At 40.1% G+C, this 144,179-nt stretch overlaps 1 protein-coding gene and 1 long non-coding RNA gene across 10 annotated transcripts; one reads left to right on the top strand and one right to left on the bottom strand.

The window, feature by feature from the left end:
- Positions 1-4,444: 4,444 nt before the first annotated feature.
- On the bottom strand, positions 4,445-119,867 carry SGK1 (serum/glucocorticoid regulated kinase 1). 8 transcript variants are annotated; one of them, XM_077144054.1, is made up of 14 exons: positions 119,485-119,867; positions 74,304-74,519; positions 33,353-33,428; positions 9,525-9,600; positions 9,012-9,087; positions 8,552-8,656; positions 8,359-8,442; positions 8,108-8,239; positions 7,739-7,851; positions 7,299-7,422; positions 6,794-6,889; positions 6,204-6,359; positions 6,006-6,095; positions 4,445-5,642 (listed from the first exon to the last, which is right to left on the bottom strand). In XM_077144054.1, the coding sequence occupies exons 1-14, from the start codon at positions 119,551-119,553 to the stop codon at positions 5,475-5,477; spliced, it is 1,581 nt and encodes a 526-aa protein (XP_077000169.1). In that variant the 5' UTR covers positions 119,554-119,867; the 3' UTR covers positions 4,445-5,474. The 8 variants fall into 8 exon arrangements, with proteins under 8 accessions (XP_077000169.1, XP_077000171.1, XP_077000172.1 ...); XM_077144056.1 differs by lacking the exons at positions 74,304-74,519; positions 119,485-119,867 and adding an exon at positions 33,707-33,964; XM_077144057.1 differs by lacking the exons at positions 74,304-74,519; positions 119,485-119,867 and adding an exon at positions 33,532-33,549.
- On the top strand, positions 33,042-44,801 carry LOC143669336 (uncharacterized). 2 transcript variants are annotated; one of them, XR_013168864.1, is made up of 3 exons: positions 33,042-33,401; positions 33,492-33,663; positions 44,540-44,801. It is a non-coding gene; the product is annotated as an uncharacterized LOC143669336 (long non-coding RNA). The 2 variants fall into 2 exon arrangements; XR_013168863.1 differs by lacking the exon at positions 44,540-44,801 and adding an exon at positions 34,688-34,864.
- Positions 119,868-144,179: the final 24,312 nt, after the last annotated feature.

Genomic DNA, 144,179 nt, shown 5'->3' on the forward strand with positions numbered 1-144,179 from the left:
TTTCTCAAGTTGGGCACCATTAACTTGGCTGCATGTGCTTTTCTCAATGGGAGTGTGTCCTGATTAACACTAGGCAAAGTTTTAACATTGTGCTCCTAATGCAAGGCCACACAGCATATGGAATAGGATTTCAGGAGATTTTGGAGAGAAATTACTTAACAAGATGGATATTGATTGATTACTGTGTGTAGCAGCTTGTCTTGCCAATGAAATTGATTATTGATTGGCTGATTTATTATATCCTGGGAATGTTAGAGAACTACTGGATGGCCTTTGTCCTGGTTACTATTAATGCAAGTATGACAACATCTTCAATAAACCGAGTCAATTATGTTAAAAAACAAATTACCTGAAATGAGCCTTGCTGTCGATTCATCCTTCCCTTCCCAACAACTCACTCCCTTCCCAACAACTCACTAAGCCCCATTGATTTGAGAACCTTCAGATTACCTCTTTTCTATCCTTTCCTCACCATCACCACTGGGGTGTCTGCCGAAAGGCTTCTAAGTGGCTTTTTTTATTCCCAAGATCTTCCCACTTTCACATCTGCAAGCGAGTGCCATCAGACACTTCTTTTTGGGGGGGTGCATGGTCTGGGAGTCGAACCTGGGTCTCCCTCATGGAAGGCAGGCATTCTAACCACTGAACTGCCCGTGCACCCCAGATGCTCCTTATGATTACTTCTCTTTGCTCATGGAAAACTGCCTAAATTTTCCATTGGGTTTTCAAGAACATCAATGACTTCGTCCACTTCTCTATTCAAATGTATTTCCTGTTGCTTTGTTTGTTCGTTTGTTTTGCATGGCAGGCACTGGGAATCGAACCCGGGTCTAGGGCATGACAGGCGAGAACTCTGTCTACTGAGCCACCATGGTCCTTCCCCGCTGCTTTTTAATGTCTTTTTCTCCTTCGATATAGAAAAGGGGAAGAAAAATTGTAAAGGGCAAATGGGCGGGGAAGAAAAAAATAAATTCACATTCTTTGAATACCAATTACTTCTGTCTTTATCTCATGGATTACTGTGAAGAGATAGGAATGAATTGCATTGTCCCCTGAAGAAACTGAAGGTACGAGAGGTTTGCCCAAGTACTACCTGCCTCCATCTAGAAAGCTGGTCCATAGGGTGTGGATTCCAACCTAGGCCCGCTTGGACCCATCCTTTCTCCCACATCCCACTCTGTCTCCCCTCTTCTACACGATGCACTCACCAAGCTTATACAAGTTGGCGCTACCATCGCCTCTATGGCCTGTACTTGGAATTCCCTTCTTTCTGCCTCCTCCCTTTCAAAATCCAGTTCCTCCAAGACACCTACTGGTATACTCCATCTGTCCTGAAGCACCCCACTCCTAAACTAGCTTGGGACAACCCCTTTGCCTGGATCCCAAATTGGGTAAGTTGTCTCTTACGTGTTCTCCTAACATCCTGTTTTAGCTTACCTCCTATTTTTAATATACATTTTAATCAACATATCACAGAGCAAAGGGCATATATCATAGATGTAAGGGTTGATGAAATATCACAAAGTAAAACCACTGCTGAAACTGCCACTTGATCAAGAAATTACCAGTACCCTGAAGACCTTGCTCCTGTACCCTCTCAATCAATGTTTTCACTCTCTTCCCCAAAGGTAAGAACACCCTGACTTTTATATGCATTACTTTTGTGCACCTGTTTTAAATTTCACATAAGTAAAAACACAGTCAGGTATTTATGTTTGTGAGATCTATTCACTGTTGTGCGCAGCAATTATTCATGCATTTTCATTGCAGTGTAATAATCCATTATATGAACCCAGGGTAATTTATTGTTCATTCTACCATTAGGTGGACATTCTCAGTTTGGGGTGATTACAAACAGTGCCACCATGAACATGCTTGCCAATCTGTTGACTGGATGTACACTCTTTGGAGCATATGCCATGAAGGGGAATAACTGGGTTGTGTGTTCTGCCTGTGTTCAGCTTTAAAAGATACTGCCAAACTGCTTTTCAAAATTGCTGCACTAATTTCATCACAGAGTGATGATGTTTGACACTTCCAGCTGCTCTTCATTGTCATCCCCATCGAAAACTGATAGCGTCTACTCGGTAACTACAAATTCGCTCTCTCACTTTGCCTAGCTTGGTGCCTAGAAGGTATCTCAGCAACTAAGTGCAGTGAACTAATGAATGAATAGCTAACCAGTACATAGCTGTTTACACATAAATGCTTTGACCACCTGTTAGGGTAAAAAAGTGGGTAACCATTACCAGTGTACGCTTTGGGATCAGACTGCCATGATTTGCCTTTTGACCTCACCACCACTCTCTATAACCAGCAAATTGCCCCTTTCTGCCAGTTTCTTCACATTTGACGTCACAGGGTTGTTGTGAAGGGTAAATTAAGATACTTAGAAAAATGCCTGGTACATAATAAGAACTCAATAGATGTTAGCTATGACGGTTCTTGTTAGCCAGTCCTCAGGTTTACATTCCAGTTGACTTCTGAAGCCAGAATCTGGTAGAGGAATCCCCTCTGGGTGCACGTTCTTTTTGTCACTCATTCCCCGGCTCTCGTTTACCCTGGGTAGGTGTGGTACCGCTCCAAGTAGCTGGAGAACCATTAAGTACAGTGACCGACTTATTCTTCAGGATTCTTATTCAGCAGTGGTTTTAGTCACATTTGTGCTCATGGGAATCTGAGCAGAGTAGGTTCTCCCAAACCCATGGTCTGAGCAGACCCACAGATGGAGAGCTATGAAGGGAGCTGTCCCCTTTCCCAGCCATGTGGTTCAGGGACTAGGAAGGCAGGGCTGTGCCCTGTTCTCCTAGATAAAAAATATCTCTGCATGCATGCTACTTGACATCACAGTGGTTAGTAAATATTTGCCCTTTGTTTATTGATCCTTGTTCTTTCCCAACTTCCCTGTTCTTGCTTTGTTCCCTTCCCACCCACTAGGATAGATCTAATCTCCTCCCATTTATGACAACACTTGGGACTTCCCCGGTACCTTTCGATTCTGGAGAAACTCACATCAGATCTTACATAGGGATGGACTATAACCCAAGAAGCAAATTTCTGCCCTTAAAGAAACAAACAAACAAACAAACAAACAAGCAAAACAAAGCCAAAAGCCAACTAGCCCCTCTGACGTATCAGATTACAGATTTCTCATTTGCAAGAATTGTATTCAGATAAAAATATTGAGGTGCTTTTTTGTTTGAGGAGGAATTCACAACTGTTACTGATAATGAGTGTGAAGGAGAAATACGCATCTCTCCATCTGAGCTAGCATCAATCCCTGCTAAGAAAATGCATGCTTTGGATTCTATGTGTCACTGCAGTTTTGTTCAGCATTCAGGTTTGGCAGAGAACTCAATCTGTAGCTAATGCCTGAAGATTCGAGCAGCAACTCAACTGTGGAGCTTGACTTGTAGCCCACCTTGAGCAAGACGTCACTGACTCTCTCTGAGCCCATTTCTTCAGTGGAACTATGGAAGGAGAAGGACCAAGCTCTTAGAAGCCTTGGGGGTGAGATGGGGTCAGATATCATAGGGATGATAAGAGGAAAAAGGTCAAAGATTTCCCTGGGGGAATTCCTGTGAAGACCAGGAAGCCATGCTATGGGATGCAGTGGGTTTCCAGTATATTAAGACCGTGGTCTTTCGGGGACTGTTTTAGTGATTTGCTAGAGATATGCATGGAAGGCCTAGAAAAGTGAAAAGTGATCACTTAAATGATCTAATATCATGCCTCTCTCCAATAGCAGGTATCCCAGTGGGGAAAGCACTAAAAGCGGGCCCTGCACCCAGTCCCCAGTCTGCTGGGCCCAGGAGGTGCTGTGTTCACCAGGTCCAACCCAGCTGTGGGGGCTGTCAGAACCCAAAGCCCTGCCATTTATCATAGGACATCCTCTTGACCTCTTCAGTATGGCATTCTTCTAAACTTGCAGTGTTATCTTGATTCTCATGTAAACAAGCTGCTTTATTTAAAAATCTGCCTTTTCCACCTTTCTAGTAGGTTCTCTAAGGGCAGAGATTTGTCTCCTCTGTGCACTGCTCCATACTCAGAACTCACACTAGGACCTGGCCCAGAGCAGGTGCTGAAATGTTTGTTGAAAGAATTACCTGTTAAGACAAGCCAGATGTCGGGACCAACAGTCCAACTTCACAGGGCAGGCAGTCGATATAGAGAACTTTACACTTCCTGGCTGTCCTTGCAAGACGGCTAAAGGGAAAGGGATGCTTGGTTGGGTGTATGAATGGAATGAATGACTGACACCATGCAAGCCTGCTAAGAGGACCTGGAACGTCAACTGGGTGGCAAGTCTATCTTGTGTTTCCTCAGAGTGAGAAGCTGCTGCTATTGGAAGCAAACAACTGAGTTGGAAATCACACCAGCATTGTCACACAGACCCATTATTGATCACCCCCTTAACCAAAATATGCCAAGGAACACAACACCATTTATATTTTTCAAGGTTTTATTGCAAACCAAAATTGGCTTATTACACACACAAAAAAGTTGTGTGGTGGGGAGGAGGGAACGTTTGTATGTATTATAACCATGTTAATTACAGTACATTAAAATGGTGGTTTACATTACAAATAAGCCTGTAAGTTTAAATATACTAGTATCATAACCCAATGTACAGACCTTTTTTTATACAATACATATAGTTATCAGGAATGCGAAAAAAAAACACATAAATAATGCCCATTTTATAGGTGACATTTTTAACAATGAAAACACCAACGGCTTTGACTGACAACTGGGGCATTGGTCCATAAAAACCCTTTCTAAAAATAGAAATATTTGTAGCAGCAATGCTTTCTTTAAGCATCTGGATACGAGTCATTGCAAGACCATTTCAATAAATTTCAGTTAACTACATCTTACAAAAAAAAAAGAAATCTACACATAAAAATTGATCTTCCAAATATGGAAGAAACAAACAATGTCCCACGTTGTAGTGCCCTGCAAGTGTCACATTGATGCCCATAACTCAATCCATCTGTGATCACACACACACCACACTCATCCCACTGCCTGCACAGTTAACCCACAAGGGGAAATCAAGGACCCGAACACTCTTGCAACGGGAAAAGCTCTGGAGCTCACACGACCTCACAGGAAAGGCACATTTCATAAATAGTCAGATATATCAAAGCCCAGACAGACTTTCCCCAAGATCCTTTCTAGAATAGCAACCTCCATCTAAAAAACAACAGGATTGCATCTGTCGAGGGCAGCGCTCCAATGCTCATTTCAGAGATAGCACCACGTTGGAAGGAAGTGAAAATGAAAACCCTGTGAGCTCACTGAAATTAGGGTGTGTCCTTCAGTTTCCAGGAAACTGTGCAATGCAGTCTGCCCAGCTCCCAGAGATGTGCAAATTCTCTTGAAAGATGTCCTGTCAGCTGGCAGCTCTGCTGAAGGGCTAACGAAAACACCTAAAATCAGGCAAAATCCTTCAACACGGGCCCTGAGACGGCTCAGAGGAAAGAGTCCGGGGGAGGCGCATAGGAGAAGCCCAGGAACGCCTGGGCGGCCTCCTTGACGCTGGCGGTAAGCAGGATGCTGTCCGGGGACTGGCCGATGGAGCTAGGGACGGGCTCTTCGGTGAACTCGGGGTCAAAGTGCCGCAGGTCGCTCGGCCCGCTCTTGATTACAGGAGGGAAAAGGCACAGTGTCAGGACTTCACTAGGGAGCCGGGTTCCTTTCCCTACTGGAGCTCCCAGCTTCAGGAGCCTCTGCCTGCTGCCTCCCATTAGGACCCGATTCGGGCACAAAACTCCCAAGGCCACATGAGAAGGATGTGTCACTTTCTCTGACACTTTTAAGGGATGGATGTGTCACAAGTTTTGTGAACTTTCTTGGGGCAAAAACTCTTACTTTTCTAGGGAAAACAATGGTTCTAGGAAGACAATGTCTGCCAGTTAACTCCCTGAAGGTCTCCCCGCCAATGTCTGCCTGTTAACTCCCTGAAGGTCTGGCCTGACTATACTTAGCGAAGGGATACTCACCACATTGGGGTTAAAAGGGGGAGTAATCTTCTTATTAATGAGATCATCCCAGCTGATTAGGGAGAAGAAGACGTGATTCTTAATCTCCATCTGTTGAAGAGAAACATGAGATGCATTTAGCCCTGCGGATCTCAGTCAGGGCAGAGGCCTCATGCGCTTCCGGCAGCCCGCGCGCCGGGGGAGAAAGGAGACACTCACAAAGTCGTCCTTGGCCCCCAGCCTCTTTGTCCGGTCCTTCTGCAGGAGACCTTCCAGGAGGTGCCTGGCAGAATTTGTAATGTTTGGCTTCAGCTGGAGGGGCTTGTTCAGGATGTTGTCGTACATCTCAGCTGTGTTTCGGCTATAAAAAGGAGGCTGAAAGAGGGGGGCGGGGAGCCAAAGATTACTTGTAAAGTTCATTATCGCACATATTATCAGTTACATTGCACTACTATCATTAAATTGCACTAAAAACGGGCTTTGGGAAAAGGTGTCTTTCCCTTGATTTTTTTTTTTTCTCAGATATCAGGGGGTACACATAACTAAGCCACGCTTCCCACTATCTCCCAGTTAGGCATGATCATAACGAGTAGAATGGACACTTACAAAAGAAAAACTTAGGAGCTAGCAATTTATTCCCAAGCACCTATAAGATAACCAACGTGCTGCTCTTATCCATTTTTATTTACTGATGTGGTAACAATTACGGACAGGACTAGCCAGGCAGCTGGCCCGCCCCACGGCTGGATTGTAAGAGCATGTTCTAGCGTGCATCAACAAAGCCGGGGACATTCCCACATGCCACTCACCAGGCCGTACAGCATCTCATACAGGACAGCCCCCAGGCACCACCAGTCCACGGTCCTGTCGTAAGGCTGCTTGTGAAGCACCTCCGGCGCCAGATACTGCAAAGCAGACCAAGAAACGGGGAGGTGAGAGCCCGTAAAGCCAGGGGACCCCAAGACCAGGTGTGTATTTCAAAGGGCGGAGAGTTCCATGGGGAAGATTCCTCTCTTTAGATTACTTCTCCATAAAACTGCTGCACCCTAACTGGCTGCCTAAGTGTACTGATGTTTTGGGAGCTGTCGGGACCGCCGCTAGATTCCCAATCATTTGGCAATTTAGAAGCCTTTTGCACACTTGCAAACAGTCAGTTTTAATGAAAGCAAGCTCAGACCATGGAATTTCTTGTGTTGTGCCAAGCAGCCGATATATTTTACTTGCACTGAATTGGACTAAGAAATCTCTGAGAACAGCTTACTGTTCAGGGACTAAGAGCCTTATCTCTTGGCAATAAATCAAGCGTGCTCCTACCTCGGGGGTGCCACAGAAGGTAGACGTCGTGCCATTGTGTTCAATGTTCTCCTTGCAGAGTCCAAAGTCCGTGAGGACAATGTGTCCCTGTGAATCTAGCAAGATATTCTCTGGTTTTAAGTCTCTGTTAAAAAAAAAACAACAGTGCTTACATTAATTTCCCTTCATAAGTAAGCCTCTGCCAACGTAATCAGCTAGGGCTATTGGAAGCATTTTAAATTCGTGGCAGTTGTTGGGTGAATGCAAAAGGGAACCCTTGTTCTGCTAATCAATCTAGTCTGGATCAGAAACAATCCTAGCTGGCCAGGCAGCAACTCTGTGATAGGGGAACCCGGTTTTAGGTGACAAAGTTGGACCATAAATTGTGTGAAGGCTCTGTCGAGGGCTGGGACTGCACTCCCCCCTACCCTTGGGAGGGAGCCTTCACACTTCCTCCTTACCTATAAACGATGTTCAAAGAATGCAGGTAACCCAAGGCGCTGGCTATTTCAGCAGCATAAAAACGAGCCCGCGGTTCCAGGAAGCAGCGCTCCCTCTGGAGGTGGTAGAACAACTGTAGGAGAAGGAACACAAGTGAGCCGGGACTGCCAAGCCTTTCTACCTAGAACTTAATTAGTTTTGACGTTTGCAGCTAAAGAGAACAATGATAGCTCAAGAGAACAATCACAGGAAGAGGCCCTCAATTGTCCACTCACTATTTGAAACCCTGCTGGTGAAAGGAAATGCTAGTTCTGGTCACTTTCCCCTCCTCTTCTCGAAGTAAGCGCTGCACTAACACCCAGGGGTTAGCTCCAATCCCCTCAGCTCACCTCTCCACCATTAATGTAGTCCAGGACAAAGTACAATTTATCAGCCGTCTGGAAAGAGAAGTGAAGCCCCACCAGGAAAGGGTGCTTCACATTCTTCAACAGAACATTCCGCTCCGACATAATATGCTTCTCCTAAGAAAAGGACAATTATGCTTTAGTGATACATTTCAAAGTGGCACCCAAATTCCAAGGTTGAGACCTGTCAATGGGTGTTTTTCCTCCAGCCCCAACTCATCAGGCACATCTCATACCTCCTTCTTTTTCAGGATGGCTTTTTTCTGTAAAACTTTGACTGCGTAGAACGCTTCTTCCACCTTGTGTCTTGCTAGAAGAACCTGAAATTTCGATATTAAAAAAAAATCACTTTGCTATCGACATCCATTAAGGATGTAAAATGTGTACATGAGATGCTATACATAAGGAGGTCTTTGCATTTGAGCTTACCTTTCCAAAACTGCCTTTTCCAATCACTTTCAAGAAGTGAAAATCAGATGGTTTCGCATGAGGATTGGATGAGGGACCAAGGTTGATTTGCTGAGAAGGACTTGGCTGGAAAAGAAAGCATTTTCTTTTATTAGCTTTCCATCAAAGGAAGACTGAGGCAAGTCATCCTACATCTATAAGCAAATTCAAAAGCTGCTTTCCAGCCACACAAGCCAATATTTCAAATGAGAAGCTGGAAATACTACACAATCATGTTGTAGGCAGATTTAAAAAAAATCATGAAACATGCCTTTTAAAATACTCCACTGACTCAATACTTAGGTCACTTGTTATGCCATGAACTAATGAGACATTCCTGCCTTAAAACTAATTTCTAGAAATGCCACTTTAATTCATTGGTGTAGGAAAACTGACTCATTTACCATTTTCCTCACAGACGCATCACAAAGAGAACACTTACTGGAGGAGAAGGGTTGGCATTCATAAGCTCAGGCTCCTGAGGTTCGGAGATTTTCAAAATCGATTGAACTTCAGGGCTGCGGAAAATAAAGAACAAGTTAGAACTCACTTCTCATCGCTAGAGGGCACTCCAGCTCAGCAATGGCTTTCTGGCTCACGTTTTCCACGATGTTTAAAATGAAAACATCCAACCAACTTACTCGGTTGAAAAGAAATAGTTCAAGAGAATAAATCCCGTAAAACAGAAATTAGGTTTGCTCCTGGAGGGAGGGCGTGCGTTGGGTACACGCGTAAATTTTATCTGACAACCCCAGGAGGGAGCAAAATCAGTAAACTGTTAATGTCCAAAACGTTCGAAATAAATGAGACATTTCAGGCGAGCAGGGGCCCTTCCCTCCCCAGGGGAGCCTCCTTCTTTTCCCCGACCATCGCGCTGGCGGGACGGGGCCTCTACTACTAGTAAATCCAAACGGCACCACGTAGGTTTCTTCCCTCGAATCCCCCCAAAACTTACTGTTTGCATGCATAGGAGTTATTGGCGATCTTCTGAATGAAGTCGTTCAGGCCCATCCTCCTCTGTTTCATGAAAGCTGCGGATTAAAAAGGAGAAACAGAAACGTTTACTGATCAAGTAAACTGTAAACGTCGAGGCGGCTGCACACCTTCCGACAGCACACGCACCCACCGGGTCCGCGACCTTCAAAAAAACACAAAAAATGCTTCGTCGCGCTCTTTGGCCGCCAAATCGCCGCCGCACTCACCGATGAGGATGGCCACCATTCCCCTCATCCTGGAGTATGTGAGGGTGCCCCTAGCAGCCTCGGTTTTCACCGTCATCACCGCGGACAGAGCACAGCGAGGGGTTGGCGGCGCGGAGCTGTGTACCAGCTTTGCGCTCGGGCCGCGCCGCGAGCCTTATAGACGCCGGACGCCGGGGGGCGGGGCCCGCGCGCCAATGAGGGGGCGGGGACTCCCGGCCCCGCCCCACCCCGGCCCCGCCCCTCCCGCCGCGCGGCTAGTTCCCGGGCTAAGCGGCTCCGGCTGCCCGCGCGCCGGGAAAGGGCCAGCGCGGCGCTCAGCCTCCCTCGGTGCCCGGCGGGTGCAGGGAACCGCCGGCCGGGGACCACGGAGGGACGGCGAGGCTGGAGGCTCCTCCGCCCTTCTCCCTGATTTCGCCGCGACCAAGTCGGCGGCACCCGGCCTGGTCTCCCGGGCCCTGCGTCCAGACCCGCCTGGGCCGGGGCCCTGATCCCCGCGGCAGCCGCCGCACCCGGCTCACCCGGTTTGTCAGGCGCGCCCAGGCGGCGGCGCCCCGGGCGGTCCCCGGGTGCCCTGAGCCCCGGAGTCGGGTCCGGAGCGCCCTTCCCCTCCCGGGCCCGGGCTCGCGCTTGCAGCCCCTCGCCCCGGGCGACCGCGCTCACCCAGGCCGCTCAGCAGGAAGGACTCGCTCCTCTTCTGCGCTTCGGGCCTCTTCTTGTGTCGGGGCCGCAGCAGCGACTCGAGCCGGGCCCGGGTCAGCGCGCCCTGCATCTCCCCCATGGCGGGCGGGCGGCCGGCGCGCCGAGAGTCAGAGCGCGCACTGCCGCCGCCTCGGGGAGCCGCCGTGACTCAGGCCGGCCAGATTTCCTGCCCCGGGTCCCAAAACAAACAAGTGGCCCTTGTGCGCGGTCGAGGCGCTTCCGAAAACGCCTTTTTTGTGCTTTTGGCCAAAGCCGAGGCTGAAAAATCCCAGAACTTGGAAGAGGAGGAAGGAAGGAAAGAAAGCGGGAAGGGGGAGGGAAGGTCAGGAATGTGCAGGGGAGGGGGCGGAAATAAAGTTCGCGTCTGCACGAAGGGGGAAAAAAGGCCAGTCTGCATTTCACTTTTTTTTTTCCTGAAGTAATCTCTGAGAACATTCTGTCCTTTCCGTATGTATTTTTTTTTTTTAATGCCCCTTGCATTTTTAATCCCCGCCATGCCAAGAACACGTGAGGAAGTGGCGAGTTAGGGGAGCGGCGGCTCGGCTCAGGAGCGACCCGGTGTGACCCCGGATGGGTGCAGGCGGCGCAGGGATCCCCAACCCGGGCATCGCCAGCTCCCCTCGGGGGACCCTGCACCCCTCCAGCTCTCCCACCTGGAAACAGCGCCAGGTCACATTGCCATGGCATGAAATGCCTTAGTCTCTCCTCACCTCTCTACCCCTCTTAAAGCTTCCTTCCAGGCTGAACCGGGAATCTTCTTACGATTTTATCACCTCGCCCATTCACTCGCTCTTTCAAGTCCCATAGAACTGGGACTGGCTAACATGTAAAAGATTAGCCGCCAACTGCACTCGGAGGCGGGGGAGCTGGAGGTGGTGCAGCGATGCTCGTGCCTTCCAGTAACCCCGCCACCGGCCGGGAAGTGCCCACAATGTGTCCGCGCTGGCCGGGAGGCCGCGACACCACGACCGGGCCAGGAGCCCGGGAGACAGACACGAGTTACTTCGCGCCGCGGCCGGGCTTCTGGCACTCGCTGGTGCAGTCTGCGGCGGCTGCTCCGCGGTGACCCCTGCCGCCTGGGACCCTGCTCTCTTAAGGGTTGCCTGCTGGGTCTGACATGCTCCGAAACCCCAGCTGTCAAATCTGGACCAGGGTGCGTGTGAAGCGATTTTCCTTCGGTCCTGGGCCGGGATGTGTTTTACAGGAACCGTCACCTCATTTGTCCTAACGTGATCTCTAGCTTCACAGTTCCCTCAGTGACAACAGTCCTAGCTGAGAGAGGGCAACACAGCTCCCTTCTACCGGAAGCTGGCTGGGAAACTCTGCCCAGCACCCATTCTTTAAAAAGCACTGTTTGCCAGAAATGGATGCTCCAACCTACAGCATGGTTTCGGAAACTCCAAGTCATAGAATCTGACCCACGTCTACTTCCTCTCACATGATTTTTTTTTCCAATACCCCCGTAACCCATGCTGTACCATTCAACCAGCAGAGCCCAGCTCAGAGAGGGGGGCTTCCCCACCGGAGAGACAGCACACTTTGCTCAGGGGGCTGGAGGGTGGGGGGGAGGGTCGGAAACACCTACCTGCACAAAGGGTTTTGCTTGTTGTAAAGTATTAAATTAAGACGCCTTCCGTCAGAGACACCCCCCCCCCATGGGCCTTGTTGCTTTCTGCCACATCAAGCAACCCCAAATCCTCTGAAGCACGTTTGCTTTAACCACCCCATCCAATTTACAGTAATAAGAGCAGACAAACCTTTCAAGGGGGATTTTATAGCCTCCTCTTTCATTCTTCAGGATGCCCGGCTGGGGCTGAGGGTCGGGATTACTTGCTGGAGCTTTAAGGCAGATAGGGCTGGAGGAGCCTCCCTGCTCTGTGTCTTTGATAAGGCTGCAAACTCCGAGATGACAAGGGAAAGCTGGTCAGGGACGCCTGGCTGTCCCTGCTCTGTTATGAGCCCTGCTTTATATAAAGGCAATTTACCTAAAGGAAGGGAGCAAGCTGCAAAGTTCAACACTGAGCCATTTATTCCTCCCGTTGCAACATCACCCAGAAAACTACAGCCACCGGCATTTTGGGATTATGACCCCCCCCCCCCCCCCAGCAAGACACAGATAAAATGTAACTTGACTGATCATGATCACAAATCGGCCCGGAAAAAAAATGTTCAAAACCCATGTACAGGGTTCTTTTCCTCAAAGAAGTTCTGCCGTGCGCATTCCTGGAGGATCGGGGAAGGGCCCCGAGTGGAGGAAAGACGAGGCGCCACCGTAGGACTTGTGGTTGGGACAGAAAAGGGACGTCCTAGGCTCTCCACCTCCCCCAACCCGTAAGTCGCGAGGTCGGAGACGGATGGTCTGCTAAACTTATCATTTCACCGAGCGAATCGAGTTGTTGAGACTGGCTTTTCTTCCAACCGGATACCTGACGGGTGGGGCAGGCGCCCCCTGTTCTGTCCCGGCAACCTACTAAGACTTCCGAACAGGAAGGCGACACACGGCGGCGGCGGGGTGGAAGAGGGGGAGACGAGGGCCGGGGGCGGGGGGCGCGTGTGACGCGCGCCTCTTAATGCCGCACAGGCTTTAGGTGGCCCTGCGGCCGCTCTGCAGACGCTTGATGCTCTTCCTTCGCGTCGCCAGCCTCTTTCTTTGGTCCAGCTAATCCTCCCACCCGGAGGAGCCCGTCTCCTTCCCCCGGATCCGCGGCGGCGAAGTGGCCAGAGCTGCGTCACGGAAGTGTAAATGCACCCTAGAGGGCGGCCGCGCTCTCCGGGAGAAAGGAGCTTCGCCGAAGCACGCTTCCCTCCCACCCCCTTCTCTCCCGAGCTAAAGCTCAGGAGAATTCATTAAAATGAATTCCAGAGCAGTTTCCTGCAGCACCTTGTGCAGTCAGAGAAAATGTCGACTGCTTGATAAGAGATGGGCTCATTTTCTCTCCATTTCCCCAAGCCAGTCTTCTCACATTGATGCCTCGGTACCCAGGAAACTGCAACCACAACTCCCAAATGGAAGTGATTCACCAGGGTGCGGAGTTTGCACAGAAATAAGCCGTTTTCCAGTCTGTATGTGTCTTAGTACCTCAGAAAATCATCTTTGCTCTTCTTTTCTACTTTATTCATTTCTTCTATCGATACTAATACTATAATACTAAGGCTTTATGCAGAAAGAACTTTTTTTCGGGATGGTTCAAGTGACTCAAATTTCTCAACATAGAAGAAATATTTGAAAAATATTTTTACAAGCGCTTGACTATATCCACTCTTGGACTGTGTAGTATGCTGAATTATGTACCCCAGAAACAAACAAACAAACAAAAACATGTCCGTTTTAGTCCCATTCCTGTGGGACTCTTAGAAGAGAGAAAGCCTTGGGGAGAAGCCAGAGCGGGAAGTCAACAGAACTTGGGAGAGAAAGGAGGGGGGCATCAACAGGTGAGGGGAAAACCAAGGAAGCCCAAGAATCACCAGCTTGCTAGGAGGCTGCCCACCTGGGAGGAAGAAAGACTACCAGCCTCTAAAACTGTAGAGTGATACTAAGCCAACCCACTGCGTGGATTTTGTCACTGCTTCTTCACTGTTACATATGTGTTAGTCTTGACTCCTTCCATACAACATCTCTCATTGATAACAGGCAGGTATAATGTTGTGGTTTTTTTGCATTGCTCAAAGTATCATACATTCCAGAACAATCCTGTGCACATTTTAGGTGCCCATATTGATGCTTACAGAGATCTTTCCTTAGAGGATCATCCAAAAAAGTTATATTGAAATGCTAGAAAACATAATCATCACTCTAGAGAGCAACTAAATGGATCAGTTTTTGTTGAAGCCTGTCACCAAATGCATTTCCTTTTTATAACATTCATCAAAAAGGAAATGATAATGACAAATGAGCTCATCCAAGAATACTGTTATAGACAAGCAGCAAATGTGGTTAAATAAATGTCCATTTATAGAACACTTTATATCTTCATAATTGTGAAAATTAACATTCCTAAAAAAGAGAAGAATGTTATCGATATAGTTGATAACTAAGGGAAGAAGACATTCTTTAGAATAATAGTTAAAAATGTGAAACCCACAAAACTACATGCTTAATTGATGCAGGGGTCATATACATTTTTTCCAAGAGATTGGTTTTGCATAAACAAGACTATATACTACAAGAACCTTAGAATAAGCTTTTGTTAATAGTGTACACTTTGCTTTCTCATATGAAGGCCTAATGTTCTTTCTCTGACAGTATTTTTAAGCTATTGAAGGTCAAACAGATTATTGTTATATCTCTGAGTTGGGTAGATCATAGCCATAATCGTGAGGCAGCAAAACTTGCTTTTAGGACCAAACTTATTGCTTTCCTATGACCCTTTTGTGACTGAAATTGATGTTTGTGTCCCTACCACTTCCCACCCCCTGGTATCCCATATGGTACCCTCAAATGGGCCATAGCCTCGCTACCCTCCTTCCCAACAAAACGGGCTGCATCAGTGCCCTTTTCTCAGCTAATTACCACAGGGAATGTTGGCTTTCTTTCTTTCTCCTTCCATCCCTCCCTCCCTCCCTTCCTTCTCTCCTTCATGTAGGCATTTAACAAGAATTTATTAAGCAAGTACACATGCTAAGGTCAAAGAACACAAACACTAGTGACCCAGTTATCTAACTTCCCAGAAACTCTGATTCAGATTGGCCAGATGCTCACATAAATTGCAGTATAATGCGATAAGGGTTAAACAAAGGTCTGAGCATTCTGTCATAGAAGAGCAGAGAGAGGCCCTTTCTACCAGGGGAGGAGCAGCAGGTATGGAATTAGCCAGGGAAATCTCCATAAGGAAAGGATATGTGGACTGTCCTGGAAAAAACCAGTTATAGGTAGAAAGGAAGAAAGCCATTCTAGGCAGAGGGAGCCAGCATGTGTGCTAAACTCTAAGATGCTATTTACCATCTCTGGAATAATTTGGAACTATGGTCCTTACTCAGACCTTACACATGGACAAAATGTGCATGGCACTGTTCCTGCGAAGTGTGAAGACAACACTTTCATGTGAAATAACAAGAGATCCTAGAAGGCACCAATCTGTCTTCTCACCTCCCCCTGATCCCGTAATAAATGAAAAACTAATAAAACCTTTAAAATATAACCCTTTCAGGGAGTGCTACCTGCAGAGGTATGTGGTAGAGCGCTAGGCATGCTTGGGGTCCATTCATCCATTCATCAACAGATCCTTATAGGGCTGTTCCCCAGATGCCATGCTAGGTGCAGGATATACAAAGGTAAGCCCAGAGAGGGGAGGCTGGGGAATTAGCCTTTGATGATCAATTGAGCTGATTAACCCATGTTGGGAAGAGATCTAAAATCCACCAAGAAAAATCCACCAAGGCTTTCAAGAAGTGACATATTCTAATACGTTTTGGAAAGTTAATTCAAACCAAAATGTGATTGATAGCTCAGCAATTACCCTTTCAAGGATTGGATGGTTTGACTTTTACCTATTGTAGGTCATTAAAAAGGAACAAATTTGTATACACAAACCTATGAGGAAGTATAGGAAGGTGGCATGGGAAGGTTTAGGCGATTGGAAGACGGATGACAGTTTAGGTAAGCATGGTTTAGTCCAGCATGGGGACTAACAATCTTTTCCTTGTCCTCTACTCTCTGTTCCAGAAAGTTGGGCCACAGGAGGGTGGTGGGAAGGTAAGGGCAAGGTTTTGTAGTAAATTTTTTATTTCATTCAGGGGATAAATCAAAGACTTTTGGGGAAACCAGTGATAACTCTTAACAGTGGCAAGAATAGGGATCTTGTGTTGACAAATAAGTGGGCCTATGACAGATTTCAAAGATGAAAACTCCATCTTTGGAGCGTGGTAGATGTCTGATTTAGCATAACCCAAAGAACAACAAATAAAAATAAAAATAAATAGCTGTTAACTAGAAGAAAACATACAGGGTGAGAAATGGCACGTATTTGAGAGCTTTGCATTTGGCCCTCAGAGTTGACCTGGAAAATAAAGTCCAGGGAACTTTCTAGATGATTATAAAAAATGATAAGCTGGTCTGGATGGAAGAGCAAATTAGAGCAATTTATAAGTCCAAAATTAATATTATACGTGATTTTCTGAACTCAAGAGTATACTGGTCCATTTGAAAACATTATTTACTATGGAACCATCTTTATTTTTGGGTATTGTGCTTTAAAAGGCCATTTGTCAACTCAAAGAAATGAATTTGTAGTGATGAAGTGTCAGGCATCGTGGCAAAGAGCAAACTCATAGAGTCAGAATCTAGAACACAATTAACAGGGGAAGGGGTGGGATCAGGAATGGAAAGTTAATGCTTAATTGTATAGGGTTTTTATTTTGGTTAATGGTACAATTAAAAAAATGTTCTTTTATGAATTGTTACACATGTACTACACTGATGCAAGGTATTAATAATAGGGTAGTATATGGGAACTCACATTTTATGCATGATTTTTCTGTAACTTACAACTTTTCTAATAAAAATAAAATAAAATTAAAAATAATAGAATAAAAAAATCATTGAGATAAAGCATTCAGTTAGTGCCTCACTGGAGTGGAAACCTCAATACAAACATCACACCTGTGAACAGAACATGCTGCACTACACAAAGGACTCCAAAGAGCTCAGACCAACCAAGATAATGCATCGAATGGTTGCGCCTGTCTTTAAAGGGCCTAAAAAGCATGGGCCACTTAGACAGCTGGGCCAAGGACAGACCAAAAGATCATTCACTTTGTTCTTCAAGCTTCCACCCTTCCATCCCCAATCCCTCCAAATAAAGCTCCAGATTGTGTTGTACCAAGGAACTAAATGCCACAATAAAGGAGTCAAGTGTTTGACTTACTTAGTATTTGAAGGGAAGGCTGAAGATTAGGGTGAAAAAAAGGCGAGGGTAAGCCAAAGCTAACCCAAAGGAGTGCTGAGTGGCTCAAGGCAGATGGGAAACAATAGAATAAAGATGGGCCTGTTGCAAAGGTGGAGTCACTGAGAAGGTCAGCTATTGTATAAGGGGCTTTTTTCTAGGTCATTCAGTTTATCCTCCTAGGCTTGGGGAGAGGAACAAGTCCTACCTCATTGTGTTCTCTATTATTTTGGATCCTTCACATCTCTAGAGGTCACCTCTTGTGTGCCAGACACCGTGCTACACCTGGGGCTGACACAGATGACCACAATGGACTTCACTGTTGAACTGAACAGTGAAATTAAGCTTATAGATAGTTCCACTTCCCCTAAGGCCCAGCCATGCCTTAAGGTCATTAAAATGCACCCTTGGTCATGTTTGACCATTTAGAATATCCTCTTTTTCAAGTGGAGAATGAGCTTGCAGTTCTGTAACTCTAGTATTATTCAGTTCTGTAATATCTGGAAGGAAATAAAAGCCAAAGGAATTTCTGGGGGCCCCAAACCACCTCCCAGGGTTTCCTATGAGAGTGCCCCACACCCAACTAATCCTTTAGAACTGCTGCCCCTCCCCCTGCACTGCAGCCCTCAGACTGGGATTTCATGGTCTTGGGTATTCAGATCTCAGGTGCCTCTCTGGACATGGAGTTCCTTAAAGTCTAGACAGCATAATTCAGGTTTCTCAGCTGCCTAGCATTCTGCCCTCAGGCCCTGCTTCCACCCTCCACGGCCCTCCAGGCTGACGCCGCCCTGGCTGTCTCCTATGGACCGAGCTTGCCTCTGCCTGTGGAGCTTCACCCTCGCTCAGCCCTTCACCTGGAATGCTCTCCTCCCGAACTCATGGGGCTGCCTCCTCTCCATGTGGATTGCAGAGTAGCTTCACTTACCCAGCGGGCATAAAGTGACGTGCTGGCCCTCCCATGGCACTCGCCCTGTTTTGGTCACCTGCATGTAGTTGTATTAGGCTCATTTTCTTCTATTGCTCATGTGCCCCCACAAAGTAGTCCCTGTGAGACAGGGACCGTATTGGTTTTATTCCCCACTGGTGCTCAGAACAGGGCCTCACACACAGAAGCTGCTTGACAAATATTTCTGAATAAACAAAATGGCTGAATATATGTACTTCCTGTGTCTCTCCGGAACAAACATGACCAAGTTTAGTTTTCTTCCCTCCCCATAGCAACACAGGGGCATTTCCTCAGCAGTGAATTCACACCCCACTTAAGACAAGCAAATAAATCTCCAGTTCAGCAATTTCATTATATTTTGTATATGATGCCACTAAATCACTTCCAAAAACTGAGCAACTAGATTTTAAGGATGATAATACATTTAAGATTTTTAAATCAAGGTATTTCTTTTGGTTCAACAGGAACATTACACGGTCATATTGAGTAAACACTTTTCAAGAAAACTAACATAGATGTCATTTTCCACAGAAAGCATTCAACAGATAGACTGGCAAGTTCAGAGACTTAGGCCACTTGGAGAGAGCCCAGCAGGCGTTTCTCCCCAGCCTGGGAAGAAAGTCTGCTCTTCCAAGGACCACATGCAATCTTCCAATGAGCCAGAAAAGGTCTTCCTTGTTTTCTTTCTTTTAACCACTGTCCCCCCATTTATCCTTAACCCGCAAGTTCTTGGCTGTCTACAAAGACTGACTTTTTTTTTTTTGCTTGAACTACAGGAATTTATTATTATTTGGAATTTTGGAGGCCAGAAGTCCAAAATCGAGGTGTCAGCAGGTTATTATTTCTCCAAAGTCTGTGGCATTCCTCATGATTTCTTTCTTTTTAGTTTTTAATTTTTTTTATTGAGATATCTTCATGCACCATACAGTCCATCCAAAGTCTACAATCGATGGCTTACGATATCGTCATATGGTTGTGTATTCATCTCCATGATCATTTTTGAAGCATTTGCCTCAGTCCAGAAAAAGAAAAAAGAAAAGAGCCATACATCCCACACCTCTTAGCCTTCCATCTCATTGATGACTAGTATTGTAATCTACCCAATTTTATTTTTTACCCCTTATCTACCCCTCCCCCATTATTTATTTATTTAGTTTTGTCCTTATTTTTTAACTCACAAAGATTTCATTTTAATGCCAGTTTCCCATTGGTTCCATGATACAGACTTCCGATAGATGCTTAAGGCTCTCTAAGCTATTTTTAGAAACCTCCTGCTTGCAAATGTGGGGCTGTACAGATCATGTTCAAAAGACATTGAGCAAGCTTTAAGGAATTGATAGCAAGCTATCATCCCTAGACCAGCATAGCTCAGTCTGACAAGAAACCTGGTGCCCTCAAGGCCTCTTCCCTGTGTTGCAGGGAGAGGCGTCCCCCAAAAGAAATGATGACAGCAAAGTCTGTCCATTGCATTTGCAGACATATAGAAATAAAGGGGCAGGGGCAGGGGAAACGCTCTCCATTAATGATGCCAGATGAATTTGGTTTATAGAGACGTCTGCCCTCCTAGCCTGTTTAACGTTTCTCATTCAACCAACTTCCTTAAAGAGTTTCACGACATCCCATCCAGCCTGGGGACACAAGCCATCTCAGAGGGTTTGCTTGCAATTTTGTAATTGTAAGATTCTTACATCAGGGCCACGGTGGCTCAGCAAGCCTGCCATGCCAGAGGACCCGGGTTCGATTTCTGGTACCTGCCCATGTTAAAAAAAAAAAAAAAAATTCAACAAATGGTGCTACAATAGCAGGATACTCACATGGAAAATAAAGAAATGTGACCCTGCCATACAGCATACAAAAACAAAACAAAACAAAGAACAAAAAGAACAAACAAACAAAAGACCCTGACATCATTTTCTTTTTGCTAGAAAGCCTAAAGGGACCTTTCTATTTTTGATCCCCTTGAACTATCTTTCTCTACCCGATAAGGCCTTGATAGAAAGGACCCTCTCATTCAGTGCCATCTTGGACAATGTAGCTTTAAAGCCATAGTAGAGTAACCATTAAGTTGTCAGAGGTGGTTGTCACATGAGCAAGTGCTTAGTCTTGAGAAGGTGGGTAAGTGCATTTCTTGTCTCTGTGATACAAATACATGTACACATACACATATGCATATACACATATAGACACATAAGTACACACATATACATTTATACACATATTTATATGCAACACATATATTTATATGCATATCTCCACGTGAGATGAAGCCTGTGAGTCATACCTTCTGGAGGCCACTGAATCACCTAAGCTATCATGTGTGTACACATATGTGTGTCTGTGTATGGACACATCACAAATAAGAAAATGTGTTTAACCACCGACTTGATATTATTAAGCACTTGGATTTTTCTTTTCTGAGGGTTTCTACATCTTTGTTTGCTGCTTTCTTAGCACATTGTAGATTTCAGAAAACATTTCACTATTTTTAGAACTTTCCTGACTAGCTTTGATATTTGGGTTTTGTTGTTTTTGTTGTCCTCCCACTCCTTTTTTAGCTAATAATTTGCAACATTCTTTGTTACCCATGGAGACTGGGCATTGCCACAGTTTACCAAGCAAGTGTACTAACTGAAATTTGAAGAAAATACATATGTATATAGATTTGAAATTTGAATATGTATGTCTGTGAATTATTGAGTTAAGGTACAAAGGCATTGGTTTAGTACTAGACAATTTTTGTGGACGCTTCAGAGGGTACTTAAGGTTGGTTTTATAGTTGACCCAGCACCACACGATTTGGCATTGGTTTAGTACTAGACAATTTTTGTGGAAGCTTCAGAGGGTACTTAAGGTTGGTTTTATAGTTGACCCAGCACCACACGATTTGGTAATGTGAGGTTGGCAAACACTAATATGTCAGGATTTGATGCCTTTAGTCCTTCTGATACCTCAACAAGCCCTGGAAGAAACGACTGCTTGGTATCTGCCACTTTGGGAGGTATCAGTTATGCCCACATCATCAGGTCCTCCTAGAACCACAGGAGAAATGCCGAGAGCCCCATTCTCCCAACAACTAAACTTGCAGGGTTGTAGCCCCTTCCCAACTGTGAAGACTAGTGGCCACCTGCTGCTCTCATCACTGCTAGCAACGACCCCTCAGCTTAGCAGAGATGCCAGGAGCCAGTGTGCATGTCCACACCTTCCTAGTAATTTGAGACACTGAGAGAGCAGGATTATGTCGTGTAGCTGTATCTCCCCATTTCCCACCACATGCCTTGCACATAGCTGAAGCTCAGTAGACATCGGATGAATTTTCTGGGCCTACCATATCTTCTATTTTATCTTCATTTTTCAGTCTTAGAACTCCAAGATGAACTTGCTTCGGTGTCACATTTCAGTGGGAGATGATGACTCTAGCTAAACTAGTTCAAAGGGCCTTGAGAACCGGGAACCCCCTAGAACTTTCCTGAGAGCAGGTTCTCCAATTCTTCACTGGGATCACCTGTAATTCCAGGGCCACCTCCAACATTGTCAATTAGCACCGATTGTTTAAAGTTCTTCTGTAGACTATGTTCAAAGGTCTTCATGAAAGTGTTTTAAAGACTATCTCTTCAGCACGTTCTAAAGCCAGGCACAATGGTGGTGCTAAGGGCACATGAAAAGCAGAAATGAGCCCATTCTTCTCTGTAACTTCCACCAGCTGGGCCATCAGTTGCACAGTTGACATCGGTTGAGTGATGATAGTGGGTGGCAGGAACTATGCTTAGTGCTTTTTAGGCAATTTCTCATTAATTCCTCATAAAGACCGAATGCAAAACTGTTACCATCCCCTTATACATTCTTAAGATCTGAGGCTTAAAGGGGGCAAAAATTATTTATGTCAAGTGACATTTCTGGTAATGACAAAACCAGAATGCAAATACAGGTTTTTCTGATACCCAAAGCCCTGCTTGTAATAGATATGATAATCTGTCTTATCTATCTGTTCTGAATGACAGCTTGTCACAGATTTTAGGCAGCTATGATCATTTCAACTTGGATTTACACCATCTTATTCATATTTTCCGTGTCCTCCCAATTGATCTACCTGAGTTCTCAAGGGTGAAAAACGTTGACTCCTCCTTCTCCACAGCACCTAGCAGCGTGCTGGGCTGTAAAGGATACACTACACCCCACATCTGTGTAACAAATCCTGCATTTGCCTTAATTTCCTCCCTCTCCCGACTCCTCCTGCCCACTTTCAATATCGCATCTCATTTGAATCTCATCATTTACCTTTTGCACTTTCCCCAAACACTGCAAGCTATTTTCACTGCTTGGTTCCATGCTTTACCTTTTTGAGGCAGTAGAAAGAACTGGAAGAGCTTTCAGATCTGACTTCAGTCCTGGAACCTATCACTGGTGTTTCAGTATTTAACTCTGGGCCAAGCACTTCACTTCTTCAAGTTTCCTTGCGGTTAACACCCATTTTGCTAATCCTTCAGAGTGTTTGGAAAGATCAAACGAGATTCTGTATGGGAGAATATTTTGAAAACTCAAGTGTGTTATGTAATTTAACATGGACAATAACAGCGCAGCTCTATGAATGAACATTTTCATCTAAGAGCCAAAAATTTGATCAGTGGGAAGAGCTGACTGCCACGCATTTCCAAGGAAGGACAGTTGTTTCTGATTCTGAAGCAAGGACTCCACAGAGCTCATTATATCCGTTCGAACAACTCCAGTCTGCTCTCACCTGATTTTTTCCTAACTCTTTTTGCATTTTCTTTTTACTATCAATTTAGACCTTAATAGAATAAAGGAGTTTCAGAGTTAATAGACTCTAGTATTGATTTAGTTCAATCCACTCTCATTTTACCAAGGAACTTACTGGGAGGCTCCCTGCCTTAAAGTACAATGCATTCTCCTAGCTAAGCATCCCTGGTTAACAGGTGCCTGCACCTCTGGTTGTCTCCTACCCCCATGCCTCACCTCTACCTTGCAATGCTCCTCTCCACGGACCATTTCATCCCAGGGATAGTCTGCTCTCCTTATAATGCATGATTTTAAAAGTTGCAATATAATCCTTCAAATTTAAAAAACTGTGTTTATATTTGACCAAATAAAATACTTTTGTTATTAAGAGCTCAAATCCAAAAGCCAAAAGCCTTTTTTATTCTTCCTCCAGTCATTTTTCTTATTATAGACATAGAACTTCTTGAAATGCTGTGGTACGTTTGATGTATTATGTATTATTGGATACCCTTCTTGGGCAAAAACAAAGTTGTCGAAAGTTGAAAAATTCAACATGCTTAAAATAATAAAATATGTGAACATATTTTAACTTTAGCTGTGATGCAAATCTACTTTTTTCCCTACAATCTGCTGCCATACTAATAAAATTAAATGAGATTCATTAAGACAGTAGAAAAAGGACTTTGCTAAAATTATGAAGTTACATTTAATCCATTTTCTTTTTTTTTGCATTTTCTAAGTAGGGAATTTCCTCAGCCATAATAAAACATTCCTTAAGATGATGGAAATCAAAGATCTTGAACGTGAAATGATTTATATAAAATGTGAGAGCATTTGCAAAGGGTCCTCAGGAATCAGAAAGAAAAGTCATTGTGAAACACTGCTAGTTTAGTTTTTAGTAAAATACACGAAATAACAAATAATTTTAGTCAGAACAAAAAGAAAGAAAATCGTTAGCGTTTACCAAAGGTAGCAACAGATTCAGGAAGTGATATCCTTAATTTCCACAATCTGCATTAAACTAAACTGAGTCTGTGGTCCCCATTCACACACTTAGGAGCAGAGCAATTCCGGGGATCAGACTTGACCAGTCTCCCCCTGTCAGACGTAACTCAGATGTTCAATGAACATGACTCTTAAGCGTATCTAAATAGAGTTTAGAAATGATATCTTGCTACTCACTGGAATAAATACCCATCCTTGAGCTTGGACCTCTCTAAACCATTGTAGATGAGTACAGTCATGTGAAAAGAAGTAATTTTTGCTTTACAGTTCCTTTTTTTAAGAATGTGGTCTTGGGGCGGGCCGCGGTGGCTCAGCGGGCAAGAGTGCTTGCCTGCCATGCCGGAGGACCCCGGTTCGATTCCCGGCCCCAGCCCATGTAAAAAACAAACAAACAAACAAAATATAATAAAACAAGAAAATGTTTAAAGATGTTTCCCTTTCTTCCTCCCTTCCTTCCTTCCATCCTTCCTTCCTTCTCTGTCTTTCCTTCCCTTCCTCCCTCTCTCTTTTAAAAAAAAAAAAAAAAAAAAAAAAGAATGTGGTCTTTAAAGCGTCAATGGCTGAGAGATTCCAGAGTTGAGAGGTTGTCCTGGAGGTTATTCTTACGCATTAAATAGATGTCACCTTGTTAGTTAAGATGTAATGGAGAGGCTGGAGGGAACTGCCTGAAAATGTGGAGCTGTGTTCCAGTAGCCATGTTTCTTGAAGATGACTGTATAATGATATAGCTTTCACAATGTGACTATGTGATTGTGAAAACCTTGTGTCTGATGCTCCTTTTATCTACCTTATCAACAGACGAGTAAAACATATGGAATAAAAATAGGTAATAGAGGGAACAAATGTTAAAATAAACTTAGACTGAAATGCTAGTGATCACTGAAAGAGAGGGGTAAGGGGTATGGTATGTCTGAATTTTTTCTATTGTCTTTTTATTTTCTTTTCTGAATTGATACAAATGTTCTAAGAAATGATCATGATGATGAATATGCAACTATGTGATGATATTGTGAATTACTGATTATATATGTAGAACGGAATGACCATATGTTAAGAACGTTTGTGTTTCTTTGTTGTCATATTTTTTTTTAATTTAAAAATTAATTTTAAAATTTTAAAAAAAGAATGTGGTCTTTTAGCTAAACGACTAGGTGATATCTAAGGCTTTTTCCAGCTCAAGAATTTTATGTCCAGCCTTATGTCTATTCCCTGGAAGCTTATCAGTCTTAAGTCTGGAGCCCCTGATAATGGAATAGAGCAAATGATGAGCTTCATGGCTCAGGGAGAAAGAACAATCTGCAGATCCAGTGAAGTATAATATAGTAACACTAAGGTTTCAATAGCATAAAATGTATTATTCTTTCAACCACAGTTTATAAGCTCTCAATAGGGCAAGGGCAATTGTGTTCAGGTGTGTGCAAATGACACAGTCCTCCCTCCAAGAAAGTGGAGCTCATGTGAATGGACAGCTAATTATATGCTAGTCACAATTCTAGGTGCCTTTATTTACATTATCTCACTTAGCCTTCACAAAATCTTATAATCTATTACCAATGTTCTAATTTTGCAAATGAGATAAAAGGAAACAGAGGTATTAATACTTTGCCCAGGCTTACACAGGTAATAATGTTGAAGTCAGGATTTGAACTTGGGCAGTCTTACTCCAGGGTTCTGTGACCGAGTGTACAGTTGAGCCTTTCCCTGCAGCTTCATACATGGCCCACTGGGGTAATGGCCAAAAGGCCTGATCTTTAGCCCTGGTGTGACTGTAGATAAGTGGCCCAGAAAGCTGAGGGTGATTGCAGCTACCAAGATGGACGGGATGAAGACCAAGCATGATTGTTCAAAGTTTGGGCTGGAGAAGTAGCTTGGCCACTAGACAAGGAAAGATCTCTGTCCTCCTGATGGATTTAGTCTTATTAAAGACCATCAATATGGCTCTTCATTATTTCATTTTTTGGGGGAGCACTAATTGTATTCATTTTTCCAGCACAGTTTTAATTGATCAGGTACTGAACTGCATGTCCTGGAAGGTATTTAGGGTATAGGGGGAGGTAGGTGAGGAGTGGAGGCTCTGACTTGAGATGTGGTACCATCTGCCTGTACATCTTTTTCTCATTTCTCTCTGCCCAAGGGCGTTTAGTTTTATTTGTGTCTTTGCATTAGACAAACTGAGTCTGATGGCGGATCTTCATTTGAGTGCATAAAAACTTAAAACTAGACAACTCTGGCTAATCAGCCAAGAATGTCAGCAGCTATTGTCATTTTGAGGTTAGTGATCCAACTTCAATGCATACAAAGCAAAAATAGTTCATCTGAATGTTAGCTGCAGCAGGACTGGTCTTTGGCAGAGCATCCACGAGAATTGTAAGTAACCTCTCAGGCAGCCAGTCTTCAAATGGGATTTTTATGTTGAACGAGGAGGATGCTATAGAAGATTTAGGCAACAGGATAATTTTAGGTCCTCAAGATTGAGCCTCTGTCCTTTCCACAGTCTACTCCATTTCTGCTCCTGTGGGTGTTGTGATGGCCATTGGAAATCTTCATTGTATGTAAGATGACTTTTATAACTGAGATAGCCACTGTTTTATAGTTAGCACCTGAGTAAATGAGGTCCACTTAAGGAGTCCCACATATCCATCAATTTTCACTAAGCGATTTTTCTTTAATAGCAAGAGACAAAGTCTACCATGAACACAGTGGCCAGTATCAGATGGAAAATTCCCAGGTAAGCAGGTCATATGTACCTCTTACTGTATTTTTTTTTGTTGTTGTTAGATAATACCATACTTTTGGGGCCCAAACTACTATTTTCTAGATATAAATGTGATAGTGTTTTGCCTTTAAGAGAAAAATCTAGAGATTTTGTTTTCTTCACTTTTGGGAATTTATATAATCAAATCCTCCCTCTTCTCCTATTAATTCAATGATCTAATTATATATATTCTCTGAAATACTGAAATATTTTTGTGGTCCGTATGTTTTCATACTATGAATCATTTCATTTCTACACTTGGTATACAAATTCTTATTCTTCCTGAATAAATATAGAAACACACTTTATGATGATTTCTACATCCCCAGAAATTTGCACTGGATTTTAAAGTAAGACAAACAGAAAATGTAAAGAAACGATGCATAATCCTGTTAATAGATGGAAAACTAAGTTTTCCCCTTTGGGGTGCATTTTCAAGTGGCTAATGTGCTCAATGATAATTCCTAAAATTATTCTTTAATATTTGATTGAAGGAAATCTAAACATTTTCTTGTTAAAAAAAAACTTGAAGTGAATATCCAGTGAGAGCATCAAGGAGTTATATTTTCCTGCTGGCAGTTGAGAAACAAGGACCCAGCTACACTCTTGCCCTTGGAAAAGAAACTTTATTATTTAACCACTTCATTATCTGACTACTCTAAGCTAAGAACATAATTTTCATTGCCAATTACAGGATGGGGAAAACACAGACTGAAAGCATAGGAAATCTCACTCAAGCTTGAAATTCTAATTTAAGAGGATATTACAGACCATTGCAGTAGCAATTCAAAAAAAAAGGTGTGAATAAACAAACAATTCAGGTTTCAAAGCCTAAAGCCAAAAATAATAGGAAAGAGCCTAAATGTGTGCAGCCTGCTTGCTTATTGTCTGAACAAATGCTGGAATGCATGAGAAAACATGAGCAATTCTAAACCCAATGAACAAAAGTGTAGGAGATAGGATTATGGATGATTGATTTTCTTCCTTTCTCTATTTTTCATTTTTTTCCCTATGACAAGCATGTATTAGACTTTTTTTTAAGTACCTGTTTTCTCCATTTACACACACGAATACCTGCGTATGCCAACCAAAAATGCCATTTCTGTCCTTCTTATAGTCACAAAAAGGACACAAAATGAGATAGACTAGGCAATCTCGCCAGATTCAGAAAGAGCTAGCCTGCAGTAACTCCTCACTTCTTAACAAAACAATGTGTTCATTTAATTTTTATTTCCATCAAGCAGTGGTCACAGGTTATCCCTAATATTTAACTTTTTAAACTGTGTACCAAGAGATTACACATAGAGTAGATTAAATAAGTAAAATACTTTCAGATGATGGTTGCTTTGAGTGGAAATATTCCATTCACTGGAACATATTTTCCATAGGAAATGATGGAATCATTTTATTAAAATTATTTCAGGAGTTGATAAAAGTGTCTGAAACAATAAAATTCATAGTGACAAGGCCTCGAACATTGTCTTTGTACGGAATCCATTTACAAGCTCATAAATTGTCATGTTGCAAAAGGACTGCAGAGAAGTTGCTTTAGTTTGTGTTTCCAATTAACAAAATTAAGGGCATTTGGGAAAAGTTTCCATTGGAATGCTGATCCAGCAAGGAAGAAAAGACACATTGTAGTATAGAAAACACAGGAGACCCGTTTGCACCCCTCAGATTCAAATTCTAAAAAATCTGCTGTTAGACTTTAAGAATTGTTAACTTTTTAAACCCAAGATGCCTAAATCTTAAAGAATATAGATTCTAGTCTGGGCACATCATAGTCAAACTGATATAAGCCAGAGATTTTAAAAATTTAAAGCAAAGCATTACATTCAGGGGAGCAATGATTTTAATTACTGCTGAATTCTCATCAGAAATTATGAGGCCAGAAGACTGTGGATCAATAGCTTCATAGTGATGAAAGAAAAAAAATTGTCCATGCAGAATTCTTTATCTGGCAAAAATATTGCTGAACAGTGAAACAGATATTTTCATTCATAAAGACATATAAATATGAAAGAAAACCAAGATATATTATGGCTATCATATCTGCATTATAAGAAATGCTAAGGGAAGTTTTGCAGGCTGAAGAGAAATGATACCAGAGGGAAACGGACCTTTAGGAAGAAATGGAGAACGTCAGAAATGGTGTTATAGGTTGAACTGTGTCAAAAAATATGTTCAACAAAAGGACAAATACTGTATGGTCTCACTGATATGAACTGACATTAGTGAATAAACTTGGAATATTTAATTGGTAACAGAAACCATCAGGAAATAGAAATAGGGTAAGATAGTGGGTAATTGGAGCTGAAGGGATACAGATTGTGCAACAAGACTGAATACAAAAACTCAGAAATGGACAGCACAATACTACCTAGCTGTAATACAATTATGTTAAAACACTGAATGAAGCTGAATGTGAGAATGATAGAAGGAGGAGGGCTGGGGGCATAAATGAAATCAGAAAGAAAAATAGATGGTAAAGATTGAGATGGTATAATCTAGGAATGCTTAGAGTGTATAATGATAGTGACTAAATGTACAAATTTTTAAAATGTTTCTGCATGAGGAAGAACAAAGGAATGTCATTACTGCAGGGTACTGAAAATAGATGGTAATTAATATTTTAAAATTCCAACTTATGTATGAGACTAAAGCAAAAAATGTTTATTTGGGACAAAATTTATATTTTGACTAGTGCATTTCCTAATGTAACTTATGTAGATAGCTTAACTGAACACCATAAGTAAATGGAAAGTTGAGTAGGACACGAGATTTTGTTAATTTGTCCAGAGTGATGCCCCAATGAGTCCCAGAGTGATTTGATCAGTGAGTGGAAAAGTTTGCAAAGTCCCCTTCGGGGAATGGTGAGAACGGGGGAAAATTCAACCTCCCCAAGTTGAATTCTTGATATTCTCACAAGCAGTGTGGACAACCAAAGCTACTGGCTGAGCCCCCAGTCTTGGGATTTGTTCATATGAAACTTAACCCCGCAAAGGACAGGCTAAGCCTACTTAAAATTAGGCCTAGGAGTCACGACCGAGTGGAGATTTTAATTAATTAATAGAACTAAGAAAAAACAAGTCATTGAGGAATTGGCTATTGAGGAGCACCTTCATTAAATGATCTGCTTCAGGAGAGGCATTACTCTTCCTTTTTCCCAGTGATTACACAAACTTCTAGTGACTACTCAAAAATATTCAAAAGTGTTCGATAGGTATTAGTTCTAATAGTTCTAAAGTATTCCTATTATTCTTTTTCTGTGGGTTTTGGACTAGATTTCTTGTAGCATAATTTCTCCACCTCCTAAAAGTGCCCAAGCATCCTTTTCTGACCCTGCCTCTTATAGCTTCCCCTTCTCTCTCCCATTCCTTTGATTTACATTACTTCAAGAATCGTTTATATTTTTAAGTGTAAGGTTTTGCTTTACATCGCTTCTTTATAACACACTGCCGTCGATCTCAACAGCAGTATGAGCCACCAGATGGTTTGTTTAACTTTCTGTTGTACCACTAATGGATCATGATGATGGCATAAATAGGCCAATTTGCTTAGCAGCTTTCATGATTCTTCAAAAGACATAGAACAACAGAAAAAATTTTTGGCAGATGAAATTGTTAATAAGTTTAGACCCTAAGCCTGGTCTTTGAAAAAGAAGGCATCACCACTCCCCTCCTTAATCCCTCCTACTTCTGCTAACAGGCTTAGTCTCTGTCTCTTTTATGAAGAAAGGATTAAAGCACAGGTTTAATTCAAGCTGTTCCTCAGAGCAGAGCTTTTTTTCCCCTAGGGAATATGATAGAGAAGTGGGCACACAGGTTCCTGCTTCCAGCCCTGGTATTTTCTGGTGGTGAATTTTGGATGTGTTATCGAAGCTCCTCCCTCTTGTTATCTCATCCTCATCTCTCAAACAGGGATCTTGAGGATTGGCTGCCCCTCCTTTTTCACAGGGTTTCTGCAAACACCAAATTAGATTATTTTGTGAACTCACTTTGCAAAAACGTGTGGTATTATGCAAATATTGGGTATCAAGAATAGTTCTCAAGATGGTATTTAATTAGAAAAGGTGAAAGGTCTATTATCACTCTCTTAATTATTTTAGCTCCTATTGTTTAACCTCCCCTTTTCATTTCTAGTATCTTTACTTTGTGTAATTAGGCTTCATGGCTTATATGTGCTAGTGAAAAAGAATGAAAAGATTTTCTATTTCCTATAAGAATATGTCCTATCCTTCTTCGTCTGATTATAACTTTAAATTATACGGCATGGAGAATATCCTGTTTCAGAAATGATATTCCTTTATTTCTGATTGGATTTATATTCCTGGATCCCATATTATGAGTCACACTTGCCTTTCCATAAATAGTCTTAGGTATGGTTCCCCTTAGATTTTATCCACTGTGGTAACATATAAACAAAAAAACACAAAATTTGCCATCTTAACCATTTTTGCATGCACAATTCATTGGCATTAATTACATTCACAAAATGTTGGCCTATCATCACCTCCATCCATTACTAAATCTTTTTCATTACCCCAAGCAGAAACTCTGTACCTATTAAGTAAAAACTTTCCACTCCCCAAACCCTTCAGCCTCTGGTAATCTCGAATCTACTTTCTGTCTCTACAAATTTGCTAATTTTAGCAAATTCCACAAAAGTAGAGTCATGTACTATTTTTCCTTATGTGCCTTGCTTATTTTTCACTCAACATAATGTTTTTAAGACCCATCCATGTTGTAGTGGGTATGAGAACTTCGTTCCTTTTAATGAAGGAATAATATTTGATTGAATGGATGTACCACATTCTTTTTATCTATCTGCCAATGGACACATAGGTTGTTTCCACCTCTTGGCTATTGTGAATAACGCTGCTATGGACATTGGGGTACAATTATCTGTTGGAGCCCTGTGCTTAATTTCTTTGGGTTTGTACCTAAGAGTACAGTTTCTGGGTACCTTAGGTTTTCAATGCCCTTCTTTGGCCTGGAAGAAAAACTTGGACTTATGCACTTGCCCACCTTACCTTACTCCTCTGACCTCTATTTGCAACACCTGAGCAGACTTCACAATCAATAAAGTTGCACCCATAGGGTATTTACTTTATGTATTGAAAAAGAAGATATAAAAGTACTAATACAGTTTAATGAAAGACATTTGAGATATAAGATAATTTATCCTATTAAAATACACAGATCAATCCAGAAACTAATCTCCATGGCCAAAATTATCCAAGTTGGTTATTTACATACATTAAAGTGCCTGGATAATTACAAATGGCCCCTTTCTTTAGGGGCTTTTGTGTCAGTAAATACCCAAGAGAGAGGATGTGTCTAGATTTCTTCCAAGGCAGAGAAGCTGTGGTCTTTAGGCAAGTTTTTATAAGAACAATGATAACTAACCATAGCCCAGCTCTCTTGAGAATGGGATAAGAAAATGGGCTTGAATTACTCTTGGAAAGGCATAGGCAGGCATGAGAAAAAGACTCTGGAAATGAGAAGCTTTTGTGCCTCTGGTTCCTTCCGTAATTTGAGGCACTTGCCTCCTTCTGGGAAGGGATTTGTGGAGAAAACTGAATTATGAGCAGGAACCCGCCCTGCAAAAATCTGGAAGATGGGGAAGAATATTCCAAGCTTTGGAAACAGCAAGCTCAATGTCCTAAAGTGAGGATAAACCTGGGGGCTTGTTGATATTCCCCAGCACTCTACAGTAGCCGGAGTGGACCGGCTGAGAGGTTGAGAGGGAGGTCTGGGTATAAAGCTTTCCCAGGCATGGGAAGGAATTTGGATTTTTCTGATTATAACAGAAAGCTAATAGAGGGTTTTAAGTCGAGCGGTCATGCGGTCTGACTGAGGTTTCAAAAGCCTATACTGTAGAAGTTAATATCATTCCCTCTCTCTTTTTTCAAACTCTCAAAGATGGGCAGGTTAAGTAATGGACAGACTGAGCTGAGACCCCAGGAAGGTACTCAGTTCACTTACTGGGAAAACACCTGCCGGGCTGCCAGTTGTTTATTTTGTGCGTACTCATCACAGAGAAGTCAAGCAATCTGAGGATAAATAATGATCCATTTGACATATCCTTCTTGATCTTTAGTGGCCAGAAAATTTCCCTTTCTCTATCAATAAGCAAACGGCATTCATATGTTGGGATCAAAAGACTACTAACAGCAGACTCGAAGATGCAGTTTAAATGTCTCAGTAGTGGTATTCTGCTGCATCATAATAAGCCACCTGGGGCAGGTTACTGTCTGATGCGCACCAGCTCTCCTCTTTCATAAGAGGAGTTTACCATCAAACACCAATGGCTTTGTGGCTGGCCAGACTAAAATTTACTTCTGCTGTCATATGTTTAATGTGGCTGACTTTGGCAAGAGTATATTTAACTTATATAAAGAGAAAGGACACTAACATGCATCATTTAAACCCTGTCTGGGGACAAGGCTGGATATAACCAAGCAAACATAATTATTCCCCAAACCTTGCCTGTTTTATAGCTTTGCCACATAATGCCTCCTGGACCTCCCAGGGCCAGGATGTACTTTTCCAGTAATACCTGAATCATCGTTGGTCCAGAAGTTTCTTGGATCAGGCTTGGCCAGAAGGTTGGCTTGATTATACGGCTCTTTCACCTTTAAAACATAAGAAGAAAAGAAGTGGTGTGAAAATGGCTCAGCCTATCCATTACATTTCAGGCCCACGGTTCTACAGGAGGGACTCTAGGGCTGAAGCTACCATGTCGTGCCCTGGTTAACTTGACAAGCCACCATGCTGCACCAAGGACTGGGCTGGTTCACTATCCTGAAAAGCCAGGACAGTTGGTCACACTAGGCCTTGTGCCATTTCACTGCCAGAGCTCGTGGCTGGGTAAGTGCAAGAGATTAGGGTTCAGACCCATTCGCCCCCTCACCTGGTGCATGGTGCAGTTGGATGTGGGTGCCCTGACGACTAGCAACTTTATTTAGTGTGTGCAGGTGCTCATTGTATAAGGAGGGTTTGGATCTCCACATAACAGAAATAGTACTTTCGGTGCATATTGCTTGGGAAAACACATATTAATAAAGAGAGTTAGGTCGGGGGAACCGGGAGCGACACTCCAACTGGAGCTGTGGAGTCTGTGTTGCCCCTCCCAATATGGCTTCCGGAACCGCCCCTTCTGGACACCTGACTTCTGGAGAACCGCCCCTTCCGGACACCTGACTTCCTGAGAACCGCCCCTTCCGGACGTCACCTGACCCCCTTGCTTAAAAACTGCCCGCCATCACCCAGGAGCTGAGTCACCTTCCTCCATCCTAGATTCCGTGAGCCCAGTTGGGGATCGCAGAAATAAACCCGCCTGCTTTAAATTTCCGGGTCTACCTTCCTTCTTTCTCATCCTTTTGCCTACTAAATCTTTCAAAGTGGAACTTCTAATTCTGTGTCACTTTAAAATGAATTCTTATTTTACAATCAGAGTATATTATTTATATTTTTAAATGGTAGCACATACATGTGTGTATGTATATGTATATGTAATATGTATTTTTTATTCAATATAGAGGGTCTGCCTAGTGTACAACCAATTAATAGATTCCTTATAATAAGTTCCAGGGAGCAGCAGTGACCCTTTATTTTATTTTTTTCTTTACATTATTGTGACATTTGTCTTTCAGACATATTCGAGTCAGGAAAATATAGCTCTTTTGTGTTAAATGGAACTTTCCATTTATATGTAACTTGCAGTATAGTCATTTTTTTGTTGTGTGCCCTTCTCCCTGTAAAGTCTCTAGGCTCATCTATTACTCAATGGATAAATTCCTTCCATTGCAGTGATAATCAAAGTACTACAGAATGTAGCACTAAACTGAACCAAACATAGCGTTTAGTTCAGTTGACATCTTTTCCCCCATAGCAACACTTCACTGATGAAAGAAGCAGTGTGTTGATTTACATTCTGGCACAAACTCCTTCTCTTGTGGACTGGAATTGAATTCATGGACTGTATTTTCAGCAGCACTGTGTAGCAACCCTCGTGCTTGGCTAAGTAGCTTCAGCATGTATTCTGCCGAAGGAGGTACCTATTCCACCGAAGGACAGCTTCAATGCTTAGAAAGTTATTGTAAGTTGAACTGAATTCTAGATCATTGTAACTTTCCATGCTGGGGCTGGCTCCTTCTCTTGAGTTATGTAGAGAAGATTGTCTCTCTCTTTTGTAAAATCATCTCAAACATTTGAAGGTAGGTAATTATGTCTTACCTCAGCTTTCCATTTCCAGCTTATCTGGTCCTCTTCCCTTCCCCTGTTCCTCGTGAAATGGTTTTAAGTTGATTTTACTGCTGTCACTGTGCTGCAGAGGACATGCTCTCTGGCAATGTGCTAATCCCCTGTTCCCAGATCAGAGCCAGCTCATAGCCTTTGAAATAAGGAGTTGGTTTTGAGGGACAAATCCCAGGAAAGACTTCTAGCATTGTTTCCAAGTGTGAGCATTTAAAGTGGTTCCAAGAACTTATAAATCTAACATACTTTGAAAGTAAAGAATGCTCTATTAACTCAGCCACATTTTATACATTAAAAAAAATTTTTTTTGGCATGATCAGGCTCCGGGAACCGAATAATTTTTATACATTCAATTTCAAAAAGTTCTCATTGAATTTATAACTATACTTGTTTGGGAAATGGTTTTGAATGGTTTTCTTTCTGCATTAGGCCCATAGCATTGTGTCATTTGTGTCCAAAAAATGTCATTCCATCAAATCTCCCTGACTTAATGAGTATTTCTTTATCACTATTTGTCTTGAAAAGTCTACATGTTGAGCTGCTCCTGTTAAACTCAGGGTCATGGAAATTCTTCTTGCTCTTTGTGTTATCAAATGTATATGACCTGCTATCTTTCCTGAATCCTGAGATCAAAGGACATGCAGCAAATTATCTGGGGAAGCTAACATAGCATATTTTAATATTTTAAGCCAACAATAAATACGCACACTGCAATAGTTTTTAAGCAGTGCCTCATAGCAAATTGCTTTAGCTTTAGGTACTTTACAGAAGTGAGAAAATTCATTACCAGCTGTCAGTCCTGCCAAGCATTCACCAGATACCTCTGTGGCTCAGCAGAAAGCTGGAAGCTGAAGAAGTGATTTTAACTCCCAGCTGAATCCACAATGGGCTAATATGGGAAATTTCAAACCAATGCTTAAGTAAAGAAACTAACCTAATAAACCCGTATGTACCTATCATCTAGCTTTAACAATTATCAACATTTTGCCTACCTTATTTTACTTTTGTCCACTAACCCTTTTTTTTCCTGGAATATTCTAAAGCAAAACCCAGAAATCATGGCATTTCATCTATAATTCTTTAGAATGCAATTCTAACTGATGACATTTTTTATATAACCACCATGCCGTTATCACAGCTGGCGATTTTAACAATAATTGGATTTATTGAAGTTTAATAAGGTCATTGAAGTTTACTTAATAGATGACAACATGTACCTTTTAAAAAACAGAATGAATATTTACTTTATTTTTCAAACAATAATTTGAGACCAATAACTTTTAAAAAGACATCCTTTAAAATTGTAAGCACCATGGAATGATTTCTAAATGTTGTGTTAATTTCTTTTTTTTTAATTAATAAAAAAAAAAAATTGTAAGCACCACAAAACCAATGGGACTTTCCTCACTTATTTAAATCCTCATTTTTCAGGATGACAACATCTTTTAAAAAAATCATTTTTTGATGATCTTACATCTATGTGATGATATTAAGAATTACTGATTGCATATGTAGAATGGAATGATTTCTAAATGTTGTGTTAATTTCTTTTTTTAATTAATAAAAAAATCATTTTTTTTCTAATACAAATGGTGTTATCTTTCAACTTATTTCCAGTAAGTCTCAGGAGAGAAAGGAGAGGAAATTTCCTTGCCTGAAACAATTGAAAGTGTTGGAAAGTGAAGGTGGTGGGAAGAGGACTGTCTCTAGAAGATAATTGCTGAATTCTTTCTTTTTTGTCTTTTACCATAATGTTTTTTATTCTATTTTGTTTTTTAAATATTTTTATTGAGAAATATCTACACATGTATAAGTCATTGATTAGTCATATTATACAATCAATGACTCACAATATCATCACATAATTGTGTATTTTTCACAATGATCATTTTTAGAACATTTACATCTCTCCAGAAAAAGAGAAAAAAAAAGAACTCGTACATCCCATACTCTTCACCCCTCCTTTTCATTGACCCCACAGTATTTCAAGCTACCCAATTTTTACCCTTTATATCCCCCTATTATTTATTTATTTTTATCCTTTTTTTTTTAACTCATCTATCCATACCCTGGATAAAAGGAGCATCAGACACAAGGTTTTCACAATCACACAGTCACATTGGAAAAGCTATATAGTTAAACAGTCATCTTCAAGAATCAAGGCTACAGGAACACAGCTCAATAGTTTTAGGTACTTCCTCTAGCCACTCCAAAACACCATAAACTAAAAAGGGATAGTTATACAATCATAAGAAAAATCTCTAGGATAACCTCTTGACTCTGAAATTTCTCAGTCACTGAGACTTTATTTTGTCTCATTTCTCTCTTCCCCCTTTTGGTCAAGAAGGCTTTCTCATTCTGATGATGCCAGGTTCTGGCTTATTCCCGGAAGTCCTGTCCTATGTTGCTAGGGAGATTTATGCCTCTGGGAGTCATATCCCATGTAGGGGGGAGGACAGTGAGTTCAATTGCTGAATTCTTAATTCCAATAATTTTGAAGTCTAGAAGTACTGTTATAGGCTATGATTAGGAGACAGGGTATATCAGAATATCACATTACCAAAGATGCCAGATGTCCAGAAATTTTGGACAGGCTCTAGGGGCTGACCCTGGGAATGAATCATTAATAGGCCTGCTGACGTAAGAAAGGATTCTGAGTATTAATTCCATAAAAAGTGTCCGATTATTGGCAAGATGAAATTGTGGTGAGGATTGCTTAGAAAAGAAACAGTTATGGTCATATTTCCTGATTTAATGAACATTAGTCTAAATTAAACAAATACATATATATACACACACACACACACACACTCACACAATTTTAAAATAATTTGTGAAGATGATATAAAAAACAAATCAGAAAATGAGTTTCTCCCTGATTTACTTTCTTTTTGTATGCTGTATGGCAGGGTCATATTTCATTATTTTTCCATGTGAGTATCCCATTATTGCAGCACCATTTGTTGCTTTTTTGTTGTTGTTTGTTTGTTTTGCCTGTTTGTTTTTTGTGAAGTGCATGGACCAGGAATCAAAACCAGGTCTCCTTCATGGCAGGCAAGAAATTCCACCACTCAACTACCCTTGCACCCCTGCCCAGATTTACTTTTTAACAATATTTTTATAGCGATATCTTCATGCCCTAATTTGCTTTTGACTTATAGTAATTTGTTTATGACTTGCCATAAATCATGGTGGCAGTTTGGGCTAAAGTCCTTAGTACTTCATGAAATACAACAGAAATTCCTCAAATTCCTGTTGCTTATTAATCAGGGAAGTTGGTTCTCTCCCATTTCATGCTGGTGACAGTCAAAAGCAAGGAAGAACATATATAAGGAAAGATTTTTGCCTCTCAAGAGGCTTTAATGAGGCACTAGGAAAGGTCCTCTGGACAACTTCACAGAACGTAACAGTATCTGCAAATTCTAATTTTGAGTTCAATTCCCTATATCCAGAAGAAAAAAGTCTTACTGCATTATTTCTCTTGAACAAGCTTATTACATCCAACATAAGTATTTGATGTTATCCTGGTTGCTATAAAGACACGAAGAAAACTTGTTGCTCTCAGGATTTTATATTCTGATTGAAGAGCAGGACATAAACAACCACAAAACAGAGCTGAAATACAATACCAAATCCCTCTAAATGAGAAGTGGGTGGTATAGCTATTAAGCTTTGTCAGAGTTTAAAGGAGGAAGACAATGGGGAAAGAGTGGTTGAACAAGACCTCAAGGAGAATGTGGGACTCGAAGAGGTTTTTAAAATACTGGTAACATCTGGATTGATGGAGAGGCAGTAAAAAGGTGTCTCAGGTGAGAAAGTACAAACAAGGCATGGAAGCAAAGCTGAATAAGGCACGTCTGGGCAACAGTTGGGTCAACAATTTGATGAGAACAGAAGATTCCTGGGAGAAACGATTGGAAACTTGGTGCAGGTCGGATGGTGGAAAGCTCTGAAAATCAGCATGCCCTTTGTTCTGTGGGAACTCAGGAACACTGGCACTGTGTGTGAAAGACCCGGGTTGCAAAAGACTGGAGTTGAAGAGATTAGGCAGATGCTATAAATTAGAGGGTTGATGAGAATGAGAACCAGATGGTAACTATGAAAATGGGAAGGAAGGAATGGAAGTGAAAGGGCAGCAGCTGGAAGAATGATTTGGTAAGACTTGATGAGTGACCGTAAATGATGGAAGATGGAGGAGTCCAAAACAGTTCAGAGCTTTGGAACTTGTTGACAAGGAGGATGGCCTATGCAGGCCAAGCTGTCCATGGTCAATGGCAGCTGAAGGCACCGTGCCACATGGAGCTCAGTGAGCAAGGCAGCTCATGGAGCCAGCATGGGACTTTGTCACTCTCCAGGGCCCACTGACCGCCAGAGAGTACTTGTTCTATCTCTCACCTGTTGGGCCATGTCACCTTCGGGTGCTTAGTGGTGAGCCTTCATTCATGCGAGGTGGTGGGTTTCTCTCACATCCACCCCTTGGCTACTATCCTCCACTTCACACCTGCCTATGGTCTTTCACTACAGGAAATCTCTCCATAGTTTGCATGTCTGGTATTGCCTGCCTCTACTCTCTTCATGAGGACAGTTTGGACAAGGACAGCAGGAATCTGGTCAAGAGATTACTGCAAGGTCAGAGATCAGGAGTCTTATCATTCTCTTGTCTGTAAGCTAATGATTTATCCTAGTTCAGTTGCTTAACATTAATTGAGTCTATATAACATGGAGCATAGGGACTATTCCTGACCCCGGAAGAGAGTGTGATTCCCCAGGTCCTAGACAAATGTTCCTCGTGTGGTTTTTATTTCACTTACATTCTTGTTGGTTATGATATTTTTCATTTGGCTCTTGGGATTTTGAATTGCCTAAGGCAATTCACCACCCAACTCACTTGGCTTATGTTTCCTGCCTGGCCCAGCAAGCATTTGAATTTCAACCCCTTGTCTAAACATAACCTAGATATCCTGGTGAAAACCCCTGTTACATCACATACTTACTATATTCTACCATCAGTCATAGAGTTTAGAGGATTGGAGATTTGGGGAGCTGGAAGGGATCTTTCCCACTTCCCCTTTACTTTATGAGTGAAGAAACTGAGTTCTAGGGGGTCATGTACCTGGTTTAAATTAGTGACTGATTTAGGACGAGAGTCCAAGTCTCAACTGTTCTTTTTTAGGGGGAGGAAGGGGGGGTACATGATCCAGGAATCAAACCTGAGTCTCCTGCATGGAAGGTGAACATTCCACTACTGAATCACCTGTGCACTCCTCAACTGTTACACTTTACAATGTTACATGAGTTTCTTAAGACTCATATTTATTCTCTATTTTAATATTCAATATACTATTCATTTTATACAATCAATATTTTCAGGTAACCTATTGTGCAGTAGGCACAATGATGGGCCCACAGGCACAGATGTGGTCCAGATGGGCATGTCCCTGCCCCTTGGAACTTATTTTCTGTGGTGGTGACTGAGATGAATGCTATGGAGTCAGTGAACAGGATGACACAACAAGGAATGAGTAGACGTGCAGTCATTTTATATGCTTTCATGGAGCCCATCTTCCTACAAAGTTTTCAGTTGTATCACCAGCATCAATGATCACATATCAGTATTTGTAAGTTAAAATACAAAGTAAATCAACAGAAGAGTGGCTAAACAAACTGTGGTATATACATACGATGGAATATTATGCAGCTTTAAGACAAGATAAACTTATGAACCATGTAATAACATGGATGGACCTAGAGAATATTATGCTGAGTGAATCCAGCCAAAAACTAAAGGACAAATACTGTATGGTCCCACTGATGTGAACGGACATTCGAGAATAAACTTGAAATATGTCATTGGTAACAGAGTTCAGCAGGAGTTAGAAACAGGGTAAGACAATGGGTAATTGAAGCTGAAGGGATACAGACTGTGCAACAGGACTAGATACAAAAACTCAAAAATGGACAGCACAATAATACCTAATTGTAAAGTAATCATGCTAAAACACTGAATGAAGCTGCATCTGAGCTATAGGTTTTTGTTTTGTTTTGTTTTGTTTTGTTTTGATTTTACTATTATTACTTTTATTTTTTTCTCTATATTAACATTCTATATCTTTTTCGGTTATGTTGCTAGTTCTTCTAAACCAATGCAAATGTACTAAGAAATGATGATCATGCATCTATGTGATGATGTTAAGAATTAATGATTGCATGTGTAGAATGGTATGATCTCTAAATGTTGGGTTAATTTCTTTTTTTCCGTTAATTAAAAAAAAAGAGAAGGGATAATTGGAGATGAAGGGATACAGACTGTACAACGGGACTGGATATAAAAACTCAGAAATGGACAGCACAATACTACCCAATTGTAATGCAATTATGTTAAAACACTGAATGAAGCTGCATGTGAGGTATAGGCTTTTTGTCTTTGTTTTTTTTTGTTTTTTTTTCTTTCTATTATTGTTTTAATTCTTATTCTGTTGTCTTTTTATTTCTTTTTCTAAATCGATGCAAATGTACTAAGAAATGATGAATATGCAACTATGTGATGTTATTAAGAATTACTGATTGTACATGTAGATTGGAATGATTTCTAAAAAAAAAAAAAAATACAAAGTAAAGTAGGCATACAGTTTTGTTCAACTGGACTCAAAACATCTGTGTTTCAACAGATGTTTTGAGTTAAGACACAGCCAGGTCTATACAGCCATCCCACTTCACTCATTTCTATTTCCTGCCTGGCCCTGCAACCACTGAGTTTTAACCCTTGGTCCATACAAGACCAAGATAACCAGGTCAGATGTTAATGTATTCTATCATTAAATAGTTAAAGAAAAATGACTTCATGGCATGGGTGTTTGTGGATTGTGTCTGACTCAAAGAAGGCAATCATTATATGTTTATTGGCTAGATCACCGATTTGGTAAGACTCAAAAGCTGTTATAGTAGCCAAAGTTTATGTATCACTGAACTATAGCATTTTATGGGTAGAAAAGGCTTAAAAGATTTACTTTTATCATCTTATTTAATAGGTGGGGAAACAGACTCTGAAAGAGGTACAGTGACTTACAGAAAGTCACCCAAATGGAAGTTATTTATGTTTACAATACATCCACTGTGGTTAAAAGAAGCATTCTCCCATTTATTTTAAAGCAAAGTTTTTATAAATAACTAGATAAAGGTCTCTCAAACATGGAATTTAAAATCAGACAGACTGGTATTACAGTTAGGGTTGTCCCACACTTCACTTTATTTGGGACTTTGGCAAGTTCATTAACTTATCTTGATCTTAATCTCCTCACTTGACAGAAAATTGGCAATGTTAGGGCTAGAGGTAAAGTACCAATTAGAGTTGACTCCCTCTGGGGTTCAATCATGGGCAGAGGTTATTATTATTATACATGGTCATACAATTAAACCTCTCATCAAAGCTAGAATGACTTAGAATGGAAGCTGCAGGAGATGGATCCTTATTAAGAAAAATCTTTTTCTGTTAATGGAATAAGTTACATGCAAGTAGTAGCAGGAAAAGTGACACTACAATTTTCTAGGCACAGCGCTTCCTGGGCTTTCAGCCTAGAACGTTCTTTGCTTGGATATCCACATATATCTCATCTCCTTCAGGTATTTTGTTCAAATGTCACCTCTGTGAAGGCTTTCCTGACTCCTTGTTTAAAATGGAAACTTCCTTGTTTTCCCGCTTTATTTTTCTCCATGGCTCTCATCACCTCCTAACATATTATTTACCTTGTTTATGGTCTCTTGTAAATTCCACGAATCCTAAAGGAATTCACATCATAGACATTCAATACATATTTATTGAATGAATGAATTATTCATCCATAAGCAATGAAAGATTAGAATGCTAAATCTCATACAACATGAGCAATTAGAACTAAAAGAGATATTCATTATGCCAAAATGGTGCGGTTTAACATGTGTCTTCATTTCTTCTAGTATGTCAATCCTTATCCAGGTTTTGGGGTGATGAAGTGGTTTGGAGTGGGATTAACTCGGGGTAGTTGATGTTCCATAAATGACGCGGAGTGAAAGAAGCCATTCCCCACTCAGCACTAAGGCTGTTGACCTGGCCTGAAGTTTAGTTCCTGACCTTGCAATTCAATACCACTTTTTTTCTTTGCATAAAAATGTGGACAAGTGTCTAGGCTATAGTATACTACCAAATATACTCATTAGAAAATATAGTTACTAATTAATTATTAATAATTTGATGCTTCCATTTTTCAGACTACTGTTGATGACTACAACATGTATCTCTCTGAGATAAAACAAGCTTCAAAGCTGTTTGTATAAACTCAAGCTCAATTCATAAATCAATTGGATTTAGATGGGGAATTTTTCTCCCCATCTAGATACACTGCTTTCCAGTGGTTCTCAATCATGGCTCATGAGGGAAAAAATAGAAATCTGGATATAGATTTTATGTGAAGTTCCAGGGGAAATGTTCTAACAGCTTCCTTATATGGAAGTTATGTCAGATTCAAGACCCATGTGATGCTATAATTTGCTCTATACTGTAATTCTTGATGTTTAGTTTTCTTTTAAGAAAAAGTCTGATGCTCTGTCTTCCATTAATGCTTTAGCCCTTGAGTCTAAACTGTCAAATGCAATTGCCAACAAATGCATAACTTCTTTTTTTTTTTTGCACTGTAAATGGGACTAGCCAGCTTCTTTAAATATCTACTGTTTTTCTCATGCAGTATTTAATGGTCTACAGGTCTAAAATATTTCCTATATGCCTTGGCTTGAACAAAGAGTGCTTCTGCAAAACCAGTTAATAATTTGGCGATCCCAAGAGTCCAGGATGTTGAGTTCATTTTTGACACTGATTCCCAGATGTGCTGCAAGCCTCACTCATAGCACATCCTGCCAATGTTTTTTTTTTTAGATGTCATTTGACCTTTCTTGTATTTGATATGAAACACATGTCAAAAACAATACCTGACAAATCTAAAATGCATTTTGTTTTTGCATAAGCAAAAACATCATGAATATATCTTCTACTAAGTTTTGAATGGCAGGGATGGAAGGTTGCCATTGCAAAATTAGATTAGCATTTAGCCAAGTTAATTACACATATTAATAATTATTGTTTATCCAGTATCTCTTTGATAATTGGTAGGGAGGTCATTAGGCCCATGGAGAAAAAAGGGAGAATATGCAAGGAATTAAAGCATCTATATAACATATGGGTAAGTATATAGTTTTACTGAATACTGAATTTACATTTTAAAAGTTGCAGGTTCTGGTCTCAGCCAGATCACTGGACTCTTGACATCTGGGAAATAAGTAGAATAGCAGTGTGAGGTTGTGAGTATTTCAAGAAGATCCAAGATTTGTTGCTTCCTTTTGCAGGTATTTTCCATGGCAATTTCATATAATTTCTCTAGGTGTTCTGGCAAGATATCACATGCAATTTTATTTTCTTTTATTTTTTCTGTCTATCATTCCTTTTCTATTTATTTTTCAGAGGGCTCTAGGAAATACTGCAATATACCATGAGTGTCCTTCATCCTTCCATGAAGACTTCCATGCATCTTTATTTTACCATTCCTTTTGCCCATGCCTAGTCTTAAGGATTCTATATATTTATGACCTAGAATTATGGATCCAGAGTCTAGGTCAAGGTTGGAACAACTTGTGATGGATATTCCAGATATTTGAGGGCAAGAGGTTACCACTGAGGAATGAATGATGCTATCACTGTCTCGAAAGAAATAAATGTCACTGTCATCTGGTATTGATATTTTCTTGGACCCAGGATGTCAAGCATTTCAACTCACACTCTATTTATTTTAGAATAATGATTACTAATATGAGTTAACAATGGGCCAGGGCCATTTATTATCTCATTAGTTTATTTAATCCTCAAAACAGTCTCTGAGCCTTCTTAGTATTCTCATGTTATTGGGGAGGGGAGGCATGGGCAAATCAACATTTAAAATATTCAGTATGTTAAACACTTAGATTGGTGAAAATGCAGGACTTTTAATATTTGACACTTAGAAGGTGAATATTCCCTTATTATAAAATGTAGGTCACTCAGAATTTTCACAACATGAGCTTTGGAGTTTAAAATTTAAGAGACTGGCAATCTATCCATCAGCCGCATCACTTAGGATCAGCTCAGATACTGCTAATAGTGCCTCTTACACACTGATTTCTGATAAATAATGGTGGTGAGTTTCTGCAGGCAGCAATTGCTTGAAGGCAGTCTTTCTTGATATTTGATCATTTAGACCATGCACCTCTCAGTTGATGCTTACTCTTAGTAAACAGTTCACATGCTGGTTAACTATCTCACTTTACACTCCCAACATCCCTCTGAGGAAGGTACCGCTATTATTATCATACCCATTTTACAGATGAGGAAACTGAAATAACTTGGGAAAGCTCAGGCGTTTAATCATTGCACCTCACTGCCTCCAAATATGTACATATTTGTAGCCAAATGACTTTGAGTATAATTATTGTATGTAAGAAATGAGTATACAAGTAGTCTTATTTGAAATTTTTGTTCTAAGATTATTTCTACTTACGTGTAAGGCTTGATTTTGACTTAATCTACTTGAAAGAGAAAGGGACATGGAACTCATTCTTGATGGCATCAATGTTCACTTTTTTCCTAGATGTGCAAAATATATTAGTGTTTCAATTGTTAGCTTCTTATGGGGAAATAAAGGTAATAAAATAGGTTAACTTTTCACAAAACAACGGCGAGGAATTAATTAGGGACAAATTTCATTTCTGGGAAATAAAAATAAACAAAGGAATGGGAAAGCTGATAAGGCATATATACTTTCAAATAAAACAAAGCATTGTTATTGCTTATCATATATAACTTAGATATTCCCTGACTGTAAACTACCGAAGACAATAGAAGGGACAATGTCTTGAATTAGTCACCAGTCAATTTCCAGTGCCTGAGAATAGCAGCACCATTTTCTTAGCTACCAAACTCAATCTGTAGATATTGGTTAAATGAATGAATAAGCCATGTGTTTCACTCGCATACATGTCTTGCTACTCCGTTCTCCTCAAAGAATAAGTGTATTCTATGTAACAGATACCGATAATTGCTTAGGTTATCTTTTTTTCAATAGACCCTGAAGTCCCTCTTGGGGAGTTCCAATTATCATTTATAAAAGGAATGTAAATTTAGGTCTTGTAGGTGCTGCACTGATTGCCCCAAATAACTCAAAAGAGAAAGACATTAGAGGTAGATCTATGGCACATACGCTGTGCTTCTTGGGCATTTTAACTTGGTCCTCCAAACGTCCCCTACACTCCCCACTGAATATTTTATCCCAACAAGAGTGTGTGGCAATCAAGTACATAGCAGAAATTGAATCTGAACAGTCTATAACTTAAACATCTGCTCCAGTCACTCGTTCTGCTGCATTTGCTCCATAATCATAAAGAAGTGTCAATTCCATTCATATTGGTCACATATGCTTACTTTCTTAAAGCAAAAAGGAGAACTTCTTTTCTGAATGCTCATGGAAGTGCTCCATTTTTATATTAATAGGTCTTTGGAGAGGAGAGGAAACTCCTGGTCACCAGATGAAGTGCCTGGGGGAAGAGAAGCTCTGCCCCCAGTTCCTGGTCTCAGTTAGCATGGCTAACAATTTCTTGTGGGTTCTTCCAGAAAGTGTCAATGCACATATACACCAATATATCTATTTGCAATGATCTCCATGGTATGTGTGCAAGTATGTGCACATATTTGCATGCTTCTGAGCTTTATTCTCTATAGAGATCAGCAAGATGAAGTCTCAGAGTTAGGAATGGGAATTTTAGGTAAAGAGAAGAGGAAAAGCCTCTCATGGAATCCTTGGAATTTCTTTCCTGAATGTAGCGCTTCTTCAATCAATTCTTCATTCCTAAATTAAGGCCATTAATGGTCTATATTCAAAAAGACAGTCAACTCAGGGCATAGGAGAGTTCAGCATATAGTAGGTGATGACTAACAAGATCTGAACTTGCAATAATTAGCTGTTGTGCAAGGCTGGAGGACAGGAGCTCGGTACACAATAGTTTGCGTGGCTCTCTTAGAGAGGACTTGGACTTTGGCCCCTGATGTTATGGAAAATCTGCTTCAAAGATTATTGAGGCCACTTATAACTGAGGGGGCACACTGTTTTCTCACCATAATCCAAGCTGACTCATTGAAATCTAAAGTGGAAAATGCTTTGCCTATATATTTCATATAACATGTATTTTTCTCTCTTCCATGTAAAAAGAAAGGGTTAGAATGATAGTATTTGGTTAGAATATTCATTTTTGAAAAGAAAACATTTAGTAATGATACACTGAGCTAATTTTTTATATGGAAATATTCACTGCTAGCAAGAGTTTAGTAAAGCTGTTGTTTTCATGGGTTGTTCATTGCATTTTAATTTTTAATATGTTGTCTGATAAATTTTATCAATATATATATTTATATCAATCTGTTTTAAAAGCATTAAAATGCTCAATGCTTTTATCCCACTTGTCTCACTTTAAGTAATTTATCCTATAGAAATAATTCATAAATCTGTATGAATTATGATAAATCAACATGATTCAAAATGACAAAACACTGGAAGCAACATAATGTCTAATAGGGAAATGGTCGAGTGAAGAGTAGCACATCTGCTATTGACCCAGTAAGCATTTTCAGTAGTAGGAGACGTATGACCCATGCCACATAAAATAAAGCAAATCACAATGTAAGAGTATATTTCAATTGTGTATAGAAGGATAGACATGTGAATGTGTGAAACAATGCACATTGTGCCACGGTTGTGGGATTATGTCTGCTTTTCTTTTGTTTCTTATTTTTTCAACTGAAAAATTTATTTCTATAATATTGCCACAGTTTAAAAATTACCTAGCATCTGTATCTTTAAGTCTAACTACCTACCTACATGTCTAGCATACATATTTTAATGCAAACAGAAGAGGCTTGTTGCTTTCTCAGAAATGGAGTGGCATGACAAATATCCCAATGATTTGAAAAGGTCCTGACATAAAACATGACTATGAAACTAAAATGAATAAATATGTTTTGAGGCTATGGCCCTCGTACTTCTTTTAGTGTAGAATTATTGGTGAATTTGAATGCCTGTGCTCCTACCCACCACTGTCAATTCTAGTTGAATGGTCCTCTAGAGTTTCTTTGGCTTGTGCAAAGGTCAGGCTCTCTCATATGAATCCATTGCAGGTTTATTCTGTGTCATTGGGAAAAGTGGGACAGGGTGTGTCAAATTTCCCCTGTGGGGATTTTCCTTTAAGTCCTGTGGGTCTGGGATCATTATTTCTATTGCAATTTCACCCATGGACTTGGCTTTTTCCAAAAGTAAATGAAAATAGGCATGCCAGGGAGTTTGTTGACTTACCAAAGACCAATACAGAAAATGCCAGACAAGGTTACCTTCGGCTACCATTTCTGAAGGCCTGAACTGTCAGAGGGATTAAGGAGCTATAAAGTGAAGACGAACCATAAATTGGAGAACCATAAATTGTATATATTATAATAATTTTCAGCCTGCTTTGCAAAAAAAAAAAAAAGGAAAAGAATATATTTGAGGTTTAAATATGCAGAAATAGCCTAAAACATTTCTAAAGACTCTAAATTATTCATTCATAATTCCACTGATGCCAAACTAAACTGGTGAAGTTTGGTATTAGTATTATTATGCAGCTAGCTTGCAATTTTCTTTTCTCTTGCCAGAAGTTTGCTAGAAAAACACAAAACTGGAAAATTCATCCAAAATTAAAGAGAGGAAACATTAGGAGAAAAATGTCAAATGGAGAAACAATAAAATTGCTTTAGTTGTAGTTATAACTTCTATAGTTTCTTCTTGAGAAACTTTACGTATTTATCAGTATGGCCTTAAAATAGTCATTTACTCCATATACCCACCCTTATCTGAAAGCAACCAGTTGTACTAAAAACAAATCCGAAACTGAACAAAAACAAAATTCAGTAAGAGGACTTTTAAAAAGATTAATTCAAAATAAACACAGAATGAGAAGGTGGGTGAAAGAGCTGTTAGGGCATTTTAACTTATTATATTTCTGGAGTCCATGTTTAAAGACTAAAGTGGCAATTTTGGAAATTATTTAGAAGACAGCCACAAAGATGGCAAACTTATTCAATCAAGTTTGGAAAATAAGACCAGTGAAGAGAAGCAAATGGTACTGTTATTAATTTTCCCGAAAAGAAGGCCAGTTGGCAACCGAAAACATTCTCTGAGCTTACAGAGAGCTTTTTAAGAGGAGATGATTGGCTATCTGAATTAAGTATGAAACAAGGGAAATAGGCTGCATATGAAGTATGAAGTCTTAGGTCAGACAGAGTGAGGACACGTAAGCGGCAAAATGAGATGCAGTCCACGTTGTGCAATCTTCTCTAGATCCTCGGAAAATAAGATAGAAGCTTCTTTGTGTGGCTGTGCTTTGAAGTAAGGGATATGCGATGTAAACTTTCATGTCCCTTCCAGCCTGAGATTCAGGTCCCTGAAAGCACATTCCTGAGGGGAGGGAGTTAAGTAAACTCAGAAAACAAACTAGCAGAACATGGTAAACAATGCTGGGGAGAAAACCAGTAGGATCATGATGCAAAGGTAGCCCCAAATCCTACTTAGGAAAAAAAAAATCATAATAAAGGAGATTTCTTTAAAATAATAAAATTCATTATTAAAACGTTTAGAGAAATACTGGCTGGAAAAAATAGATATTCAATAAATAATAATACCAAGTATCTCATCTCACACCATGAACTGGGTTATTTCTAACTCATTTTTCTAAACACAACATTAGGAAACATGGCTTCAAAATTCAGAGGATTTATTCCCCGCTATGTGGGATACGATATCCAGAGGTGAGAGTTTCCCTGGCAACGTGAGAGATGACTCCCAGGAATGAATCTGGCCCTGGCACCATGGGATCAACAATTCCATCCTGACCGAAAAAGGGAAAAGAAGTATAACTAATAAAGTATCAGGGACAGAGAGAGTTCAAACAGAGTTGAGAAGCTACTCTGGTGGTTGCTCTTATGCAAGCTTCAGGTAGGCCTTGCTACCTATCATAACCTGGCCAACTCTCAACCAGGACCATTCCAGTCAATCCTAAAGAACACCTAGGGCAATTTATAAGATTCTACAAGGGTTCCATACACTAGAGTAACTCTCCAGAAACCTACAACCTCCATATGGATCCCTGGTCCAGATAAGTCCTGAAACCTAGAGGGCCCAGCTTCTCCAGAACATCAGACAGTTCCATCTCCCTACCTCATATTAGTGACAGACACTTTCAACATGAAAAAGTTAGAATGGCCATAGCTCAAACACCCTTAAAGAATGGGATAGAAAAATAAAGGTGATGGTTGAGCTATACAGAGAAGATAGGATTTAATAAATGAATATGAATGCTGAATCATTAAATTGATATCTCTTTTAGTCTCCAGTATCTTAGAGCAGCTAGAAGTTAATATAACCTAAAGTTGTGGAATTGTAACCCACTCTGAAATATATTCTACAACTAATTGTGATGCTGTGCTCTGACACTTAACACTTTTTTGTATATGTTATTTTTCACAATAAAAGAAAGAAAAAAAGTTGATTGTGCTGGTAAAAAAAAATAAGCCTTCTAGCTTCCTATATTCTGGAGCAGCTAGGAGGAAAAATATGAGAGGATCATATGGTAGTCCATGGCAAACCGTGCTATCTGTCCTGTAACTACTTGTTGAAGAGCGCTTTGAAAACTATTGCTTTTTTATTTCTTTGCTTGGTATATATGTTATACTATACAATAATAAAGTTAAAAGAAAATTCAGAGGGTTTAGTGTGGTCTCAACTTTGTGGAGGCCTCTACTCAGTCACGCCACTGGGTCTCCCTGGTCTGCCTTAACTGATTATTCCATTAATCCCCGTACAAAATTTGATGTACAGAGAGATAGTTGTAGTATGGGTAGGTTGGTCCCAAAATAGATTGTGAGTCAGTTACAAGGGAGGGATTCCAGGAACCAGAATTAAAGAGTGAAGAAATTCAAAATTTCTACATATGACTAAGTCCCAACACATTTTACATAATATTAGCTACTTCCTCTTCCTATAACTGAGTTTGTTGTTTTCATCAATAGCCTTAAGGAAAGCCATTAAAAAAACCATTGAGAGATGATTATTTGGGGATAGCTTTGCTGCAACTCAAATATCTAAAATAGCCTTATTCTACGTATTGAATGTTAAAGGCTTTTGAGATAATTATACTAATTACAGAAATGGAATGGTTCTTTACCTGTTGGGCTCTAATAATCTTCATTTCAAAAATCAGGAGGCTATTAACTCCCACTTGCTAATGGGATTCAGGTAGAAGCCATCACAGCTATTTGCAATCTTTTTTCTACACCTCCCACCAGTATGACATGCCAGCAACAAAGCACCCACAGCCATCATTCCAAAGGCTGTTGTTGGGTTATTTATAAGTGAATTCACCGTGGGATGAACACATTCCATTTTGGGAATTCGTTTTAATTGGCCTTATTTTCATAATATAAACTCAGTTTCATCATATACACTATTTTAGCAAGGTATTTTTCTACCATCACTGATTTTTGCTCTCCTGTTGTATAGTTTGACTCCACCAAAATAGCTTGCCATCCAAATATTCCCTTCTCTCAAGCTAAGGTATATTCATATATTGCTGAAGGGTATAAATAAGTTATGTGTTTGCAATCTCAGAGGATCTAAATTGGAATATACCTATCCATGAGAATAATATATTGTAAACAAATTCACCTGGCAAACAGAATTGTACAGGAGTAAAAATATGGATGGAAATGATATGGTTTCAATAGAAGTCCCCCTCATTTTACATGACCTGTTATTTCTTTGTGTAGAATATAATTATTCCAGAGTTTAGGATTTTCTAAAAGAGGTTATCTGTATTGCTGGGAAAGAATTGCCTTCCAGCTAGAAAGATAATCTTTCCTCCATCTCTCACCTTTTTCATCAGAAAAGTAAATAAATGACTTCCTCTTTCAGCACACCTGGATTCTTCCTTGTGAGAGAAAGAAATGGCTTGATTTATGAATTAGGAAAGAGACCGTAAGGTCTCAGAGAATTATGGAACTTTAGCTGCAGGAAAGATAGAGGAAATCTGGCTTAACCCCCTCATAAATGACAAGAATTAGATATGAAAACTACCTTTAAGGAGCCTACTAGCATCAGACCTGAGGTAAGTCCTTTCAGTATTAATTACACGAACTGCTATATAAAGAAAGGAGATTCTGGCAACTCATTCCCCACATAGAAAAAATCCAGGACAGTCTCGAAACCAAAGTAGGGAGGAAAGTCTAATACTGGCATTAAGCTTAAAAACAAACAAAAAAATGGTTCTAAAGAATTAATTCTCTCACATGATTCCCAAAACCAATAAGCTGTTTTTTTCTTAATTCCTTCAAAATTTTCCTGCATCAAAAGATGATCCTGAGATATGAGGATGGAAATAATTAGCACTTTTAATTAGCACAATTGGGAAATAAGGTAGACTGGACTCAGTAAGAGTCTCCAGTCTGGAGCTCATTAAAGTAAAAACATCTTTCTTCCCCCTAATATCAAAGTACATTCTACTGACTAACACACAAAATGAGTTACTTTGCAAAATGGAAAGAGTATAATTGGATTCAGAACAAGTTTGAATTATGAAGAAAGGAGACGCCATGGAATTCTGGAAGCTGGGAATTAGATTGTCTCAGATGTTTGCCAATACGTTTTTAGAACTTGGTATTTGTACAACAAGGGTTTAACTGCTTAATGCCTGGTTTGAGAATCAAAATTGAAAATGAAAATTATCAATTATAAATACATAAATTCAAAATGTGCCAAGAGGCATTTCTGAACACAATCTAACAGCTGGGCACACATTTGGCAAGAAGAAAGCTGCGCTCGCATTGCCCAAATCCACAGGAGCAAGCACATCTGGAATCCTAACGATCCCAGGCCTTGGGGGACAGCCATCTGTGGCGAAGGGAATCTGGATGAAATGTCCCACCCAGCAGAAAGAACCTCATTGTTCTGCTGTAAAGAGTGGTTGGCCCCACTTCCTTCTGATAGCACAACCAGCTTCTCATCTGGTGAGTGTCCGTGAGAAATGTAAGGGTTCAAGTGTTCACCAACCAACCAGGATCTAAAAGCATAGCAACCTGGAAGATAAGAAACAGCCAGGGATAAATCTGTGAAATAAATCTCATTTTGAAAGGGCATTGGCAAATTCTGCAACCTTTATCTACTCTTTCAGCAATTTCTGATGATAATGTCAGTTAATGGGCTCCTCCAGGACTCAGCACCTTATCTGTAAAATAGAGGTTGGGTAACCTGAACTTTAGGGTGCCTTCTGGTCCTCACAGCCCACTGGTTGGTGATTTTATGGAATATATGCTGGGCACAGAGAGAAATGTCTACAAAGAGAACCAGGAGTGGCAGCAAATATTTGAAGCTGGCTGTAGAAGAGCCTGCTGCTTGATGCTATCAGATCAACAGGGAAGAAGGCTGTACCCAAGAAGGACCTCTGAAATGATTATAAATGGGTTTTACAACCTGCCAGCAGATGAAGCCAGTGCCGTCCTTGCACTCAGCTAGCTGCAAACGATGCACAGCTTATTGGGTCTGCCCCACATTAAACACACTGTAGGATGCTAGGCCAAGTGAAGGGGACCATTCAGCTACAACAGATGTTCATGTGCCCAAGTGATGAAGAACAGCCGTGAGAGAGCAATGGCTGGGGTGGGGTGAGGGGCATGACACAGGAGATGGGTCAGACCGTGACAGTGAGGGAGGAGCATAGGGGACAGGCAGACTTCATCAAGAGGGGAGCTACGGAGCTTAATAGATTGGAGAGGGAGCTCTTTAGGTGATCATAAAGCCCAATGAGGGGATATGCCTATAGATTACTACACCGTGGAGCTAGAGATGGAAAGACATTGAAATCAGCCAAATTAGGCTTTGAAATCTGGTTTTGTCACTTGATATCTGGTATGTTCTTGGGCTAATTAAATAGTGCATTTTCCTCATCAGCAAATTGGAAATAACAATATCTCCTTCTTAGTGGTTATGCAGATGAGTCAAGTATTATAGATAATGATTGGTGCATGTAGGCATTCAAAATGGTATGTTAATTATTATTCCTACTAGCATTGTCATTGATAGCTTAATCCTGAGTGTGAATATTGAATTTGCCCATGATGATGGTTTGTGAAAGAAAAAAACTATTAGATCAGGCATTAAACTGATGAAAGACTATGAAGGAGTGTCTTGGAGGCTGGCAGCAAAGGGAAGGGAAGGGGAAGCATGGATGTGGCTGGGTACCGATGGTGTCGTTCTTGAAGGCTAAGTCCCAGGGAGAGAGCTCACTCTTTGCCCTGAGGTAGAGGAGGCTGGAGGAGAAACCATTTCTGCTTGGGTGTCTCATCTTTAGTAGAAAGCCAAAGCGTGTTTAAAGCAGCCATCCCCAAAGACGTTTTCTTAAAAGTGGTCTGTGTTGCCAAACCCCAACTCACATCATCCCTGTCAACCCTAAAGAACACCCAGGGCTCTATCTGAGATTCAACAAAAATTTCACATACTAAGTTACTTTTCAGAAACCTACAACCTCCAGATAGTTCCTGGGCCAGATAAGTCCTGAAACCCAGAGGGCCCAGCCTTTCCAAGAACATCAACCAGTTTCACCCCCCCATCCCATATTATTGACACTCCCTTTCAACATGGAAAAGTTAAAATGGGAATAGCCCAAATACCCCTAAAGATTGGGAGAAGAATCGGAGGAGAAGGAAGAGCTCTGAAATCTGTTCTATAACTCTTTGTTAAAATGTACTTGGAAATTTATTTATTTATTTACTTATTTTTGATGTGTGTTATATTTAACAATTAAACAAACATAAAAAAAAAAAAGAGCTCTGTGGTCAAGTGTATCATGGGATGCTTAGATTGGTCCCTCTTAGAGATTCACAGGGCAGGTTGCCCAAGTGAAGGCCCCAAGAACTCCTCCCAGAGGCGCCATGCTCTCTTTTGCAAAACACACTTGGTAAAGCAAAAACTGACAGAACTATTCAGTAAAATAGGTCAATCCATGGTCATAACGATAGATTTTAGCATACCTGTTAAAAACAGACAGAACAAAGGGAGAAACAAACAAAGCGAAAACAGTAAGAATATACATTTGAACAATTCGATCTGCTCCTACGATCTAGTGGACATATTGCTAAATCCATTCCCTTTTTTTCTGTAAACCTACAACTTCTCTAATTAAAAGAATATATACTTAAAAAACAACCCTTTTTTGGCCAATAAACCCTTTTTAAAAAAATAATCTGATACTTCTTAAGATCTCGCATGATTGCATTCCGTGGAAGACATGTCAGGAAATAAGATGAGGGCAGAGGGAGTGTTTGGGGGGGGAAGTTTGCTGGAGCTATGGGGCTTCCTGAAAACAGTGCCAGGGTAATGCTGTGTCAAACAAAGGGATCAGTGCTGCGGCTGGGTGAGAAAAGGTCGGCCTGAGGTGAGTGGGCTCAAAGCTGTGTGCACAGAAGGGACACTCCGGGCACTGGTCCTCAAGAGCCCCAGGGCTGAAGGAGAGCTGAGGTGGGAGGTAGCGGCACTGGGAAGGGCTTTTGCTCTTCAGGTTGGTCCAGCTCAGTGGCAAAACGGGCTTTGAAAGAAGGAATATCAGAGAGGCAGGCAGCTGGGGCTCAGGGCAGAGCTCTTTGAAATGTGCGAAACTCACCCAAACATTGCTTTCTAGCTCTTAGGATCAAGGTTTTTTTTTTTTTATCTCTAAAACAGTAATCTGTCCTGAAGCATGAACAACCCTGCACAATGGCAGTCTGAGAGTACATTTCAAACAATGGGAAAAAGATCAAAAAGATTCTCATGTCTTCCAAATAAAAACATTTCCCCCTACTTTTGCCTTCTGGTATAGAAACTAGGTTCAATAATAGAATCTTGAAAAAAGAAGACATGCCATCTTTAATTAACTAGTAATTGAGTTTTTATTTATAGACTGTCGGAGAAAGAACATTAATATGGAGGTATATTAAATGTGAATTTTAAAAAGTGCAACTGCAGCAATTTATTATATACCAAGTCATGGCCTTTGGAAACATATTAATCGTAACTTACAGTTTTAAAGTACAATCCATGAAGAAATGAAATTGCTAGTGATTTCCCAGTCTGCATTGTTCATTAACCCTGCACTATTGAACTTTATTGTGTGCCTTGTTCTCAGAAAGCTCAAGAGTTTGCTTGTCAATAGCTAGCTAATTATTATTTGTGTCTCTAAAACTAAAGATAGCATTTTTATCTTTACCTGTGCTGGAAAATTGAGTTGATGAGATTATTTTATTATTTTAAAATAATAAAATTAAGTTTGAGAAAATGAACAACAGTAAAAAAATAAACTAAGGGCTACACTGTGATTTGTGTTTTGGGCCCTGTGCCAGTTTGAATCTGTTGTGTACCCCAGAAAATCCATGTTCTTTAATCCTCATTCAGTATTGCTAGGTGGAGTCTCTTTGATTGTTTCCATGGAGATGCTACCCAACCAATTGTGGGTGGTATCTTTTTTTAGGTAGTTTCCATGGAGATGTGTCTCCACCCATTCAAGGTGGGGTTGCTTACTAGAGTCCTTTAAGAGGGAACCATTCCGGAAAAAGCTTTAGTGCTGACAAAGACTACACAGCTAGAGACCTTTGGAGATGCAGAAGGAAAATGGCCCCAGGGGAGACTTATGGAATGAGGACAGAAAGCTTGTAGATGTTACCATGCTCCCAGCTGACAGAGGTGTTCAGAAGCCAAGACCTCAGCAGATACAGCCATGTATCTTTCCAGCTTTCATATGTATTCCAGACAGCATCAGCCTTCCTTGAGTAAAGGTAACCTATCATCAGTACCTTAATTAATTAATTAATTAATTTTTAAAATTTATTTTATTTTATTTTTTTTAAATACCAAAAAACACGTAACAAACGCAAACATTTCTATTTTGATTATTCCATTCTACATATATAATCAGTAATTCAGAATATCATCACACAGTTGCATATTCACCATCATAATCATTTCTTGGAACATTTGCATCTATTCAGAAAAAGAAATAAAATGAAAACAGAAAAAAAAGTTATGCATACCATACCCCTTACCCCTCCCTTTCATTGATCACTAGCATTTCAAACTAAATTTATTTTAACATTTGTTCCCCCTATTATTTATTTTTATTCCATATGTTCTACTTGTCTGTTGACAAGGTAGATCAAAGGAGCATCAGACACAAGGTTTTCACAATCACACAGTCACATTGTGAAAGCTGTATCATTATACAGTCATCTTCAAGAAACATGGCTACTGGAACACAGCTCTGCATTTTCAGGCAGTTCCCTTCAGCCTCTCCATTACATCTTGACTAATAAAGTGATATCTGCTTAATGCGTAAGAATAACCTCCAGGATAACCTCTTGACTTTGTTTGGAATTTCTCAGCCATTGACACTTCATCTCATTTTGCTCTTCTCCTTTTTGGTCGAGAAGGTTTTCTCAATCCTTCGATGCTGAGTCTCAGTTCATTCTAGGGTTTTTCTCAATCTCTTGATGCTGAGTCTCAGCTCATTCTAGGATTTCTGTCCCACGTTGCCAGGAAGGTCCACACCCCTGGGAGTCATGTCCCACATAGGCAGGGGAGGGTGGTGAGTTTGCTTGTTGTGTTGGGTGCCTTAATTTAGAAATATTCACAGCCTTAGAACTGTAAACATGCTGCTTAATAAATCCCATTTTTAAAAGCCATTCCATTTCTGGTATACTGCATTCCAGCAGCTTTAACAAACTGAAATAAGCCCTAATAGTTTTGCCCTCTGGGCAGTGATGATCCCCTAGAATTGAAGATCAGAATGCACCTGTTTGAAGTGGTCTTTCCTGAGAAGATATGAGAATCTGCCTTTCCGAAGGGACTGCAATTCAATGGGGTACAATATCAGTCAAATTATTTTTCTATCAGAGCATTTCAGGTCACGTGGGGATTGGGCAAATCAGCTGTGAGATTTTCTCCAAAGCAAGTATTAAAGGGCATATATAACCTTCAGAACTGGAGGAGGAAATGCTAAAGGATTTACCCCAGAGGAAGACAACTTGAAGATCTTCATGCCAGTTTTCCTCTGGTTTAGCTAAAGAGATACAGAAATGAGATGTAACAACTCAGCCTGGAAATGTGTACAAAATTCTTCATTGAAAGCCTGTTTGTTCTGTAAAAGTTATACTGGTACAAACTCATTTAATGATGGACTTACCTTGCAGTCCCTGCTTTGTTTTATCATTCTCTTTTTGCTGAACAAAAAGATACAGACAGAGGCTTGAGTTTAATAAGTGTAGTATCCAATAGACACATGTACAAGGTAATGAGAAGCAGTAGATGGGGGCACATTACACATTGTTCAGACTCATTGAATGATTTTCATTGTGTAGGTCTGTTCAAATTCTTTTAAGTTTGGGAACCTAGATTGGGAGGGTGGGTCATGGATGGAAGCAAAGAGAACTGAAGAAAATTTCTACATATTCTCTCATTTAAACCTCACAGCTTCTTTGCAATTGTTGTCCTACGACCCATTTTATAGATGGGGAAATTCAAGGATACAGCTGGTAAGAGTGAGAGCTGGCTTTACACTGAGATCTAATACCAGACCCATGTTTGGCACGTGCAAGTCCAGTGATTATTTTGGGTCATATCATGTAGCAGGTTCAGAGACATGACGAGTTCCAAGGGTCTTGTCTTACTGTCCCTTCCATGCCCCAATGCTTGCCATCGAGCCTGTTCTCCATCTCCTATCCCTTGACCTGATCAACCATGTCAGGACAAACTGGTAACTGTCTGAGAATACTTTGGTACTGTAGAGTTGGGGAAGGGGGAAGAAAGCAAAGGCCTTCCAGAGCAGAGGGGAAAATCCCTCTTCTGATGAAACATCCTGTGTGGCAACGGAGAAGCTTGGATTTCCCCCAAAAGGCGGTTAGGGTAGCATACTGCTACTTGTCACATGCCCTGGGAACAAAGTCACGGCTGCTGTGGCCTTTTGCATAATTTACCTATATATGGCCCACACAAAACCACAAACACGGAACCTAAAGTGGCATTTGTCTCTGAGGTACTGAACAGAAAGTAATAGCATCGTTTTTTATGAATTAAGTGCACGGTATATGTCATGAAGAGGAAATGAACCCAATTAGCTTGAACTTGTACATCCTCTCTATACTGAAAGATTAATTTTGGGTGGCTGAGGTTAATAATATGGTTATTTGTTTTTGGATATGACTATAACTTGACTGACTGGGAAAGCAGGTGCTTGATTGATGTACTATGCGTAAGACCCATGAGTTTTGTAACTAATTTACAAGTTGTCTTTACCGTGAAAATGAAAGCCAGAGCCAACTCTGTCATACAATTTATGTCATTCACTGAAATTATAGGTAATTTCAGCTTGTGCACTTGTGAAATAGTCTATGCCATTTTTGCTTTAAACATCTTTTGTACTCAGTATTTCTAACTTGTCTAAATAAATATTATCATCCATAATAACCATTACCAATCCATTATGAGACTTCAGCTTTTAGATTTAATCCATGAAATACAGTCTTATGACTTCTGCTTGCATCTTTGATAAACAGTCAACTTTTCACAGCTGTCATGATTTCAATTATGAGGAAAATTGGCACTTTTGCATTTTTTCCGTGGTTAAAAGATGCTCTGAAAAATCATTTCTTCAAGCACTGCTATTTTTCTTCCATGTTTATCATGTCACGTCTGATTAATGTGGTTGATTAGAGCAATGTGCTAAAAGGCCAAGGCTTCTTGTTCAAGCTGAGGGAAGGTCAGTTAGGTTAACCCTCCAGTCCATTGAAAATTTGTTCCATTTGTCTTCAGTGAGATTAGCAAGAGTGTATAACCAGATCAGTACAAATCTAATCTTTAATGCCAAGAAACATAGCTACAACTGCATTCAACATAGATACAGGATCAATAATGCCACCTTCCCTTGCAAAGACTGATGACACAGATGCAGAAGCAACTGCTTTCCTATGCCTTTTACAGCCTTTAGCTTACTCACATACAACTGATCCCAACAGAGAATGCTCACAGACCCTCGCCCAGTGGGTGCTGCCTCTCCAAGAGAAGTTGGATTTCTCAAGTCGAACACACAATGGAATAGTCTGGCATCACTTGTATCAGACCCAAAGAGCTTCCTTTCTCTTTATCCCACTCACCCTTCAACGACTCTCCTTTTTGAAGTTTTTCTATTCTCCCATTCCTTAATTTTATCTTTTCCCTTCAGACACTAAATAATGACCAACTTGATAAATTATAAGGCAGTTGAAGTCTGTGCATGATTTCAGACTCTTTTTAAAAAAATTTTTTTTTCCTTTTTCAGAAAGGAGAGCTCTTCAGCTAATGCTACACTACCCCAAAACTGGATCCTTGCCTGTCTTTGCAAAATGAGAATCAAGCTTATTTATCCTTATCAGGGCCAGACCTATAAATCTTAATCCAAAGCAATAAATCTCCAGTGGAAGAATTTGTGGAATTTGATTCTCTTGGATCCATGCTTTATGACTAATGATACCACTTTTGTGAGTGAGACATTTAAAGTGATTTTTGTTTTCCTGAGGATAATATATGAATTATTTTAACTGCCTTGCAGAAACCGAACTCTGCTTCCCAATTAGTTTCATTTTTCCTTGTTCCAAATGAACTCTTTCTTCCCAGACTTTCAAGCCTTTGGTTATTTTTCCCATTTCCCTGGGATTCTCTTCCCCAGCTTGCACACCCTTCAGATCTTAGCTTAGACGTCTTTTCTTCCAGAAAGTCTTCACTGACCCCCAAATAGTGAATTATGGGACTTCCTTATGTGCAGCCTCTACCTTCCATCTATGATAGCACTTGTCACAGTGTATTACAACCACCCAGTTACTTATCAGTATCTCACCTATCTACTGGAAACTGCCTGACCTATCATGAAAGCTCCCAATAAATACTTGTAGGGATAACAAACCCAGGCAAGGTTTGTCGTGGGCTGGGAGGCAATCAGGCTGTCTGGTGTCTGTTAACTTTGCCTGTGGTCACTACCTGAAAACTTGTCTGATATCAGATTTGCTTGTTTTAAAAATAGCTCAGTATTGCTGATACTTGCAATGCTCAGCTGAGAAGAGAACTGTGACTGTCATCAGTTTCTCTCTTTTTATTTTTTCAGTACCACCAAGTTAATGTGATATTTTTAGCTTTTTCAAATCTGCAGAAGTTCTATAACCCCAGATCCCCATGTTACTAAATAGAGACCTGCCAGTCTGCTCCTCATCTAAATCAGCTAGAAGCACTGAATTCTTGCTCTTTCCTGCCTGTAGTAATCTCAATGGGATCTCCCGAAATGTTCACTTTAAAACCAACATATAAGGGAAACAATGGGAAATACCAGAGCAAAAGAGAAGAGTGAATTGAAAACAGAACTGTGTATTTACAGTTCTCAAGGTTGATGGACATTGGGAAAGTAAACTAAAATCAGAGATAACATGCTGTGGAACTTGGCTTGACTTCAAAGGGAGTTCTTATACCAATGCCTGCTACTCAAGGTCAATAAGGAGGGTTTAATCTCATCGAATAGAGTTGAATCATTTATAGAAAATAGGTCTACTTCTGCTGGTTGTGATGATTCCTCCAACAGATGATGTCACACAAATACTTGCCTAGAAATTGCTTGATTGATTTATTAGCTCACAGAGACAAAGGGACCCAACAGTAGCTACATGTGATAACAGAGTGATTTGTTCTGAATACCATGGAAAAATGTGTGTCCCAGCACATTTAGGAGTTTATCCATGGCCCTTTCATAAGTAGAATGAACAAGAAGCAATTTACTTTATATGAATAAGAAATATCAAGATGATGTTAGAAGGTTCTGGAAATCTTTACTTTTTTCTCTTTAGAAGATTTATAAGAGGAATCTTTTAAGGTCTCAAAAGGTAAATTTTAGAATTATGTTATACTGTTTAAAAAAATTATTTTAAAATCGTTCCCAATATTCTTCATATTTTTACTGAACTTGCTCTTTATAGAGTAGTTTATACCATAGGCATGCTGCTTAGTTGTTTAAGTTCTATCATTCCAATAAGCAAGTTAATAGGTAAATAAATAAATTTAAAGAACAAGAGAAATAATGGCAAAAAAATTCAAATAACACACAACTAAAATTTGCCCTATCACCTTAAATCCTGGTCTTGCTTGCAGACTTATAGTATAATGTGTAGAAAATCTCTAAAAATTTATATTTTGACTAGTGCAATTCCTAATATACCTTATGTGGACTGCTTAATTGAACATCATAAGTACATGGAACCTTGAGTAGGACATGAGATTTTGTAGGTTTATCCAGAGTGATGCCCCGCAATAAATCCCAGAGTGGTTTGAACAATGAATAAAAAAGTATTTGCAAAGTCGCCATGGAAAAATGGTGAGAAAGGGGAAAACTTCAACCTTTCCAAGTGGAGAATTCTTGATATTCTCACAAGCAGTGTGGACAACCAAAGCAATAGGCTGAGCCCCCAATCTTGGGGTTTGTTCATATGAAAATTAACCCTGTAAAGGATACGCTAAGCCCATTTAAAATTAGGCCTAAGAGTCACCCCTAAGAGAACCTCTTTTGTTGCCCAGAGGTGGCCTCTCTGTCTCAGGTAACATGACAAGCAAACTCACTGCCCTCACCCTCTCTACGTGGGACATGACTCCCAGGGGTGTGGACCTTTCTGGCAACATGGGACAGAAATCCTAGAATGAGCTGGGACTCAGCATCAAGGGATTGAGAAAATCTTCTTGACCAAAACCGGGAAGGGTGAAATGAGACAAAATAAAGTGCCAATGATTGAGAGATTCCAAACAGAGTCTAGAGGTCATCCTGGAGGTTATTCTTATGCATTAAATAGATATCACCTTTTTAGTTAAGGTGTAATGGAGAGGCTGGAGGGAACTGCCTGAAAATGTAGTGCTGTGTTCCAGTAGCTATGTTTCTTGAAGATGATTGTATAATGATATAGCTTTCACAGTGTGACTGTGTGATTGTTTAAACCTTGTGTCTGATGCTCCTTTTATTTACCTTTTTGACAGATGAGTAAAACATACAGATTAAAAGTAAATAATAGGGGGAACAAATGTTAAAATAAATTTAGTAGATTGAAATGCTAGTGATCAATAAAAGGGAGGGGTAAGGGGTATGGTATGTAGGAATTTTTTCCCGTTTTCTTTTTATTTCTTTTTCTGAACTGATACAAATGTTCTAAGAAATGATGATAATGATGAATATACAACTATGTTATGATATTGTAAATTACTGATTATATATGTAGAATGGAATGATCATGTGGTAAGAATGCTTGTGTTTGTGGTTATGCTTAAAAAAATTTTAAACTTAATAAAAAAAAGTAGCCTCAAAAAAAAAAAAAACACTTTCAAAATTAGTAAGGAGGGGCATTGTTTAAGTGGAAAGCAGCATCTGGTTTGTGTGAAAAATTATCCTAAAAAGAATAAGCTTAATTAGAAGTGGGAAAGATTTGGTTACAAGACCAAGGAAATATGTTTTAACCATTGCCCAGATATTTCCAAGGAGAAGATAGGGAGTAATTATCTTAGAATATTTGATGTTCCTAAATAGCTGGGAATGATTGCCTCCCTTCTCCCTTTCCTCACTCACCTTTGGGAATGTGGTATCTCGTTGCGGGTAGGGAACTCATTAGAGAGTGTAGGTAATAAAAATGACGTGAGTAATGATGTTAGGCATAAACTTGTTTTACCCCAAAGTCCTGACACTAAAATTTTATTTTGTAACTTGAAGAATGTCTTTCAATGCAGTGGAATTGTATGGCATGTTGTGAGTAAAGCAATCAATTGTTTGTTGCCTAATGGAGATAGCAGGTGACCAGATGTCCACGTTGCCTACTTCTGTGGTCTGGCCATCGAGATTCTTCTTCCTGGCTTCCAGCTTGCCTCTGGAAGGGAAAGCCAGCCCTGAATCAGGTGGCAGCACTTCTAAGGGCCCCTGATACAGGGCGCGGAACTCTGAAGCCCTCCTACAGGAAGGGCATCAGCTCCCTGGCTATCACACTGTCTAGCCAGACAGAAAGCCGGCTTGGCTCATCCGGGACCTCACACCCTTTCATATGCAACTTCTATTGGGAACAGTGGATTTTTTAATATCTGAGAGGAAAAGAGCATACTCATGTTTTAGAAGCTGCCAGAATGTAACATACCAGAAACAGAACCGCTTTTAAAAAGGGAATTTATTAAGTTGCAAGTTTACAGTTCTAAGGTAATGAAAAATGTCCAAATTAAGGCATCAGAAAGATACCTTAACTCCAAAGAAAGGGCGGATGAAGTTCTGGGTTTCTCTTTCAGCTGGGAGGGTACATGGAGACATCTGCTAGCTTTCTCTTCTCATTTCATAATACTTCCCCTGGGGCATTTTCCTTCTGCATCTCCAAGAGTCTCTGGCTGTGTAGGCTCTGTTGGCTCTGAGTTTTTTCCAAAATGGTTCCCTCTTAAAGCGCCCCAGTAGGCAACGACACCTTGAATGAGTGGAGACACATCTCTGCAGAAACTACCTATCAGAAGTTTACACCCATAATTAGGGGGGTCACATCTCCATAGAAACAATCAAAGAGATTCCACCCAGCAATATTGAATAAGCATTAAAGAACATGGCTTTTCTGGGGTATACAACAGGTTCAAACTGGCACAACTCATTTTAGCTTTCAACCAACGTAGATATTCCTTCTCTAATAACACAGGAAACAAACCTCGTTCATTTTTGTGAATGTGATAACCAAGATTCAGATTGAAAAATATATTTTCCACAGAAATGACTAAAAGGGAATTTAAATCTACTTTACATAAATAATTCTTTAAATTGATGAAAATAAAAGCAAAATTTAAACTCATATAGGGGTAAAGGTAGAAAAAAATAATTCTCATGTGGAATCACAAGTAATCAAAGATGGAAACATTATTCAACTTTGTTAGTAATCAAAGGAATGTTTTGATTAAATAAAGTATCATTTAATTAGATTAGCAAAAATTAAAATATCCCACTACCTTCAAGAGATGAAGTACTAGTGGAACAGACTTGTTCTTAGACTGCTGGTAGTATTTTTATCGATTTGACCCTTTCTAAATTGGTCTGGAAGGTATTTTGACAAGGACCCTAATTATCTTCAAACTCTACTCAATTCCCAGGAATTTTTACTAAAGTTCATCTTAACCAGTGATCATTCAAACTGAGGAAAAACCATAATTTGTGGCTTACCTAAAAGAGAGGGAGAGAGGGAAAAAAAAAACCTAGGTATATAGTTACATGAAATGACATATCAATTTGATATAACTATAGATGATAATTATTAAATTTATGTTACAGCATATAGATGTTTGTAAGAACTGTTAAGTGAAAGAAAGGCAGCTTTGCTATCATATATACACTATGACAATATTCATGTACACAATGAATACACGTGGGGGAGAAACTGAAAGAGAGCAGGCAAAAAAAACCCCTAACTATGAAAGGAAGGTAGAATTACTTTTAATCTCCCCATTAATGAGGCTACAATCATTCTTACATAATTTTTAAAAATCATGGGTGAAATTCAGGAAGATGGCAGATTTTTATTAAAAGACACATGAGCTCTGAAAATGGAAATCTCAGTGAACCAACAGCTCATAGCAGAAGCCATAGGATAAAAAGGGTAAAAGCTAAAGAGCTCCCTCTCTTTATTTTGTATACACCTACCTGGAATAACATTGTTTGGAAACGCTGACTTTCTAGGGAAGATGATTCCAAGTCTTCTTGGATAAAATGATCTCATTTCAAATTTTACCTCAGTATTGCAATAATAATTTTAGATCAATAATGGAAATGGTAATTATAGGCATTTTGACTACCCTAAATGGGTTGAATTGTGCACTCTCCCCAAATATATGTTCAAACCCTACTCCCTCCTACCTGTAAATATGGTCTTGTCTGGAAATAGAGTCTCTGCAGATGGAATCAAGTTAAGTTGAGGTCACACTGATTTCAGACACATCCCCATAAGGATCACTATAGGTAGCAGGGATTCTTGACACACAGACACACAGAGAAAACGCCAGGTAACAATGGAGGCAGATAGTGGAATGATGTGTCTATGGGCAAAGGAACGCCAAGGATTACCAACAAACACCAGAGATGAGAAGAGGCAATGAAGGGTTCTTCCCTGGAACCTCCAGAGGAAACGGCCCTGCCAACAACTAAAGTTCAGACTTCTGGCTTCCAGAACTACCGCACAATGCATTTCTATTTTTTTATGCTACTTAGTTAGTACTTTTTATAGCAGCTCTGTGAAACCAAGTTAGAGGGCAGCTTAATCATTTTCAATGTTTCCCAAGACATATTATTTTATTACATATTATTTTTATTGTAATCTTATTATTGTTAATTATTTTGTAATTAAATAATAGCAATATTTATTATATATTATTTTCAGGTAATATTCTTTGTCATTATCATTATTATTATTCAATTAAGAAAGCTTGGAAATGTGATGTTTGTTTTGCTTAAAACCGATTGACTTGCTCTTTGGTCTTTTCAGCTTTTATTTGCTTTTAGCTGCACTTGGAACTAATCATATTTCAAAAAACTCTTTACAGATTTTTAAAAGAGCTTCCACATATGCGCTCTCATTTGCTTCCCATTCTCCCCAGACATGGGCAGTGATGTTGTATTCCTTGCAACATATATGCGATTCTCAGAAGGTCAAGGCACATTCATCAGATTCCTTTGACCTACCATATTGGAACTGGGCATAGAACCCAAGTTTTCTGCTTTTGGATAGAGAGTCATCCATTTGGTCACATCTTAAGTATAGACAGATCAAAAGAAGAGGCATTTTCTTCTCCTTCCCTTAGCAGTTCCATCCTGTTTTTTTGTAATGAATGCTTTCTCAAGGATGGCGTGGTTTAAAATTTGATACAGAGCAAGAATTATGGTGGGTGGTAAAGTTAGAATTTACCAGACACCCCCCAGATAGCATAACATGTCATGCAAAGAGCAGAGAAGAAGAGGGTGATTGGAGGCACTAGTATTTTATTCCTTCTAAGCCTTCATTTAAAAAGCATTTTTAGTATATAAATTGAAAGGAACCAGAAATCTATAGAGCCATCTGGGCTGATTTAAGTATTTATTTTAATAGTATCTTCTTAAGAAAGATCAGAAAAGCTCAAGATGATATGAAAATAAGTCAATATGGAAACTATTCCTCAGCTGACCATTTTATTACCAAGCTTCCTGGGCTTCAAAGAAACAGCTCACCAATTCTGAGAAGAAAGAGAAAGGTAAGGGAACACCTCCTTGGGCTTTATAGCCGAACAGATGGAGTTAAAGCAACCGGAATGCTGAATAAGCCTTGACCGTCAGACCCCAGTTCCGATTTCTATGAGATCCACTTAATTAAATGTGCCTTCTATATTGTCTTTGGTGGTTTGCTGAGGAGAAGCAAGAGGCAGTTACCTTATCACATCAAAGACTCCTCTGTCTGCAGTGAGGTGGCCAATAACTTCTCCAAGTTTGACAGTCTTTCAGAAACTGACTTCACCAGGCTTGAAAAACAGCACACACTGGCGCTGGCTCAGCTGACTAAGCACCTTTCAAGCTGCCTTGGATGGAAAGAAAGAGGAGTCGGAGGAAAGCTTCATCGGCCAAATCTATTCCATATGAGAGGGCAAGCTTAATGAGAATCAGCCGAGAGGCTCCAGCAGCTCTTGAATGCACGTGATTTACAGCCAGCATGGGCTGCAGAATTTTCTTAGTCTCTGAATGTTAGTCTCTAAGATTAAACTGTTTAAAAAAAAATGCATGAACAAAATTTCTCAGCTCATAAAGGCAAAGAAAGGGAAAAATAGCAGGTAACTGTGAAGCATGCATGCAAGGCCCTGGGAGGAGATAAGATAAACACGTTAGATTTCCTGGGGGCAAGGAGGGTGGAGATTAAATGGAGGTGCACCCACAAATATCACACAGGGCGGAGCGGAAAACCTGGGTGACGGAGGTGTAAGTGATGCTTGTGTTTTCCATCTTTCTCCAAGCACCTGCCTTTGCAGTGATGGAAACCTCTCTGAGATGCTGACTTCTCACCAACAGGACTGAGTTGTAACTAGTCCCTTTCTAGAGTGGTTCTCTTGGTGGACAGGGTGTTTTCCCCAAACCCACAGGGAATATATTAATATAATAACATGTTCCTGAAAACCACAAACAGTACTGACAAAGCTAAAACCCTTCTTGACACTTCTCCCTGCCTCCTCGCCTCTCAATTCCCAATCCCAGGTCCTGGGAACTGGTAATCACCATTTCAATTTACTATATATCCTTCCATAACTTTTAATTGCAATTACACATACACACACATACACACACACACACAGAGACACACACCCAACAAACACACTCAGAGAGGTAGGCAAAGTTTTAAAAAAAATCTGATAATGTCATATACACATTTCTAACTTTAAATATTCTTTGGAGACTTTTCCCTGCTGGTACAACAGAGTTCTACTTCATTCTTTTTAACTGCTGAATAGGATTCCATAATATGACTATGCTGTAATTAACCGTTCCCTAATACTTTCCAATCTTATTCACTGATATTTCCATTTCTTCACCATCTCCAATATTGCGATGCTTATCTTCATATTTGCTCCCCTTATCGTATGAGCAAGTGTTTACCTAGGATGGATGTGAAGTAGTTTTGCTAGATCAGAAGGTATGAAATTTAAAATTTTTAATAAAGGAGTATTGCAAAAAACTCTTCCACCAGCAGTACTTTTGCCCATACTTTTAGCAACATGACATTATCAATCCTTTCAACCTTTGACAATCTGATGGATTAAAAACAAATGGGGTTTCATTGTTTCAGTTAGCATTTCCCTGGTGGGGGCGTGAGCACTTGAAATAGCTTTCAATTTCCTTTTTTACTTCCTGTGCGAGCCCAGCATTATTAGGAAGGGGGTTTGTGAATTCCAGGTGGGGAGATAGGATGGGGATGGTGGTTGGCTCTCGTATTATTGTTCGCTTCTAATTTTATTAAATTGTGATCAACCAGCATGGGCTGCATGATTTTTGCTTTTTGGAATTTGATGAGATGTGCTTCATGACCTAATTTTGGTCAGATTTTGTAATGTTCCACGTATGCTTAAAATATTGTGTATTCTTTGTTTATTAGCTACAAATTTTTTACATAAAACAGGTTTGGTTAATTGGGTTACTCAAATCCTCTATTTTCTTACATACTTTTGGTCTTCTTGAGCTGTCAGTTTCTGGGAGAAATATATGAAAATTTCCCTTTGGATGCTAATTTCTCAGTTTTTCTTTTTATATCTATTAGCTATTTCTTTAAGTATTTCCATGTACTGTTGTTACTCACATAAAGGTTTGTGACTGTTTCATCTTCTTGCTAGACATCTTTTATCAATACAAAATGGTCCTTTTCCTGCCTTTAAATTTTCTTCTCATATTTTATTTTCTCTGATATTTATATTGCTAAAACTACTTTCCTTTTGTTGGGACTTTGCCTGGAACATCTTTCTCTATTTTTCTATTTTCCTATGTCCTGGGCCCTTTAGAATAAATAAAGCTTGGAATAACCCCCTCTTTTGCACAGTTCTTTCTTGGGATCATTTTGGACCGTGGTTTCCTCATCAGTCTAATCATCCAACCTGCTTTCAGTTTTCCAGAGATTCTGAATTATCTCTTATCTACACAATAGCATTCTTTGTTTTCTAGCACTGTTACAATTTCTGATGTGGGCTTATGCGTGCGCATGTGTGTGTTTTCTGTCGTTTAGGCAGGAAGGAGAGACAGCAACACCCACTCAGGCCACCATCTCAAGCCAATTCCTTGCTTTCCTTAGTTCCATGTCCCTCCCTGCCCACTCTAAAAAACACCCCTTTTCATGCTTCCCAGTTTGAGTGATTCCAATATTGAAGGTGTTGTGAGCAAGATGCAGGGCAGAGTTTGTGAATATATGTAGTCAGAAACAGGGCAGAGTTTGTGAATATATGTAGTCAGAAACCATCCATTGTAAAACTACCTTGCTCTTCATTTCTTCATAGCCTCGAAATTGTTTAGAAGCTGAATGCTACAACTTGAGTTCTACTAACATACATAAATGGAAAACACTTACACAGCTGTATGTCATCAGCTTTCCAATCTCATTCTCAGAAAGATCTGCTTAATTTATAAACAGTTAATTTTAGGCAGTGATGCTAGTAACATTAACAACATTGTATTCTTCTGGGTGATTTATTGAGATATAGATGCCTTGTTCCTTCCATGGAAAAACATGATTAAAGGCCACTAAATAGACTATGGCAAGTTTGGGCACCAACTAAGTACAATATAAGTCTTAGTGATTTAGGGCTGTGGTAATTAAGTTCCTGTAGCAACTTGGCTAGGTGATGGTGTCCAATTGTTTGGTCAACCAAACCCTGGATTGATGGTTACCCGGAGGATATTTCATGAATTTCAATCATTAGTCAGTTGCTTGCATCTATGACTGATTGCATCCACAATCAACAAAAGAGATTGTCTTCAGCAATAAGAGGTCTCATCCAATCAGTGGAAGGCCTTCAAGGGAGAATTGATGATTTCAGCAGTCCAAAAGAAAGAAAGTTCAGTAAGCTAGCTTCTTTCTCATGGGGAATTCAATGAAAACTTCATCGGAATTCTCAACTTGCAACCTGCCCTATGGAATTCAGACTTGCCAACCCCCACAGTTGTATGAACCAATTTCTATAATAAATTTCATATGCGTGTATATATATATACACATATGTATGTATGTCTGTATTTGTACACACAATTCTGTCAATTCTGTCAATTCTGTCCCCAGACAACCCTAATACTGACTATTAAATGTAGAATTTAGAATGTACCAATTTTAAAATAAAAAAGAAAACGATTTTGCATAAAGTTTTCTCATTTTATTTGCCTCCTTTATATTTAAAACATCTCACTTCTTTTTTTATGTTTTATCTTTACACATCAAATTCAGAGTTATTTTCATTTGTAGGTCATCAAATTCTCACCTTAGAATTTCTGATTAAAAAGGGTTTTAGGGTTAATAAGTTTAAGCCCATCAGAAGATGTTTGAAGGTTTTGTGACTGGCCTAAATTCATGCTTCAAACTTGTGGCAGACCTGGCTGACTCAGCACACGTAAATTAGCATTTACAAAAGATTTTTTTTTAATCCCACCTCACTGGCAAACCACTAAAAAACTCCTGGAAGAAATTAAATGGCAAGCAGAGTTACTTCAATTTTTATAGATGAGGGCCTCTTGCCTAAAATAATCCCCATCAGGAAACGTCAGGAGAACAAATTGTGGTCTTTATTCTTGGTTGCTACACCTAACAGCCTCTCCGGTTTCTTGACACTCAGCTTCCTAAAGGGAGAGAGCTGTCTGTTCAGGGAATTATTTCATCATTTAATCACTATAGGAAAGCAAAATAGAGATTCTGTTTACTTGTTAAAGTATAAGTGTCTTCTTGATTTGTGATGACCTTAAGAAAATAAGAAAACAAGTCTGAGAACCAGGTAATCTATTGTAAATTGGAGAATGATGCACCTATTATCCCGGGTAAAGGAAAAGGATGAATCACACTATTACATTAAGTTTCTCCCAGGAAGCAGCTCAAGTGTTTATCAAGAGATGAATGGATAAACAAAATGTGGTATAAACATTCAATGAAATGGAAACTTTCTCAGCCAACGAGAGGAATAAAATACTGATACAGGTTATATAATGCGGACGAACCTTAAAGACACAGCAGGGGATATATTTTATTAATTCCTTAATGTGAAATACTTTGATTAAGCAAATTCACAGAGACTAAAGGCAGAATAGTGCTTACCAGAGGTTGAGGGGTGGGGACTGGGGAGTGAGAATGGAGAATTACTGCTTAATGGGTTGGAGCTTCTGTTTGGGATGATGAAAAATTCTGAAGTAGTGGTGAAAGTTATACAACATTGTCAATGCTCTCATTGTCACTGTTAAAACTGTTTACATGTTATGCATATTTTACCACAATGAAAAAAATAAAGTAAAATAAAAGAGAGAGCGAGAGAGAGACTGGGAGTGATACACATAGCTGGGGGAAAAACAATTTCCTCCCAGCTTTTTGGTAACTGTTTGCTCTTGTGTGGAATTCCACTCATTCATTAGTCTGCCCCAGCATCTGACAAATGGGGCACGCAGCTGGCTCTCAAGCACCCATTTCGTATCAGGCATTTCTGTTCTGGATAGGGTATGTAGAGCCATCTTTGCCTAAGTCATGAGAAGTTCTTCAGAACTTTAAGGATCCTGAAAGCTCAGACTCTTAAGAGGCCAAAAGTTGCAAACTAGAGTCCGCTGGGTGGCCAGGTACTTTCGTACCTAAAGCTCCATTTGAACACAGCCACGCCCATTCATTATATATTGGCTGAGGCTGCTTTCGCTCCAAGGGCAGAGTTGAATAGAAGAGACAGACTGTAGGGCCCACAAAGCCTAAAATATTTACTATCCGGCCCTTCATGGGAAAAATTTGCCAACCCTTGCACTCAGATACTATTTATTGCCTTTTAAGACCAATGGAGAGCTGATGCACTGTCTGGTTGAACAATAAATGCACTCTGACAAATGTTCATCGGTCAGCAAAGCACTAACCTGCCACGGAGGTCTAAAGTATGTCACAGGTTCACAGGCTTAGCTGATATGTAAATCAGCAAACATAAGCGATAATGCTTTATATATGCATGGCACTTCAGAGATTGCCAAGTGCTTCCTATGTGTTATCTCATTTGATCTTTACGATAACCTGAGAAGGTAGGCATGGCAGGAATTATTTTCCCATGAGGAAATATGGACATGGCATGACATCCTGGGGTTACAAGGAACTCAGATTCAAGTGTTCTCAATCTTTTATTTTAGCTGCTAAAATGATTACTTTACCTCTGGAAAATGCTTGTCTAATTTTAAAAAAGACAAAGGAGGGTGTGTTTCTCTGAGTTTATTACCAGTTATTTTCTCATGAGGCACTAACTTGAAATGATATATTAGACAATCACTTGGAATTAATTGTTTTTCTAATAACATGCGCTATTTTCATAATGTTCCATTTTTTATGTCAATAAGATAGTGATAAAACTAAGCATTTTATCTAATGTTTTAAAAAGTCAAAATATATATGAGCCAAATTGATGTATAAATTAAAAATAAACCTTTGATATTTTGAAATCTTAGAACCTGCATGATGGATGAGTTATCTAGCTTTCTTAGATTAACGAAATTAAAAAATATATATATATATTGGACAGGCAATGCAAAATAAGTCTTAGTAAAAATATAAGTACACATGAATCTGGGAAAACTAGGGAAAGATTGATGCGGTGCTTTGTTATGGGTCAAAGCCTGTTGAGGTGAAAATTTCTGTGGGGGCTGTGAACTTGTAGATGAGTGTTATGGATCAAATTGTGCCCCCAAAGACACATGTTCAAGTCTTCACCCTGCTCCCCCAAATGGGGCCTCATTTGGAAATAAGGACACTGCAGATGGAATTAGTTAAGTTAAAACGAGGTGATACTGGAGCAGGGTGGGCCCTAATCCAAGGTGATTGGTGTCCATATATGAAGGAAGGGGAGACCTGCAGACACTGGGGAGAAGGAAGTGATGGCATAACAAAGACCAAAGTGCTGAAGATACAAGCCAGTAGAACCACCAGAAGCTGGACAAGGCAAGGAAGGGCTCCCCGCTGAGGCTTCTGAGGGAACCTAGCCCTATTTCAAACTTCTAGCCTCCAGAACCGTGAGACAATAAACTTCTGTTTTTTAAGCCACCTGGCTTCCCATATATTGTTATGGCAACCCAAGGAGCCGAAGACGACAACAGCTACCATCTCTTTCTTGCATCCTAAAGGAATTGATGCTCTGATTGGCCAACAAGTTCTGAAGAAGCAGCATAAAGGATTAGTACAGTGGGGCTAACAAAGAGCATGACTCCATGTTCTTCTCAGAAACTCACAATGTGCATAGAAAAACCACTTAGGCACACTAGAGTATGAATACAGGGAAAGCAAAAGTCTAGAATCTTCCAGAATGGACCGCAAGCAAAGATGAACTTACTTCACCACTGGGTTGAATGTCCCACGAGCAGCACTCCTTCTCCTGCGGGAGAAGCCCTCTCTGGAAGGCGTGGTCTCCCAGGCATGTCTGGCACAAGGTTGGCTCAAAGTCCAGCTCCCCTGCTGGGACGGCCACCATGGAGGGGCCTGTGAACTTCAGGCTGGGACTTGAATGTTTGTCCACATTGACCACAGGGCTCTTGATCCACCTTCGTACCTAAAACGTGCAGAAGAAAATGAAAGAACAAATGTTGTTGTCCTCCTTTGATGTTGAAAGAAGCTTGGTTTGAACACTTGGTGTAATGGTTACTCCCGAAAGGGGAATTCAATCTCATAGCCTCTCTCAAGTTTCAGGTCTTAACACAGTTTGAATTCACCTGCCAGAAGCGTGTGGTTTGGGAATGGGCATTTAATCTCACCAAGTCTGTCTTCTCATCTTTTTTTAGACTCAGGAAATAGTATTTGCTCCCAGCTTCGTTGTGAAGACTGCGCAATATTTTTAAATGTTCAAGTGCTTTGCCTGCCACCTGGTTGGCGTTCAATAGATGATGACTATTTTACTCTGGTTTTTACTGTGATGATTACACTGACAGAATGAGAGCTTCCAAATTTCTAAGGTGGATCGCTGGTTAGAATAAAAAAGACTGCCTTCCTAGCTAGGACCTAACATTGCTAAGTGCAATGACACATATTTCTCTGTTGCAAAACCCTGATTATAAAAGAAGTTGTTTCCGGCTCAGAAGTGATCTCAACTTTGTTTTCACAGTTCTAAACCTCACCAGTTCTCTAGTTTGCATGCTGAATTCTGGAAAAGTACAGAAAAAATACAAAGCTGTTCAAATATTAGAAGAGCTGATACTTATGTAACATTTTAAGCATGTAAGGACATGTTCTAAGTGTTTTGACATGCATCAACTTGTTGAATCTTAACAGCCTAACACAATAAGCACCGCTATCCTGTCCCTGGCACAGAGAGAGGAAGCACATCTCCCAGGCATGGTCCTGATGTGGGCTAGAGGTGAACCCGGGTCCTGAATCTCAAGTGTGCACCTTTACAATCGTGCAGTTTGGCAGTGTTCTAAGACTTACAGTCACCAAATGCTAGAAATTGAGCTTATTTTCACATGCCCCTTCCATGCACCTTGAGATTCCTGAGGCTTCTTTTATAGTCAACCAATGAGTGAAGTGACCGTATACCAAACAGAGGAAGAAATAAAATCTCCTACTACTGATTTTTAGACGGTAACACGACAACTAAATTTTTAAAAATACATGGAGAATAAACCACAGTAAGAGAAGAAAGTCTGAGTAATTTGCTATATCACTTGATGAAATATTATGCCATTGTGAAAGTAAAGCATGATGAAGATTCTGTGATAATATAGAAAATGATTAGAACATAAGTGCATGGGAAAAGCCAATTATGGAATTTTTCAATCACTATAATTACAAATGTAAAAATATATGTGCCTATGGATAAAGCAAGAAGTTAACAGACAAATGGCAATTGTTGCATTCACTGTTAGAACTATAGGTGCTTTATTTCCCTGTTTTCACAATGGCTTCCCCTTTAATTCTTTTAAGGACCTTTTTTTTTTAAAGTTTATAAGAATCTTAAGCACCATCATTGAAAATTATCATTGTTCTTTCTTTCGTCACATATGTCTTTTAATTGCTTTATTTATATATTTTCTAAAAGATAATAGTCATTTAAAATATTTTTTAGAGTTTAATATCTCAAGTAACACTTGAAGGGGGCATCCAGCAATATTTCTTATCCTACCGAATCCCATATACATATTCATAGGTATAGTCAAAAGTGTTTGATTTATTACTGAAAGTCTAAATAAAAGAAAAGGTTCGAGACTACATAGGATCTCTTTTCCTGGTGTTAGTACCAAATGTGTTTTTGATCAAGCTGATAAGTATTACATTTCACTAGAGATGGAAAATGTTTTTTATTATTTTTATTCAGAGGGTTTGAGCTTGGAGTTTGGTGAATTTTCCTACTCAGTTTCCAAATTTTTTTTTCTTTCCTAATCTTGCGTATTAAAATCATTTTTTTTAACGCTGGGTTATTTTCAATATGCCTTGTTTGCCAAGTAGATTTTACTTTGGGATTACTGTGAACAGTATTTTAAACAGACTTATCTTCAAATGAATTTGTAGTTGTATGACCTTACTGATTAAGTGTACCAAAATGTAGATTTTATTATTTACATTAATTAAATTTATAATGAGAAGAATGTCCATGCTACTGAACTTAATCTTTCATTAGACTATAGAAAAGCAAACTGGTTAGGTCGAAGGACAAGGATTTAGAGACATATCTTACTTCAAGATATACATATGAACTATAAGTTGATTCTTTCATCCTTTTATATTATAAACATCTATAAAACAAACGTTCTGCTGATGTTAGAAATCATAAGGATTAATAATCACATAAGGAATTATCAAGTCTCTAGTTATTCAGCTGAGAATTTTCAAATAGGTCAGATGGCCTTGAGCATAGAATGCCTTATGCTCAAGCACAACCAACACATTTTTATGAAATTCTGGAGTCGGAAGGCACCAAAAGCAGTCCAGTAACTTGCCTAAAGTCACACTGTAAATTATTATGTGGTCAACTATACCTATTGACTAAAGCAACACATTGAACCAGCTTTTACTAGGGTAGAAACCGGCCAGCTCCAGGGCTTTCAGAGGCTGGCAGGAAAAGGGACTGTGCAAAGCACGTGGCCAGTGTATAAAATAGGGAGTGGCAGGGACTGTGGCAAATGGTGGTGGTGGGGGGGAGGCGCATGCTTGCTCAAGGACATTTAAATTTAAACTAAAAACCAAACAAACCCACAAATGATGCTGGCCTAACAAAACTCTAGTTAAATCTGCTCTACGACCTTCCGGGATCACCATTGACCCTTGAAGTTATTCTGTTAAAGTAAGTTCAAAGCTGTTTGGATCAGAACTGAATTGTTTCAGGCCACAACAATGCTATAAAATGCATAAATAATTTTAAGGATTAAGACTTCAAATAGGGTAGAAATAAAATGGTATGATACCATCTAACTTTTTAAAAGCAATCCTACAGTCTCAACATTTTCACTTTCATTCATTCATTCGCCATTCATTAGTGAGGGCTACTGTGTTGATACAGAAATACAGAGCTTAAAAGAAAGTCCTCCAACCCTGCCCTATGGAGCCTGAGCTACAGCTAAGGGAGAGAGACAAAAAACAAACAAAATAAGTAAACTATATAGTTAGTATGTAAGGAGGAAATAAAACAGAGAAAGGTGACCAGGATTATAGGGGAGGGGTTTTAATTTTAAATGTCACCAGGAAGAAGGTCGCACCAAGGAGGCAGCTTTTCACAAAAGGCCTGTGGGGAGAGGACAGGGTCTGGCACTGATACATCCAGGTGACCTATCAGGTAGCAGCTGCATCACTGAATCTGCTTTCAGGAGAAAGGGCGAGGCTGTACGTATAAACTTGGGACTTGGAACAAATACCATATTTTAACTGAAAGTCTTCCAGGAAAAGAAAAAAAAAAGACTTGCATGGATCTACTTGTGAAATACGTGTCTAGGTGTTAAGCTCCTATTTCTAGGACTCCGACTGTTAGAATTTACTCCATTTCTCTTCAATGTACTGAAATAAATGACTTACCCAGATCTTCTAAGTTCTGTGTTTTGAGACTGTGGCAGCCTTAACTGCATCCTCTGGGGGTGAAGTGTGGGTGGGAGTGAAATTTCGTTAGAGAGGGTCGAGGCTCCAAATAACCTTCAACAGATTGACTCATTCTGAAGCTTGAGGCCCATGGGGATATGATACCCCATCTTTCCACAGAAAATGCAGCCAGGGAAATTTAGAAATATTCAGTTTCTCCAGAAGCATCAGGGAGCAACGTGCTCCCTCAGCTACTGATAAAGCAACATGCTCTGTACTGGAAGCACTGTATGCTTTGTCTTGAAATGTTTTGATCTCATCCGGCTGCATGCTCATATTAGCTTCAAGATGGCCCTTCCCAACTACTCTTTTGCCCCTTTCCACACTCTGTGTTGCCTTAGAACTGGTACTTAAAGTCAGGCTGTGAGTGAAAGTGCCCAGCTCTCCCTGGGCTCAGACACAACGCCCAGGAGAACCCCTGAGTGGAGAGAGGTCCCTCAGACCCTTCCTCTTTGCAAGGGCAAGTGGCCCATTGTATTTCTCCAGGCAGTGAATTGCTTTTCTGGAGGCAGGAGCTGACTGAGCAGGGTGCCGGGAGTCCCCAGAGACTTGTCATGGTGGCAGGCAGAGAACTTGGCAGCTGTGTGTGAGCAAAATGCATGTCTGGACACAGGCCCTGGCTTCTTGGCCCTTCAGCCACCTGGGCCTTGGGTTTATTCAGAAACTCAGGCCGGGGGGAGCCATTGTTTTAGCCTGACCAAACCAAGAAATCTCTCTCTCAGAGTTTCAACGAGCCAAGTCTCCAAACTGCACCAAGCTTCCAGAAACAACTGCCTCTCTGGAATATCAGCGTGTTAATAAAGGAATGCCCTTCTCTTAACCATACAGATAAACTAACTGAACAGTGTGCACACAAGATATGAAGCCAAATTCTTTGCTAAATCCAGTTTGCCCTGGTTTTATTTGAAAAACAAAAAATATATATATGATATCCAGAAGAATAATCCCTCAGATCAGAAAATTGCCAGATGTGATTAAAGAGATTGGCCAACTTCTAGGGATTTTCCACTTGTAGTTTTTTTCCACCTCCTTATTATGTAATAGTAAACAGATATTACTCTTAATTTAAAATGGCTTAGCTGATCATGATATCAACTGATGCAGAAAAATGGAAATGTTCGAGTACTGCACTTGTATGTTCACTCCTAAGGCAAGGCCTGCTCATACCATCTGCCCCTGTTCTTCAGGAAGGAATAGCTGTCTCTTTTTTAATACCCAAGTGCACTTGAAATTGGACACAATTTCAAAGGAGCTTTTTTTTTTGATATTGAAAATTGACTTTGTTTATATGATGCCACAACAGTTTTCACCTTAACTGGAGATAGTCAAACAAGTCATCTAGTGAAAGTATTTATATCTCTCCATAGATTATAAAAGGTCCCCCCGCCCACCCCCACACACTCTCACACTCCTTTTTCTAGAAGGCGCCTGCCTGTGGGCTATTTAGGCCATAGTATAGTTCAGGAGGAGGCTGCTGGAAGCAAACTCTTCTCATATTTGGGGCTGCGGCAGCTTCAGAGCATCTCCTCAGATACAGCAGTGCTGTAACAAAAGGCCAGTGACAGTAATCTGCTTTCTTCACCCCAACTCTACATGATCATCAAATGACTTTCTTTCCTCTGAACATCTTAAGTACTTGTTGCTTTTATAAAATCTTGAGACTTTTTAAGCTAACTCGATATTACGCCAATGTCATCTTTCCTCCTGCACCTACCTGTAAGGGAAAGCACAGCTTATTTGTCGTCTCTTTTTCCTGCCGAATTCCCCAGAGACCAGCCTATGGTCTCATAAATAGCAGGAAGTAAGCATGGGAGTTGCCTGATTGTGTGTGACAATGACTGTATTTGTTCATTATGGATCTCATTATGCTTTCCTGACATCCTCTTTTGCGGTCACGAATGGGCTCCATTTAGATATTTCCCTTATGCAGCTCTACCTACCCCAAGCAGGTGGCCTTCGGAATTCCCCAGCCAAGGCTGCTGTGATCCTTAGGATTTCCCAGGGGGGAGGGATTATGGGGAAGGGGAAGGAAGGAGAGAGGACAACTCCCCACTCTTTTCTTGGTGGCTGCTCATGGCACTTTAGCACCCAGCTGCACATTCTGTAGTGAGGATCAGAGGTAGGGTCTTGAAGCTAAGACACCAAGCACAGGACATGCGGTATCTCTAGCTCAGTAAATCCAAGTCCCCTTACTTGATGGAAAATTTTGGAAATAAATAATCGTTGTGGTTGTAAACATTGTGAAGATAAAGAATGTCACTGCATCGTATACTTCAAATAGTTAAATGGCAATTTTTGTTAGATATATTTTACTACACTTAAAATTTTCCCTTATTCCTTCTCCTTAGCGTCCACCCCATCCCCTCCAAGCTTTAAATAGAAAAAGCCCAGGAATTCACTGAAATAGTCTTTCTTTTGAAATGAATAGTCTTTCTTTTGAAATGGAGGTAAAGCTTACCTCAGTCCTTTAAATTGTGGTTACCGGTATGAATTAGTCTTTCGCAGATTTACAAAGTTAAAAAAAAAGAGGAAGTAGGAGATGATGCCTTCAGGTTAACACCTGAAAGATGCTTTCGCAATTGAAAAGTAAGGCTCAGGGAAGACAGGGACCTGGATGGAAACTTGGGAAAGAACCGGGCCAGCTTGCCACAGCGAATCCACCAGCACTTTGCAACCTTCTTCTCTGGTCTCCTTCTTCCCTTTACTGGTTTCCTTAACTTCCCTCTCTCACTTGGCTATTTTCTCTCAGCATATCAAACATGCTGCTCTTTCACTATCTCTGAAAGCAAGGCAACAAGCAAACACCGTAACAACGCCCCTTCACATCCACAAAACTCTTCCATGTTTCCAAAGCTCCCTCTCTCACCACCAACCCAAATCCTTCCTTTAGCCAAGCTCCAGGAAAAATGACCTCCATTTCCTGGGCTTCACCTTGACTCCTCAAGGTGTGTTAGACAATATTTATGGATCACCTGGTATTGCTGGATCAGACAAAAAGAGTCCCACTCCACAGAAACTTTTCACCAAGATGCCAGTGAACCTCATGGTCCACCGGCCCCTCCTCAGTCCTCACCTCACGGCACGCTGGGCAGTGCTGAGAGTTCATAACAAAGTTTCAACTGTGATCTGCCTGGCAGGCTGCGTGGGAGGCACGCAGAGGTGTAGGCTGGGTCTCTGAGCCAGGGTGCTCGCCTCTCAGAGGGGCCGGGCACAGGTTTTATTAGAGCATGGTGCATGAGCGAGGCTACCCAGTGGTTAAAGTGTGAGCTCAGAACAACCCTGCCTGGTGAAAAACCCAGCACCACTGCTTGGGAGACTGACTAAGCTCCACTAAAGCTCAGTTTTCTGCACTTGTAAGATGAAAGATAATAATGCCTGCCTTATTGGGATTTTGTGAGGACTAAATGAGATGATGTAGGCAAAACCCAGCATATGACATTTGGTGAGCGTTCGCCAGTAGTGTTAGGGTTCTGAGCCAGGAGAGAGTTTTTTTTTTTGGTTTTGATCATGTTTTTTTTTCTGGGTTTTGAGGTTTATTCTTTAAAAGATTTTCTTTCTTTTCCTTAATTTTTAATTTTTTGTTTAAATACCAAAGACACCAATGAATGCAAACATTCTTAATTTTTGATCATTCTGTTTTACATATATAATCAGTAATTCACAAAATCATCACATAGTTGCATATTCATCATCCCAATCATTTCTTAGAATATTTGCATCTATTCAGAAAAAGAAATAAAAAGAAAACAGGAAAAAATTCATACGCACCATACCCTCCATCCCTCCCCCTCACCGGTCACCAGTATTTCATTTGAAATTTATTTTAACATTTGTTTCCCCTATTATTCACCTTTATTCCATGTTTTACTCTTCTGTTGATAAGGTAGATAAAAGGAGCATCAGACACAAGGTTTTCACAAACACACAGTCACATTGTGAAAGTTATATCATTATACAATCATCTTCAAGAAACATGGCTACTGGAACACAGCTCTGCAGTTTCAGGCAGTTCCCTCCAGCCTCTCCACTGCATCTTGATTAACAAGGTGATATCTATTTGATGCATAAGAATAACCTCCAGGATAACCTCTCGACTCTGGAATCTCTCAGCCATTGACACTTATTTTGTCTCATTTCACTCTTCCCCCTTTTGGTTGAGAAGGTTTTAGGAGAATGTTTTTTGTTTGTTTGTTTTTCTAATGGGCAGGTGTTAGGTTGGGGGAACAGGGAAGGGCACTGCAACTGGAGCTGCGGAGGCTGTGTCACCCCTCCCAACCTGACTTCCGGACCTAATGAACTGCCCCTTCTGGACGTCACCTGACCTCCATCCTTATAAGCTGCCCACGCAGAAGCCCGAGTGCGCACTCACCTCCCTCCATCTTGGGTTTGGCGAACTCTGCCCCAGAGTGCAGAAATAACCCCCCCACCCCACTTTAAATTTCCTGGTCTACCTTTCTTCTTTCTCACCCTTTCACCTCCTAAACCTTTCAGCAGGCACCAGGAATCGAACCTGGGTCTCCCTCATGGCAGGCAAGAATTCTGCCTGCTGAGCCACATTGACCCGCCCAGGAGGGAGTTTTAGACAAAGTGACCTAGGGCAAAAGATAAGGGGTATCTGGCCCAGCGGGAGAGGTCAAGGAAGGCTTCTGGGAGGGAATGATTGTTGAGTCTTGAAGGTTGAGTTAGAAGTAGGCAGGGGAAGAAAAAGGGAAAAATGCAGGGGCTAAAATGCAGAGGTCTGAGTCAGCATGGGATATGCAGGTAAAGAACCCAAAGAGGAGAGGAAGAGCTAAAACTGCTTAGAAGTGCTGGATCATGGAGCAGAGAAGGGCACTTAAGATTGTTATTTATTTTGAAATACTTTAAAAGTTACAAAATGAATATAAACCCATACAAAGAAACGCAAGACCCTCGTTCCCAATACCCAGATCCATTAATTTTAACATTGCCACATTTGCTGCATCATTCTGTCTATCTCCTATTAATCCATTTTCCAAACACTTGAGTTTAGTTGCATATATCATGCTCCTTGAACACACCATGCTTCCATGTATATTTCTTAATAAAGATATTCACTTATGGAACCACCTTAAGAGGTGTTATCAAATTCAAGAAATTTAACATTGATAGAAAGCTTGCAGTCTATTTTCTACCTTTTTCATATGTCCCAAGAATGCCCCTTTGAATCTTCTCTCCTTCCTTGCTAGGTCCCACCCAGGATCATGTATTGCATTTAATTGTCATTGTCTGTTAGTTGCTCTTTCTTTCTTTCCTTCTTTCCTCCCTCCCTCCCTTCTTTCTCTCTCTCTCTTACCTGTGGAAGCATATATGTAACACAGACTTTTCCATCTTAATCACTCCAGAGCCTACATTCAATGGAATGGATCACGTTGACAATACTGTGGTACCCTCAGCACCCTCCATTACTAACATTGTCTCATCTCCCCAAAAAGAAACCTTATACCCATATGTTCCTGCCCCTCCTCCTCTTCCTCCCCCAGCCCCGCCCTGCAAAAAAAACCCCCAAAAACTGTATTCTTATTTCTGCCTCTATAAGCTTGCATATTCTCTGGCATTTTCTTTGTACTTACCATGAGTCTTAAATTTAATATTCTAAATCTAAAACAATCTCATATGCTTTACCAACTTATATACACAAGCTATCCTCCTGTACCCCCATAGCTTTATGAAGATGTGGTTCCAAATGTCCCCCCTTTCCTAGGAACAGTTTCCTCACTATATAGGGCATTGCACTGTATGTCCTACAGTCAGCAATCCCACGACTTGACAACTCTCCCACAGTGTTCTGTAGGAGAGCTCTGTGGGCTGCCTTCCATGCAACGCACATTCTGGGACAACAATTCCCTCAAGACACACCAGATTGGCAGAGGTGTACAGGCTCCGAGTATATGCACAAGAGTTACTCTGCTCCATCAGGACCCAGGACCAGGGCTCCATACTGGGAGTGCGGCTGGCTCTGCCCCGAGCCACTGAGGGCACCAGGAGATCCTACTGCTCTTAAGTGGCCTTTTTTAAAAATTTTTTTTATTTTTTATTTAGCTCTTGCCCTGTTACTGCAGTTCTTTAACTGTTTTCTGGTGCTTTGAGAAAGAGGTTTCTTCTAGTTCTTGCTGGTTTGAAGTTTCTATCTGGGGACAGAGCCCTGAAGCATCTCACTCTGCCATCTTGATCTGGGGGGTGGGGCACTGAAGCGCTTTAAGCAGGAGACTGGGATGGTCAGGTTTGCCTTCCAACACAGGATGGACATGATGGGCTTAGGAGGGTTCAGGAGCACAGGTAACCAGAAGACTCAGGAAATTATTGGAAGAGAAATGCCACGGCCAAACAAAATCAATAGTGGCAGGAAAAGAGAGGAGCCATTTCTCACCAAATCTGCCATTTAGATCTCACATCTACACTCTTGGCTCCATCCCAGCATCACTATTTCACTTTCATCTGGAGTCATAAGGCCTTGCTCCTTTAATCCAGTGTCCTCATTGGAACCACAGTGTTCTTTCTAAATATAAAAGCTGATCTTGCAGTTCTCCAGCTTAAATCCCTTAGCAGCTCCCCATTGCCTGCAGCAGTGGCTTTAAACTTGTTTGGTCAGGATTGATGTACTATTAGGAAGCCTTGTGCATGGGTGCATTTATAGATGCATTAATAGATAGAGCTAGAGCAATTAATTCCCGCCACAAAATTTACCCTTTTTTTTTTTTACATGAAATGCAGAGACATTTTCTTTTCTAATCTTTTAAAATGTTGGTGGCAATCCACTCAATTGGTTTCATGACCCATTAATGGGTGCCACAGAAATGGAAAACCATTGACCTAATGGGTAAAATCTAAATTTCTTGTCCTGGGGCACTAAAGCCCCCAGGATCTACCTCCTCATTTCTCATTGGGTCTCTAGAGCACCCAGATCCTCTAGTCAGACCATTCAGTCTCCTGGGCCTCTGGGTGCAAGTTCGGCGCTCTCACCCACCATGTCCTCCTGGTGGATAGCTCCCATCCTTGTCACCTATTTGCATGTTTGTTTGTTTCAGTGGGAACACACATACACTTTTCTTTTCTTGTCTGTTACTTTTTAGAATATGAGTTTCTCAAGGACTGGACCAAGACACTGTTTTCTCTCATATATTTATTAATGAACATTTATAAAGTCTCTTCTGGGGGTTCCTTCTTCCTTGCCTGTCCCTACACTATTTCTTTTCTGCCTTCACTTTAAGTTGAACCTCCCAACATTCTACCTCCAGAGCTTAGTACAGTACCCAGCACATAGTAGGTGATAAAGAAATATTTGTCCATGGGCTCAATGCTAAGTACTATCCAAGACACATAGAGTAGAACATAGGAGGATATTTTCTCCTTAAGAACTCAGGTTCTTACAGGAGAGACCAACAAGGAAAGAAACAGCTGTAAAATGCCATCAAAGCAAGTAAGGATTCATCTTTGGGGACAAGTGGGGCAGGGCTGTGTTGGAGACAGGTGGGAAGTAGTGATTGGGACAGAGAGCAGCTTCTTTGAAGGGATGTTCAGAAGAGAGAGTTTGACTGGAGCCCAGGGTAAGTGGGAGAGAATGGAGAGATGGAAGTCAAAGAGGTAAGCAGGGGTCAGATAGCAAAGGAACTTATGCTCGCTAAAGAATCTGAAATTTTATCTTTAACTTGCAGGGAGGGGAGCCTTGAGAATTGTAAATTTTATAAAGATGTGATCAGACCCGCTGTGCTCTGGATGAATAAGAGTCAGCCCAGCCCAGCCCTGAGGCACTGGGAACCAAGGAAGCCTCAAGAAGGTGCATCTTCTTCATGGGTCTCCAACCTGGGGTGTTTCAGGGGAGCTTTGCAAAAATGCAAGTTTACTAGTGGCTTTCAAAAGTTTTATTTTATTTTCAAAGTTTTCTGTGACCTGGATGAAGGTCAAGGAAGGTCATGTGAAGAGTGAAATGAACAGGGTTGGAGGGTTGAGGGGCTGGGTAGAAGAAGCCAGAGCTCACTGGGCTGACACAGGATGGGCATCGAGTGGAGCGTGTCTCCTGCACACAACATGGAGACAAAATGCAGCCCGAGACCATCCATCCCATCCCCACTTGGAGCTCTGTGCTGAAGTCCCTCAAAGACTATCTTCTTTTCTTCCATTCTCCATCCCCTCTCCAAATCTCTAAGGTAAATACAGTATAGATTTAAATTTCATATAGTTATCAAAATCTATAATAACCTAGGTATTTTAGGAATTCAGTAGGTTTTGTGAATTCCAAAAGGTTATAAAGCAGCCAGAATAATATTGTTTTTCTGCTATATTGAAGTTCAGCAGTAGGTTTACCAAAGACTTGCATTTCTGCTCAATTGACTAAACAACATCATCCCACCCAAGATATCAAAGTGATTTTCCACAGAATGGAATAATGAACCAATAATAAAGAATATGGATTCTCGTTCTAGCTTTGCAACTGCTTTGAGTAAGACAGTCAATTCCTTTGCATGTCAATGCCCTACTCTGAAATGAAGGATTTGAGGCAGGTCGCTTTGCAGTTCTTCGCACCCCTGTGGCAGATTAGGCTGTTTATTCACTGGGGCTCTGCTGCAAGTGATCAAGTGATCAAAATCTCCCAATTCCCTACTTCCGTGCAACATAGCACCCAGCACAGGTGTGTTGAGTGAACATGTGATCAAATAGCGCGTCCCTTCCCCAGTCCATTTTCTCCCTGCTTGACATTCCAATCACATTCTTCCATAACTCTGTTTCTTCTAGTAGGTAAATTGAAAACACACACACACAAGGCTTTATAAATAATTTTAAGGTTTTAAGGGCACTTGTTACAAAATCCATTTAAATTGCAATCATAAAGACTGAACGAAGGTCTCATTAATCAAACTGTGTGCATTACTTTGCATTACTTAATTAAATTGAAAATGGTAAATGAAAAGGGAGATGATTAACATCCAAATGGGGAGCTTATTACTACTCCCTGATGTTTCTGCTCATTCCTAGAGCCCTCTTATAAAAAGAAGCTGCAGAACACATTCAGTCACAATTTTATGCAAAAAACAGCTTTCCTCCAAATTCTGCTTGTGCTGTTGGTGATGGTTTCTATTTCAGTGTTCTGTTTTTTTCTTACTTCATGAATTATAAATGAAGAAAATGGTAAGATGTAATTGTTCGGTGGAAACAAGAGAGTCAAAGCTAATCATAGACATTTACTAAATACTTACTATGTCCAAGAATTATGTAAGGTTCTGAAGGTGTGAAAGTTAAGACTGGATTGAGAGTGGATTGCAGAAAATCGAAGATCCTATGGAAATTGCTGAAATTGGAAAGTTAATTGTCTGATATCAGAACAATTGAGATAAAGAAGAGTGGAGAGGGGAAAAAAAGATACTTTTCAGGACAGATGCATTATTTTGATTTACAAAAATAATGATATTTAAAATTTAGTTTGAAATGCTAGTGATCAATGAAAGTGAGGGGGTAAGGGGTATGGTAGGTATAATCCTTTTTTTTTCTTTCCTGTGCTCATTTTATTTCTTTTTCTATTGTCTTTTTATTTCTTTTTCTGAATTAATGCAAATGTTCTAAGAAATGATGAATATGCAACTAAGTGATGATATTTTGAATTACTGATCATATATGTTGATGTTTTATTTGGTTTGTTAATTTTTTAAATAAATAAATTAATTAAAATAAATAAATTAATAGGGGTAACAAATGTTAAAATAAATTTAGTTTAAAATGCTAGTAATCAATGAAAGGGAGGGGTAAGGGGTATGGTATGTATAAATTTTTTTCTGTTTTCTTTTTATTTCTTTTTCTGAATAGATACAAATGTTCCAAGAAATAATCATGATGATGAATATGCAACAATGTGATGATATTGTGAATTACTGATTATATATATAGAACGGAATGATCAAAATTTATAGGAATGTTTGCATTTGCTTTGTGATTTTTGGTATTTAAAAAAATAAAATTAAAAAAATTAAAAAAAAGAAGATGCAGAATGGGTGAAGGGAATGTCTTTTATCTGTAAAGTGAGAGAAGCACTATTGTAGTTCATTGAATCTAAAATCCCATTAATTGTAGGAGGCACTGTCATTTTATGGACCAAAAAGTAAGTAAAAAACACTATTAATAAAACCATTAAAAAATTATATTTATTATTGTACAGCTAAAGGTTCAGAATCAAGCAAAGATTCTGGTGACATTTTTCCTGGTGAACCCACACCCTCCAGAAATGGTGTATTCTGCTAACAGACACCCATACCAAGCAGCATGGACTGGCTTATAAAAGAAAAAAAATAATGAAAATGGGGTATATCACCCATAAATATGCATTTAATGTACTATATTAATATGTTTCTCATCAAACTCCCAAAGGAAGCAGCAAATCCTTCAACTTTACTGGAAGAGCTTCATATATAAGATCTTTACATGAAAAGGTGCTTTATAGAAACTTCTTATCATCATGCATGTGTCATCCTTTGATTACAAAACCAACACACAAACAAAACAATCTGATATTGAGTCCACATGGAAATTTAGCACTAGCAGATGTTCAGTAAGCACTATATTGCAATCTTGTAGGCAAAAATATAAACACTCAGCTTTGCATGGAAAGTCTAGTATTGAGTGTATTCCTTGTTTTGATCATCCTGGCCTCCCACCCCCACCTATTCTTCCTCATTTGAGAACTCAAATATTACTGCCCAGGAAAGTACCTGGGGTGCCTGACCACAGGTATAGATTTGCAATTCAGGCAAAGACAATTATAACCCCCCACGCTTCTCTCTCTCTAAGCCCAACTCTGCAAGTCAAATCTTTACCCTCCCTGCTACATGGGACGTGACATCCAGAGGTGAAAGTCTCCCTGGCGGCGTGGGAAATGACTCCCAAAGAAGAGCCTGGCCCTGACACTGTGGGATCAACAATGCCACAGTGTATTGGGAAAGAAGTGTAACAAATAAGGTATCAGTGGCTGAGAGAGTTCAAATACAGTCGAGAGGCTACTCTTGAGGTCACTCTTACGCAAGCTTCAGTTAATGACATTGCTACCTATCATAGCTTGCCAAACCCCAACCAAAACCATTCCAGCCAATCCTAAAGAACACCTAAGGCAATATACATGATTCAACAAAGGTTCCATGCACTAGGGTAACTTTCCAAAAACCTACAAGCTCCAGATGTTCCCTGGACCAGATAAGTCTTGAGACTTACAGAGATCAGCCTCTCCAGAACATCAACTAGTTCCATCTCCCTACCACATATTATTGACAGCCCCTTCCAACATGAAAAAGTTAGAATGGCCATAGACCAAATACCCTTAAAGAGTAGGACAGAAAGATCAAAGATGATGGTGGAGTTATACAGAGAAGGTAGAGTTTAACAAGTGAGTATGATTGCTGAATCATTATATTGATATTTCTTTAAGTCTCCAGTGTCTTAGAACAGCTGGAAATAAAAACCTAAAATTGAGGATTATAACCCATGCCAAACTCTGAAATGTGTTCTACAACTAATTGTTGTGGTGTGCTTTGAAATTCATTACGTTTTTGTATATATGTTTTTTTTTTCATAAAACAAGCAAACAAACATACCTCTGACCATGGTGATTGGTTCAAGGGTTGGCATGTGACCCAAAGAGCACCAATCAAAATCCTTTGCTGAATTTATTATTATTTTTTTTCATGTTGAAGCTGGAAGGTAGAGTTCTCTTTTTCCTTTTCAATTGCAAGCTCTAAGGATGTGCCTTCATAGGTCCTGGAAGCCACATCTGTTGTCATATGGAAAGCCACCTCTTTGTCACATGCAATAAGAGTCTACCAGGTATGGAAGCCTTCATGTTCCAGAAAGGGTATACATTTTGAAATTAGAACCATGGTGTCATTAGATGCAGGACATGGAATTACATGAGAAAAGAAAGATGCTTTTAATTAGGCATAATAATTCAAAATGTTTCACAAGGTGAATAGCAGGGGCACAGATGCTGGCATCTGACTCAGGTAGGACTGCTGCTGTCCCAAGCATTAGTTCTTTGTTTGCTGGACAGTTTTTGAAGAGTCCTTCAGGAAGGGAAGGGGGAGCTGGCTTGGTTGGAGGGCACTCAGAGGACTTTGGATAGTAAGTTTATTTACTAACCATTATGAAAATGTTTCAATATTTCAAAATCAGCACTGCTTACTAGTGCATAACAACTGCATATCAGCCCTGATTTGGGGAAAAACAAGATGGAATTGGGGTTGTTCTTTGTGGAAAAAGATAGAGTAGATGGTGTGATATAAATTGCACATGGCTATAAAATTGTCACATGGCTTGAACTCAAACTGTTCTTGCGGTCTTGGTTTATACCCTTGGTTTACGCTGGTCATGATTAAGATCTCATTTCCTTTCTGTAATCCAGAGCACCGCTGTCTCTGAGCATTGCACCAAGTGCCAGTGAAGATAATAAGGGGGTGGCCAAAATACAAAGAAAGGAGATCATTTATCCCTCTTCAGGGCTAATTGAAATAACCATCTAAATTTCATGAAGAAATGCAATGCAAATGTTCTGAACAAAAAGAGAAACTAATCCTAACAAATGGGAAGATAGGGAAGAATTGTTTTAAAACGTGAAATAACATTTCTTAAACAGATTTTCATAGGTACCTAGGCTAATATATCCACTAAACAAGAACACCTTAGTGCATTAATGAAGAGAGTTAGATTATAGCCCTGTCTAGAGTCAACCAAATATTCCATAAATACTGTGATTGAATGAAGCACCATATTCAGTGGATTACCAGCTTGGTGGTACATTTATCTTCTCAGCTCCACAGGGAACATTCTTTAGGAACTCGAGAGTCACAGGTCAAGTGATGATTAAACATGATCATGGCAGCCTTCTTACTCATTTCTCTTCTTTTCTTTACCCCCTTCCAGTCCACCCTGTCCCTCACTGCTAAATTCTTCACTTTGGTCCTATTTACTTTCTTGTGAAGTACTTTCGATGACTCTTGGTTGTCAACTGAATAAGATCCAAGTCTCTCTCTCTCTCTCTAGTCACTTTATCTGGACTTTTTCCATGCTCTGGCCCTAGAATAATATACAATCCTTTTCTCCCAGACACACCTACCTTTATGTCATAAACCAGTCAAAACATAATTTGGTCTTTTCCTGATGAACTCTACACTTTTCTGTCTTTGAGCCTCTAGCTGTTTGTGCAATCTTGTCAGTAGGGGTGCCCTGTATTCCTCACCTTATTTCAATTTTGCCAGGCAAAATCTCACCCAAACTTGAAAACATGACTCTAAAAACATCTTCTTCATGAATGCTAATCTATTACAATTTAATGAAATATCTTCCTTTTGGAACCCCATTTTACTTCGTACTTCTCATGTAAGTCAATGATATTATATAGCACCACGATTTGTGCAATCTTTAATGATTCCAGCTGGCAATTACTTTCATAGACTATTGCCATAAGATATAATCTCTGTTCCTAATACTCTTGGAATATAGAATAGAGACTATTTTACCATAATGCCATACTAGAAGGTGTAAGAGAGAATAACTCATGACACATATATAAACTAAGAAGACCCTGAGAAGTCTCCAGAGGTTTCAGGTTATAAAACTAATCTCTTCGCCACTACAGTTGCTTATTCCTTTCTCTAAAACAGCATATAAGTGCTTGAGAGGCACTTACTTCTACAGTTAGACCCCTAACATGTCCTTGGACCAATAATTTCCATAGCATTTGACCTTGATATTTATGATGATTATTTGACTTGGGGAGTGGCCAATAATTCACTTATAACTTTATTTCTGGTCTTCCCATCTACTGATATTGGTTTCACCTCTTTGGTATTTATTGGGCTTTAATGTTTGCCCTTAAACCTTCTCGAAAATCTCTGCTCTTGCCCTACCCATTGCCCTATTCCATACCTCCTATGGAAGGGTCAGCTTGAACTCTCCTGTTAGGGATTGAATTGTGTCCCCTATTGAGGCCTGTTCCTGTACTATCCCCTATTCCTATTAGTGTGAACTTATTTGTAAATAGGATCTTCAAAGACCTATTAACTAATAATAATTAATTATTACCAAGGGCCTTAATGGAGTCCTTATAAGCAGAGGAGATTTGGATACCATCATAGAAAACAGTAGAAGAAAGAAGGTGACAGATAGCCATGTGACAGAGGCAGGAATTGAGTTATGGATCCCCAGCAAGCCACCCCTAGGACACGGCAGACTTCAAAGAAAGCATGACCCTGCTAACACCTTGATTTTAGACTTCAAGCCTCCAGAACTGTGAGATAAATTCCAGTTGCTTAAGCCGCTCAGCCCGAGGCATGTCCTAGAGCAGCCCAGGCATACTAAGACTTCCCCTTCCTGATAGGAATGAACTCTTTAGCGAGAGGTTTCTCAACCTCAGCTCTGTGACATTTTGGGCCAGAGAATTCTTTGTTGTGGAGGGCTGTCCTGGGCCTTGTAGGATGTTTAGCAGCAGTGCTGGTTTCCACCCACCAGATGCCAGTAGTAATGCCCCTCCTCCAGATGTGACAATACAAATCATCCCCAGACTTTGCCAAATGCCCTCAGTTGAGAAACACTGCTTGAGAGCATGTGGTTTGTTCACTATCTCTCCACTTTTTCCACTTTGCCCCCTTTTTCTGCTATTTCCTGGATGACACCCTCCCACATTGTGAGGCAAGCCATAGACCTTAGAGCTCCTCATTGCTGCTTCTGAGAAAGCGTCCACTTCCACTCTAGCTTATTCCTTCAGTCTAGATACTTAGTGTAGAAATCTAGACATCTTTGGGCAAGTGAAGTTGAGCTCCCTGATGAATTTATTTTCCTGTGGGATTGTAGCGAGAAAAACAATTCTTCACTAGATAAACATAAGATTGAGAACTGGATTAAAAAAGCTACTTCTGAAAAAGTATAACAATTATACAAATGACTTCATTTTGTTGGAGTATCTAACCCAACTTTCTGTGTCTCTCAAAACTATGGAGTGAATCTTATGAAAATAACTTGAAAGTCATTCAGTATGGAGGTGACTTAGAAATCAGATATCAGTTCTTCTGAAATATGTATTTTAAACTGTGCCCTACCTACCCAACCCCATGGAACATCATATAAGCACTCACTCACTGAATTTTGCTTTCTACCAGGTACACTTCATGAAACTGCTTGCTACAGCTATTTTTCTACTCTCCAGTGGCTTTGACTGAAATATGGAGCCAATATAAAATATAATTATCATATAATAATAGTCTGTTGCCACTGAAGATGAATATAATGGAGTTCTTCATTTGAACTGAGCCACCTTTTACCTATAATCATTAGTTTTGGGATGGAAATTATGCATGTTTTCAGCCCCTGAAGCTTAGTCACCTTGAAGGATATTGTGTGTATTCCTAACATAATCTTGTTTTTCTTTCTATTCATTTCATTAAATTATATATAATTATATTAATTCAGTAGGATGCAGACTTTGAAATATTTAAACAATCAATTTCTTAAAAGGGAAAGGTATTATTTGATGTCAATCTAAGGAGGAATAATAGCTCTTAGATTTGAGTATATTTTTTACCACTTCCCAATTCTGAAAATCTCCAAGGTGGACTTAATTTTTTGCTCTCTTCCATGTTCCCGGAAATGAAGAGGGTCTTAAAAATATATATGTTAAATTTTCAAAATCTATCATGTTAGGAAAGAAATATTTTAAGTTCATGACAAAGAAAAGTTCACTCACTTGAAATTGGGGTTATTCTAAAATTCAAGTTGCCTTTACATTACTTTTCTAGCTAACCTTGGTTTTCAGACCTTACCTATGCGTATACACTGCCTGCTAAAGAAATGAATCTTGGAATGGAAACTGAATGAGCAAGTCAGGTTATAGCATATAAGTAGGCAAGCAGAAACATATATTAACAGTTTCATCTAAAGAACATCAAAGTTGATTTTCATAGGATCTCTTGTGATCTTCCCAAGTATGTGTTTCCTGAGATAAGGAAATGATAGTCTTGTTTCTTCCAAGCAGGTCAGGAATTTGAGTGGAAATCACCCAGGCTGCCCCTGAACAAGATCCTGGATAAGTGGTTTGCCCTCCCCCACCCCCACAACCCTGTCCCCAAACAGCCCCCTGCCTACCCCCATCCCCTCCGTTTTCTTACCTTCCACTAGGCCAGTGGTTCTCAAACTGCATCACACATCAGGGACACCCAACGGCATTAATGGAGCCCACCCAGAGTCTCAGATTCCATGGCATAGGGTAGCCCAGAATTTTTGGTTTTGTCAACCTCCCAGGTGCAGCTGATGCTGCTGGGCCATAGACCACCTTCTGCCCTAGGCCCTCCTGGACATCTCTCTCCCCCTCAATCAAGAAAGTGTATTGCAACTCTGTCTGGGAATCTCGCTTTCCCCCAACAGAATCACCCTTCATCTCCTGCCTTCAGGGCCAAAGGACCAGTGCCTTCTGAAGCAGCTCTTTACTAATCTGATGAATTCCTTTTCATCTGTGTCCCAAGGTTCAGAAGCATGTTGGTACAGAGGAGGTCACGTCAATGGAAATAGACACATGTCAAGGTCTCTTAATCTCAGCCACTATGGGTTTATGTGTGCATGTGTGTGCATGTGTGTGCGTGTGTGTGTAGTTTCCTAAGCTCTGCACTGCCACGTTAGCTGGTTGCTGCTGAGCGCCTAGGGATGCCTTAGCTGCACTGTGTCTGTGCACTGTGATGGTGGGTGATGGGGGCAGGCAGGTAGTGAGAAGTGTAATGTCTCCCTATCACATCTGCCTAAGTGGCACTCCATGCTCAGAGTTACAAGGTGGAGAACACAGCTCCTTCAGCATCTTGTCCTGATATCCCTTGCAACACGGAGCAGACCTATCCCTTGATCCAGGCTGGGAGAGAGATGCTATCCCATTCCCTGCAAACTCTCAGGAATTCCAGTTTGGAAACTCTCAGGGGTTCACCTAAACACTGTGCTATATTATCAATGACAATCCATTCCTTTATTTATTGCATCATGATTGAAGTCTATTATTTTTGTTAGATGCTTATAAAGACATTAAAAAAAATATACAACGCTCCACACTCTAAGTGAGGACAGAGATGTCTCTATAATGGGAGACAGTTACCTGTGCTGAAGGCCAATAATTTTTTTAAGTAGCATAGAGATGAACTATATGAGAAACAAATATTAAAGTCACTGATTTTGATTGGCTGAGAGGGAGGAGTTGCTAAAAGATTTGCCTTCCAGGGTGGAATGCTCCATTTTACCAGTGGTTTTCTTGAGCGAGTGATGCCACATTCTTTACCAAACCCAAAGGATTGATGCTAATGGACACAGTGGTGGGGAAGGTAAACTAAGACAAGAGGTCTCTTAGGTATCTGCAGATCATAATGAGTAAGTAATCCTGGCAGAAACCTGACCTGCAAGAGAGAATACCTCAGGACATGAGGGATGGCTCAGAAAGTTTCTTGCAGCTTGGAGAAATGAAATCAAGAGAAATTAATTAACTTGCTCAACTTAAGACAAGTACACTGTTGGAGATCAAGTCATGTCCCCCAGAAAGACGTGCTCAAATCTTAATCCTCATCCCTGTGGGTGGGAACCATTTGTAAATAAGGCCTTTGAAGATGCTGTCATTAGTTAAGATGCATTTAAACTGAATGAGGGCAAGCCTTAATCTAATATGGCTAAAGTCCTTATAAGCAAAGGCAATTGGACACAGGAATAGAAGCCAGAGGTAGGAAGCCAGAGAGACATAGCCTTGTCCTGGAAGATAGCCCCTGCCAGAATGCTACAGACTTTGGAGAAAGCAAGGTCTTGCTGACACCTTGATTTTGAACTTCCAGCCTCCAAAGCTGTAAGCCAATACATTCCAGTTGCTTAAGCCAACCAGTGTGTATTATTTATTATAGCGGCCCTGGCAAATTGAGACACACACCTTGGTTATAGTGCAAAGAATATGGTCAATGGAATTTGGCAGGCTGGGATTTGAACTTGGCAGAAGCACTTGCTGTAACTTGTTATGTTACTAAATATTCTGAGCCTAAGCCTCAAGGGCTTCCTCTACCAAATGGGATGCCTTCTAATTGGCTGGGCGGTTGCAAGAACCAAATGATTGTGTGACAGATAATGTGCACCTCATTATATTAGTTTCTTATTTCCTGTCTTTCATCCAGATTGAGGATCAGAACCTAGAACTATGGCCTCCTTGGCTTATTCTTTCTTTATATACAACCTCTCCTCTACCCAGATGATATTACTATTGTTTTTCTCCCTACTCATCATCTTCAGACACCCAGTATAGACAGTATAGTTATTATGAAGATTAATTAAGATAACAGTTGTGAAAACACTCATAAACTATAAAAGGTTAAACAAATGTCTACTATGATTAAATGCTACATTGATGTGCCACAAGACTATTGTGTTTGCTACCAAATACACTAACATTCAAACAACGGACTGGGAGTGTGTTTTGTTTTGTTTTCTTTGGATATTCAGTGCCATATGTAATTAATGACTATGAAATACATTAGATTTCTAAGGGATATAATATCTGAGGTTATTGAACCTGAATTTGATGCTTCTCTCAGCAGATAAGGACTCTTCATCTTAGTAAAAATGAAGTAAAAAATTTCTACCAGGAGCGTCAAGAACAACAGTAAAGGGAATTTTCTATTACTGAGGCCAACAGTGCCCCCAGCACTGTACAATGATCATTTCTTATGCTTACAATGTCTCACAAGACCAACATCATCACCATTTTACAGAAGAAAAAAAAATACTGAGGTTCAGAGAAGTCACTTGATTTGCCTAGGGTCAAACAGCAAGTCAGGTGTAGAACCCAGATCTAACTTCCTTCAAAGCCTATCTACTGCCGCCTGCCTCCGCTCCACAAAATTTGCTGGACCCTAGAACAAACCTACAAGGACATAGTTATCATCGCGTCCATTGTGTGCAATGTTCTGGGCATGCTTTCATAAATGATCTCCAACAAGAAGGTCTTTAAGCTTAGGAATGAATGAAGGGTATGAACATAAGTAAGTATAATGACACGTGCGCTGGTTTGAAGCTATTATGTACCTCAGAAAAGCCATTCCTTTAAGCCTCATTTGATATTGCTGGGTGGGATCTTTTTGATTGTTTCCAGGGAGCTGTGATCCACCCAATTGTGGGCAGCAACTTTTGATTAGATGGTTTCCATGGAGCTGTATCACTATCCATTCACGGTGGAGTTGTTTACTGGAGTCCTTTAAAATGGAACCATTTTGAAAAAAGCTTTTGAACCCACAGAGCCCACACAGCCAGAGATAAGAAAGAAAATGCCCTTGGGGAAGTCATTGAAGAAGCCTGGAGAGAAAGCTAGCAGATGTCACCATGTGCTTTTCCAGCTGAGAGAGAAACCCCAAACATTTCTTGCCTTCTTGAGTAAAGGTATCTTTCTCTGGATGCCTGAATTTGGACATTTTCATAGCCTTAGGACTGTAAGCTTGCAACTTAATAAATTCCCTTTTTAAAAGCCATTCCATTTCCGGTATATTAAATTCTGGCAGCTTACATACTAAAGCATCAGTTATGGTTGAAAGAAGCTCGTTAGCTCTGGGTGCCTGCCGCACCCTCACAGCCTTCTGAGAAAAAATCTGCACCTTGGCCACAATTGGCTGAACCAAAGTTGGGCACCTAGCAGGGAGCAGCCTGCTCTAGGCTGCTATTGCCCTCTGATAGGGGCTAGTATAGAATTCTATTCCAAATCCTTTGATAGTAATCTGATAACATTTTAAAAGAAGTGTGAGGGTAAGGCATTCAAAGAGAATCTTCAGGGGCAAGGTGGAAACTGAGCAGAGCTTTGATAAGCAGGTGGCCTTTCAAGGGACAGGTAGAGACACTGCTACGGGAGCAGACACACCTATGGGAGTGCTAGAAAATAAGCCTGGAGAGATACCAAAACTAAACACCTTGCCAGATGTGTTATGAGTTGAATTGTGTCCCCCCAGTAGATAGTTCAAGTCCAAAGCCCTGGTCCCATGAACATGACCTTGTTTAGAAAGACAGTTACTGCAGATGGAATTAGTTAAGTTAAAATGAGATCATACTGGAGTGGGGTGGGCCCTTAATCCAATATGACTGGTGTCTTAATAAAGAGGAAAGAAGAGACACAGACAGACGCTGAGGAGAAGGCGGAGGCAGAGTGTTGCATCTGTAAGCCAAGGGATACCAAGCATTGCCAGCAACCCTCAGAAGCTGGAATAGGCAAGGAAAGATTCTCCCTAACAGGTTTCAGAGGGAGCAGGGCCCTGCTGACACCTTGATTTCAGATTTCCAGCCTCCAGAATGGTGAGACAATAAATTTCTGTTGCTTTACACCACCACATTTGTAATACTTTGTTGTGGCAGCCCTGGGAAAATGAAAACAGGATGCAGCACATCCTATCTTCATTTTAGATTTTCTAATTGGCAAAGGAGTGTCCCCAACCATTTTATGATGAGAAGTCAGCTTGTTTGTCCTTGAAGGTCCCCTAAGAAAAAGGAGAACAGATGTGAAGGGGAAACATGGGGAGCCTTTATGAAACATAAGGAGAATGGCTAAACCAGAAGCCAGGCTTCTCTTTTCAAAACAAAATAACCCATAAAATTACAGATGCTGGACTGGGAAGCCCTAAATACATTTTTTCCCCTGTACTCAAACCAATTACTATCCTAATAACTGTTTCTCTTTGTTATGTTTTCTATATTCATAATAATTCTCCTTAGACTTAGGTTTCATTATTAAAGAGGACCAAATCAAGAAGCGTAGAAAATGTCCATAAGCAGGAAGCTACATTTTATTCCATCACCCATAAACCATCATCCATAATAATCAGTGTCAGGTTAGCTATCACAGCAGATGTTAAAAACACATAGTAGCTACAAAGACTCTTTTAACATCAGTTTAATTTAAACCCTAATCTCAGATTTTTTTCCTTAGATAAAGCGAGAAACCACAAGGATCTTCTTGCCTTAATGTTCCTTCCATGTGCTGCAATAAAAGTTCTCATTTTGGAAAGAGAGAAAGTGATTGAATCTCCAGTCATGGCTCAGTGTTCACCCCTGTGCTACCACATGCTCCATGCATCAGCCTTGTGGTAGCCAAGGAAAAATGTGTCCCTTTCTCTGAGTCATCCCGCTGTGGAGTTTTGGCTACACATTTCAGATGGAAAGTAGACACTATGCTAAAATTGCAACACACTTCTTAAAAAACCTTCAGAGAAAGGCAATGAATTTAAACAATTATACTGAGCCTTTTCTATGGACAAGCTCATGCGCTCCTTAGTCAAAGGATATACTGTTGAATAAGTCAGCATTCTTTATACAGGATGTGTAGAAGAGCACTGTCCAATAGGAAGATGATATGAACCATGTATATCGTTTTCAATTTCTCAGCAGCCACATTAAATAAAGCAGGAAGAAAAAGATGAAATTAATTTCTGTAATATAATTTAACTCAATATATCCAAAATATTATCATGTTAACATGTAATCCACTTAAAAATTATTAATGAGATATTTCACACTCAGTTTTCTACATTCTAAGTCCTTGAACTTTTCTACATACTAAGTCCTTGAACTTTTCTACATACTAAGTCCACCTCAGTTTGGACTTGCCACCTTTCAAGCACTCAGTATCCAGATGGGATGAGTAGCTCCGTATTAGACAGCCCAAGTGGAAGACGCAAAAGAGATAACAACACACAACTGTAATACAAGCTACATTTAAATTAGAGGGGGGAGGTTTTTATGGAGTAGGAGACATCTGAAATTGATGTTCTGAGTAATGGCTGTGAATTGAGCAAACAGAAGTGGGGAGGCTGAAGGGTGCCATTCGGGCTGAAGGAGCTGTGGGAACAACTTGGGGGAGGAGAATTGCAGGGAATTGCAGCTCATTCAATAAACAAAGCTTCTCATTGTGCTTAAGATGGTGACAGAGCTCTATCAGGAAGACTATAAGATCCTGTCTACTTTATTTTCCATTTCATTCTCCAAACTTATCCCCTGCTCTCAAGCTCTCTGCTCCAGCTTCTCACCTCTATTTGCAACCTCTCCTAAAAGTCCCCACTCTTCCCACCACATATTTGCACATGCAGGGCCCTTCTTGTCACTTGCTTGGAACTTACCTGTTGTGGCTCATGCCTGTGTCACGCACCTAGCAGAGTGCTTGGCACATAGGCAGTTCCCAGTAAGTGTGTTTGATTGAACGAATGAATGGTGGCAGGGAGCATATTGGAAAGAAGATGTGTAGACAGCAAAGAGTTGATTGATATCCTGTTGCCTAGGGTGTTGGGTGCCAACTTTTCTGTAAGGAGTTCTGTGGACAAACCCGTTCTCCACCTGTCACTTGCATGTTAGGATTTATCTGCAGCTCAGCCAAGCGTGGGATAGTTTGGAGTAAGGAGAGAGAGGTGTTGGAGGGCCCTGTTATAAGACCCCTATGAAGGTTCAGGTGAGAATGAATCAGGTCGTGTACTGAACCTGCGTTGAAGGCGATGGATGTGTGCATTAGCATGAGGTACCGCACGAGAGCCAACCGTTGCCCAGAAATCACACTCTCTTAGAGCTGGAAGGAATGTTTTGCCACTTTACAGATGAGGAAAGTGAGACCTGAATAAGTTAATTCTTTCCTTTTAATTGTAATTTAAGATTTCACTACTCTGCACAAATGGATTCCATGACAAAAACATGTACATGTAACCTGTACATGTCACAGGGGAAGGAATCATTTTATAAGCATTAAATTAAGTAGGGATAGGGAAATAGAAGAATAAAAAAAGATGAAAAACATCCCAAATCCATCTGACTTATGAAAGAAATGGCTTTTAAAAATTCTCTGCACTTGACATAACTGACTTTAAAATACTTCAACTGGCCATTTCTCCAATCAAGTGTTCTGATTTAGCAGTCATTTAAATATTTCCTTTTTCTCAGAATGTTAAAAGTACCAATAGATCTTCCCAAGGATTGAAATGTCAAAGGGTTCCCATTTGGCAGAATAAAAAAGACCAGAAGAGTACAGTTAAGTGGCAGAACCACTGTCAAGAATGAATATTCTCTAAGTTGCATATCATCTTAAAAATTAAATGGTGTACCTCTTGCTAGGCTGTGTTCTCAGCTAAACTCCATGTTTACATCTGAGGGTCACAGGAGAAGAAGGTGAGAAGAGGGACAGAATAGTTTCAATATCTGAAGAAAACTAAGCTCTGGTAATTTATACTTTAGAATTTTGATAAATTACGATGGCTTATAATTTGCCAGTTTCGAATGGGTGGTATAATTCTCACTATCTCATTGAAAAAGATTTGTAAAATCTTAAATCCTAAATAATCCTAATAAATTTTACAGCGAATTAAGATGATAATACAAAGAAATATTAGACTTAATATTTTTTGAGTCTTTGCTATTCTCCCAACAGTGGAAACTTTTAGGTTTGAGGCGAACAGAAGTAGTAGAAAATCTGTATTTATCCATTGACCATTACAAAGAAAAGTAACAAAATTCAGCTAGGCTGGATGATTGACACTGTAAAGCCAAAATAGCCTTGATATAAAGTTTTCACTTTATAACCAGTTGTTTTAACATTGTTTAGATCTAACTTTGATATCAATCCTTTAAACCTTAAGGTTTCAAAATAATTACATTAATAAAACTTGTATTTAAATGTCAAAAAAACAGAAGTTAAGGCACTTAGTAAAAAGATTACAATTAGCTTGGAAATCCAAATTGATTAATTTTGAAAATAGAGAAAATCAAACAGTATAAAGCCAAACCCAAGGAAGCATGGATATTAAGGTGATTTGTGGAGACACCAAAGACATAAATCAGACATAATTACCTGATTTTCAAAAGCTAGTCTTTGCTGCCTAAAATGACCTTATATTCCTTGATGCTGCACGGCAGAAAACTGCTTATGTCAAACTGTAGTTTGGACATAGGAAAATAAATAACAGATTGGAAAGAACAATTTGAGACCCTAGTATTCCTCTTGGGGATATCGCCATGGATTATATGGTATGCCCAGGAGGGGCTGGGTGAAGGAAAGGCAGGGGTCCTTGGGAATTTAGCAATATACGTTATAGCAGCTGCACATTTATTTCCACCCACCATGAAATGGATGGCTCCCCCTATAGTAGCAAGGCATATCTGGCCTCCAGCCCCAGCCTATCCTTTGAAAATATAAGTGTCACAGGCAGGCATTTCTGTCTGTATCATCCCCAGTGCCTAGAGCAGTCCCTGGGACTAAGTAGACACTCAATGACTAGCTGTGTGAATGCATGAATGGCTCCTAATGGGTTGCTGTGCTACGAGGGGCTGAGAATTAGCCAATATGAAACAGCCAATGCCTGAGAATATAACAAAGTCAAAGTCACAGGGCTGGCCTCAGGGAGTGTATGTGCACTTGGGGCATTCCAGTATGAAGGTCATTGTACACAGTGGGATCAGGGCCACAGAGGAGGCAAGCTCAGTGCTCAGGAAACGTGCAAGGGGCTTCCAGGCTTGGAGGGCCAGGGAGAACAGCCTTCAAGGGCTCACCTTTAAACCGAGCCCTGACTGAGTGGGTGCTGGCGAGGTCAAGACCATGTAGCTCAAGGTCAAAAGGACATTCCAAGGAGAGAGCCAGGTCCCCTTCCAACAGCGTGGTGAAACCTATGGATCCCTTCTGTTTTGATTTATTCGTGCTGCCAGAAATGCAACATACCAGAAATGGGGCACCTTTTATAAAGGGAATTTGTTGCATTACAAGTTTACAGTGCTAAAACCATAAAAACTTCCAAATAAGGCATCCAGATAAAGATACTTTGACTCAAGAAGGCCAATCTGGGAAGGCATGTTGCTGGCGTCTGATAGTCCTTTGGTTTCTGGTTTCAAACGGCTTCCCTGGGGGCATTTTCTCTCTGAATTTCCAAATGTTTCTGTGTGTGTCACACTCTGAGCTTTTTCCAAAATGTTTCCTCCTAAAGGGCTAAGTGAATTAAGACCCACCTTGAATGGGCAGAGATACATCTCCATGGAAACCACCTAAGCAAAAGGTCCCACATACAATTGGGTGGGCCACATCTCCTTGGAAAGAACTTAAATGAAAAGATCCCACCCAAATAAAGTCTGCCCCCACAAGATTGGACTAGGAAAAAGAACATGGCTTTTCTGGGGTACAGAACAGCTTCAAACTAGCACACCTTCTTAGAATGTAATTTTAATAATTAAAATGAAATACGCAGGAAACCAATTATACTAAACTAATACAGATAGCAAAATATTTTTTGAGAGCCTTTTAGTACTACATGTGCTTCTTTATCAACGTATCAGAGAACAAGGACTAGAGGAGGGCTGATAGCTTAATTTCTCAAGAGTGGTGAGCATAAATGATTGACTGCAGTCCCTTCAGCAACTATCATATACTCTGAGAACAGCTGTGATTTCTATCAGTGACAAAATCACCAGTCCTAGTAATACCACTGTGGTTTGATGCTACATTCATAACTGGAAGAAGTGCTAAATTTCAATGAGAGGTGAGTGGAGACACATAGGTAATTTCTATTCAACCAAGTTTCTAAATTTTGTCCACAGATCTCTTGGGGGGACCAAGAATAGCAGTTTCAGGCCCCTGGGCTTGCAGCAGGATGGTGCAGTTGGGGAAGAGTAAGTCATTCAGCAGGCTTGAAGAATGGAGTTCAGTGGAAGAAAAAGGGGAAGAACGAGAAAGAGAAAGAGATGAGGGCCAGAGAGGGCCCCATCACTGAGGCTTTACATGCAATGCCAACAAATTGGGACTTCATACTGAGAGTCAAGTTCTGATGCATGTTTTTTCTAGAAAGCTCTTCTAGATTGCAGTGTGGATGCCTCCATAGGGTAGACTGGCAGCAGGAGGCCAATTAGGAGGCAGAGGGAGTTGTCTATGGAAAGATGAAGGAAACAGAGCTAGGGAAGTGGCAGTGTGGATGGGTCAATGGGGAGATGAGAGGGGGATTTGTAAGGTATTCACAAATGTTATTTGTAAGGCAGAAGTAGCCAAAGTGAATTCCTTTCTACTCCTAGACCAAAGAATATGACAATGCTGGCCTGAGAACAATGAACTCCATTTTCTGTTTTCTGAAATTCCTACAGTAATAGATGGTCAGCACCAGATGCCCACTGAAAACCTACTCTGATGGCCAGAGAAATGATGTGATGTAATGGAAAGAGAACCTCATATATCATCTGTTGACCTGGGTCTTCCTATCTATGTGATCGAGGAGAAATTTCTTCACCTTTCTGACTCAGCCCCCTCACTGGTAAAGCAAGGCTAAGAATACTTGCATTCCTGAGCTGTGAGATGTGAAGGAGTAAATTCCTGGTACTTTTGTCAGTCAAGTGCCATGAAAATGTTAGCTTTGCTTGTATATTATTATCAATCAATAAAGGGTGGCTAAAATTGTATGACAGTATTTACTAAGAGTTGAAAGGAATTTAAAGAGAGTAATCTGTGCAATTCATAAGAGCTGGACAAGCTTCATGGGCCAAGTAGGACTAGATCTGGGTTTGGAAATATAAGTAGGATTTAGCTGACTGGGGTGGGGAGAGAAGTGTGAGGGAGAAAAGAACATTTCAGGTCAAAAAACAGCAAGAATGAGGGGGTGGAGGCCCAGGGCATTCCTGAGATAATAGAGTCAGAGGGTATGAGGCGTGTGAGAGGTGAGGTTGGGTGTGGTGATGTGTCCAGAGTATGGAGGACTTGAAAAAACCATCCAAAGTGCTTATCTGACTTATAGTAAAACCCATGAATAAAAGAATGGTCCCTGAAACCAGCACTGTGACAATTAAGTGCAACGCACGACCCTTGGCTGGATCTAATAATGCAGGAGAAAAGTCCAAAAGGACATTACTGGGGACATATGAATAAAATCAGAGCCTAGTCTATAAACTTTTAATTTCTTGAACTTGATAACTCTACTCAAGGTAGTTACATAAGTGAATATCCTTGTTCTTAGGAAATGTACATGACCGTATGATGTGTTCAAGTGTCATGAGGGGGATGATCTACTCTCAAATGTTTAGAAGATTAGATGGATAGATAGGTAGAATGAAACCACAAATGTGGCAAATGTTAAAAGTAGGTATATCTGGGTGGAGGGTATATTGGAGTTTTCTGTGTGGGTTTTGTTTTACGTTTGAACTCTCCTGTAAAGTTGAAATTATTTAAAAATAAAAATTTTAAAAAGAAAAATCAAAATAAAATCTTTATTGTACTCTGGCTTTAGTAAACCACTTAAAAAAAAAATTCCAATCTGGAAATACTCAAAGGTTGGATATGTCTGCTTATTCTAGTTTCAAAGAAAGAATTAGGCATTTCTTTTTAACAGGATTTTGGAGCCTCTGGTACTTTTCCAGTCCTGGTGACTTCTTTGTCTTGAGGGAGCTAGAGATGGATGATGTAATTTAAGCCAAAGCATATTAATTAACACCAGCTATTCTAAAGAGAATCTTAATTCTTTTCTAAACAAAATGTTTCTTTAGTTTGGAAAAAAAAAAAGAAACAAAACTATTGGCATCTGAGAGAGGAGGAGAGTTTATTGCCACAAACAACTTCCCTATAACTGTAGGGAAGTCTTTTCCTCTCTGAAAGGCTTGTTTCCCCAGCAAAAGCACACTTCTCTTCCAGAACGCTGCGGCCTCTCCCAGGGAAGGCAAGGCAGGGAAAGGTACAGGAAGAGAAAACAGGGAGAAAGGAATAAAGGAGGCTCTTAAAGGTCTCAAGCTGAAGATGGCAGTGGCTTTTACCAACACGTACATCCTGGAAAAGAGAGAAGGGGAATTTTTTAGGTCTGTTCTGGAAATAACAACAGTGGGACTTGCTGATGAATTGAATGTTCGTCAGAGGAAAAGGTGGAATAATTTCTAGGTTTCTGCATCTAACAAATTAGTAGATGGCAGTTTCCTTTACTGAGATGGGGAAAATTGGGGAAAGAACATAATTAAGTAAGAAGGAGGATCAAGAGTTTAATTTGGGGTATGATTAGTTTAAAGAGTGTGTGAGAAATTTCAATGGAAATATTAAGTACACATCTGGGAACAGGAAAAGGGCGTTCAAAGAACCAACCAACATGGGGAAGATAAATGGGCTGTATTTAAAGCACAGGAACAAATGCATTTATGTGTGTGTGGTAGAAGGCGAGGGGCAGGTGAGAAAGATCAAGAACCAGAGTGAGAGAGAAAAGAGATGGTAAGAGGGAGAGAGGCAAGCTAGCTGAGGATTAACCTGGAATCTCCCCCCCATGGTAGAGGTTGGATAGAGTAGAAGGAACCTAAAGAGAAGTTAAGACAGGAGCCCAGGGTAGGAGGAGAAACTGAAGACCTTGGGGCCACAGCATCTACAACTGAGTTTCCCGGGGAGTGGGCCACAGTGGACATGGCCAACAAAAGCAAATAGAGGATGGGACAGATGGGGCATGACAGAAGAAAGACAGAATGCCAGAGTCCAATCTCAGAGTTAAAGAAAATAAAAGTTGATGAAATGTCTCCTAATACAAGTTTCTGAACCATCAGTAAGAAATAGTTTAGTGAAAGGGGAGCAATAAAAGGATTTTAAAGGTCATTTCAGAGTGTCGATGAGTCACATGAATAATGATTTTGAGTTTCAAATGGATTTCAAGTCTGGACTTGGCATCTGGCAAGACAGATTAGAAAACAAAACTTCCCATTAAATTTATTACATTCAAATAGAAGTTCATCAATAGCTGATTATAGGGTGGAACATAAGGGTTTGGTGTTTTTTTTCCTCCCTCTGTGCTTTGTGCATATGGAACCAAGAAAGCAGAGTTAATTTGGCATTGTTTGATTTAATGAGATCCTGTGGAAATGAAATACCCTTTTGGCAATGAAGGCAGACCTTTGCAGTTGCTCTAGGGACAGTATTTCTAGAAGATAAATTAATTATGTTCACTGGTTCCTAAGCCTCTGGAAACAACTAAATAACTCAATAAAAGTGGGAGCCTGCTGACAGTGCAGAGGTCTTTGGAGAAATGACCTTTAAACAGTAAAATACTAAAGCAAAGAGAATTCAGGGCAGCCAGGAGACCCGAGAACAAAATCACAACTTACACCACAACAGAAAGTTTAGAAAGCAGGCCATAAAACTAGGTCATAATTTGGAGGTATGCTTGATAATATCTAACATGAGTTGTGGGATTAGAATGTACCAGCACTGGCTAAAGGATTTATATGCATTCTGCGCTTCAATCCTCAGACAGCAGGTGTTATAATTTAACCCATTTTACAGACAGGCAAGGTAGTTTAGAACAGTGAGTCTCTTGCCCAGTGTCACAAAGCTAGAAAGTAATGTAGTAAAAGTCCCAACTGGGTTTGTCTGATGCTATAGTAAGAATCCATAAAAGTGAGAAAAAGAAGGGAAGGAAGGGAGGGAGGGAGAGAGGATGAGAGAGAGAGAGAAAAGAAAGAAAGGAAGGAAGGAAGAAAGGGAGGGAGGAAGGAAGAAAGGAAGGAAGGAAGAAAGGAAAGAAAGAAGGAAGGAAAGAAAGAAAGGAAAAAGGAAAGAAAATGTGTCAAAATATTAAAAGGTGATGGATTTGAGTATCTGAGTGGGGGTATGTTGGAGTTCTCTGTATGGGTTCGATATTATTTTTACAACAGCCCTGTAAGTTTGAAATAATTTCAAAATAAAAAGTTTAAAAAAACTAGTTTATAATTTCTCCTACTTTTTGTGTGTAATCAAAAATAATTTTAAAAAGCTTAGATGGATTCAGTACAGTTGGATACAATTTGGAAAATTATGTTTTAGTGGAATAAACAGAAACATTCATACATTTGGATGGTTTCACTTTGCCACTCCTCTCATTGAGAGGTGGAATTTATCACCTCTCCCCTTGAATGTGGGCTGATCCTGTGACTTTTTTTTTTTTTTGGATAAACAGAACGCAGTAGAAGTGACGTGGTATAATTCTGGAGCTTGGCCTGAACAAATCTGCAGCTGCTGTCTGCTGTCTAAGGGACACTTCCTCTTGGAAGATAACAGCCACCCGAGAAGTCTGACCATCTTAAGACCACCATGCTGGGAGGATGCATTGGTGGAGAGAGAGACGGATAGAGACTCCCTGAGGCATCAGACTTGAGAGTGAAGCTTCCTTGGACTTCCTGGTAAAACCCAGCCACCAGCCAAATGCAGACTAGTGAGTGACCTCAGCCAAGGGCACTTGCAGCAGGACTGTGGAGTGAGTCCACCCAGTTCCCTAACCCACAGAACTGTGAGCAAATAGAATGGTTGCTTTTTGGTTACTAAGTTTCAGGTAGTTTGTTAGGCAACATTAGGTAGACTAACTTCAGTACAGCTGGATACCATTTGGAAATTATGCTATAGTTTGATGGGACAAACAGAAAACATTCCCATAGTTTTACTTTGAGTCTTTGTTGCATATTTGAGATAATAAACCTACAGTTAAAAAGCTGACTGTGGTCCAGGGATTAATTTCATCTGATTGGAGGCAAACATAGTCAAGAAGGAAACCCAGGCGAGAAGCACTTGATACTTTTAGAAGGAGATATCTTCTGTGCATGCCTTTTATCATCATAGAGGCATGTTAGCAAGGCAGTGATCATCTACTTTTATATTTGGAATTGGTCTCCGATGGTTGCCTTTTTATTTAGCTCATATGCTTTCTCCCTTACTTGCAAAAACATTGGAAGCAGTTTATAATGAGATTCACATAACAGGAAAGTTAAAAAAAAAAAAAAAAAGCCCACCAAATACAAGGTCAAAACCAAATTCACAAATTGAGGAGTTATGCCCAAAGATTTGTCTAAATTGTTCTGTTCACTGGGATTTACCTTTCAATTTAGCTTTGAGTTTCCTGGCAACTGAGACGAACCTGAAGGATTTTATCAATGCTAAATGTGGTTTCTTTCAGAAAAGAAAAATCTTTAATCTACTGCTTAATGATAGGAGCAGTTTATTATGAGGATCCCTTTATCGAGAACAGTAAATGTTCTCGATATGCTGTAAAGGAATTTAATTTCTATGTGGACTTTTGATTAACTCCCCTCCCCCTCATCCATAGATCAGAGTTTCCTAATTACCTATATTTTATTTGTTTCAATAGTTACTTGTTGATAAGCACCAGGTGCCAGGCCCTGTAGATAAAATGGGAAGTATCAGTAAGCAAAAGAGAGAGAAGGTCTCTGCTGTCACAGAAATCATAGTCTAGAAGGACATTAATTAATATTAAGGACATTAATTAAATAGCCACATCAATATATAACTACAAATTGGCCTGCGCTACAACAACAACAAAAAAGCATGTAAGAGGGTGTCAAGATTCAAATTCTAGGGAAGGATGGGCTGGGGAGAGAGAAGGGATCATATTTCTTATATCCCCATCCCTACCACAATTGTGGACACCTAGAGAGGCTCCATTCATGTTGGCTATTGAGAATGAAAAATTGAATAAAGTTCAACATGAAATGTGAATAAAATCTGAATCTGTTATTTGCAGGATACCGACCTTAGGCTGGGAGGTATCATTAGAAATGTTCATTGCTCTGATCCTTTGGAAAAGAATGAAATATACACTACAACTGGTAACTGCCAAGCTATCAGATTGAGAAAGAAATCACACATTTTGAAATTCCATCTGATTGGGATGCGATCTGAAGGGATAATCTCAAATGCCTGATTTGAAGTGTTCTTTTTGTGGGAAAAGACTGATTATCAGCGATGGTTTCATCATCTTATTAGTGGCAATGCAGAAAAGGTGTGGGCCTTTTTACGTAAGAGTTGACGAACAGGCAAATAAATTAGATAAGACTGCTTTGCCAAAACTGATAGCTGAGGCCCTGCACACAGTGAACCCAGTTCTAGTTGTTACAATGTAACATTTAATCTTTGAGGTTTACTGGTTGAAAGCAAAAGCAATTACATTGACGTTCATTGTGGAGATTTATGAGGGAGAAATTCATTTACGGATCATTATTATTTAGTTGCAAGCTCCTAAATACTACACTACACATCCTATCAGCTACTGAGCTCCTTAAGCTTTATTAAATAATATTCAGGGCTAATTTTTTATTCTTGTCTGCTAAACCTTTCTGTTTCATCTGCCAATCAATAATGTTATAGACGATCTGTAATATTTGATGTTTTCTATAATCTACAATTTTAGCAAAGTTAAAAATTGTATCTTAGAGTCCCTCTTGTTGGGGCTGTTCCAGTTCAGATATAAACAGAGCTTCAACGGTCAGGAAAGGAAATGCCTCAATTTTCCAGTGAAAATCAGAATCAGAGACATATTCCAGAGGTTCTTTTTTTTTTTTACTTTCTACCCAAAAGATGGATTAGAAATTCCATAATTTGCCTCCATGAATTAAATGTCATAGAAACACTCTCTGATATCTCTTAACTTCTCAAACTTTATAATTCCATTAACCACATTTCTCTAGTAAATCATTAATGTATTCATTCATCTTTTCTTTTTAATCATAGTGAATCAGATGGAAATAAATGGATGATCATAAATTAAGCCCCTAGTTTCTTACAACTGTTTCTTCCTTTTAATTATTTACATTTAGTACTGTAAAACTACCACACTCATCATCAAAATAGAACCCAGTTTAGAGCTCAGTGCTCAAATACAGTTTCTACCGAGCTTAACCACACAAAAATGGATTTCATTACCTGCTTTTGAATATATTGATTCATTAAAGTCTTAGCTTCTTATTTTTTTGTGTGTGTTTTTTTCTTTGTTTTTATTTGTTAGAGTGCCAAAGCATTCTTGAAGCAAGGAAAATCACTCCAAGATGTGATTATAAGTTCTTACCACTTCTCTTCATCAGTACCCTCTCTATAGAATTAGGTAATGATACTAGAATTATATGTGATGCCTCCTCCCCAACTCTCTGATTAAATTGCTGTTAGTGATTCTTTAAACAAATATTATTAATGTCTATATGTACCAAGTGCTGGGCTACTCACACAGAGCTAAGAGCAAGTAGGACAAAATCCCTGTCCTCGGGAAGTTTATATTCTAGGTCTCCAAGAAGCCAAATGAGAACCCTAGAGAGGGTCCATTGGGCGTGTCTTTACGGACATTTGTACCGCTCCACTCTCAGGTTTCTTACTTGGGCTTACACTGGTCTTTTCAATTACCCTGGAAGCCATCTCCTCTTAATTTTCCTTCCCATAATTTTCCCATGATCGAACCCAAATAATTATTGGTCCAGAAAGAGGTAGTGTTCAAAAGAAATTTGGTCAATTTCCAGAAAGCTCAATCTATAGGAAAAAAATCATTACATTCGAAGATAATAAACATTGAAAATAAACATTCTTGCTTATTTTTCATTCTCTAAACTATTCGCTTTAGTGTTTTCTGCCACTGGGCGTTACTGGTGCCCTAGAGAGACTTGCATCTTCATATATTTTAACTCTTTGGGAACTCTTCCCATCTTGCTATTTATAGATACTAAACTAGGACCTAAAAATCTCAGAGTTGCCAAGAAGTTCACTGAGGCCCTGTGAGCATCTGAGGTAGGATAGGATTCCTCTGTTTTCCATGGGGTGCGAGTTAGGGGTACTTTTTAAAAAAATAGTGGTATAATATACACAGCATAGATTTTGCCAATTTAACCACTTTTAATGCACAAGTCAGTGGTATCAATTACATTCACGATGTTGTTCAACCACTACCACTATCTGTTTTCACACTTTTCATCATCCCACCAAATGGAAACTCAGTACCTATTAAAGCAGTAGCTCCCAGCAAAGTCTTCTCCCTGGCTTCTGGTCACCTCTAATCTACTTTCTGTCTTCATGAATTTGCTTATTCTAGATATTTCATATAAGTGGAGTCATACAGGATTTATGCTTTTAGGCTGCCTAATTTCACTAGGCATAACATTTTCAAGGTTCAATGATAATGTAGCATAAGGTGTATTTTATTTTAGGCTTTTCTCTCTCTTTTGCCTTGACCTGACCTTATTCTCCCAAGAATTCCACAGAGAGAGAAAAAGAGAAAGGAGAGAAGAACATGTCCTATCATTTCCCAAGTGGCAGATGGCACTTTGGGTGAGTTCCCTAACCTAGGAAAGGAAAAGAGACGTAGACTTTAGAAGTAGCTGCGTGGACTCTTCCCAGAAAAATGTTTCAGCAGACTCTGAAGAGCGATTAGAGTAGGGTTTTGGCAGTTTGCACCACTGACTCTTCTTGCACCTGGCTACACCCTGATTTTCATTGCCCTTTGTTGTAAATACCTGGGAAGTCACTTCAGAATGCTATAAAGAAACAGGTGTGAGAGTAAACAAACTGAAACATTAACCCCATCTCCAAATGCCTGGCATTAGAGGAGCATGCCAAAGCACCTGCCTTGTTCTCTGCTTTTTCTATTTTCCTCCTCCTCCCACACGCCATTTCTCTTTATAAATTCGCCAGCATCACTATGGGGCCCCGCAGAGAAACCCGGCCACATGCAGGGTGAGCTTACCCTTAGCCCTGGGACAGGAGTAGGCTGCTGCCACTGTCCTGCTCATCTGGAGGCCAGAAGGACGGGGTGACACCAAGGGTTGGAGCACTTTGTCTTGCCAACAAAAAGAGTGCAGATCCCTAGAGAGACATTTCGTCTAGCCCAAGTCCTTTGGAGGAACCGTTTGCTCAGGACCTTATTTTCTTAAACCCCATGGAAGGGAAAAAAGTCCTTATCCTTATGCTAATGAGGAGTCAACAACTCCACATCCAAACTTGCTAGAAGCTAAGACTCTGGTTAGTTGGTTAAGTGGGGAAGCGTCTCCTTATCTGCCAATGTAAAGAATGCTGACGCTTACTATCGATCTCTTTGGATTTACTTCTAAAGTACTAACCGGTATCTATTATGAAAAACTCACATTTTATAAATATGCTTCCACAACATTTCCTTGAGTGAACTCTCTTTAGCTTGACCTAAATTACCAATTAAACTTTTCCACTGATCCACTGCAGTTCTTCTCCTCCTGCTTTTGTAATCTGAAATCTCCTGCCTAGGACATGTGCTTCCATGACTTCTCCCCCATTTTGGCTGTGCTTTACCTTATTAAGTGCTCACAGATCAAACAGTATGGGAGCACTCAGAACATTTCTTACTCTGGTAGTATATGTAACACCAACACTTCAACACCTGTTCTTGAAACAATAGAACTTTCATGGAAATCTGCTACACTTTCCATTCAACACTTTCCATTCAAAGCATTTCCCAAGCACTGTAGTGCAGTAAGAACTTAGCTCTCCTAGAGCTCTAGGAGAGGCACTGAGGCCACCTCTACTGCAAGAGAAGGGCTCTAGCCCTAACCTGCCCTAGGGAACAGCAATTCCCCAGCTCAGTCAAACCCAGCCGCAGAGTTCACCCAGTCCCAATCCCTCTGATTTGGTGGTATAAGTGGGAAAGGCTTCTTGAGTTCAAACTCTTCTTTACACTCTGTGGCTCCCAAGACCACACTGAAAAATGAAAGGAAAAAAACCACTGAAAGATGTTTTTAGGTTTCTGCCTGGGAGACTACCTGATGTAGATACTGTGTTGGATGCTGAAACTAGTGATTTAGACCAAGGTAAATGAAAAGAGGTAAGTGAATGAACACTCTGCCTTGCTTGGCCTGTCGGGAGGAGCATTACAGGAGAAGAGAAGTGGTGGTGTGGTCACTGGGTCAGCCAACAAGCTGAAGTTGAGGTTCCAAAGAACCTGCCGTCACATAAGGGATAGTGACAACTTGTCTTTGAACCTGATTGAGATTGTCAGTCTTAATTTATATATAATCCATATCTAAACATGGAGACAACTAAAATGCTTTAGATTCTTAAAGCATTACTCTGTTTCAAGAAAAGAGGAAGAGAAGACAACGATGATTTTGAGTGAAGCTAATTAAGGGATTCACTCACTCATTTATTCACACTGTCATTTAGCGAATATGGGTTGACAAGTAGGGTATGATGTAGTGAGCAGGTAAGTGGATCCCTATCCTTAAGGACTCTCTGGAAGCCCTGTGGGAGCTACAGGCAAGTAAACAGTCCTAATATTACAGCCGGGCATCACTGGGTGCTGTGCTGTGCAGTGGGAGCCCACACAGGAAGGGCTCCAGCAGCTCAGATTTTAGGTAGACACCCTTAGAGTCCCCAGGAATCTCCAGGAAGGATGATCAAATTTATCTTGGGAAAAAGACAGACTTCTGATCTGTTGGAAAGCATATCCACTGCCCATGGAGTCACTTGGAAATATGACTCCCTTACTCTTCAGAGCTGTGGCAAAAATAAGATATAATCCTCTCTGGCTTGTGTCCACAAGTGCCGTTTCCAACCAGGGAGAGCCAGGCATGTGGCAGTGCCGGCCGCCCTGGCCCCGGCAGCAGGCTAGAGCCATGCAAGTGAATAGACGGGTCTTGCTGATGCCCACTGCTGAGTTAGAATTCTGGCTCCACCACTTAACAGCTCTGCAACCTTGGACAAGTTACTTAACCTCTCTGACCCTCCATTTCCTTGGCTAGAAGATGGACATAATGGGAGTTATTGTGAAGATCATATGAATAAAGTGTTTTGAACAGTGCTTGACCTGAAGCACTCGATAAATGCTAGCCCTCTGGGGAGACATCAAGAATTTTGCATAAGAAAAGGGCCTTTGTTATCATTCCAATTCTGATGCATTAAGCAGACATAATAGAAGGATAACGGCAAACAGAAGGCACAGAGTTGGAGTTTATGGACTCAGGGGAGGACAGCCACTCCAGGGGAGCTTAATTTCATTTCTCTGCTCTGCTAAGCATCCTGAAACCCTTCGTTTTGTTCCCCTGGGGTGGGCATACCTTCTCAGTTCTCGGATTGCAAACCCTGGAAGGTTTAACAATCCAAGAGGGTGTAGAGGTTAAGGACATTGGCTCCAGAGTCACGTGCTTAGATCCAAATTCTGACTCTACTATGAGTAGCTGTAGGGTCTAGGGGATGTTCCTTGACCTCAGTTTCCTCATCTGTGAAGTGGGGATAATAATGACTTCCCCCATGTTTTGAGTGTGTGAGTACTTAAATGTGTTAATAGGCTTAAGAACAGTGCCCAGCAATATTGGTGCTATATAAACAATAGTTATTGCTATAAAATCATTGTTACCATAGAACAATGTAAGGAATTGTTCAAATACACTTAATCATGACATTCTGAGTCAATACAGAAGTGCCTTGTCAAAGCTGGTAGTCACTGGGCAATCAGTTCTATGGAGACAAAGCTGTGTTTTGTTCCCACTCCTTTCTGAAAGAATGAATGAATCAGGTGTGACGCTTTATTGACAATATAAGGCAGAGGAAAGTGCACGAAATCTGGAAGTGGAAACTCCAACCTGAGGCCTGGCAGCTCGAGTCCGTGATTTTCCAGCAAGACACTTGGTTTCCTCATCTTTAAAATGGGAAAGACGAATTAGAGGATTTCTAAGGGACATCCAAATCCAAAATTCTATTTGTCTAGATACCCTTTGAAATTTTTGTAAAAGAATATTATCGCGAATATAGAAGTCTTTTGTAGACCTTGTATATTTACAAAAACGATTATCAAGTTGAAGACAACGCCTTTTGTTTGTGTTTTGTGAGTCATTATGTAAAAATTTGAACCCTGGACTGGGACAAAATCAACCCATCCCTTTTCAAGCTCTTGGATTGTGAGGACAAGACTAACAAGGACATTTTCCATTCATTTAAATGAATTGTTGGAGACTAAAAATAAAACCTAATCCATAGGCATCTCATGCTACCTAATCATCAACACATAGAGAATGAAAGTAGAACTCCTATTTTGTTTAGTTTAGCACTTCTCAGCTAAATGAAATTAAGCTGGTCTGGTTGAGCTCTTAAAACTTGAAGGTGGAAAACATAAATTCTAAGGATTTTGTGGAACTAGCATCGGGTCTGTGTCTTTGGATTGTGTTCCTAGAAGCTGTTTCCAGGTTGCTTCTAGTCGCTGCAATGCCTAAAAGCTAGACCTGGGGAGGGCTCCGTGCTGAGGTCTGTCTACTTTTAAGGGTTTTATTAACTGAGTACATATATATGTGTATACATTCATATGGAAAAAAAAGACAGTTCTGGAAAAAACAAAGGAGGGTGGTTTGAAATAAAAAGTCTGTGTTAAAGATAGAAGTTTGCAGTAAAATAAGGTTTAAATTTTAGCTCTGCTACTTTTTATTTTATATTTTTTATTGAGAAATCTTCAACACATGTGGTCCATACATGGTGTAAAATTAATGGCTCACAATATCATCATGAAGTTGTGTATTCATCACCATGATCCTTTTTAGAATATTTGCATCACTCCAGAAAAAAAATAAAAAGAAAAAACTCCTATGTCCCATAGCCCTTACACCTCCCTCTTTTCAATCTACCTACTTTTTTTTTTTACCCTTAGTCCCTTCTTATTTATTTATCTGTCTATTTATTTTCCTTATTTTTTACTCATCTGTCCACACCCTGGATAAAAGGAGCATCAGACACAAGGTTTTCACAATCACACAGTCACAATGTAAAAGCTATATCATTATACAATCACCTTCAACAATCAAGGCTATCGGAATACAGCGCAACAATTTCAGGTACTTTCCTTCAGTCACTCCAATACAGTATGAACTTAAAAAGGATAGCTATATAATGCATAAGAATAACCTCCAGGATAACCTCTTGACTCTGAGATGTATCAGCCACTGAAACTTAATTTTTTCTAATTTCTCTCTTCCTCCTTTTGTTCAAGAAGGATTTCTCAGTCCCATGATACTGGGTCCCGGCTCATCCCGGGACTTCTTTCCCAAGTCTGCTAGTTTTTAGCAATGACCTTGGGCACATAGTTTAACCTCTCCAACCCACATTTTCCACAGCTATTAGCCGTTCTTACTTTGTAGGGTTACTGTGGGGAATAAACACGATTGATATATGTAAAGTACTTGCCCACAGTGCCTGAAGCACGGTCAGCGTGCAATAAATCATGGCTAGGCTCACTTGCCTAAATGAATGAACTGTGGACAGTTACAAGGACAGAGAATCTATCTTCTATTTTTATAAGTTCGTGATGCTGTCCTTGGAATGTCTCTGAGGCCTTGGAAGCAGCATTTAAGCTTCCTGACACCAAAATTTGGGTTCAAACCTCAGTCTTTTTAGTGAGCCCTAAACAAATGTCTATGCTTCCTCCTTCCCAATCCCACCCCAAGGTCTGTTCACCAAGATGTGGGCACAAGACAAAGGTTCACTTTGTAAGACTGTCTAGCTAGGTTAAAAATAAATTATGCAGAAATGTGTGGAACTTCAACAATAGAATATAGGAAAAATGGCTTATTCTTTGCTGAAAACAAAGGCATTATATAGTCTATGAATATGTATGTAAATGTATGGAATGGGTCTGGACAAAATAGGAACAGAGAAAAGAGGAAAACTGGGGGAGGTAGGGGGTACTGAGGTATGGCTTCAATGTTTTACACACCAATTTAAATATTAGTTGTGCCGTTAAAAATCTAACAAATAAAGCAAAACACAAGACAAAGTCATGGTGCAAATGGAAATGAACTTTTAGAAGAGAGAACTGTGGAATATGCCACAGTCAACAAAAATTAAGGAAGTTATCCTTGACTTTCAATGAGTCGATGATAAGAGGCGCCGGCTTGGTTGACCCTCCTTGAAGAGCTGCCTGCAGGGAGCAGAGGCAAGGGGGGTTCTGATCCAACCCAAGCAACCCAAAAACCCAGGTCAGAGACCAATGAGGCCTTCTGCCAGTTATCTTACTGTAAACTTCTTTCACTCCCATATACTCAGACATCAGTACACTGGCTTGTCCTTATTTGCAAAATCCAAGGCACCAACTGAAGGCTCCTGATAAATTATGCTTTTAAGCAGAATACCAGATGGTTAATTCAATTTCTATTAGTACGTTTCCAGAGCAAAGAAAATAAGAGACAACTTAAAAAATCTACTTGAGAGCTCCTTGGTTGATTCAGGATACCAATAAATAAATAAAAATAGATTCGAGGGTTTAAACTAAAAGAAGCACTTGAGGAATGGGCTGTGGCCTTTTTATCAGCAAAACATTTATTTTCCATTGTAAATTTGTTTGCACAAAGGGACTTCCTCTTGGAAAGAAATGTTTTGGCCACAGGGACAAATTCATAAAGACCGTGGCGTCCTATGGAGTTGCACCAACTCGGGCTCTGCCAGCGAGAGACATTGCCTGGTACCCCCATGATGCAAGCTATGGTCAGGACTGGGGAGGGAGGTGCGTATGTTTCTGTTGCTTTTTATGCACATGTTTGGGTCCACGGGCTTTGGGGAAGATTGGGCTTTCCTGATGAGAATTCAGTCAAAGGCAGAGGGCTGCCAGGGTTTCCAGCCCTGCCTCTGACTGGCCCATGTGGTCCAGTACAGCCTGCATTTCTCTGTTCTGCTGGTGGGGTAAGGGAAGGCGCAGTGCAGAAAGGGCCTGAATGGAGGGAAGGAGGCATGAATGGAGAGAACCATTTTGATGGAATGACCTTGGGCTATTAAACAGGACTGGGGCAGCTGGGGGCTGGAAGAGGTCGGTCGCTTAAGAAGCAGGTTCCATCAGACAGTCTGTCATCAGTCCCTGAACAACCATTTATCTCCTATCTTCCTCTTGTGCAGATTTATGTAATCACCAGTGTTATTATCACAATGAATTAGTTTATTGCTGAAAAAAAAAGAAAAACTTTTTTTTGGCCATTTACAACCAACGTCATATTATTAAGGAAAAACAAGGAATTAAAGAACTAACATATACAGCAGCCTAACCCTGAATTATCACTCAAATCCAAGACCACCCACGGCTCTCTCTTCCCAAAAGAAAGGCGCTCATACCAGCCAAAACTGAAGCAACTTGAACCAGAGGCTTTAAAACACTGGATTCCACCATTTCTGCAAAAGGTCACTCTAGTTCTTAGCTCTTTATGGCATAATTAAAGACGCAGCAAAGTATTGGCTGGATGAATTTGGGAAGCCAGAAGCTACAGCTTCTGACGAATGAAGATGATAATGCAGCACTCGAGAGTGAGTGAACGAAAGATGCGGAAAAAGTTGAACCTTTCAAAGAGGAGAGGAGAGACAGGGCGGGAGCCAGCTACGGAATTAGTCCCTGAGGAATTTACAAGCCAGACTGTATTCGGTCCAGTTCCGTTTTAAAGCAGCCTTGGAATCCTGATTCTAATTGAGAAATTGCCCTTCTCAGCCCAAAGTCTCCTTAAACATCCCAGCCCAACCCCCTCCACCCCAGGCAACTCCTCCAAAACTCCCCCTCCCACAAATTTGCATCCCGGCAGGTGTATTTCCCTGCTTGATCACTTCTATTCAGGAGCACAGCGCAAATTAAGGGTTTGCCAACCAAGCCCAGAGACTGACCTCTGGCAAGTGTTCAAAACACTTAAGAGGAGAGCAGAAAACAAAAGAAGCAAACCAAACCTGTCCTTACCCGCTTCTTAAAAAATTGGAAGGCTGAGCATTTCTTGACTGGGAATCCATTCATGTCTTTGTTTACCATTTTCCGCAGGGGGAGTTCACAGTTACGGATGCAGGGTGGCGCCGGCTCGGTGAGTGCCTCTGTTTCCCCGGTGTCCCCTCCCCGGGGACAGTTCACGAAGCGGGATGGAGAATCTAGCGGGGCTCGGCTCTGCACTCACATCCTGCAGCACCAGCTACCGCAGCAACCCGTCCTGGCTTTCAGTTGCCACCGGCAGTGGGTTTTCTCTTTCCATCGTTGCTCTGAAACAGATGCATCCCGGCTCCAGGATCCCGGGCCGGCGGGCCGGATGCAGCACGTCTCCGGGGAGATGCTCCAGCTGCTCCCCAGCGGGAGAGAAGAGTCTCCCCAGCCCCCAGCTACCTAGGCTGCGCGGCGGGGAGCCGCCCGCTCTTCTCCAGGTGAGGCGCTTCTGGAGGCTGCTCGAGACCGGAGCTGTTTTTGATTGTGCAAGTTCCAGTGGGAGCTGTAGTTAAGCAGCTGGGAGAAGGATTAAGACGGAGCTGAAGCCAGAGGGAGGGAGAGCGAGCCGCGCCAGAGAGGCAGAAGGAGAGAGAAAGCGGCGCTGGAAGAAGCAGCGATTCATGAATATCTGAGCAGGGGATGGAGAGAGGACACAAGCGCAGGACCAACGAGGAGGCAGTTGACTCCCCTCCGGAGGGTTTTTTTCATAGCTGCTGCTTTTCATTTATTTATTTATTTATTTATTTATTTGGTGCTAGGACCATTCAGATCAGAGTTTCGTCTGAAAGATAGTTTTTATCTTATGCTCATTGACATTCTTTTGACAGCGGATTCTGGAATGAAAGCCCTGCACTGAAATTCAATCACATTTATTCCGGACCTGTCCAAACGCCAAGAGCAATGAAATAAAGTGCAATGGTAGGCATGAGAATGGAAACTCTCTCGCTCTGTGCAATCCTTTCGAGCTTCCCCTCCTTTGTCTTGACAAACTAGTGGGCAGCAAGAAGGTAATTTTTCACTCCAGAAGGCTGCGAAAAAAAAAACAAAACATCCAGCATACAAAGACTTTTATGCAAAAAAACACAAAGCGCATTACCAAAAAGTATCACTGAATCCATTTAATGGAGGGGAATGGCTGATAAATAAAAGAAAGGAAGGAATTTTTCCATCCAGGGAAACTAGACCTTAAAGAGTTATTCTTTGTACATTAAATTCATCAGTGTGGCTTATTTTATTTTCCACTTTTACTCTTTAATTTTGATATTTTATGGGGATTGCTTTCAACATTGAAGGAGAGTTCATCGCCAAATGGGGAAGGGCAAAGAAAATATAGTTGGTGTCTGGTTACATCACTGTGTGACCTTCTGCCAGTCACCTGACTTCTCTGTGTCTCGGGGACACAGCCTCAGGGGTACAGTGGTGATATCCAGTCACTCACTCATTCACTAATTCATTTTTGTAGTCATTCACTGATTTGCTGCATCATTCCATTAATCCATCAAAGCAAATGCAAACAAGTGTCCCAGGATGCAGAGCTTTTTTTCACAGTCCAGGGAGCATAGAATAGATAAATAAGGGAAAGACACCGTGCATACTTGAAGCATAGCATCCTTAACAATGGCAGACCTAACATTATCAAAGCATTTACATGGCAGGTGCTGATGAGGAGAGAAACATGCAGGTTCATTGAGAAAGAGTTGCCATTGGTTTCACTGAATTGGGGCATAAATTTCCATTGTTGGGCTAAGTTTAGGGGAAATAATTACCAAATCTTATTTGCTAAGTGGCTCTGAGGTTTCCAAAAGGGAAAACACAACACTACTGAATGATGACCTGATAACCCAGGGAAAATCAACTATTCATTTCAGAGAGATGCATTAAGTTGTCCAAGATTCAAGGAAACATTAATCTATGATATTGTTTTGATTAACTAGACTGCTCAAGCAAATACCATCAAATGGGTCAGGTTCAACAATTGGGATTTATTTGCTTATGATTTTGAGACTAAAAGAAAGTAAAAATCCAATCAAGACATCATCAAGATGATGCTTTTTCCCTGAAGACTGTGGTATCCTGGAATAAGCAGTTGGCAATTTTTGGACCTTAGCTTGTCATATAGCAATGCACATGGTGGCCTCTCCTCTCTCATTCTGCTTCTGGTTGTGTTGCTTTCAGCTTCTTCTGTGGCTTTCTCTCTCTGTCTGAATTTCACCCCACTTATAAAGAATTCCCGTAATTACTTAATTACTGAAGTAACCTCATCAAAAGGTCCTACTTGCAATGGGTTCACACCCTTTTTTCTGGCATATATACAGCTTCAAACCACCACAGACATTGATAGCTGTGGTGATTTTACAGAATTTATTTTAAAAAAAAAACGATAGTTCAAAGGGTCTGAGGAAACTTCTTTGGGGTGGTAGAAATGTTCTCTATCATCGTAGCGGTAGTGTACTTGACTACGCATTTGTCAAACTTACCAAATTTTATGCATGAAAAGGGCAAATGTTACTGCATATAAATGATATCCAAATAGATCTGATTTTTAAAAAATGATGCCAGATAAAGTTACTTTCTTGGCCTTTCCCCAATCTTTCCCTCCCTAAATATTTTAATGAGCAGCTGTAGCATTTGAGTGGTGTATGGGAGGGGGTCTCTAAGCAAGGTGGTTGGAAGCTTTGCCTTGAGGCCCTGTTGGCCTGGAAAGTACACTAGGCGTAAGTAGACTATTTGTTTTGGGGTGAAGGGGGATGGCTAGTAGAAGCCAAGGGGGGTGGGAAGATGAAGCTAAAGCTAACTCCTATCTCTCACCACACTACCTGACACACTTTCTGACAAATGTAGACCAAGGACTGGAGATGCTGCCATTGCCACCCACTCTGTACTAAATTCTAAGAAGGTTCTCTGAATACAAGCATCCCTAGTTTCCTTCACTGAGGAGCTCACAGCCCAATGGAGAAACACACAAAGCATTAAACCAACCTTGGCTTGGAGGGGACAGAGATAAGTGGAATGGGGGTGGGGAGAGACCCAGGAAATCTTCCTCAGAGGAACAAAGTTAAAGCACAGCCTTGAAGAACGAGTAGGAGTCAGCTAGGTGAGTGAAGAGACGCATTGGGCTGGGATTGTGACCAGAGAGGTAACCTATTATTTTGGGTTCTATCTTGGCCAATGCAGTAATAGAGATATGTGTTAACTGCATTGAGTTGGCTACATAAGAAGGCATGTTGCATATCGTTCTTATCACTATATTCACAAATAAAGCTATCTGCAGACAGGTCCAGTGAAACCACTATTTCGTAAATGCTTCTTTTGTCAGACCTGTTGCTAATACTTACAAACAAGCATAGACTACTGCTTCCGGTAAAAAGAAAATAACCCCTGGACTCTTACAACATCCTCTTTATACATTGAACTTGTTTTAATTTAATTAATGTATTTACTTACCCTTTTCTCTCATTAAACATGCTTATTCATCTTTATAGCCCCAATATACAGTGCAGTATCTGGGCATCGCTAGGCACTTAATGAAGTATTTTCAAATGAATTAAATAAAAAACTGAATAGATCTTGTATCAGTGACCCTGGCACCACTAACTATTTTAAGAAATTGTTACATAATTTTGAGATTCCTAAACCATAAAGTTCATTACCACTGTAACTGCTGTGCTGGGCTCTAGGAAGAACGAATGACCCTCGATCATCATCATTTCTTCCTTAAGTCTCAGTGACTTTGTCACCCTGGAGTGTCACTTATTTTTATGGAAAACTCTAATATGTAAAAGAATCATTTGAGCCTCTGTTTGCTTTTTTTTTTTAGTCTCACACATAAGTTAAAGTTTTAAAATATGAATTACCATTTATTTTCAACACCCTGCAATATCGACATTTCTTTGTTCTTTCTCATGCAAAAACATGTTTTAATTTGTACATTTGGTCACTATCATTCCTAGATTATATCTTCTCAGTCTTTATCGTCTATCTTTCCTTCTGATTTCATTTGTGCCCCCAGCCCTCCTCCCTCTATCATTCTCACATTCAGCTTCATTCAGTGTACTAACATTATGTTATTACAGTTAGGTAGTATTGTGCTATCCGTTTCTGAATATTTACAATCAGTCCTGTTGCACAATCTGTATCCCGTCAGCTCCGTTAACCCAATATCTACCCTATTTCTATCTCCTGATGGTCTCTGTTCTTAACTGAAATTCTCCAAGTTCATTCATTAATGTCAGTTCATATCAGTGAGACCATACAGTATTTGTCCTTTTTGTTTCTGGCCATTTGCATTCAGCATAATGTCCTCAAGGTCCATCCATGTTGTTACACACTTCATAACTTTATTCTGTCTTATAGCTGCATAACATTCCATTGTATGTATATACCACAGCTTGTTTAGCCTCTCGTCTGTTGATGGACATTTGGGCTATTTCCATCTCTTGGCAACTGTAAATAATGCTGTTATAAACATTGATGTGCAAATGTCCATTTGTGTCCTTGCCCTCATGTCCTCTGAGTAGATACCTAGTAATGGTATTGCTGGGTCATATAGCAATTCTATATTTAGCTTCCTGAGGAACCACCAAACTGCCTTCCACAGCGGTTGTACCCTTTTACATTCCCACCAACAGTGGATAAGCGTGCCTCTTTCTCCACATCCTCTCCAGCACTTGTCATTTTACTGTTTTATTGATAATGGCCATTCTGGTGGGTATGAGATGATATCTCATTGTGGTTTTGATTTGCATTTCCCTAATAGCCAGGGAAGTTGAGCATCTTTTCATATGCCTTTTGTCTATTTGTCTTTTCTCTTCTGAGAAGTGTCTGTTCATGTCTTTTGCCCATTTTGTAATTGGATTGTTTGTCTTTTTGTTGTTGAGTTGAACAATCTTTTTACATATTCTGGACACTAGCCCCTTATCTGATATGTTGTTTCCAAATATTGTCTCCCATTGTATAGGCTATTTTTTTAGTTTCTTGGCAAAGTTCTTTGATGTACAAAAGTGTTTAATTTTGAGGAGTTCCCATTTATTTATTTATTTCCTCAATGCTCGTGCTTCAGGTACTCTGCTTGCTTTTTATTTCCCCAATAGTACATTCAATTTTCTTCCCAACAATATTTAAAATATAATGTACAGAACAAAAGAAAGTAGCTATGGAAGGGCTGACTACAGATATATATTGGTGGAAGGAATGCTATGGTAAAGTTTGGGAGATCTGGCCACTAACCTCCCCTCTCTAATTGTGTGACTCTGAACAAGGTCCCTCAATTCACTAAGCCTCAGTTTTCTCATCTGTAAAATAATAATAATAATAAAATACCTCTCTACCTACCTCATAAGAGAATTGTTAGGAACAAATTATGTGTGAAAGGGCTCCATAAAGTCATAAATAACTATATTTTTGTTATCACTAAAGCAAAAGTTGTGTTCTATGGCATGTATGTGTACCCCTTTTTAGAAAGTCTACTTTTCTAATAGGCTAAAGTGTTTTTGCCTGATTATATTAGATGCTGAATGGAATGTGAATTTTTTTCTATGGAAACACACAAGATAATAAACAATAAAATATCTATCTATAGGCAAATGTCCCTAAGGAGAAAGGGACACAACTAGTCCACACCTTGGGTAATGTTTTACCTTCCTCTTCAGTCTTACTGATCTAATCATATACTAGACGACTATAAGTAAGAATTGGGAAAGCCCAGTTGGGATTATGAGCTTGTTTTTTTTTAATATGCAAAAAGTCACATTAAGAAAAAGAATTTGAATTCTCTGGTTTTATAAAATTACACTTCTTTGCACTTAATACACACATATATCAAAATCAAAGGTGCAAAAGAAAAACCAAACCAAAAATATTAGTAAATTTTAGGTTTTCTTTGAAAGAAAGACTTATGAAAAAAAAAACACAAAAGATCACAGAATGGGTCCATGGAATTTTGTAAAAAAGATACAAGAATCCATGGATTGTGTTCCCTTTGTAGATAAGAAACTCAGTAAGGATTAAAGTGCACCTTACTTGTAGTTTGTTTCTATTCTCCCTATGTTAAAACAAAACAAAACATGCAATTTGCAGATATACAGCCTCCTTGCAGAGACAGTATTTACTAAATATCTTTTTATTCTAATTAGCAAAAAGGTCAAGAAATCTTTCCAGTGTTACTTGATTTGACTACTTATTGAATGTCAATTGTATGATAGCATGTGCTTGTGAGGAAGGGACAAACCAATGAAAACACCTGCATTTGGCGTGCATGGGTGGTTCAGCGGTAGAATGCTCACCTGCCAGGTGGAAGACCTGGGCTTGATTTCCAACCCATGCATTTCACCAAAAAAGACCTGCCTTTGTCTTGGCAACTCTCATTTAATGATAATATTGAACCTATATTTAAGGCATTCAATTGTTTTTTAAAAATATATAGTTTAAACTTGATCATAAGTAAACTAGAGCTTATGTTTCTATTACCTGAAACATTTTTAGATGGAACTACAAAATGTAGTTCCTCTAGGTTTGAGAGAGCCCTTTGGCCAAAAAGGGAAGAGAGAAACGAGACAAAGTAAAGTTTCAGTAGCTAAAAGATTTCAAACAGAGCCAAGAGATTATCTTGGAGATTATTCTTATGCATTATATAGATTTCTCTTTTTAGTTGATGCTGTATTGGAGTGATTGGAGGGAATTACCTGAAACTGATCAACTGTGTTCCAGTAGCTTTGATTCTTGAAGATGATTGTATAAAGATACAGCTTTTACAATGTGGACTGTGTGATTGTGCAAACCTTGTGTCTGATGCTTCTTCTATGCAAGGTATGGAGAGATGAGGGGAAAAAAAACATGGATTAAAAAAATAAATAATAGGGGGGATAAGGGGTAAAATAAATTGGGTAGATTAAAATACTAGTGATCAGTGAGAGGGAGGGGTAAGAGGTGTGGGGTGTATGAGTTTTCTCTTTTTATTTCTTTTTCTGGAGTGATGTGAATGTTCTAAAAATGATCATGGTGATGAATACACAGCTATGTGATGATATTGTGAGCCATTGATTGTACACGATGTGTGGACTGTGTGTGTGAAGATTTGTCGATAAAAATACATTTTTAAAAAATTTAGTTCCTTCTTTGAAGAGAAGCTGTAGCAGTTGATTAAAAATGCATGCCATCTTCCAATATCTCTCTGTTGCCTGCTTTTACCTGGGTCTGCTCACTCACACAGACACCCACACACCTTTTTCTTTCTCTCTATCTCAGTTCTGAGATAGCTATTTTATCTCAAGAGTTCCATGCAATGAAATGTTCCAAACATATTTATGATGTAGCTTCTTCTTACACAAAGGCATAAATAAATCCTCTCTTTCTTGTGGCAACATGGCAACATGCAACCCAATGGGGCAAATCAATTTGTAAATAATTGCTCATTTGAATATTAGCGACAACTCATTCAGCATCCACACTGAATTTTACACATCTTACAGATTTAAATCATGCAAAGGACTTCGAATCTGCAAAGACAGTTTATTTTAAAGAAAATATATTCCCTGGGTCTCCCATCAACTTCTGTCACGGTGCTTTCAGTGTTTGGTCTGTGTCATTGTGTAAATCTCATTGATAGAGACTTAGCAAAGCATATGGACCCACATGCACATACGTAAACATACACACATCTCAGTGGGAATGAATAGAGCAGGTCACTAGAACATTTTGCAAAGGTCAATACTTTCTGGAAGCATCTATGAATTGGATTGCTTTATGAATGACTTTGAGAAATGAAGTAGAAACTCTAGATGGTAACGGGTTTTAGGGCATGTGATTTTTTGGTATTATTGGTGATTCTCCACATGAGCTTTTGAGATCATATTAGTCCTTAAATGACAGGCCAGAAGGTCACAGTTTCAATCTGACTTGTCGAAAAGATGTCCATTAGCTGCTTCTCTACGTACAGCACAAATGAACCGTGCATGGGAGGCGTGCCTCTGTCAGCTGCCTCCCCAGGCTCTGCACATGATGAAATAGGCTATTGTGATTGGAATTGATTGAAAAGACATTGGAGGAGAATGAATAGCCCATACCAGAGTCCTGTTTTCTCCGTGCTACACAGTCTTTGCCTGTATTTCAACATGCATTATGAAACAGAGGGCTGACTCACTTTCTCAGATAATTCACTTCAGCTTTTACAGAGAAAAGAGAGAGCGAGCTGGGCAATTATGTCCAGAGGCTGGAGCAGTGCCTGCAAAGGGATGAAGAACCACCCAGGAGCATCATGTCTTATAATCCTAGAAAATGCTGTGCTTCAGGATGAGTCTGTTCTCAACATGAAAGACTTTAATGTGAAACTCTCTCAAAGTTTACCTGAGGTTTATCTGTTTTGTATATATGTTTACTCAAATTGAACACAGTCTGATCTCATTCATCCTATTTTTGTTTTCAAAGGAAATCTATCACCACAAATATAGTGTGAATGCAAAAATTATTGGAGTGGCAAGAATGAGCATGGAAATGTCGATATGGTTTAGTAGAATTAGGCTGGGCTTTGCTGTGTGTAGAGATTTGAATCCTGCCTCTGCTAGTTAAGTGACCCTGGGTGAACTAAAGGAGACATAATACTACTTATCTCTTTGGTTCATTATGAGGTGTAAAGGGGATTTAATGCACACATGCACATGCATATACATATATCTATAGCTATTTATACATCTGTCCTATATCTACATGTGTCAGTTTTTTTTAATCAACAATTTTTTATTTGAGAAGTTGTGGATTTACAGAACACTCATGCATAAAAAATAGGATTCCCATCTATCACCCACCACCAACACTTGCATTGGTGTTGAAAATTTGTTACAATTGACGATAGCTGTTTTTTTGTAATCCTGCTATTTTTTTGACAGAAGTTACATAAGTTATTATTGATGAAAGATTGTTAAAGTAGTACTATTAACTATTGTCTATGTAGGAGTATTTTTTCCTATATTCCCAACCCATTATTTTCTATTCATGCATTTCTTAATTAGTCATCTACTTATATCTTGGATAAAGGGCTTGTCAGCCACAAGGTTTTTATAATCACATGGTTACAAGATAAATGCCATAACATTATATACTCATTTCCAAAGATCAAGGTTACTGGATTCAGTTCAATAACTTCAGGTATTTCCTTCTGTCTATTCAAATACCCTAGAAACCAAAAAGAAATATCTATATAATGAGTCAGAATTCATAGTCATTTGTTAAATTCTAACTTCTCAGTTACAACTTCTCCCTCTTATATGATCATTCTCTCAATTCTCAGGGATATCTGGACAATGACCATTCTAAGTTGGTGCTAAAAAGAGATGTTGTCATGGGGTACAGAATTAAACTGGTTGATGTTCTTGGAGATGCTGGTGCCCCTGGATTTCAGAGTTTATCTGGCATAAGAACAATGTGGAAGTATTAAGTTTCTGAAAAAATAAACTTAAGTGAAGTATTTATTGAGTCTAGATAGAGCCCAGGGTGTTCTTTAGGGTTTTCAGGGGTGCTGTTGATTTGCACTTGCCATACTGTGGCAATTTGCAATATCTGGCTGAAGCTTGCATAAAAGTAACCTCCAGAATTACCTCTTGACTCTATTTGAAGTCCCTTAGCCATTGAACCTTTGTCGTTTTCATTTCTTTCTCCCCTTTTGGTCAAGAAGGCATTGTCAGTACTACAATGCCAGGGCCAAATCATCTCTGGAAGTCATGTCCCACATTGCCAGGAATACCTCTACCCTTGAGAGTGATGTCCCATATAGGAGGGAGTAGAGCAGAGCTTGGCTTAGAGAAAGGGCCACATCCGAGCACCAAAAGAGGTTCTCAGGAGGTGACTCTTAGGCATTATTATAATTAGATTTAACTTTGCCATTACAGAAATAAATTTCAAGAGGGCCAAGCCTCAAGAGGGCCAAGCCTCAAGATCGAGGGTTTGACTTATTAGATTGGTAGTCCCTAATGCCTGAGAGAATATCATGAATTGTCCAGGTAGGGAAGTTTAATAGTTCTACGTTTTTCTCTCCAGTCCCTCAAGGCACTTTGCAAATACTTTTTTATTTTCCATACATGTGGCAGTTTTCATGGGTGGCTGCAAATTCCTTACTTTTGTACCCATTGACGGGTGTGGTTTATGTTCCCTTCTCGTAAATAAGGGTAGATGGTAAGATGCTGCTTTTGCCTTGTTTGCTGAAACATTCTCTCTTGGGGCCTTCAGCTGCCATATAAGAAGTCTGAATACCCTGAGACCACCACGTTGTGAGAAAGTCCAAGACATATGAAGGGAACATAAATAGATGCTCCAGTCGATAGTCTCAGCTGAGTCCAGCTGTCATTACCTCCAGGCGCCAGACGTGTGAGTAAAAAAAAATCGTCCAGATGATTCGAGTCTTTCCATCAGAAGTCCCAGACTTTGTGAAGCAAAGATAGAATCTATGAGCAAAATACGATGGTGTCATTTTATATTATCGAGTTTGAGTAGTCTGTTATGCAAAAGTAGATATATCTCGCCTGCATTCCTTCCCACATCTCTGGGAATATGGTTCTTGCTCAACAAATGAGAGCACAACAAGAATTAATGCCATATAATGTCCAATCTGTGATTGTTCACTAGGTGATGACATTGGTGAAGAAGCTGAAGGATGCAGCTCTCTTTTGGGGAACATGTCTTTGGGTTTTGTATATTATTATTTGTCTTGTGAAACTATTTTGTGCAGATACAATCTCAATTTCCATATCAATTCTTTAAAAAAATGAATATTATTATGTAGCTTAGTCAATAGTAGGTGGAAAAGGTTTTAAAAATTCATGCCGAACCATGTGACAAAGGGTTGGTATATGTTGGGTACAAACAGCTCCTGAAAATTTATAAGAAAAAGATAAATACCTTAACAGAAAACAAATATCCTAATAGATATAATCAAAGCATGTCCAAATATGCTTTTTAAGATATAAAGAGCATAAAGACATCATGCAAATGAACATATGGAAAGGCGCTTGTGCTGGTTTGAATCTGTGGTGGACCCAAGAAAAGCCATGTCTCTTTAAACCTCATTCAATATTGCTGGGTGGGAGCATTTTGATTGTTTCCATGGAGAAGTGACCCACTCAATTGTGGGTAGTAACTTTTGATTAGATGATTTCCATGGAGGTGTGTCTCCAACCATTGAAGGTGGAGTTGCTTACTGGAATCTTTAAAAGAGGAAACATTTTGGAGAGTCCCTTTTTTGTAGAGCCAAGAAAAAGTCAGCAGATGCCTGCATGTTCGCCATGTGTCCTTCCAGTTGAGAAAGAAACATCGAATGCCATCACGTTCTTGAACCAAGGTATCTTTCCCTGGATGCCTTAAATTGGACATTTCTGAAGACTTGTTTTAATTGGGACATTTTCTCAGCCTTAGAACTGTAAACTTGTAACTTATTAAATTCCCGTTTTTAAAAGCCATTCCGTTTCTGGATATTGCATTCCAGCAGCTAGCAAACTATCACAGTGCTGAAATTTCTGATGGTCAGGAAGACACAATTAAAAATAATGAGATACCAGTTTTCAAGAAGACAGGAAAATACTTAAAATAATTGTTGCATGCAAAGCAAGCAAAACTCTGGGGGAAAAGGCACTCTTATTTAGTTGGGAGGATGGTGAATATATTTGAAAAAAATTGAGCAGCATTCATGTGAAATTTAAATGTGCCTATCCACTCACCTGGTAATCTTAATTTGTAGAATAAATTCTTTAAAAATATCAACACTTGTATGCAAGACTATATGGATAGGGATTCTTATTACAGGATTGGTTGGAATAGCAAGAATTTGGGAAATAACCTGAAAGTTCATCACTATGGACATGATTAAATACATTGTCTAACCATACTAAAGAATAGTCTGCAGCTATCAAAAAGTATGAATTTAAAAAGCTTTCATAATATATTGTCCAGCTACAAAAAATGTGTAATCTTAATATTTCCTAAAGACAAAAAAAAAAGCTTATTTTTTAATAAGCATTGTATTTATTTCCTAGGGCAATCATTAAGTATCCCATACTGGGTCACTTAAAACAACAGAAATTTATTCTCTCATAGCTCAAGGGTCCAAGAGAAAGATGTTTGCAAGACATGCTCCCTTTGAAGCCTCTTGGAGAGGATCTGTCCCTGTCCTTGCTTATTTCAGCTTCTGGTGGCCTCAGAAGTTTCTAGAAGTCTCAGGTGTTCCTTGCTTGTGGCAGCATAACTTCAATCTCTGCTTCTGTGCTCCTGTGGCCATCTTCCCTCTATGTATGTGACTTTGGGGCCAAATTTCCCTTTTCTTGCAGAAACACCTGTCTTGTTGAACTTTGGACCTATCCTAATCCAGTACGATCACATTTTAACTTTATTCCATCTGCAGCGGACCTAGTTCCAAATAAGTTCATGTTCACTGAGTCCAGGGGTTAGGAATTGAATGTATCTTTTTGGGGAACACAATTCTACCCCCCAAAAAAGTATACTGAAGGGAACGGAAGGTTATAAAACAACAACAAAAAAAGCAGAAATTGGCTAATTTAGGAGGTGGTTAGTTGAGACCATTAATCTTTTTTTTTCCTTTATAGATTTCCACGATATTGCAGTCACTAGAATAAGCTTATATTACAATAAAGTTGAAGAACTTCTACAATCTTACGGCTTACCAAATATACCCAGGCCATTTCATTTCGATGAGATACTTTATTTTTTCCTTTGGAGTGTCCATTCATTCACCCTTGACTACCTATTTCATTGATTTCAGATACTGAGCTTGGGGCTAAGACATGTACAGAGCACAGTATTTGACCACAGCCAGTATGTACAATTATAGAATGTAGCATAGAGTTGGGAGGGAACTCAGAATTCTTCTCATCCAAAACCTTCATACTTTTTTGTGGTTGAAGTGTTGTTATTATTATTATTGTTATTACATGTTACACATCTGTAAACTTTTTAAAATGCACTTTTATTGATATGTTATATATTTGTATACCATATAATCATCCAAACTATACAATCCGTGGTTCACAATATCATCACAGAACAATGTATTCATCATCACAATCAACTTTTGAACTTTAATTATTCCAAAAAAAAATAAAAATAAGAATAAAAAATAAAAATAAAAGTGAAAAAGAAAACCCAAAACATCCCATACCCCCAAATATATTTATTTTTGTCTTTATTTTCTTATTCATCTGTCCATACACTGGATAAAAGGAGTGTCAGTCTCAAAGTTCTCACAATTACCGGGTCACATCTTAAAAGCTCTATAGTTATTCAATCATCTTCAAGAATCAAGCTGTTGGATTTGAGCAAAACTTTCATATTTGAGGCCAAGAGAGAGACTACAACCTGGCCAAGCTTACCACATAATTAATGATGTTATCATTTTGAATTTAACCAATCAAAGACATATATGAAATCTACAGAAATTAAAATACAAAATATATTTATCAATCAATAGAGCAGCAAGTACTTGCTAAGCTCCCACTTTTTCCTCTTTCTTTAGACCCTGACTAACTTAGGCTTACGAGGTAGCTAAACTTGTGGTGACTGTTTTTCTTTTTTTCCATAGCTAATTACAAAATTAGTCAAACAGCCTTTACCTATAAGTAACCTACTTAAGTGAAAGAGATAAACTCATCCAAACAGGACTCTGGACTACGATTAGGAATGTCATGGAATATGCGTCACAAGGTCTTCATGAAACTTCCCACCAGCTCCTAAAGTAAAGAGATCTGTAAGGAGTTGAACAAAAATTTGAACCTCTTCCCAAGGGGGTAAGAAAAATAATTTTTAAGCCAAAAATACAAAATATTCTGAACAGAAGCTGATTAGATTGAAAGTTGCATACAAGCAGAAATCATTAGATTTGTGAAAGGTCAGATGTTGTCAATGGTTAAACACACTTTAGTGATTTTCTCGTTTGATTTGGCATTTTCGCCCACACTTTCTTGTAACTGAAGTACAGTTTGACATTTGAACAGAAGCTGGTAGAAGGGAGCTGGAGAGATCAATATGTGCTTCTAATTTTTCTGTTTAGTTAACTATATTTTAAAAATACTTATTGTGTATCTAGTCTATCACATTATATTTCTATTTTTAAATTTTAATATAGGGTTTTACTGAAGAGTTCTTCTGTTTAGAGTTCCTTCTCCACTTTGGCTGAACAAAATAACAGATTTTAGCCTTTCTGGAAGGATTTAAAGAGCACTTGGGGTGAATACTTTTATTTTTACCCAGTGTATGCTATTTTTATAATGAAATGGACCATTGAAAGACTTTTTAAAATGTAATATAGATTTGTATGTTATTGCAAGGTACTCTAGGTAGTGGACAAACATGAAGTCTTATGGAAAATGAAACAATCTAAAATAAAACTTACCTTTATTTTTCAAGCTCTACATGCCAGCAGGGTCTAGCTTACTAGGGGTCTATCACTTCTGTGAGGGTGAGGAAGGAGAGGCAGTCTGAAGAATGGACATGCGGTTCACCTTTTCATTGTAAGGCTCCAGTGTGCACAGTTAAATTAACATGAGAATAATAATGGAACAGTGGGTTATTACTGTACCTAGAGGAGGTGTGAAGTAATGGCCAAGAGTGTTTGAAGCCTGAGTTTGAATCCAGTCTTCACCAATTCTTAGCTATGTGACTTTGGATTTGTAATTTCAACATCTAAGCCTGTTTGTTTTCCCATCTTTAAAGAGGAGATAATAGTTGTACCTATGTCTCTGAGTTTTTAGAATAATTAGCAGATATAATTTATGTAAGTTGCTTAACAGGGTGTGGCATACTGTAAGACATCAGTAATGCTGGTTGCTGTTATTGTCATTGTGATTATCATAACTAGATGTGGTAGGATAAATTGTGTACTCCAACAAATATATATTCTTAATCTTAATCTGCATTCTTGCATTTGGGAATCCATTGTAAATAGGATCTCTTGAAGATGTTATTTTAGTTAAGTACAGCTGACTGTGACAGGATAGACTTTAATCCAAATAACTAGAGGCCTTATAAAAAGAAGCTGGAAGGCAACAGAAACTGAAAGAGCAGGGAGAAAGTACTGAAAGATGATGTCAACATGTGACAGGAGATGCTAAAGACCCTGTATTAGCCAGGGTTCTCCAGAGAAGCAGATGCAACAGGAAATACCTGCAATCATGGGGATGTAAGAGTCCAAAATCTGTAGGACAGGCCATGAGCTGGCAGCTTCAATGAAGGTCTTCAATGAATTCACCAGGAGAGGCTGGCTGGCTGAAACAGAAAGAGAAATTCTCTCTTCTGAAGTCTCTTAAAAAGCCTTTGGGCCATTAGATTAAGTGTCATTCATTGCAGAACACACTTCCCTTAGCCAACAATAGATGTAATCAGTCATGGACGCAACCAATGTGCTCATGATTTAAGTTCATGAAATGTCCTCACAGCAATAAGAGGCCAGTGCTTGTTTGACCAGGTAACTGAACACTATCACCTGGCCAAGTTGATACATGAACCTGACCATCACAGTCCACCCCCTGTCAACTTGGCAGCTATGCACATCACCTTAAACCATATTTAATCTCTAAATAGAAAATTATAATGGACACTTTTTTTTTTGCCTAACAGTATTCACCTCTCCTGTGTACAACTAGAAATGGACTAAATCTCTCCAGAATAAGGGAAAGTCATTACATAATATTCACTCTTAAACTTGACTTCCTATAACTTAAATACTATGACATGAACAATACAACTTATGTCATATGATAAAGGAGATAAAATAGACAGGGAAAACAAAGATGTTTACTTTATATACAAATACATAGATACCCATGACAAAGCAAGGAAGAAATATTCTTACCATTTCAGTCCTTGTTTCTGTAACTGGTCATGTGCTGGTAGTTAATATTTATCACTACTCTTCCATTACCATTCCATGCTCCCTTTACCCTCAACAAGCTCCTCAGCTGGTTGTCATTCTTTGCCTGGTAGGGGGACCTAAACCTTCATTCCTGAAGTTTCTGAGCCATTGGTCATCCTGCCGGGTTTGGGTTGTTGCAGTTTTCCATTGAATTAAATCACGTGGCATGGTAGTACTAAGAGACGCCCTAGGGGATCTTTTGTACTCCAGGAAAACTCTTCTTTATTTCCATTGTGTAGTTGCAATCCTATTTCCCCTTGATAGTCAGGATCAATCACCCCAGCTGGTTTAGTGATCCCCTTTTTTACCTGTCAATCAGATGCTTGAGTAGCCCTAAGTAACCAGGTGGCAATCTTTACTTCCAGTTCAATGGAATCACTGTTATGTCTTCTGGTGGAAGCAGTCCTCCTTCTGGAGCTAAAACTTGTAGACCAGCAGAGCTCGAGTTTGCAGGGGCAGGAAGCAAAATTCTAACGGATCACTACTGATAATAATGAGTTGTGCCACTCCCAGTCCACCCTTTGACTCCTGGACCATGAATCCTAACTATGGGAGAAATAGCATCATAGATTAGATGCTGATTCCAAGCATATGCAGGCTCCTGGAAAACATTGCTCCCACCCTCCAACATATTGCCACTTAGTTAGGGCACCATATTTGGATCTTCAAAAGGCCATTCTACCATGCTATCAATCCAGCTGCTTCAGGATGATGGGGAACATGGTTAGACCAGAGAATTCCATCATATGTCCATTCCTACACTTCATTTGTGGTGAAATGAGTTCTTTGATCAGAAATAATGCTGTGTGGGAGACCATGACAGTGGATAAGACATTCTCTAAGTCCATGGATGGTAGCTTTGGCAGAAGCATTGTGCACAGGGAAGGCAAACCCATATTCAGAGTATGTGTCTATTCCAGTTAGAAAAAATTGTTGCCACTTCCATGATGGGAGTGGTCCAATGTAATCAATCTACCACCATGCAGAAGGCTGATTACCTTGGGTAATGGTGCCACATCACAGGCAAAGTGTGAGTCTCTGTTGGGTGGCAGATTGGGCACTCAGCAGTGGCTGTAGCCAGGTCAGCCTTGGTGAGTGGAAGTCCATGTTGCTGAGCCTATGAATAACCTCCATCCCTACCACCATGACCACTTTGTTCATGAGACCTTGTTCATCCTGCACCTTAGAAGGGATATCTCAATATGCCACATACCACAGAACACCTAGAAATTTCACTGAGGTGGAAAGCCACTGTAATTTTGTTGGATTTATCTCCCATCCATTGGGCAATGACAGGAGTTTCTGGGGAAAGAGGCTGACTGGTATTCACAGAACAGGGCATCTTATCTACTTGATTATTAAAACCTTCCTTTGCTGAAGTCACCCTCTGGTGCACATTCACATGGGACACAAATATTTTCATGTTTTTTCACCCACTTAGAAAGGCCTATCCACATATCTCTTCCCCAGACCTCTTTGTCATCAATCTTCCAATCATGCCCTTACTATGTCCCTGACCATCCAGCCAAGCCATTAGCAGAAACCTATGAGTCAGTATATAAATGTACCTCCTGCCAGTTCTCCTTCCAAGCAAAATGAATAACAAGGTGCACTGCTTGAAGTTCCACTCACTAGGAGGATTTCACCTTACTTCTGGGGACACCCCAGAAAGGGACTATAGTGCTGCAGCTGTCCACTTTTGGGTAGTCCTTCCATATCAGGCAAAATCATCTGTAAGCCAGGCCCAAATTTTCTCTTCCTCAGTTCTTTAACTGACTTTAAAGAACTCCCTAAGAGACCATAGCTCTGGTCTGGGAAAGAGAAGGTAATGTGGCAGGAGTGGGGGTCATGAACATTTGGGCCACTTCCTCATTTAACTTACTTGTGCCTTCAAGACTTGCTTGAACCCTATCTCTTATGTACCATTTCCAATTTATGATGGTGCACTGCTGTGCATGCCCAACTTTATGGCTTGATGGGCCAGACAATACCAAGCTCATGATAGGCGACTCAGGTCTCATGGTAACTTGGTGACCCATGGTTAAGTGTTCAGTCTCTAAGGCCCAGTAGCAGGTCAAAAGCTGTTCCTCAAAAGGAGAGTAATTATCTACAGAGGCTGGCAAGCTTTTCCAAAATCCTAAGGCCCTGAGTTGTGGTTCTCCTACACAACTGCCAAAGGCTCCAGGAAGCATTTCCATTTGCCACAGACAGTCCCAGCACCATTGGATCTGCTGGCTCCTATGGTTCAAGTGGCAGAGCGCTTTGTACAGCAGCCTGGACCTGTTGTAGAGCCTCTTGTTCCGGTCCCCACTCAAAACTAGCTGCTTTTCTGGACACTTGGTAAATAGGCTGGAATAGCACACCTAAAAGAGGAATATGTTGTCTCTAAAATCCAAGGAGACCAACTAGGCATTATGCCTCTTTATGTTGTAGGAGGGGCCAAATGCAACAGTTTATCCTGCACCTTAGAAGGGATATCTCAACATGCCACATACCACAGAACACCTAGAAATTTCACTGAGGTGGAAAGCCCCTGTAATTTTGTTGGATTTATCTCCCATCCTGTGACATACAAATGCCTTGCCAAGAAATCTAGAGTATTTGCTACTTCTTGCTCACTTGGTCCAATCAACATGATATCATCGATATAATGGACCAATATGATGTCTTGTGGAAGGGAGAAATGATCAAGCTCCCTGTGGACAAAATGAGGACATGAGGTGGAGAGCTGATATACCCTGGAGGTAGGATAGTGAAAGAATATTGCTGTCCTTGTCAGCTGAAAGCAAACTGTTTCTGGTGGTCCTTACTAGAAGCTAATAATAAAAAACCATTTGGGGTGGGCCATGGTGGCTCAGCAGGTAAAGTTCTCACCTGCCATGCTGGAGAGCCTGGTTTGATTCCCAGTGCCTGCCCATACAAAAGAAAAAGGAAAAAAAAAAAACAAAAAAAAAAACAAACCATTTGCCAGATCAATAACTTCATACCACGTACCAGGCGATGTGTTGACTACTCAAGCAGTGATACCACATCTGGAACAGTAGCTGTAATTGGAGTTACCACCTGGTTAAGTTTATGATAATCCACGGTCACCCTCCAAGACCCATCTATTTTCTGAACAGGCCAAATAGGGAAGTTGAATGAGGATGTAGTGGGAATCAACATCCCTGCATCCTTTGAGTCCTTAAGATTGGCACTAATTTGCAATCCCTCCAGGAATCTGAAATTGCTTCTGATTTCTATTTGGCTAGGTAGTGGCAGTTCTAGTGGCTTCCACTTGGCCTTTCCTACCATAATAAACCTGACTAAAGGTCAGAGAGACAATGTGGGGATTCTGCCAATTGCTCAGCATGTCTTTTCCAATTATTGCATTCTGGAACTGGGAAAATAACTACAGAATGGGTCTGGGGGCCCACTGGACCCACTTTGAGACAGACCTGAGCTAAAGCTCCATCGATCACCTGACCTCTATCAGTCCCCACTCTGACTGGTGGACAAGAGTGAAATTATGGGTCCCATGGAATTAATGTCACTTCAACAATCCTTGATATAGTCAATGATTTCCTTTTCTCCAATGCACAGTTACCCTGGTAAAAGGCCATAGGTCTCCTTGGGGAAGGCTGGGAGGAAGATTAACAGTATAAATTTGTGGCAGTATAACAGGGTCCTTCCCCAAAGGAACCTGGCCTTCCTCTCATTCAAGGGGCTCTGAGTCTGTAAACTGTCTCAAGTCTAGGAATTGATTACAAGGACATAACTTTCTATTTTTATAATTCAAATTAGACTTCTGTTCACTTGACCTAGAACTCTTCTGCTTATATAGCTCAAACAACAATGTAGTAGACTGCCCATCTATTGTACAGCACCATAGGTCTCTGTGCTGCTGTCCATTATGATAGCCATGCCCACCTTGATTTTGGCGATTAAGTGACACCACCTGGTTTCTGCCAACTCAGTATCCAATCATCCCCACTGTGTTTAAGGATTCCAGCTTGGTGACACAGTTTCCACCGTAGTATCTGACTTACAGAGAAGGATGACTATAAATCTCTTCAGAGACTATGGAGTTTGTCTCACAAATTTATTTCTCACAATTCTGGTAAAAGGTATGTCCTCTGAACATCCCTAGGGTGTGTGAGCAGGCCTTTGATGATGAATCCATTCTAACATTTCCATCTCTCTAAGCTTCTGGATCCCTCATTTACATTATACCAGGGCAGTTCTGGCATTTAAGCCTCAGGTAATGTCTACTATCTTTTGATCCATGTTTCCACCAACAACCCAAACCAACTGTTAATGACCTTTCTATCCCCTTGAACTACAACATTGAATCCAGAATCTCTGCTTAGTGGGTCCATATCAATAAATTCAGCCTGATCCAGCTTTCTATTCCTTCCACCGTTATCCCACACCCTTAATATCCATTCCCACACATATTCCCCTCATTTCTGTCTATATAAATTGGAAAACACATGCAGTTCTTTTGGAGTATAGTGTACCTACTCATGGGTAACACTTTGTACCTCATCTTTTTGGGTCTGTTGGGACTTTAGTCTAGTTACAGGTCTTGAAGAAAAGAGGGGTGGTGGGAGTGGGTCACGAAAAGAATTAGAAATGTCTCTCAAGCCAATTGCCTTTGATTTTATCTGGTGAAACAGGATTAGTTGCTCCAGACAGAGGAGTGAGGGCTGTTTCTCCAGGGGAGGTGGTTACATGTCTCACAGGCACAGCAAAGTTAATCTCTTCAGGTGGAAGTTTGACTGGCTCATTCTTTAGGGGAGACTGGAGGTCAGGAAGCCATTTCCTCAAGGCAGGCTGGACTACAGGTAACTCTTTCTTCAGGGCAGTCCATTACAGGTTTATCTAGAAAAGACTGAACAGAATCTAGGGTTTTAATGTCCCCACAGTTGTTCATTATCAATCTATATGTCCCTATCCCAATTTTTAGGATCCCCCTCTTCCAATCAATGCCCTCATTTTAGCCATAGACACCATGCAAGGTTGAGATTTCAGTTTACTGTAAATCTGTTACTCTAACAATGAGACTCTGAGTCTGATTTTCAGTAATCTCTAGACTGTGGCTGCAGGTAATATGATTTTCCTTCAGGGCACTTGTAGAAATTTTTACATCTTTCATATGACACTTAAGTTGCAAATTTGAAGCCTTCAGCTCATCCCTTTCTCTTATAATTATATCCAGCCTATCTAGGAACAACCAACCAATATCATTATACCTTTAATTACACAAAACTCTGTTTAAGTGTCAAAAACACTACCACCTGGAGCCTTGCCTAATGTAAGTGTACCATTAGTTGGAATCAGATGGTGATGGTTTGTGTATCTCTATTGCCAATTCACTCCATGGACAGTCAGTGCCACCTTAATTATTGGAAATAGATCATCAGTGCCTCTGAATCTAATTAGGGTAGAAAACCAATTGTGAAAGTCCACTTTAAAGATTCTCTTTCTCAAGAATCACTCCTAGTACCAAGCTGCATTAGTCAAGGTTCTCTAGAGAAACAGAACCAACAGGAGATATCTGTAAATATGAAATTTATTAATGTGTCTTATGCAACTGTGGGTTGTAAGAGTCCAAAATATATAGGGCAGGCCATGAGCTGGCAGCTCCAATGAAAGTCCTTAATGAACTCCCCAGCAGAGTCTGGCTGGCTGAAGCAGAAAGAGAGATTCTCTCTTCTGAAGTCTCCTAAAAAGCTTTTGGGTGATTAGATTAAGTGTCATTCATTACAGAAGAAACTCCCCTTAGCTGACTGCAGATATAATCTGACATGGATTCAACCAACGTGCTTATGATTTAAGTTCATGAAACATCCTCACAGCAACAGATAGGCCAGTCTTTGCTTGACCAGACAACTGGGCACCATCACCTGGCCAAAATGACACATGAACATGACCATGAACAGACCCCTGAAGAATGCTGGTAGCCACCACCAGAATGCTACAATCTTCAGGGAGAAAGTAAGCCTTGCCAATATCTTGATTTTGGAATTCTTCTAAAGACCTCAGAACTATGAGCCAATGAACTCTTGCTACTTAAGCCAAAAGCAGTTTGTGGTATTTGTGACAGCAGCCTCAGGCAAACTAAGACACCCAGAAATATTCATAAAGGAAGGCCTGCTTGAAGTGTAATCGCTTCAGATGAGCATGCAGAACATGGAAGGCAGAAAGGGTTTTGAGAACCCTGGTGGGTGCTGGATGGTACTTTCATAGGACATTACACCTATTTTCCAGAGTGTTTGAGAATGTTATATTGCCCCAAATAGTTGCCACAACCAAGAATTTCCTTAAAGTCTTACATTGCATCTTTTGAAACATTCATGCAAATTATAATGTATGCTTGTAGGTGCTAATATAAGGATAATGTTGTCTCTTTTGTCTGCATTCCAAATCCTCAAGTGCACTTCCTGTTCCTGGGGGCAGAGCCTTATTTATTCTGTGGTTTCTGGTTCTGTGTTCTCTGCTCCAGAGGGAGAAGCACAAGTTGAAGACGAGAAAAGATTCACCTGCACAGGGTGGAGGAAGGTGATTACTGGGGGTGACTTTATAAAAAATGATATTGAATGAAATATATTCTAGTAACATCTACAAGAGTAGGAACCATATTGTGAGGGTTTATTAAGTATTAGGTACTTGGTTAGACACTTTATAAACATTATCTAATTCAATCCTTCTGTGTCCTCTGAGTAAAACTGTTATCTGCATTTGCAGAGAAAGACATCACATTGGATAAATGGTAGTCCAGGGACAGTGAAGCCATTCAGTAGGCTTTTAATTGGTTCAATTTTGTGGTGACAATGGTTTGATCCAAAAGTATAGTAGCAAAACAGTTAAAAAGCAATACAAAAGTTAATAAGCACACATTTTATTGTTTTCATGCAACAAACACTAATTGGATGTGTGCTCTGTACTACATGATAGTGGATAAGATTCTGCCCTTGTTTCAAAGCTAGACAGGAAGCTTGGCTGGTAATTTCAGGGCTGAGGATGAAGGTCATGGCGTCAATAAACACAAGGTGTCTGAAGACAAAACCAACCCAGCTTTGGAAGTGCAGAGAACCTTTCACGGACATGGAGAACTATTTTGAAGAATGAAATTTTTTACTGAGTGGGTGTGGTCCAGGGATGCATATTGTGTTGGCTAAAAACAAAGACTTTGGGGTCAGACTTCCTGGGTTTAATTCCTGGACTGCGACTGACTAGCAATGTGACCTTGGGGTGACCTTGGGCAGGTCACTTAGCTTCTATCCCAAAACTTCCTCATCTGAAGATGGGGATAAACATAGTACCTACCTCATAGGGTTGTTGAGAAATTAACGTGAGTTAAAATAGGCATTTAATAAAGGGGCCTGTGATATAAGGTCTTTACAATTATTTTCTTGTCATTATGGGAAATTGAAGGAGAGGGTATTTTTAGTGCAAGTATGCTTCATGTTGCAGGAGCTGATGCTATGATCACATTGATTAATTGATATTTTTGAGTTTTTTCTCCTGGTTATAGACCTCCCATTCTTCCTCTAAAGTCTAGACTAGGAGTTGAAAACTTAAAACTTTTCAGGGACCAGATGGGCAAAGGAAATGAGCGAAACATTTGGAAACTGAAAGAATGGAGAAGAACAGGGCCCTCTGAAAAGAAGGCTGCTACTCAACTCTGGCCAATTGTTGCCACATGGAAGTGTGGGCCCAGAGACACCAGGCCTTCTGACTTTTCAAAACGAGAAGCAAAACCATACATTTACGTAAAATTATGTAAAATTACCCAAATTGAAAAACTCTCTATAAAATTAAAAAAAATTATCTGTGTGCTAGATACAGAATTTTAAGTCCACTTCTAAGCTCTTTGATGCTTCAGGGGATTTATAACAACATTTTCTTTCAAGTTCCCCATCAAAAAGAGAGCTAGAAAGAAAGAATTTGCTAGGCTCTGGGGAGGCAATTTCAAATAGGTTTTGCTTTTCTCAGGTCTGGGACTCAGGGACGGCCAGACTGGGAAGAAATGACCTATCCTTGAGCCTGGGCTTCCACCTGGAAGCCCCTGTGTGTGTGCACAACTGTGCATGTGTGCATATGTGTAGGAGGCTGGTTATTTCATAGTCCACAGATGGTGACACTTTCTACACTTCAAGTGTCATGGAACAATTCCTATGGGTTCCACATGTCACTGACTCTTTTGAATAACATTCAGAATCCTATGGTTTCAACCTCATGTATATTTTCTACAATATGGAAGCAACAAATTTAGCTTAAAAAGGATGGCAATACCAATAACTGCTGCCAAATATGACATTTGAGGCTATAGTCTCAATCAACAATCATTTGACAACTATTTTTTTTAACATTTGTTCCCCCTTTTATTCATTTTTTTATCCACAATTTTTACTCATCTGTCCATACTATAGATAAAAGAAGCATCAGACACAAGTTTTCACAATCCCACAGTCACATTGTGAATATTATATCATACAGTCATCTTCAGGAAACATGGCTACTGGAACACAGCATCTCCAGTTTCAGGCACTTCCCTCTAGCCTCTCTCACACACCTTAAACTAAAATGGGATATCTATATAATGCGTAAGAATAACCTCCAGGTAACCTCTTGACTCTGTAATCTCTCAACCACTGACACTTTATTTTGTCTCATTTCTTTCTTCCCCCTTTTTGCTCGAGAAGTTTTCTCAATCCCTTCATGTTGAATCTCAGCCCATTTTAGGATTTCTGTCCCATGTTGCTAGGGAGGTTTACACCCCTGGGAGTCATGTCGC

Source organism: Tamandua tetradactyla, chromosome 25 (genome assembly GCF_023851605.1).
Source record: "Tamandua tetradactyla isolate mTamTet1 chromosome 25, mTamTet1.pri, whole genome shotgun sequence".
Taxonomy (NCBI): Eukaryota; Metazoa; Chordata; class Mammalia; order Pilosa; family Myrmecophagidae; genus Tamandua; species Tamandua tetradactyla.

Bases quoted from the DNA above. Each gene is read 5' to 3' on its own strand.
- SGK1 (XM_077144054.1), bottom strand. From the start codon at position 119,553: ATGGTAAACAAAGACATGAATGGATTCCCAGTCAAGAAATGCTCAGCC. The intron at 74,520-119,484 runs GTAAGGACAGGT...TGCACGTTTTAG, and splicing joins TCCAATTTTTTAAGAAGCGG to GTACGAAGGTGGATCAAGAG. The intron at 8,443-8,551 runs GTAAGCTCAAAT...TCGAAATTTCAG, and splicing joins GAAAAGGCAGTTTTGGAAAG to GTTCTTCTAGCAAGACACAA.